We start from the raw sequence: 144,179 nt of genomic DNA, 5'->3' as shown, positions 1-144,179 counted from the left end.
TTTCAAGAGGAAATGGTGGAGGTAGAGGTAACCGAGGAAGCTCAAAGAGCGGTAAAAAGGATAAGTATAAGTGCTTTAAGTGTCACAAGTTTGGTCACTTCAAGAGGGATTGTCCAGAGGACAATGAGAACTCCGCGCAAGTTGTGTCCGAGGAGTATGAGCATGCGGGTGCTTTGGTGGTGAGTTGTTGGGAGGATGAAGGTGAGGTTTCTCACCTTGGTATTGATGCCTTGTAGAGCGGTGGTTCGTCTGGAGAGACGTTAAACACTCAACATCAGCCTGGAGAAGCGATGTGAATAATACTAGTGATCAACCTTTGAGGTGGAGTTTCAAGGTGAAGGCATAGTGTGTGTACGCATTCGGAAGTTGAGGTAGAGAAAGCTCAACTTGAGGTGGAGTTGATGACACTGGGAATGGTACAGCTATGGAGGCCTTGGGTGTTATGATCTAGTTGTGAGCATGTGAATTCTTCATGAGGACGGAAGGCATTCCGGGGTTTGAAGAATGTATGATGTGGCTTGTGCGATTACCTAAAAGACCAAGGGTGATTGGGTGCAAGGTGACCTTCAAGGAAGCGGGAGACGTTCCGTGGTTGAAGAGGGTTTGGTGTATACTTGTGGAGCTACTCGGTGTAGTTGGATGCAAGGAAAAGAAAATGAGATTGGTGATTGATGGTTAAAGTGGCATCATCATCAATTTGAAGGCAAGGTGGAGAATGTTGTAAAGTGCCTTCAATTTGTGTTTTGGAAGAACAAAGAAATCGTGACACGATTTCATAAGCGTGTCACGATTTTGGTAGTGCCGTGAGCATGTTTTGCAGGGTGTCCAATCGTGACACAATTTTGGGAAAACGTGACACAATTTTGACGGTTGCAGAGTACTATTTAAGTGTTCTTTGCAGATTTTGAAGGAGAGCTTGAAGAGAGAAAAACTTGGGACTGCAAAGGAGGGAACTTTAGGGTTGAGTGTCTTTGTAGTGAGGTTCTCTTAGGTTGGGAAACATTGTAAACACCTTGGGTGAGTGAAAATCATTGAGTGTCTTGTTCATTGGTGAGATTGGGAAAATGGGTAGAAATTAGGGTTGTTCTTTGTGAGCTTGTTGAAGCTAATTTCTTGTAACCCATTTATATCTCTTTGTAAGAGCTCATTGATAGTGGATTGGAGAGATCAATCTCTCCCCCAGAGTAGGTCAAGTTGGACCGAACTGGGTGAACATTTCTTGGTGTGTTTTGTTTCTCTTCTCCCTTTATCTTTTGCTTGTGGTTTTGTGCTTTTCACTTTGATTCCTAGATTAGATCGAGGTGCTGTTATTGTTGTTATTGCTTGTGTTTACTTTGATATTGGTTACTACTTTCCTTTGCTCCACACATCATAGTTTGTATTGGTGTGATTTTGAGTCCGAATTCACAACAATTGGCGCCCACCGTGGGGCATATGAGTGAATTGGTTTAGTGAGTACCATGGGTTCAAAGTGGGATATTGAAAAGTTCACCGGAAGTAATGATTTTGGGTTATGGAAGGTGAAGATGCAAGCAGTGTTGATACAACAAAAATGTGAGAAAGCTTTGAAGGGTGAAGGTGCGTTGCCGGTCACCATGACATAAGCGGAGAAGACCGAGATGGTGGACAAGGCTAGGAGTGCCATTGTCTTGTGCCTCGGGGACAAAGTTTTGAGGGATGTCGCGAAGGAACCTACCGCGGCGTCGATGTGGTCAAAGTTAGAGTCATTGTATATGACCAAATCTTTGGCTCATAGGCAATTCCTTAAGCAACAACTCTACTCATTCAAGATGGTGGAGTCAAAGACCGTGATGGAGCAATTGACGGAGTTCAACAAAATCCTTGATGATTTGGAGAACATTGAGGTGCAACTTGAAGACGAAGACAAAGCTATACTCTTGTTGTGTGCTCTACCGAGATCATTTGAATCCTTCAAGGATACCATGCTCTATGGCAAAGAAGGCACTGTCACCTTGGAAGAAGTTCAAGCGGCTTTGAGAACCAAGGAGTTGACCAAGTCCAAGGACTTGAGAGCGGATGAAAATAGTGAAGGCCTTAGTGTTTCAAGAGGAAATGGTGGAGGTAGAGGTAACCGAGGAAGCTCAAAGAGCGGTAAAAAGGATAAGTATAAGTGCTTTAAGTGTCACAAGTTTGGTCACTTCAAGAGGGATTGTCCAGAGGACAATGAGAACTCCGCGCAAGTTGTGTCCGAGGAGTATGAGCATGCGGGTGCTTTGGTGGTGAGTTGTTGGGAGGATGAAGGTGAGGTTTCTCACCTTGGTATTGATGCCTTGTAGAGCGGTGGTTCGTCTGGAGAGACGTTAAACACTCAACATCAGCCTGGAGAAGCGATGTGAATAATACTAGTGATCAACCTTTGAGGTGGAGTTTCAAGGTGAAGGCATAGTGTGTGTACGCATTCGGAAGTTGAGGTAGAGAAAGCTCAACTTGAGGTGGAGTTGATGACACTGGGAATGGTACAGCTATGGAGGCCTTGGGTGTTATGATCTAGTTGTGAGCATGTGAATTCTTCATGAGGACGGAAGGCATTCCGGGGTTTGAAGAATGTATGATGTGGCTTGTGCGATTACCTAAAAGACCAAGGGTGATTGGGTGCAAGGTGACCTTCAAGGAAGCGGGAGACGTTCCGTGGTTGAAGAGGGTTTGGTGTATACTTGTGGAGCTACTCGGTGTAGTTGGATGCAAGGAAAAGAAAATGAGATTGGTGATTGATGGTTAAAGTGGCATCATCATCAATTTGAAGGCAAGGTGGAGAATGTTGTAAAGTGCCTTCAATTTGTGTTTTGGAAGAACAAAGAAATCGTGACACGATTTCATAAGCGTGTCACGATTTTGGTAGTGCCGTGAGCATGTTTTGCAGGGTGTCCAATCGTGACACAATTTTGGGAAAACGTGACACAATTTTGACGGTTGCAGAGTACTATTTAAGTGTTCTTTGCAGATTTTGAAGGAGAGCTTGAAGAGAGAAAAACTTGGGACTGCAAAGGAGGGAACTTTAGGGTTGAGTGTCTTTGTAGTGAGGTTCTCTTAGGTTGGGAAATATTGTAAACACCTTGGGTGAGTGAAAATCATTGAGTGTCTTGTTCATTGGTGAGATTGGGAAAATGGGTAGAAATTAGGGTTGTTCTTTGTGAGCTTGTTGAAGCTAATTTCTTGTAACCCATTTATATCTCTTTGTAAGAGCTCATTGATAGTGGATTGGAGAGATCAATCTCTCCCCCAGAGTAGGTCAAGTTGGACCGAACTGGGTGAACATTTCTTGGTGTGTTTTGTTTCTCTTCTCCCTTTATCTTTTGCTTGTGGTTTTGTGCTTTTCACTTTGATTCCTAGATTAGATCGAGGTGCTGTTATTGTTGTTATTGCTTGTGTTTACTTTGATATTGGTTACTACTTTCCTTTGCTCCACACATCATAGTTTGTATTGGTGTGATTTTGAGTCCGAATTCACAACATATATTTTATGAACAACATGGACACCACAAGGAACTCAATTCTTAATTTGGTGTTATTGTTGGCTTTCCTCAACTTTACATCAGGTCTAAACCAAATGAGTGAAATTTCTATAAATCTATACGTGATATTTTACTTCAATCATTTTATCATTTGTATTTTATTTTTGTACATTGCATAAATCTTTGTTCTTATATTCATCTATTGTTTGTGTATGCAGATGTTGTTGGTGCAACAATGGAAGCTTATTAAACACGCAACAATAACAGATTCTGTTATTATGGTTTCTGGAGTTTTCTTGGTTTTGAGTGATTTAGTGAATTTGAGAGTATGAGAAGTTGAGTAGAAGAATGAAAGTTGTGAAATTATGATTACATTCATTGTAATTGAGTCGCACTATACAAAGGTTTATATACACTTTGTTACTTGAAAAACAAGTTGTTTTCTAAACTGTATCAAATTATAACAAATCGTAAATGGGCTTTAACAAACCATAAATTGCTATAACAAACAAACTAATTGAAAACATGTGATCTTAACCAAAACAAACTTGTTTAAGTCACTAAACACACTTATTCTAACTTGAATTAAAACTAACATCCTCCCTTAATTCAAGTTTCCACTTCCTTCATGCCAATCAAGCTTCTGAGCTTGATGAACCTGTCAACCTTCAATCTACAACTGAAGCAGAATATATTTCAGCAACAGAGGGTGTTAAAGAGGCTATTTGGCTTCGAGGTTTGGTCAATGAACTTGGTCTTACACAGGGCGTTCTTACTGTGTTTTGTGACAGCCAGAGTGCTATTCATTTGACCAAGAATAATCGTTATCACGACAAGACCAAACACATTGATGTAAAACACCACTTTATCCGAGATATTGTTGTTGCTGGTGAAATTATAGTTGAAAAGATTCACACTTTTGAGAATCCAGCATATATGCTTACCAAGCCACTTCCAAATACCAAGTTTCAGCATTGTCTGAACTTGGTTGGTCTCTACAGCACTTAAGTGCCCTTCGGGGCTTTATTTGGCGATGAGCACTTGTCGAATTCGAACCAAGGTGGAGATTGTTAGATTATGAGGCTCTAATTCTCCATTTTTTCAAGCCATTATGTTTGACTTTTACAAGCCATTATGTTTGACTTACTTGTGAGGTATGTAACTCTTGGATTTAATGTGCCTACAATCTTGACCAAGAGAAATCCTAATTTGCTACCAACATGTGCCTACAATCTTGACCAAGAGACATAATAATTTCCTTCTAATATGAGCCTACAATTTTTGACCAAGAGAAATCATGATTTTCTTCCAAGCTCCTACTTTAGGTGGATGGTGCAACTTTGATTCCTTCACTCTTAAGTATGAGATTAAGGCCTATATATATGTAAGCAACACAAAATGCTTGATACATAGAGTGATCACATAACAATTAACACACTTTGTAACATACACTTGAGTGTATTTTTGGTTAAAATTTTTGTTCCAATTTAGAGAGTATTTTAGGAGATATTGAGAGAAAATATTGTCCTTTGTCCTCATCACTATAAGAGGACTTGTTGTACTCTTTTCTTTTACATAGTGGAACTTTGCTCGTGATCGCCTGTGGTTTTTTACTTATCATATTGAGGAGTTTTCCACGTAAATCTTGTGTGTTATTTCTCTTGTTATTTTACTTACTTCTCTTTAATTCTCAATTGCATCGATCCTGTGCTTCCGCATTGCGCTGATATCCCTAACAATTTATGTTGTTAGATTGACTAAACTAGATGGTCTTGATTATCTTCTTTTATTTTTACTTTTGCAGACTATATATTTAGCAACTAACCCCTTATTACATATTGGTATGAAAAGATGCTGGAAAATGAGGTTAAATTTGGATTCCTGGATAAGTGTTTTGGTGGATTCTTCAACTCTTCTCTTTAACCAAGTTGCGATATTCAAGGTTAGTTCTGTTATCTTGATTTGATGTTAACATTATTATCGTATTATGGTGTTATAAAGTCGAAACTTAGTTGATTGGTTACAATTATATCTCAATTGAGTTTATTTAAGTTTGATCTTGGTTATTTTATTTTGATCTTGATCGCCTAAATTGCTTTGGTGATGTAAAGTTGAAACTCATTTGATCTGTTACGCTTATATCTCAACTAAGTTGACGTAAGCTTGATCTTGACTGGAGTATTTAATTGTTTAGAGGCAACAAACCTTCTGAGACCAGAAAAGAGAAATAAGAGTTATGGTCTCAGTTACAATCTTTCTTTCAATTTGCAAAATAAGGTATTGAGTTCTAACATTTGAAGCTCAAACCCGATTGATAACTTCCAACTTCCATTTCCATAATCAAGACTTCAAAACATTGTTAGATATGAGCCATGTCCCACTTTTAGATTATCTTATTTATGTATCATTATCGAGTTAGACTCGTATCTTCATTTTTGGACACATGAATAGGTTGACTAACAGCATTATATCCCGATAGGGTCTAAAATTTAGAATAGCAGAAATAATGGGTGATAAAGAACATTTAACTTTATTTGTAAAACAGAGAAGTTAAAGTCCATAAAAGTAGAGAATTGATTCCGAGATACGGTGAGAAAATATTTGGATAGTAAGCAAAGGGAATGAGAAAACTAGAGGTTACTCTTCATAGTCAGAGACACCATTTTTATCCTTCAATCTAATGTAACAGATCCTCTTCCTCTCTCCCACTTTCTTCTCATAATTCTTGTGAATCACATCATCATTCACATCCAGGAACTCCCCATCCATGTGATTGACTCTGAGGGAATATCTGGTCTAAAATTCTTTTCAGGTGAACCTTCATCAAATTATCCTTGTGTAGATCTCATTCATATGGCTCTATCAGCATGTCGCCAACAAGACTCATTTTGTCTTCAAGGTGAAATTGGCAAAATTGCTTGTGAATGGTATATAGTGTTCCCATGATTCTTCTTGTCCGGGAAGACATTCCTAATGTACTAAATCTCTCTAGTGCCATCCAGAAGCTTTCTTGGCTGAACTTGCAGCTCAAGCTCACCAGGTATTAGATAGAGGAGGTTGTATTTTGTTGAAGACATGGAAGATGGGGAGAATTTTGAAACATAATTATCTCATCGAGACGAGGAGGGTTTGACCTGAAAAATGCTATAACAGAATACAGGATTGTGTGGTGACTGCTTTATCAGAGGAGAGTATAAATTCAAAATAAATAAATAGTTCATAATATATGGAGTATGGACTTGTAGTAAAAATGAATGAAAAGAGACCAAATAAAAAAAAATTGAACTTAACCAAAGGAGTAATTATGGATCAGCCCATAAATGGTTATGGTGGCCACTACTTAAGCTATTTTTATTTGAAGTAGAAGTCATCATAGTTATTTGTGGGGAGGTAAAGATGAGATTTGTGACAATATACAACAGGCCATAATCTTCCATTATAGTGGCAGGAATAGCACGAGACTGCTGCAGTTGGAAAATGTGACACATGGAAGTTCTACAGCTGTAGCGATAAGAGGCTGCTCTGCCATTATATCATACTATTGAAATTTGATTAGTCTGCCAACCTTCTACCATCAATCTATCCTCCCTTGAAAATTTCCATGATTTTTTTGATATTAATTCTAATAATGAAGTGTATATTCAAGGAAGAATTTCCTTCCTGTTTACATCAATTCAGTCTCAATCCCACATCCTGCAACATTTATCACTACCTCAAAAGCTTGGTCAAAATTTGACTTTCTCATATTATTTACTTTTTTTAATGCAGATTTTACTAGATACTTCCTTGTTAAGTAATTTTGAACATTAATTGATTCTTGGTCGCAGTGGTAATACGTCATAAATTACAGATTGCAAAATATGTAGATACGCGATATTCATTTATTGGTCAAAATCTGCCACCTTGCTTCCACGTGAGACAAACCACATAAATTTCAAAAGAAGGAGCCGCTAGCTTTATAAGAAGAACCAAAAGCTCAATCCCACACAAATCAGAAACCTAGCTCCATCCATGGCAGAGGCAGATTGGTCTGAACTCCCAAAGGATCTTCTCAATCTCATATCGCAACGCCTCGACAATGAACTTGATCTCATTCACTTTCGATATGTTTGTTCCAATTGGCACTCTTCTTCCATCCCCAATCATCATAAAATTTTACCCTTTAAGTTCCTGTAATATCCCGCTTAATATGTAGAAACGTATTATCTTTTAACTATGATTTGTGCGCGAGTTAAGATGAGGGTACTTTAGACATTTGAACTTGAAAGGTATATAAAGGCTTTAGACCCCAAAATCTTCATTTTTCCCTCAAGCTTCTCTCTCTAGGTCAACAACAACATTGGAGCTCTCATCTCTCTCTAGGAACTCAGTTCCTTTTTCTTCCTCAACACTCAAGTTTCATTTGAATCCTTTAGGCAAGAGTCTTTGCAAGTGTTGTGCATATAGGAGCAAGCTATTTCAACTATTATTCCTTTACCTAAAGTAGTGATTTCTAGGGTTTTGTGGTTTAGAAATTTGGAAGCAACTTCAAAACCATTCAAGGTGAGTTCTTAGCTAGTAACTCTTTCCCATGGGGTGAGATATAATCTTGCTAGGAAGCAATAGCTTGAATCTTGAATATTTCCCATGCTTAAGATTCAAGAATATAATGTTTGATAATGAAATTTAAGAGTTGTATTCTGCAATACCTATGTTTCCCTGTTTTTTGGTTGTATAGAGTTGAGAACAAGTTCATGATTGAGGGTTGGCAAGCTCATTTTCTAAAATTCTGGGTCTGAGCTCAAGAAAGTCGCTAATGGCGAAATTTCCAAGCCATTAGCGAAATTTCCCAACAAGCTATGCCATTAGCGAACCTGCAGCATGGAAAATTATTAATTTCGCTGATAGCGAAATTGTCTAGAAAGTTTCTGGACTTTTCGCTATTCGCAAACAACATACATGTTTCGCTACGGCTGATTCTAGTAACTTGTTGGGACATCTTTGTACCACTTGAGTTTAGCATTAAACTCATTGTAAACACAAAAATAAAACCCTCATTTCTTGAACATGTAATTGCAACCCTAGACATCTCTTGGTTGAAGGGAAATGGGAAGACATATGGAACACGTATTTTAATCAACTAGGTAAACCCTAGGAGAGAGAGAGAGAGTCTCTCCTTATATGTATATGGAATAGACATGAACTAACAAGGGAATAAATATAGAGCCTTGGCCTAGTATGTCGAGAAATTAGAACAGTACGCATGAATTTCATTTATGTTCAGACGTGATGCAATTAGATATCTTATTCACAAAGAATGTTTAAATAACAAGTAGGTGTCGTGTCTCTTGAGAACCACACTAGGTTGGTCTCAAGGGGTTTCCATTAGGTGAAACGGGTTTAGCCGTAAGGGGCCCGCATGTCACTTAGGGAGTTCCGTTGGTTATACCTTAGATAGGTTTCCAACGGTTAGAAAGGGATTGTGCTCGGGTTTACTCCACCCCGGGGCTCTTCGTAAAATGAACTCAGATTTGATATTGTTCAACGCTAACTTCTAACATAATTATACTTGGTTATGAGACGACGTTAGATACGTTCAAGCTATGTAGTAGAACAAGTAAAGATAGTTACGTCGACGACGATCTTAGGTTTTCCCTAATCGTCCAACTTAGAATCGTATCATGATTATGTTATGAATAGGCCTTGATGTGTAGATCGTTTCTTGGCATAGCGGTATTAGACTTGCCATAACCGCCATGATACGTATAGTGATAGCAAGACTTATAACAAGTAAGAAGAATCTTATGACGGCCCTAGCATGCACGACCGTCTAAGTATACAATCCCCCATACACATATAATCATCCGCCAGGTTGTATTTTAGACACATGGTAACCATAGGCTTTCCCCGAGGTTATCATTAGCCTGGGGTTAGATAGAACTCACTGAGGCATTATGTCTCATCCGTCTCCTTATTTGTTCAAGTACACAGGGTTCTCGAGCAAAAGGTAAAGAAAAAGCTTTGGATTGATCGTGTTTGCGTGGAACCAACTCGGTGTTCATATAGTTGATGTATATGTTATATTATGAGATGTTTAGTTATGAACTATTGTAGCTAGCCTTTGTTTTATCTTGGTTTTCGGGTGTCAAACATTGATTACGTTTGAACCTTTTAAACCGGTGATATCTTATTTTTTCTTGGGAAGGGAAAAAGTAAGCAAAACCCTTGAGAATCGAGGTCCGGGAGTTGTTTTCGCTACGGGAAGGTGTTAGGCACCCATAACGACTATAGTATCCTATAGGAACCGTCTTTGATTTCTACGCGCGCGCTTTATTTTTAAATGCTATTTGAAAGTATTTATTTAAACCTAAAGGTATTCTAAGTGAAGAATTGGAGGGAGAAGAATGTTTTTGGATTTTTATTTTAGTTGAATTGAAGGAATTTTGTTCCTTGCCTACGTACCCGTTTAAGGGATCAAATCCACCGTAGTTCTCTCTCAAAAGATGTTTTTGTTTTTGTTGGTTGATTTGAAGTTTGAAAATGGAATTTTGAAGAATGAGAGAAAGAGGCCTCAAGGGCATGAGATTATGAAATTGTGAGGTTGAATTAGTCATTTGCAAAAGAAGCCAAGTATGATTATTTTCATTGAAATTTGATTAAGAAAATGAAAAAGGAAAATTCAATGGGATTTTGATCCCAAGGTTTATTTAGAAAATAGTTTGAGTGAAGTTTGTTCATATTTTTTGGAAAATGATTTTTCTAAGTATAAAGCCTAAACATTCATCTAAACATACAATCCTAAACATACATCTAAACATGCATATTCTAGCTATATATCTAAAGTGATGTGTGTGCATGTGTCGGTGCTTGTGTCGGTGTACATCATTAGAGTCCATTGTCCTTATTACATCATGCCCTAGTTTACATTCTATGGTCTTGCAAGGAATTAAAATTGCATGAAAGTAAAGTACAAAAAGTCCTAATTATTACATACTAAGCCTTGGTAAAAATTAAAGTGCAAGAAATTAAAGGTGGATATGAGATGAGATGAGAATGCTTATGAAGAATATGAGACATGAAATGAAATGGTTAGTAACACATGACAATATCAAATGAAGTAAAGCAAGAAAGACCCTATAGCACAAAGTATAGTAAACAAACTAAAATAAAGGCAAAATGAGTGCAAACATGACTAAAATTTGCCCATAAGATGCAAGAACCATATGACCCATAATTCTCACATTCCAACACACTTTTAAAGGTTTAGAATCAGATTTTTGGAATGGGAATTAAGGCTACATGGTTAATTTGACATCTTGGAAGCAAACTAGGCATATTTGCATTATTTATTTACACAAGTAACTTGTAAACTAAGTAATCTATCAAGATTCACACTAATGCAGCAATATCAAACACAAAACAGTGGCTAAGACTCGATGAAATTAAGTGGTATAGGTCACAAATGTTCATCAAGAATTTGGAATTGGAATCAAGCAAATTTCCATCAATTTTAGCACAAAATATCACAAAATAGCAAGAAAATTAACGCCTTATTTTTTTTTTACCAATTTTTAATATGCAAAAGTTATCACAAAACAATACAAAATTATCAAAAAACCTACATGAATTTTTTGGGAATTTTTGAAGGATTTTAGACACGAGAAAAATGTAAAATTCTACAAACTTTATCAAAAAAAAAAAAATAACAAACAACTAACAAGAAAAATTTCCACACACATTTTTAATCCAGAAAAACAGATCAAGAATTGCAAAAAATTACAAGAAAGCAACTATAAAAAATTTAGGAAGCTTATTAAAGTTTTCAAGTGAGTCAGGGGTGTAAAAAATTAAAGCATAGTAGTAAAATAGCAAGAAAACCTAAGGAACTAAGGAAAACTACCAGACCTAAGGTCCAGGCCCAAGCACCAACTGGATTTGGGTCTCAGGAAGCCATGTGAGCCACACGATGGATCCAGAGACCCAAACCCTTAGATCAAACGGTACACACGCTCCCACTGAAGTGAGGATTAACAGTAGCCGTTAGATCAAAGATCTAACGGCTCACAAGGAGGGCGCACGATGAGCTTCAGAGACGCGCATACACTGGATTGGGGAGGGGTATATAAACAAACCAACACACAGAAGCTCATTTCTAACCCTAATCTTCTAACCTCTCCGCCGTTCTTCTCCCTCGTTCTCTCATCCTCCATCCATTTTCTTCCTACCACACTCATGGATTCAAACCACATATCACAAATAAACCACACATCCACACAGTTTGGGCAAAACGTTTTGGATCTTGGTACTTTTTCGAAGAGAATCCGTTCGAAATGTTTCGATATTGTTGCTTTTTGAAGGAAACCGTTTGAAATGATTCGATCTAAGCATTTCTCCATGGAATCAGTTCGAAACGTTTCGATCTTACTACTTCTTGACGAAAGTTGTTTGAAATGATTCGATCTGGATACTTTTTGTTTGAAACGCTTCGATTTGGATATTTTTCTGAAGAAAATCATTCGAAATGTTTCAAACTTGATGTTTTCTGAAGAACACCGTTTAAAACGTTTCAATCCAGATTTTTCGAAGAAAGTCGTTTGAATCACTTTAAACTTGATATTTTTTGAGGAAAGTCGAATCGAAACGTTTCAAACCACACCGATCGAACGGATTCTATCCTAATCCTTCACAAGTTCGAAACGTTTTGGATTTTGAGGCTTTCTTGGAATTGAAACCCTAATCTGATTCGTTTCTTATGCTAATGATGAGTTTACACTCTGAATTAAAAAGTAAACGGTGAATCTTCATGATTTTTGTGTTCTAGGGTTTCAGTTTTTCAATTCGTTCGAATTTTTCAAGCTTTTCACTCGGATTCACCATTATTTTTAATACGAAGCTTCGATGATGACTATGAGAAGATTTTTCGTATTTTTATCTGAATGTGCTTGGAGATTCGAACAAGTGGATCCTTGCGAGCTTTGGACTCTTCTGGTAAGCTTCAAAACCGAAAATAAATCGGTATTCAATCTTCTTCTTCTTCGAACTGGTTTGAACTTGCTTCAATTTCTCTTCTTCTCTCTCTCAAATCTTCTTGTGATCGTCTTCAGACTTGAATTGCAAGAATACGAAGGAAGATAGTTCGATGATGATGATGATTTTCGTGGAAAATCTCTGAGAACAATCCTAATTCAAAAGGATTTTATTGAATTGAATGCTTCGGTTTTGATTCTCTCGAAATTCATGTTGATTTTGAATGTTTGATGATGAATTTTGCGAAAACTGGTACGAATTTGAGTTTGTGTGGTGGTTTCTGAGTTTGTTGCGGTGGTGACCGAGTTTGTTACGGTGGTTCCTGAGTTTGTTACGGTGGTGACTTGGGAGAGAGAAAAAAATATGTTAGACTCTTTTTGTTGATGTGTCACTGAGTGATTGATTATTCTTCTTAAAAAATTCTGAGTTGGCAATGCTTTATAGGCCAGCTTGTGACTTCTGATCCAATGAGCGTTTGACACCTGTGCTGGACTGAAAAATGGCTCGGCCTTGGGCAATTTCTGAATTTTGGGACCTTTTTGCAATATTTGGAACTTTGGGGACTGACCTGCAAAATAAAAAAAAGGACTAAAAAAGACCTGGACAAAAGAAGGACTACTTTGCAATACTTGAGACTTTCTGGGACCAAAATGTAATCGACCAAAAAAAAGGAACTTGAAACGAAAATTGACCTAAAATTAACAAAGACTTAAAATAAAATGACACAAGGACCAAAATGCAAATTTTAGAATTTTTAGGGTTAAAATGAAATTTAAAATAAAATTGAATTAAAATTGGTAAAATGAAAATAACGTAAAGTGAAACGATTAAAATTTGACAAAACGGACTAAAATGAACCAATGGCCTAAATGCGGTACTTTAAAGTAACCTCTCTCTGCCGAAATTTCGTGTGAAATGACCAAAATGCCCATGGGGCTAAAACGACTGAAAATGACTCAGATACAAATTTTAAAATGGATTTTTAACAAGAAATCAAAGCAAGAACTTATACACACAAAATTAACAGACCCAGAGACAATTTTAAGGGTTTAAACAGAGCTTTGACACTTGAAAAGACTAAAATGCCCCTAAGGGCAAAACTGACTCAAAATGACTTCAAATGCAATTTTAAAATGGATTTTGACATAGAATTGAAATGAGGACTTATTCTAACCAATTTAAAAGACTCAAACAATTTTCAAGGATTAAAATGAGTTGAATGCAGGAGATGACTAAAATACCCTTATATGTGAATTTTGCCAGTAATATTGAAATAAAATGCAGAGAAAGATGTAATTGATCAGAGACAGTTCAAATGGCTTGTAATGCAAGAAAAGAAGAATTGAACAAGTATTTTTAGGTCCAAAATTAGGGTATAACAGCCTTGTATGGCAAACTTTGGTGATGTAATAATGTAACATATGACTTTGGATGTCGATGTATCTAAACTCTCGACTTGATGTCGTTTCTGTATTGTATAATTAATGTATCCAATATCAGTTTTAACACACTTTTGAATATTCTAGACTCTTTCAAAGTGGGCGTTACAGTTCCCACTCCTCAAATTCTCAAACACATATATCATCGACATTGGTTTCATTAACAACAAAGACAATACTTCATTTTGTTACCTCTCCAAAAACACTATCTTCCTCATCAAACCAAAACAGGAACAACAAGAACAAACCCTACACCCTTGGTTGATAATAATTGTCAAAACTCAATTGGAAATACCCAACTGCATCATCCACTATCTGTAACTGACTCATGTGACCCTTTTCATTTCCCAAACGTGCTCGACCTCAACAAATTCTCCCTCCTCCATTTGGGATGCATGTTCACTATAGACAACAACTTCCCTGAACTATCTCCTTTTGACTTCATATACACTCCTGAAAAGATCGCTATTCTCACACTCCATGGAAAAAACCCTATTGTTCTTGGCAAATTCATCTTTTCCCCTCAACCAGTACTGTTGAAATTTAGCAATGATAATTGGAAGGTGATCCCCGACATGTCAATTAAATTTGGAGACATCTGCCTTTTCAAAGGGTGACTTTATGTTGTCGAAAAAAATGGTCAGACAGTTATGGTTGGGCCGGACAACTCGAATGTCCACTTAGTTTCTGAACCTTTGGTTGGTGGCGGGGACAAAAAATTCTTAGTCGAGAGATAGGGAGAGTTGCTGCTAGTGGACATTTATGAGTGTTTTTGTTTCGAGTTCCCGGGTCATGATGCTATGAGGGTTGATGTGTTTAAGGTTGATGAGAAGGAGAAGAAGTGGGTGAAGTTAACAACTTTAGGGGATAGTGTTTTGTTCTTGGGGAATGAATGTTCGTTTTCTGCTTGTGCTTCGGATTTGTGTGTTCCTAGAGGAAATTGCGTCGTCTTTACTGATGGTGGCGACTTCCTGTATTTTAAAAACATGTGGCTTGGGACCTGTGTTTTTCACTTGGATCAAGGTCGGCTTTCACATCTCTCTGATTGTCCTGAATATTTTAACTTGTTCTGGCCACCTCCAGAGTGGATTATCAAAAGTTGCCTTTGTAATTGAGTAAGTTATCTTGCAACTAGTTCATATTTAAATGATCTTATATTTGGTCAGAGATTTCCTAAAGAATACATTCTTGTATAAGTGAAATTGGCATTTGCCTTCATTTAACTTTTTCATATAAAACTATGTTTTTTTTTCTAACATAGGAATTAGTTAATTAACTGAATTTAGAAGTTAAACCCAAACCATGGCATAACGTATGAGACTGACAAGTGAAACGTGATATTTATTGTAAGGATATGTTTTTGAGGTTATTCGTCCATTCTGTATCTGATTTAACTCGCTTTTCAGCATAAAACTTCAGTCAACATTATTAGTACCTCAAGTCACTAAGACAATAATGTTTTTGAATGCTAGTTCCCTTTAAAAATTGGATGTTTCTGAGGGACCTTCAGAAGTGATGGATCATTAAAGGTGCATATATTATTATTGAATAGTACATGCTTAGATGCCATTAGATTTAAATTTAACACCTTCAATCAATTCAATTAGCTGGGCCCAGATTTTCTTCTGTGACATGTAAACGAATTCAATATAAATTTGTTTGGAAGCATGTTGACCTTGAGCATCTTTGTCGTAATAACGTGTCATACCACTTTCTCCTTGCTTTTATAGGTCCTTAGAATTTGGTTCTCATGTTTACCTGTTTTTGTCTTTGTTATCATCACAGTAATTTTTACTGTGAACTATAAGAACATTTTAAATGTCATGATAGGAGTTGTCTATAATTTGGCATTGGCAAAATTTTTTGCCCCTAATTATTTGATGACCTTTGTTTACTTGTGATGGAAACTTCTTCCATTAGGCTCATTTATAAAGTTGACAATGAATATTCAAAATACCAAATTCTTGTTTAATTGTATTTGTAAATTTGAAGCTGATTTATTTTGTACGTTTGTTTTTGAAACGGAAAAATGATAATACATATTCATTAGTTAGAGGATACATTGCATGCATTGGGAATCTCCACATTGCTTTGTCATGTGTACTTGAACTAGATACAATTATGACCATGTTGTAAAAATATTAAGTGTTACGCTTTCTTTGGCTTTGATAGTTATTGTTGCCTATTGGTCTTACAATATCTACAATAATTACAATTAATAATCAGAGTTAGGTTATGTTTCAAAAGAGTTTTCTTTGTTTTTGGTGCAGGGTGCTTGCAACTTTGGATGCAGAACATTACCTCTCCAAGGGGTTGGTTTACAATAGGTTAAGAGTGATTGACTAGCTAAGGGGTGTCCAGAACTCAAAATGTTTGAATTTAAATAAAGAAGATTTAAAACAGCTCTTTATGTACTCTGCTAGTATCTTTATTTGTTCGTTGTTATTCAAAATTTGATGGTGAGTTAGACTTGCATTATTTTAGAAGTATTAAAGCTCATAGACATGCTTATATTTGTTATGAACTTATGATTCATTGGTCAATGGAATGAGTCTCTTCTTTTCATGGTGCAAAGATATTTGTCTCCTTAGGTGTGTTTGAAAAGAAGAAGGAAAAAAAAATCAAGTTGCCTCAAATAATAAAATAATCTGCTGTCCACCAAATATTGTAAAAGACAAAAATTTGTTTAATACGTTAGAAATTTATCTTGTATTGTTATGTTTTGTGTTGTTCTGTTAGGATTTACCTTTTGCAAATCAAATGGACCTTTAATGTATAGTACAACGATGTTGTTTTCGTAATCCCTTTTCCCCTTTTCGTTCTAACATTTTAGGTCCATTTGAATTTAATATTGTGTTTACAAATTTATCCTTCATCCTAGTATTTTTCGTTGGTTGCAAAAAATTATGTGAAATAATGAGATATAATTGCAAAAAATTATGAATAATGCTAGAGATACTCATTTTAATATATTTTTTAATATTCAAAAAATCATGAATAACATGTTAGAAATTATGAATAATGCTAGCGATACTCATTTTAATGCTAGCGATACTCATTTATCCTTCATCCATATATCTTTCATTTCATCTAATAAAAAATGAAATGTTAGAAATAATATTACTTGAAAGTTGAGAATGAACATCTATGAAATTGAATTAATGTACGTTTAAACTTTTTTCAGTTTACTCTTAAGATCTTTATGTTATGTTTCTTTATTAAATTGGAGAAGAGATAAATCATGATTATTTCTTAAAAAAAATCATGATTATTTAAAGTGACATTAACCGTCGTTTTATAAAATTTTGTTTGTCACAATGTAATATCCAAAAGGATTTTTATAAGAAAATGAGTGAAGGGTTGGACTACTACCTGTGTTACTTTCATAGTTTTATTTGCCAAAGGAAATTCTACCAGCTCCAAATTAGATTGTGATGTCATTTTTAAAAGAAGAAAATTAACTTGTAATTAGTACTGCTCATTTACGTTAGTGTATTTTAATTTTTAATATTTAAATTACTTATTTGTCAAATTTATAAAATTTTAGCTCTTCATGTATCTATTTTTATTTTGTCAAAAAAAAATTATCCATTTTTATTTTAAACAATTTTTTGTTAAAAAAATAAATTTGATTTTTCCAAATATATAGTTTTATTTTATTTTTTGCGTTAACCCTTCAATTCCTGAGAAAAGAGGAATGCTAGCAACATTCATTTTCGAACACTCTCTCTACCACTCACTCTTTTATTTGATGAAATTAATGTATGTTCCACCGCTGTGGGTTCTATTTTCAACGTGTAGACTCACAGTGATTTAACCTAATAAAAGAGTGAGTATTAGAGAAAGTGTTCAAAAGAGAGTGTTGCTAGCGATACTCTCTATCAATTTTTTCCTTTTAACACATCTCTATTGAGTGAATAGGCATTTTGGTCCTCAAATTTGCATGCACCGGTCTATTTCATTCCTAAATTTTCCAAAATAGTCAATACGTCCCTGAATTTTATAAATGTCAATCAATATAGTCCCTCCGTCAAGTCTTGTTGTTAACAGTGTTGACATGTCACGTTAAGCACTGACGTGGAGTTCCAAGTCAGCTTCCAGGTTTACACGGACGGATTTGATCGATTTTTTTTTAACTTTTTTAATAAAAAAATAAATTTAAATGAAAGTCATCACCAATTGTTATACTGTTGAACGATCCCTGAATTATTCGTTAAAAATCAAGTTGGTCCCTAAATTATGTTATTCACTATCAAATCGATCCCTCCATTATTTATTTTGTCTATCAATTTGATCCTTGATACTGTCAAATAAGTTGGATAAACAACTTAATTTATAGCTTGTAGCATAAGCGCTTATTACGATAAGTGTTAATGGATAAGTTATTCCTATAACAAAATATAAAATAAAGTTAAATTGTTTTCCTATAAGCTATTTTCATAAACTATACTGTCAATAATGTTGAGAACGGCTTATGAACTTGTCAGTTTTTTTCCTATAATTTGTTTGTGTAAACTATCTTGAAAAACTTATAAAAGTAAGCTTGAAACAACTTATGTACAGTTATAAGGTGTTTTCAAAGTTCTCCCAAACAGTATCACAGTGCTTATGCTAGTAGACAATCTCAAATAACTTAATCCAGACAAGCCTAGTTTATACATAATACCTTATACTATAAGCATTCAATTAAGTTTTTTTCTTCAAGATAAGCACTTAATTAAGTTGTTTATCCAAATAATGCCTTAGTAAAATACTTTTAGCAACAACTAAAAATGGAATCTTTCACCACACTGTAAACAGTAAACAATACATTGAACCTCTCTTTTTTCATTCATTAAAATTTCAAAGTATAGACATATATATTTTGAGGAAAATCATTTACCAGAAAAATATATTAAAAAACAGCAATTTCATGTGATCTAAACAAACCCATCAAATCTCCAAAAACACACAAAGTAGAATGTCATTTCATAACAACTAATCAACATAATTACACGAACAATCATGAAATTTTAAACTAGTGAAATCACTAAATAATTTAAAAAAAAAAAAAAAAAACTTGAAATGTGGTGAACATAAAGAACCTGTATCTAATTTGATTACGGTCAGATTAAAATGGTGTGACAAAATTAGAAGAGTTTGAGCAAGGTTTAATCTAAGTGAGATGGAATCGAATGAAATTCATCACATTATGTTAAACAGAGGAATGTTTTGAGGTCATGTAAAGTTTTGAGAGAATTCAAATAATTTTAGGTGAATCCCATTATTTGGAATTTGGATAATAATTTAAAGAATTTCAAAATGATAGAAATTTATGAAGTATTTTGTTAAAGTTAAATTTAGAGAATTTTGAATGACACCTAAAAGCTAAGAATTTCAAATTTCTTCATTGTTATAATTTTTCAAATTTTGCATTTTGATCCTTAAATTTTACAAAAATGAAAAATTAATCAAACAACAAAAAGGTATATTAAACCCTTTAAGCATTGCAAAGCAAGAACCTCTTCAATTTTAACAAACAGAATAATAGAGAAAAGAGAAGGAATAAGCATTAGATTTTTGATAAATTATGCACAATCATAAAAACTTACCTAAAATAGTTTGTAGGTTTCATTATAATTGGTTTAAGAATAAAGTAAACTCACTAAAGTGTAGATAATCCAGCAATTCAAAAATAAAATAAAAGAAGTAAATTAATTCCTTAAGCAACACAAAAGAAGATATTTTTTTTTTAAAAAAAAAAACTCAATGATTGCAAGTCCTTTTCAAAAACTCATGGGTTGCAACAAAACATGATACTACAACTTAAAAGTGTAAACATTTTAAAGCAATCATACATAAAACTCAAACAAATTTTGTGTCTGGCTTACAATCTTAATAGGAATGATTTATTTATAACATTTTTTTCTCTTACAAATGCTACATAACATGAACAAAGGATAGCAAATATGGCAAACATTGTCTTTACAAAATCAGGTATGTTATCAAACATATCTCTATTGGATGGTATCATACGTGATAGGTATGTCATTTAAGCCTCAAGAGATGAATATAAGGTGGATCTGTTGGTTTATATTCCCCTAAAGCCGTATTTGTAAACGCAAAAATCGTAAGAAAGACACCAGAAAGCAATAGCAAAACCTCAACTCATGTGAAAATGAAAATGCAGATAAAGATAGCATCTTTTAAGGAAAAAAACCTTTTTGAAACTGAATGAGGAATTTTGTGACATTTTTGGCAGATTGGTTGTCCATCATTCTTACCTCTTATGTAAAGGGTGATATCTTTGTTGTTATGACAAAACAAATCTCAGTGTGTGTATATATAGTACTTGAAATAAGTCAATGGTCCATTAAGCTATTCCTTTCGTGTTCCTCATAGGCATTCATCACTAATAATGATACTTAATGTGCATGTCTATTTTCAATGTTAATTAATTATTTTGTTATATAACTTCTAAAAACGGTTTGAATGCCATTAGTACACATTTATATCGAGTTTGCATATTCCAATGGAAAATTAAAACACGCCATCTTTCTCCTCAAACCACCACAACACCAACCATCTCTCAACCCTTGGTTGATCGGAATCGGTCCTGATTTCAAAGGTAAACTTCAACTCTGGCATCCTTTCTCATGTGACCAAAGTTTATCTTCAGATTTCAATAATGTGCTTGACTTTAACAAACTCTCGTTTCGAGTTCTCGGTTGCATGTCCTACTTCTACATACACCACCTGATTGGAGGATATCAGAGTTCCTTTAGCCATTGTGTTGCTGCTGTTTGTCGGGGGAACAACGTCCTGTTATCGTCACTCACGGTGAGTTCACTCATTGTGGCATCACTCAGGCGGTGATGATGTTTCGTTGTGGGGACGATAGTTGGACTACCATCCCCAACATGTCAAACTCCTATGGAGGAAATGCTTGTGTTTTCAAAGGGCGGCCTTGTGTGGTAGACAAATCTGGTCGGACTGTCATGATTGGACCGGATTTGACCACTCATTTGATCGCTGAGCCGGTGTTTGGTGGGCAAAGTAAATTCTTGGTCGAGAGTAGTGAGTTTGAGCTGTTGCTAGTGGATAGATATGAAAATAATTATTGTGTTCCGGTATGGTTTGATGTGTTTAGGATTGATATGTTTAGGCTTGATGAGAAGAAGAAAAAGTGGGTCAAGTTGGCGAATTTAGGAGATAAGGTTTTGTTCTTGGGGAATGGATGTTCGTTTTCTGCTTCTGCTTCCGAGTTGGGTTTTGCCAATGGGAATTGTGTCATCTATAGTACATCTGATAGCTTCCACGATCTTAATATCAGGAAATGTGAAATGAGTGTTTTTCACTTGGATCAAGGTCAGGCTTCACCTTTGTCGGATTATCCTGAATATTTCAAGTTGTTCTGGCCACCTCCAGAGTGGATTGCCGAGTTGCGTTCGTAACAGAGATGGAGTCAGAGGTGGTTGTTCGAAAGGTATTAAGAGAAGGTAGTTAACTCTATTTAAAACTTGTTTCAACTTTCACTTAGCTTGTCTTGGTTTTATCTATGTCATCTGAATTCTTTTTCTCTGATATTTTACCACTGTACCTGTTTTTGAATCACTTGTAAACTGTCATCATAGGTCATTATATATTTTTGAATCACTTGTAAATATGAAGCTTATTTGTGGTATACTACATCCATCTTTTTGAAAGAAATTGGATGATGGAATATTGCATGGTTTAGTATAAAAAAACTAGTCATCTAATATGTTATATTTTTCATCTAATTTGAGGTTTGTTGCAGTTTCTAAGGTGCAAAAGAAGCGTTTTATAGTGGCAGCTTAAAAAAATTTGTTTTATTATATGTGTTGAAGTTGATCTTAAGTGTTTCTCCTAATTATTTGGCATGTCAGTTGAATTCATTCCCTGTCATATTTCAACTAGTTTTGCAGTCAGAGAAAATCACGTTAGTTTAAGAAACTGACCAAATGTTATCGTGAACTGAGAGCAATAATGATCTTTAGAGTCTAGTTCAATAATGTATGTATGGATATATGTAGTACATCACCATGGCTAGTTATCTTTAGAGTCTTCTTTTATTCTTACTTTTCCAGACAACATGTTTTGCAATGAATTCCTAATTCTTAATTACATATTCATATGAAAAAGATGCTAGAAAAAGTGGTTGAATTTGGATTGTTATGTTATGTTATTTTGATTTGATGTTGACCACTTGTATTATGAATAATTATGGTGCTGTAAATTTGAAACTTATCAGATACAGTTATATGTCTAACAATAACTCTTTTTCGGGTTTAATGAAATAAGAGCCATGGTTCTTTGATTCTTTCGTCATTACAATCTTTCGACCGAGTATCTTAAAACTGTTATTATGGACTAAAGCCTATCTCCTAAAATCTTCTCTATTTATAGAAGGGATATTATGAACTACTCCATTATTTACCAAACCTTATGATGTCATTTGAGAGAGAATTTTTCTGATTCAAAAAAAGAGAGAATTTTTTGAACATAATTAACCCATCTATTGTCTAATAACATTAGTGTTTGGAATGCTAGTTTCTCCATAGTTTGTATTCGAGGGCATGATATATGTAACTATGGTTGCAAACTCTTGTTTCTTGTTTCCCTTGTTAAAAAGCACATTGTGAAAAATGTAGTTCTGAGTAACTTATCTATGACTTTATCTGTCCTCTTTGTTTCTCGTTTACTTTGATTAGGTTATGATAGTTCATCCTTTGTTATATAAATTTTGAAGTTTTCTTCGTTGTACATAAATCATGTACTTATTACTTGGTGTGTAATTCTCACTATTAGATATATAGAAAATGAATTTATCATTTTATTTTTATAAATTTTCTCTGATTTGATTTATTAAGATTTTGATCTTTTCATTTAGTTTTAACAGAAACTTTTGTCACTTTATACAGGGGCGAGGGAAAGAAAGAGGACATGAGACAACAATGGCTTCACGCACAAAACATGGCAATATGCAAATTTAATCTCTTGTTATTATATCCTGATGGCATGACGGTGAAATTGGCAAAAGTGTTATATTTCCAAGAAGACTTGTTGTTATTTTGTTTCTATTCTCAGTACTACTCATGTTTGATATATTGAAAAGAGTTCTAATTTCTAATTGGTTATTGATTCTCAGTTTTTATTTCTAATATTTGTATTTTCTTCTCTACTTGGTAATGAAAAACAAAGCTGGATTTTCTTTCTTTTAATTGCATCATCATTTGAAGAGGATCCAATGCATAAGTTTTTCAAATTGATCTTACTATATTAGTATATATGGTTTCTGGCTTTTGTTATTGCTGCTGTTTTTTCCTTATTACTGCATCACTTTTCTTTTGTTCATGCAATCACCATTTCTCAGTACTACTCATGTTTGATATATTGAGAACAAAGCTGGTTTTTCTTTCTTTTCATTGTATCATCATTTGAAGGGGATCCAATGCATAAGTTTTTCAAATTGTTCTTGCTATATTAGTATATATGGTTTCTAGCTTTTGTTATTGCTGCTGTTATTCTCTTATATATTATTACTGTCATCACTTTTGTTTTGTTCTTACTATATTTGTTATTTTCCAAATTGAATATACAATCCTCATGGTACATGCTAGAGAGTTTCTTGAACTCTTGCGATCATGACTTACTGTCTAGACAACTTCCTCTCTTCGGCCTGGAGTTCTGTTTCCTGGAAGCTTTCTTAGTAAAAATATCCAAATGTTGAGTTAGAGTGATGTCTAGTTCCAACCCAAATGAGGGGGATGTGTTGGTGGGATTGAATCATGAGAGTAAGAAGAGGATGGAAATGTCAGATAGCCAAGTTCATGCAATCACCATGCTGTCAGAACCCTTGTGGTAGGCAGTAGAGAGAATAGTTTTCTCTCAAAAGAGGATCTTAGGCTCTGGTAGTTTTTATTTGCTGGTTTCCCAACACCGATTTCCACTACAATCAATAAAATCTTCATCCATTTCAATTATTTTCTTAATTCAGAGAGATATTAAAGAAAAGCAGGCTAAGAGCTCCATAAAGCTAGGCCATATTTAAGAGATCTTTAGATAGGATCCAGTCTTGTTGTCTGTTCGGCCTATTTTTTTTATTTTTTTTATTGTCCGGTTAACTTTTTTTAACTATGTTGGAGTTCCTTTCATCATTTAGTTTGCTCCATATATTGCCTCTGATTTACATACTGCCAAAATTTTAAAATATTTGACAAATTAGTTGGCAGAGTTTTAGTATAGTTTTATTGATAGTTTTAGTGATAGTTATAAGCATGATTTGGTTGTTTTACGATTTACTTTCTCACCGTAAATTATAAAATGAATCCGGAGTGCTAGCAAATTCATGGTTTTAATATTCTACTTTCTCTAATAAATAAATTTCTGCAACTATCTTATATATCATTAAATTAAGTTGTGTCATGTTATTATACTGTCAATGAAAACTACTCTAAACTGTCACGCTGAATTAAAACTGCTTTTTATATAGGTTATTCATTTATCTTCTCATCATTAGGATGTTTTTTAAACTCTGTATCATGGTTCATTTTCATTTATTCAACACTCATCTTTATAATTAATATTTATGTGTTAATGAAGAGGATCTTAGTCAAAAGTTAAACAAATTTGATGTACCAAACTCCTAACAGGAACATTTCTTGATGGGATAATTCTAAATATGCATCTTCTCTTAAAGAACCATGAGACTGAAAGCTATATGACACTGCAAACCATGCAGGTCATTCTTAAATTCATGAAATCTGTACAAATAAATTTAAGAGTGACTCCTACAAACAAGTATAAATGAAAAATTCTATTAATTTGATCCATAATAATTTGTTTGCGACCAAATTCAGTCTTTGACAAAAAATAATATCTAAATTCGTCTCTAACATTTGACTCACATCAATTTACTACCAGATTTACTTCATAAATTCGTCGACGAGAAGAGGGTACCATTTAGTTCTAGCAAGAACAAAAGTTCCTTGATCATCCTTGATACAAATATGTTGCATTTGTATTTTAGCCTTGTCGAAAAGGATGCATCTAAGTTGCATTTTAGGCATCCTAATACCAGTTTCATCCACTTTACAACTGTTGGTACCGTCATGTGCGGATCAGGTCCATGTCTAATCTGTCTTGCCACGTCCCAGCACCCATCAGATGCACTGCACAATCAACTGCCGCATAACTAGAAACCGTTATATTATTCCAAAGTATGTTATTTCATTGTTGCCACAAGCTCTAAATGAGGCAGCATTATCATTATATATTGGGTTAATTATGTTTCTAGTCCCTATAAAATAGCGACCTTGTAAGTTTAGTCCCTACTTAATTTTAATAGCATTTTTAGTCCCTATAAAAAAAAATTTACTTATAATTTTAGTCCCTGCTAAAACAAAGTTTGATTAATTATCCTTAAACTCTTAAATTTTTGAACGATTTTTTTGAGACAAGATTAGAACACTATGAAAGGTTCGTTTACTAAAATTTAGAATTTTCTGACATGAAATGAATTAAATATGAATTTTCTAAAACGACAAAAGTTAAAGATAAAAAGTAATAAAATCTGGATGTAGAAATCAAATTTTGCAATAATTTTTTGCGGACGAACTTTTAGTAATGTTCTAAACATGTCTGCAAAAAATTGTTCAAAAATTTAAGAGTTTAAGCATAAATTAAACAAATTTGAATTGAGTAGGGACTAATACTCAGTGCAGAAAAACAAAATTAGGGACTAAAAATGCTATTAAAATTAAGTAGGGACTAAACTTACAAGGTCGCTATTTTATAGGGACTAGAAACATAATTAACCCTTATATATTCCAAAACAGAAAATATATCCCAGCTGACATATTCTAGATTTTGATAGAAAACTATTTATGGCGCCGGATATGGCGCCGGATGGTTCACATGCTTCTCTAGGGATGGTTGGAGAGCACAATTAGTTGATTCGTAGTAACTGTGAGTTGATGACGATCATTATCACTTATTTTCATTATCGTTATTATTGATAATTTTATGATTTTATATGTTAAAGTATTTACTAGAATTTAGAACACACCCTTCGAATATTTTTCTCGTCTCTGATACATGTTTAAAGTTACCGATTTTAATATGATCTCTTATTTGGATTTTATCTACGACTTATAAGCAAAGAATTGCAAATTGGGATTTGATTGTATGCATTTGACACAAGTTTGATATTTTATGAGTCATGGTTTTAAAGCTATGTGTTTTGAGAAATACGATTATAATTGTGACGACCTAGGTGCACCTAGTATGTGATTTCGGTTAGGTAGAGTTACTCCGTTAGATGGAGCTGCCCCTATGGAAAGGCTGCCATTGGGAGGAGAGGGCTATCAATGAGAGGTAAACTCCCTATTGAAAATGTTTTATGTTTTGTTTTGAGTCGAGAGAAAAGAGCTATCCATTAGATGGACCTACCACTAAGAGAGAGGCCACTCTTAGTAGGAAAGAGCTATCAATGGGATAGAGCTAGTTCTCGGTTCACCAATTTTGATTATTTTCACTAAAATGGAGTTTTCTATATTTTATTTAAAGACTTTTATTATGATTTTCGGCAATATATTGTCTAAAGGCATAATTTTAATTTCACCTCTTTACAACATTGGATTTAGAAATATTCTTATTTATGATATTAATTTTAACGTACAATGATACAAAGTAATTGAAAGTAGAAATATTCATGTTCCTTCCAAATGTTAGATAAGAGATGGCTTGTAGTAAGATTATACCAGAAGAATAAACTCATAGTTTAAAAGGTGTAATAAAAATTCCCCTAATAATTTAGTTCAATTTATGACAGTTTGGTTCAACAAGCTAAGAGCCACATATTTGTTACCTCGGCGACATTGGATTCATAAATATTCTCATTTGATTTTGGATTAATAGAATTTTATACGGTTGTAAATGAACATTTGATTTCAGAAACTTAATTACTCGTGCGCATGTGTCTTTCCCTTGTAGTTGGTGGTGGTTGTTGTCTCCTCACTAAGTCCTTGTGACTTACTCTTTCATTTTCTATTTTTTTCTTCAGATTCCCAATCAGCTGAGTAGAAAGCTGCAAGTAGATTCGAAGTTCAACATTGTCACTTTTTGGCAGGCCTCCTTGATGGATGGCTCTTTTGTCTAAGTACATATTTCAGTCAATGTATATGTAGCTATATGGAGTCTAGAAATGTCTCATTTTGAGTTTCTGGTTGATGAAAACATGTTTATTTACATGATTCAGATCTACGAAACGTTGAAAATACAGAGGAGTCAAAATTTCTATAAATATTATTTTGATGAAAAAGGGTTATGTGTAAATTATTTATTTGTCATTTGTCGAGCTTGGTTGTTGGGCTTGCTGGACTAAAATGTATAAGTCTGTATGCTGATCACGATTAGTATTTTGGGTCGTGACATATAATCTACTAGCTATTTGCTATTTTTAGCAAATAGAGCTTAAGGTAAATAGATTCAAAAACTAAGCAACAACATTGTTATCAACTGCTAGCAATTGCTAAGACAAATATTAATGATTATTAATATCAATAGAAAAATATTAATGATTTTTCCATTTTATTTCTTTTAATATAATTTTTTATTTTATTTTCACCATCTTTTTGAAATATAACTGATATATTTAAGGGTAAATGTGATGAAGAAAATGAATACAACAGACTCTAGAATCCCTTCAACCTCCTAAAACCCCATATGTTATCTATCTCTGTTATTTTAAAAATCTCCAATCAAATCATCTTCATCCCTGTTATCCATTCCGGCTTCATCCATCGTCTTCTTCAGCCCTCATTTGATACAGTTCTGTTTTTTATTTTATCGTTACAGTTACTAAAAAAAGAAACCAAGAACAGGAAGAAGAAAATCGGAATCAGCATCCATGGCGGCATTGAAAATGAAAGCAGACTGGAAAGAACTCCCAAGGGAACTTCTCCATTTGATATCGCAACGAATCGACATTGAAATTGATCTCATTCGCCTCCGATCAGTTTGTTCCCATTGGCGTTCTTCATCCATCCCAAATCATCAACAATGAAGCCATACCTATTTCCTTCTGTCACCTCTCCAAAAGCAGTTTCTTCCTCATCAAACCAACACAAGAACAAGAACGACAAACCCGAATTAATCTTCGTCCTTGGCTGATCAAAACTACTCAAACCTCAAATGGAAAACCCAAACTATCCCAATTTGAACTTCTCTCTTTTGATTTCCCATTCGACGTGCTCGATTTCAACAAACTCTCCGTCTTCCATTTGGGATATCAGTTCCTTGTCGAAGAAGATTCAAAACCCTCTTCATCTGATTTCATACTACCTGAAGCTGTCATTGTTCTCACTTGCAATGGGAAGAAACCTCTCGCTCTTACTAAGAAGAAATATTCTCCTCCCTTTATGTTACTTCTCCGTTGCATCGATGAAAAACATTTCTTGTTCCCAGACGACTTCTCAGATTATGTTGATTACATCTGCGTGTTTATATAGAAGATTTACGCAGCTGTTGATGGAACTGGCAAGACAATTACAATTCGACCGAAGGAGAACCAAAATGTTGAGTTAGTAGCTGAACCTTTGGTTGATCATGGGAACATGAGATTCTTAGTGGAGAGCGAGGGCGATCTGCTGTTAGTGGGCATTAGTGATCATGATTTAACAGTTGATGTTTTCAGACTTGATGAAAAGGAGAGGAACTAGTTGGAGATCGAGAATTTAGGAGATAGGGTTTTGTTCATAGGGTTAGAATATTCCTTTTCTGCTTCAGCCTCGGATTTGTGTGTTTCCGAAGGGAACTGTATAATCTTTATTGATGATGTCTTCTTCTACGATCATACGGATATGGAACATATAATGACTATTTTTTTCATGGGTCAAGATGGCCAGCTTTGGCCTTTGTCTGATTATCCTGAATATTACAACTGGTTCTAGCTGCCTCCAGAGTGGATCATCAAAAGCCACAGTCATTAACCGAGTATGTCATCTTGCATTAAGAAGTTTCTATTGTGATTGTCATATTGCTTTGTTTTGTACTTAGTTTATGTTATTAGAAAGCCAAACACTGAAATGTTGTTGCTTCAAATATGGCTTTTGCATTAAGTATCTGCACTTCTAGCTTTTCGTAAATCTAAATATGTTTCATACATTTTGTTTTAAGGGGGATATTTGATCATCTTCTTTTATTGTTACTATTGCAGACTATATGTTTAGCAGCTAACCCCTAATTACAAATTTATATGACAAGATAAGCTTTCTGGTGGATTTTTCAACTCTTCTCTTTAAGCAAGTTGTGCTTATTCAAGGTTAGTTATGCTATTTTGATTTGATGTTGACCAAATGCATTATTATCATATTATTACGGTCTAGAAAGTCGAAACTTTGTTGATCAGTTACACTTGTATCTCAATTTAGTATACTTAAGGTTGATCTCGACTGGTGACTTTAAAAATTATAGTGCAGGAGAATTTAATTGTTGAGGGAACAAACTTTCTGAGACTTGAAAAGAGAAATAAGAGTTACGGTTCTTTGACTTTGCAGACACTCATATCTTCTTTTTTGGACACATAATTGATAGGTGTTGTCTGTAATATGGCATTAACAATATTGTTTGCCCCTGATTGACGGATGACCTTTGTTTACTTGTGATGAAAACTTCTTCAATTAACTCATTTATTAAGTTGACAATGAATATTTAAAACATTGATGAGTCTATATTTAGTCTATTTTTATGCGTTATTTAGTTCCGTTTTAATTAGATTTAGTTTTATTTTATTTAAATATTATTTCCTTTTTGAACTATTTTACTTCAATTGCATATTTTATATTTCAGGAACGAATGTGTCTTGGAGCAAAAGAAAGGAGTCTGGAGCTGATTTGGAGCAAAAATACGAAAGATTCGGAACAAAAATATAAAGCCCCCAAGTCAGAAGCTTGGCACGGCCGTGCCACCTCCCAGGACTGCTTTTGCTGCTTTTGCTTGAAGGCCAAGTTACCCTGTTTTTAGTTTTACCGAAATGCCCTTATAGTTGTTTAGATTTTAAGTCAATTGTAAAGCTATAAATAGAGTATCTCTCCATCACAAATATTCATCTTTTGTTCTTGGAAATAATATGTGACAATTGTTTCTTTGAATAAAAGTTCACTTTTATTCTATTGTTCTTTTATTTTATGTTCTTCTTCTTCTCTTCTTTGTCTACAATGAACGTTAGTGAGTAGACTTCTTCGTCTTGGGATTGTTGGATAAGTCTAATGACGTAATCCGAATCAATCCAAGCCTTAAACCCTAATTATATGTTACCTTAATTCCTAATCTAAATTCACCGCTTTAACATGAATTAACTATTATCAAACTGTGAAAGCGAACGCGGAGGGTTTGATAATCGTTAATTCATCATCTTAAATATCAATTCATAAAGCGAACGCGGAGCTTTGATATTCGAACAAGTGAATTTAGACAAGGTTTGCGAAACATGAGAATAGTCTAGCAAACCTTGAGACATATAAAGTTTCGATCTTCAAGGGTCCCAAAGGCAATCACCCATGAGAATAGGTGTGGTTGTTGGAGCGATACACTCACTGACTTCGAGAGAAGCTTTGATACGCCACAGCCCTCCGGAGTCTTCCTGAGTCAAACTGAAACCAACCCCAAAAGCCCGATAAATGCTATTACACCTAGGGATGGTAAGCAATTAGAAGACCCCGTTGTGGAAACCAAGAAAATTGAGGTTGAGGTAGAGAGTGAAAAGCCACAAAGTGAGAAAGTTGTAGTAGAAAGTGATAAGCCTCACATATCACCACCATATGAGCCAAAAATTCATTACCCACAAGGGTTTGATGAGTCCAAGTTAGATGAGCAGTTTAGGAAATCTATTGCAATCATTCAAAGCAAATTGTCATCTAAACTTAAGGATCCAGATAGTTTTTCCGTACCATATGTCATAGGATCCAAGACTATAGAAAGAACAACGTGTGATTTAGGGGAGAATATTAGTTTGATGCCATTGTCCCTTAGTGAGAGATTAGGTATCGGATAGAGAAACCTTTTGATCGTCAAGCTAATGACTTTAAAGGAGCGCTTCGTGGGAGGCAACCCACTCATTTAATTGCTTTTGTTTGTTTTAAGTGTTTTGTAGGTAATTGTCCAAGTATGATTCAAGAAAAGTAAAATTTTTTGAAGTCCCCATGTCCAGAAAGCTGGCACGGCCCGTGCTATGGTTGGCACGGCCGTGCCAACCCAAAACCACCCAAAACCAGAAAAATGGCAGAATGTTGGCACTGCCCGTGCCAAGCTTCTGCACCACATACCCTCAAAAATTTTCTTCTCCTTCCCCATTCACTCACTTCTCTCTAAAAACTCCATTAACCCCCAACCTCCAAACCTCCATAACTCCACCAAATCCAACAAATTCTTAACCAAATTATCCTAATTCATCATTCCAAACTTAACCACCAATCAAAACCAACCTTCATCCAACCAAACATCAAATTCATACACCATTAAACCCTAACCCAATTTCTTCACCAATATTCATCATCAAACTCATAAACCTTACTCAAACATCAACCCCAACCCTAAACCAATCCTTTCCACCACAAACCTTCCAAAACCCTAACCTTCAACCAAACCACACAAAGTCAACCCAAGGTCAAGGTCTAATGGCTTCAAGAAGAAGTGGTAAGGAACAAGCAAGGTCTCAAGGAGGACCTCCCTCAAAGAAGAAGGCACAAGTCAAGAATCATGGGATCAAGTTTAAGGACAACTCACAAAGGGACAGGTATAAAATTCTTATTTCTAAACCTCTACATCCTTCTAGATATCCTGATTCTTATGACTTGAATGTGCTAGGGCTTAGAGATGATGTTTATAGGCTGATAGGAAGGCTAGGTTGGACTGATATGTTAGAACCTATGCAGGGTTATGAGAATTTCACTTATGAATTTTTGAGCTCAATCGTTTTTACAAAAGATAAGTTGGATTTTGATATATCTAACCATAGAGTTGTTTTTCGGTTAATGAATATTGATTATGATATGTCACTCGAGCACTTTTGTGAAGCCTTAGGTTTTGTCAATGAGGGGTATATTCATGATCATTGGGATCCTAGCCTAAAACCGGATAACTATGAACCAGCTGCCTTTTGAAAACGTATCACTGGCCTTGACAACAATGTCCCTAGAGCCAACAAAGCTAGCAACATTACATACATAGCTAGGTGTTTTGGTGTGGGTGAGGATGAGGGGATCAAACCAATTGAGGGAAACAATAAGCTTAATAGGGAAACCCTCATTGCTATGAATTTCATTAAACATCGTCCACCACTCCATTACCAACTCAAGCTAAATGTGTCAATCATGTTTTTACTGCCTAACCCATCTCGGACTACCACCTAGGTGGAAGCAAATTTGTTGTATGATGATGATGTGCAGGTTCTTGGTGATGATGATGAGGAAGACGGTGCTAACTTGCACCATGATGAAGGAGAAGGTGCTAACTTGCACCAAGAGGAACACCATGGCCATGAAGCCGGTGAGCTTAATGAAGATCAAAGATGGGCATGGATTCCCAATGAAGTTGAAAGAATGAGCACCGAGCAACAAAGACAAGGTGTTGAAATCTCCGGACTAAGAAACGATGTTCAAAGGGGCAACCGCTTAACACAAGAAAAAAATGAGATGCTCCACCGGATGATGCAACACCTACAACTCCAAGGTCCTCCTTATGGACCTCAATAAACATTGTGAGCTTTCCTCTTCCTCTCTTCCCTTCCCTCTTCTCTCCTTCTCCTACTCTTTCTTCTACTCCTTCTTCTTCTTCCTCCTCTACTTCTTCTTCTTATTCTCTTTTAATTTTCTTTTCTTTTGAATCATTGAGGACAATGCTTCCCCTAAGTGTGGGGGAAGCCTAAAAACAAAGAGCGGAACTACAAAAAACGCGCACGGATTGCGGGGTTTTTTTTGACGAATTGCGGGGGTTTTAAACCTGCACAAAGTGTTTTGCGGGAGTTTTCAAAACCGCCGCTTATACTAATCCCACAAATTATTTGCTGGAGTTTTGGGCAACCGCTGGTATCCTGCGGAATAAACTGCGGGGGTTTTGTTGTGGAGGTTGAAAACCCCCGCAAATTGTTAAAATAAAAATAAAAAAAAATTAATCACAAAACTGAAACATTCATTAAAATATAACCAGTTACATAAAATATTATAATCAATGCTATAAAAAATTATACTACAAATATAAAATGTGCATGATAATACAATACAAAATTAACAGTAGCCTAAATGTAATCTATACTAAATGAACATTAAAAAAAAAATAATCAAACATATCTAGTACTAGATAATCCTCCTCTTGCATCCATAGGCAAACCAGGCTCCCTTGCATCCATGTGAACTATGCTCCCTTCCTTAAATAACAAAAAATTACTTAGTGAAAATATTCAAAATTACTATTAATATACATAGAAATTAATCACTATTCAAATTTTTAAGCAATATTATCCATCATTTCAACATATACAACAAGAACAACTATAAATGAACACCCTACCACTTAAATGGTTTTCGATGGTCTAAGAGTTCTCTGAAAATCTAACTCCTCCGTTCCCTGGTTTTTCTAGTTGTTGAGTCGACTGTTAATGTACTTTGCATTCCAAACAACGCAGTTTGCACTCACCCAAGCAAACAAATAAATACTCCTACAAAATGGCACCAAATGATACACAAAAAGTACTCATTACAGCCCCATTAAAAACCAGAACAGGGACCAAATTTTAAAAATATGCATTGAGACAAATCAAATAATATCTTATATATTAACATTTGTCTGTATATATTACTAAATAAAGTATGGTCAAAATATATCATGTGAACAATGCACATGATCAAACAACAACGTGTATTTAAGAATAGAGGGAGTATTAGTTTTCTATTCCCCAATTTTCATATCTCTTTTATCTTTATAGAGTACACTTTTTCCTATTTTTAATTTGATATTTGAATTGTTTGTTAAGTGATGAATTATTTTTATTTTTTCATAAATTCATGTATGGTTTTTTGTTAAATTTTCAGATGCATGTTACTTTAAAATAATGACAAATTTTTATGGTAGTAAATTTTATAAGTATTTGAAAATATGTTTTAATGGATGTTAGTGTAAAAGTAATTTAAACCATTTTAATAAAAAAATGTGAGCAAGTATACATAGTCAAAACAAGTATTATAATAAAATCGTTACACGATAATTGTCGATGTCACCTTCAATATTACTAAAATATCTACTACCATAACAATTAATTTATTTTAAAGAAAGAAATCCGAATTTTTAAAAAAATATTCATACTTGAATTTCATATTAAAAGAAGATTTTTTATGATTTAACAAACTTTTGAAAATCAAACTACAAATAGGATGATTTGTTTTCTAGAAGGATCAGACAGATTTGTGAATTGTTGAAAAATAGAACTAATACAATGAACAATGACTATTTGCTTACTCAGCAAAAACTGTTTTCCATTTGCATACCCTTTCCGTAGAGGGAAAAATTGCATCTTTAATGTTTAAATTTTGGGGCATGTTTTTGACATACTCAATTCGCCTAAGGGGTTAATTTAGAGTTTATCTTTTTGGGTCAGAATTAGTATAAAAAGGACCCCTAACTCCCCTAATTAGATGCACAATTTCAAAGTTAGAACAAACTACTTTTCAAATTGTTTGGTTTTCTGCTGTTGTATATGTTTCTGCATTCAGGTATAATTTCAATGCTTTTTGTTTTTGCTTAATTTTTTTATTTATTATTTATATGAATTGTTTTTTCTATTTTGAGTTTGAATAATTTCAATTTAGATTGCTTTTGTTTGTTTTGTTTGATTGAATGTGTAATTGATGAGTTAGTTTAAGTGGATTTAAGTTTTTTTTATTCTTTATGTTTGATTTGAGTTTTTGTTTTTCATCACTTTTTTAAGGATGATTTTGTTGTTTGAAGTGATATCGAAACTCACAGATGGTTTTGAATATTTTTTTTTCTTCTTCGGGTGTTATAGATGATTGTTGGATTACTTGGGTGCCAACATAGTTGGGATATCACTAATTTTTAATGATGCATTTATACTTTAAAGTTTTTCTCAAAAATAATTAGAAGAGTGGTGTGAATATATTTAATTATTTATTTAAATTTGAGAAAAATATTGATACAATCACTTTAGTTGGAATTGGGGAATGGTGCATGCAAGACCTTGTTGGGTTTAAATTTTGATTAGGTCAAGTACTATTTTTATTTTTATTTTTAAAAAGTTATGATCTTTTATATTGTTAAATTCTTTTACCATAAGCATATCTGCCTACAAGGAGAGCATGTGCAATTTCTCATGTGTTGAGCATGCATAATTTTTTTGTTACTATTGTCAATTTAGCATAATTTGTTTACTGTGTTTAATATTTTTTCTTCTTCTGTTTTCATCATGTTTTAATTATGGTTTTTATTATTTAGCTTCACCATTTAGTAAATATCAATTTCGTTTTTATGCCTAATCCTTTCATGGATGCCAGATGGTGAAAATGATGATGGATTTCAGTAGAATCCATACTAGTTTTTCGCAGAGGTAGCTTTAGATTATACTCATATATGGGCAAGTTTGAAACTTTATTTGCACAACTCTTTTTATAAGTGAGTGAGAAATGGATCAAGCTTTATCAATTTTAAGAAAATTTATGAAGTGCTTATTTTGAAGGCTTTTTAGGGACCTAAGGAAGATTTGTAGAAATATATTTGTTTTGTTGGAATCTCGATGCCATCTAAGGCCACTACAATATATTTTATGACTACGAGTTTACTAAATATGTCCACATTTGGCATACATGTGAATTTCTAGTACATTCAACACTATGATGCTAAAGCAACCTTCAAACTCTGCTTTAATGTTATATTCCATTATGTTATGTTTGTACTGTTGAAATAATTTACCTTTACATTTTTTTGCAAATTACTTGTTTTGCCCTCAAGGGAATGCTCTTATTGACTAACTCTATATCTTTATTATTGTATCAACATTAATTAATATGATGAGCACATGGTCATTTCTACTATTTCAATATTCTTAAATGTCTGAATTATACAGGGACTGCCAAATATTCTTCTTGCTTAAGGTCTAGAGTTTTAGTTGATTGTTGCACCGGAGCTTGTATATTTGAGCGTGAGTATATAGATAGTCATCTAATAGATAAAAATGGAAGAAAAACCCTCAAAATCATTGGATGGAGTTGCATTAAATAAAAAGCGAAAGAGAGCCACTCAATGTGTTCAACATCTAACTGGAGTTTCGGCACCAACAAGTGTAGTTGTTAAACAAATGAGGTTGGCTGGAGATGTACACAAATCAAATGCCTCTGATCCTGGTATTTCCAAGTCATTGATGAACTATAATAAAAGTGGGATGCTCAAACGTTTACTGTTCTACAAGAACGATGAATGGTTGGATTATCTGGAGGATGTTGTTGACTTGGTTAAGAAGGATTTCAAAATTAAGAAGGCAGTTGTAGAGGTAGAGTTAGATGGTCAAAAAGTTTTGCTAGATTTTTTGCATATGTATCATGTGTATTTGAAAACAGGTTTACAACAACCCATTGCCTGTATTGATGAGGAAGAGAACTACTTTTTCCCTAAAGTTTGTGGTGCTGCTTGTGCAATGGTTCATTCATGGTTGCTCAGTCTGCATAGTTCTCTTTTTCAAGGCATTCAACTACCTAAGTTTGTGAAGTATGGATCTTTACAACCTATGAATTTTATATTTTTTTCATTTAATTTGATTAATAAGATGATTAAATTGTTAATCACAATTTCATTTTATTTGTTATGCAGCATTTTAACTGGTTGGAGCAAGCACAGTAAAGTGCTGGGAGATGGAACTTTGAAAAAGGTTGTTGAAGCACTCCTAAATGGCATGGGGTCACCCTTCAGAATTTATGAGAATAATTTGGGAAGATTGGTGTCTCCTGGAGAAGTACTGACTGCTTGGCTGAGACAACATGGAGTTTTCAACTTGCTTTTTCTGTATGATGTCCTAAATCATTCTCAACCAGCTGCTCCATCACATGATTATCCTGCTCTTCAAAATTAGATAGATACAAGCTGCGTAGCACTGACACTTCAGATTGAATGTGTCTGGTGTTTGACATGTGTCGGTGTCCGACACCGGGCACCGACACATGTGATTACTTTCATTATTTTTATTTTTTAATTCATTATTAGTGTCGGAGCGTAAGGTTTGTTGCATGTGCTGATGTCTCATAGGACCCCAATCTTGTATTTATTTCTTGGTTTAAATCCAATTCTTTAATTCAATGTCTTGTATTTCTTTATTTTCCAGTTTCTTGTATTGCCCCGTTGTAGGTGAAAAAAAATAAAATTGAATGAATAATACTAGTTTGCTCCATTGTTCCTTGTTCTTCTTTCCTCAATCTCATTAATTTATTGCAATACTTGATTTATAAGATAAAGTCTCCTAATTATAATGACAAAAACAATTAAATCATTATTTTATTTTGTGATGCAGTTAGTCATGATTCAATCGAACCATGACTAACCATACACCAAAAAAAAATTTAAAAAATTAAATAATAAGAACGAGATGAAGCATGCGACTACAGTTCCATCTGGTTCAATAATACTAAGGTAGAATCAAAACTAAACCAACTAACGAGCTGACCGGTTCTTGGATGTAAATTTCTATAAGTTTAGTTGCAGGATGTTCTCTCATTTCAAATGGTGAAATTCTGCTATCTCATTGATCAATGATTGCTCAGACAAAAGGATAACATAGTAAATGAATTTGGCTATCACACACTAGAACTACTTCTTTTTTTTACCTTTGAATATATCTTCTACTATACAAGATATATTCAAAAATACAAAAGAAGAAGATTGGCCTAACAGTAGCGTTGGACCTATAATTGGAAGAAAAAAATGCCTCAAATTTGTAGTTTAAATTTGGTTTTCTATAATGATGACTCATCTTAAAAAGATGTTTTATTCTTAGTAACATAGAATATGTCCTAGTAATTTAACTTTAATTTTTTATTTTATTTTTGGAATTTTAATTTGAAAATAATTTCTTAAGGAAATTATTTATATCACCATTATCAACATGACTGTTTTAATTTTTTTTGCATCTAAAACAGATTTGTAATGATTTATTTTTACAAGTAGTTAGTTCAGAATTACGACATTATTCATTTCGTGTTGAGAAAGACAATTATATATAGTATATTCACTAAGTTATTTCCCAATTAGGATTATGATTGCTGAATTGGGAGCGATAACTGTGGATCAGTACGTATTCATATATAGTATATGCTTTAAAAATATTAATGAAAATTTTGGTAACTTTATATGTATCCTACTCAGCTTTGAAATGATTCATTTCGTGCCGAGAAAGACAAGTGCAATAAACTAATTACTATATTATTCGATAATAAGAAATACGATAAGTGAATTGAATGTATAAATTAGCGAATAAAATAATCGCAAATGTTAAGGAAAATATATTTGAAAACATATATAAGTTAGTGGTCATGACTTGATATTATATATAACTGAACTTCCTTCGATAATTTTTTTCTATGCCTTAGAGGCCAATTCTATAAAAGGATCTTCGTAGTATTTCTATTTTAATTTAATTTTTTATATACTTACAGTATTAAAATAATTTTTATCATAACTTATTATTTTCCTGTCATCAAAAATTTTTTAATTAGTTTTTTTCATTGTAATCCAAAAATACAGGACTATTCATTTCATGTTGATAAAGACAATAATATCAAAATATTTACTACACCTTTTTACTAATTAGGATTATAAATGGTTATTTGATGCGTTAATTGGGACCTTATTTATTTAGTTTGCTCTGATTTATTCACAATTTTTTTTCCAAATTTCTTTTAAATAATTATGTATATTTATTAATAAAATGATTGTCCTTTTTTTTCCATTTTTAAAAGTGAAAAAAGAAACAATTCATTAGTTACCATAAAAGTTATTTTATAAACTCATAGAAAGACAGACATGGGTCGTCAATAAGTTTTTTTCGTCAAATAGTCTAGTGGTTAGAGAAATTTACCTTTAAGGTGAATATGTGGGGTGTTTAGGGTTCGAACATCCGCGCCCTGCATATATTTATTCGTTTTGGAACTTGAAATATAGACACTCTTATAAGAAAATCTATAGAAATAGTGGACACTGCGACTAGGAGAAAGATTAATTTATGTGCCTGCAAGAAGCCAAGTGGGTAGGTGTCTGGGTGAGAAGACAAAAGAATTAGAAAGTTCATGTTTTAAGTTTTGGTACGCTGAAAAAGTTAGATCGAAAAATGGGGTAGACATTATTATGGATAAAGACTGGAAGAAAGATATTATGGATGTAAAATGGATAGAAGATCAAATCATAGCCCTAAAATTTGTAGTGGAACAAGACATTTTAATGTTATTAGGGCTTATAAACCTCGGATAGGGTTTGAATAACATATTAAAGTTAAGTTTTGGGAGGATTTAGAAGGCTTAATTCAGAGTATACCATTAGGAGAAATATCTTTCTAAAGGGAGGGAGATGGGGGGGGGGGGGGGGGGGGGGGGGGGGGGGGGTCTAAATGGCCATGTAGGGAGTAGTTCAAGTAATTTTGAGGGATTGCATGGAGGTATGGCTTTGGAGAGATAAATGTGGTGGGTAAATCCAACCTAGATTTTATGTATGCTTTTGATCGTATATTGCAAATGGGTGCTTTAGGAAAAGAGATGAGCATTTTAACACATACAAGTGTGGTGCGACATGTTCTTGGATAGACAAAAGTAATTACTTATGACAAATCATACAATCTAGAAAAAAAAATATGACTAGATACATGTTTAAAAATATTATAAATAAAATCTTGAATAATTTATTTATATTAATTTACTCTAACTACGCCTATCTAAGAAACCAAAGATAAGACTGAAATTCTTCATTTCTTCATTATAAGGTCATGCAATGCTTATATAGGTAAATGCACACCCACAATAAGACAAATGCATCCTAGCATACTCAATAGTACTCCCTATATTAGATCCTTCTAGATCAAGGTGAGTCATCTTTGCTTCTAGAACTAGGTGAGTCAACGAGTCAGTGAGTGCTCATTATTTTAATTATCCTATCAATTTATGATTAAAAAATTGTTCAGATGTTCTCACCTTTACCAATATAAACCATTGAAGAGTATCTATTTTATGAACAACATGGACACCACAAGGAACTCAATTCTTAATTTGGTGTTATTTTTGGCTTTCCTCATCTTTACATCAGGTCTAAAACAAATGAGTGAAATTTCTATAAATCTATATGAGTGAAATTTCTATAAATCTATACATGATTTTTTACTTCAATCATTTTATCATTTGTATTTTATTTTTGTACATTGCATAAATCTTTGTTCTTATATTCATCTATTGTTTGTGTATGCAGAATTAGATGTATGCTTGAAATCAGTAGAGGGAGTGATGGATTGTAGTTGTTGTTCACAAAGCAATTACAAAATTTGTCCAAAAAAATGTGGGTGTTGTAGGTATCCTAGTGAATGTTATCAATTTCATAATCAATGCACTTGTTTGTAAAATAAAAAATAAATAAAATAAAGGTTATTATGTATTCCAAAATTATCTTATAAGTTCAATAAAACTATTTCAAGATCTACATATGCTTAGTGGTGGGGTTTTCCCCTTATACATTCAATTTACATACATAGATTAAAAATAAGTATCTGTTTTATGTATGGATGCTTTTATAATATCTTTTTCATCAGTGATTCGTTGAAATCAATATTCTTTTGTAACTAAAGGTATCCTCCGTACACAACTGTGTAAAATATTTTCGTAGAAACTTACCTCCAGTTAAAGAATATTTACGACTTATGTCACACTATATATTTTTTTTTTTGATAAGGCCAGAGCAAATGACATAAAAAAGTGGCTCCCAACTAAGTTGGTACCCAACTTCAATCTGTCAGATGCTCATAAATATATTATTAAAAAAAAGTGAAAAAAATACATAAAAAACTGGGGGACATAAACCTGACCAGTTTATCCACAAACGGAGGTCTACCCAAACGGGGAATATGAAAAATAAGAACGACACAAGTGGATTATAACATCCTCTTAAGTAGAGGTCTAGACCACGGTGAATGGACCAACTGTCAACACGGAGCAGATCCACGTACCATCCTCTCCCTGCAAAGCACAGCAAGATAAACACTCTTTCGAGCCCCAAAGTACATGCCAAATAAAACTCTCCTTACGGCGTGGGGAAGATACTGAAAGCTATAGCCTAGAGTCGCAACCACCATCCAGAAACATCCGGATCAACACCACAGCGCGTCCCTTATCAGACCTTGAAGAACGACGACAACCTTGAGGATGACGACGGTAGGCTGGGAATCCGAGCTGAAGCTTGCCGCCGGAGAGGAAAACGTCTTATTTGACTCATCTACTCAACAAAATGAATTGAACGAACCAATTAATCAGAGACAAGCATGAGCCTATCCTTTTTAGGAATGGTGTTTGAATCAACCGCCAACACGGACAAGATTCATGTACCAACAGCCCCTGTAACATAACACAGCAGGTATTATCAGCCCTTTCGAGCCCAACAGACCCCGCACACCAGTACTTTGTGTCCATCTAAACAGATGCAGACAGGCGTGATGCTTGCACCAACATTCCTGTGACTTCAGCACCACTGTTGTGTGTGGCAAAGAGTCAATTTCATCACCGATAACCCCTTCACCGTCGGGCTCTTTCCATCAATTTCCATTGCCTCTCTCCATCACCTTGACGGCGACGACGGCACCACCGTGGGGATTGAAGCTTTGATTGGAATTGCGGCGGTGTAACCACCACCACCACAAAATCGCAGCAACAACACCCATTCCTTGAACACCAACAAAACCAACGACCACCACCATTAGGGAGCAGAAGTTTATGAAACAGACCCCTAAGGGTTTCATGAGCAGATCGCAGATACCAAGTAAACTGCAAACTGCACAAACTCCTCCGAAACCATCAGCGACATCAACGCCAGGTCAGGAAGAGGGGTGGTGCGGAGGGCCAGCGCCGCTCATCGCACCACCAGGGAGGGGCGCTACATCTCAAAGAGAGGAGATTGGGGACAGCAAGGGTTACGGCAGCGGGAGGTCAGCCCAATTTGCTTTCACAAAAACAAATTCATTATATATTAGTTGTCATATCATTCAAGACATTTGCCTATAAAAATAATCTTTCAAAACATTTAATGATAATTATGAGTATATTTTATAATAATCCCATCTAATAATTTAAAATTATATATAATATTTGACTTTAGTCTCTGTTTATGAGATTTTTTTTCTTTTTTTCTTTGGTCTAACTTTTTCTAATTCTATTCTCCCTAAAGAATTTTTTGTTTTATTTGTCTAACTTCAAAAATTGCTCTTTAGCACCCAGTAACTACCAAAATATCCACTTCCAATGATAATTAAGTGTTGTTAGCTAAATGAACCAATGACCGTTAACTGGTGTTGTGTTCTAGTTTGCACCTGAATAGCAACAACACCTCTCATCATAGTTCTCCAAAACACAAACCAACCTTTTTCCATTTGAATAACATGTCATTTGCTTACGACAATAGAAAACAATATATGCATGTAAAACAATACAAAACGATAGAAGGTAATTTCTAGTTTTAATTAATCTCTGTTCAAATCGGACAATTATAGTACATAACATAATTAAGTAAGCCTAACACGCCATTCTCCCGAAGTATGTTGTACTATCCCAATTTGAACTTCTCTCTTTTGATTTCCCATTCGACGTGCTCGATTTCAACAAACTCTCCGTCTTCCATTTGGGATATCAGTTCCTTGTCGAAGAAGATTCAAAACCCTCTTCATCTGATTTCATACTACCTGAAGCTGTCATTGTTCTCACTTGCAATGGGAAGAAACCTCTCGCTCTTACTAAGAAGAAATATTCTCCTCCCTTTATGTTACTTCTCCGTTGCATCGATGAAAAACATTTCTTGTTCCCAGACGACTTCTCAGATTATGTTGATTACATCTGCGTGTTTATATAGAAGATTTACGCAGCTGTTGATGGAACTGGCAAGACAATTACAATTGGACCGGAGGAGAACCAAAATGTTGAGTTAGTAGCTGAACCTTTGGTTGATCATGGGAACATGAGATTCTTAGTGGAGAGCGAGGGCGATCTGCTGTTAGTGGGCATTAGTGATCATGATTTAACAGTTGATGTTTTCAGACTTGATGAAAAGGAGAGGAACTAGTTGGAGATCGAGAATTTAGGAGATAGGGTTTTGTTCATAGGGTTAGAATATTCCTTTTCTGCTTCAGCCTCGGATTTGTGTGTTTCCGAAGGGAACTGTATAATCTTTATTGATGATGTCTTCTTCTACGATCATACGGATATGGAACATATAATGACTATTTTTTTCATGGGTCAAGATGGCCAGCTTTGGCCTTTGTCTGATTATCCTGAATATTACAACTGGTTCTAGCTGCCTCCAGAGTGGATCATCAAAAGCCACAGTCATTAACCGAGTATGTCATCTTGCATTAAGAAGTTTCTATTGTGATTGTCATATTGCTTTGTTTTGTACTTAGTTTATGTTATTAGAAAGCCAAACACTGAAATGTTGTTGCTTCAAATATGGCTTTTGCATTAAGTATCTGCACTTCTAGCTTTTCGTAAATCTAAATATGTTTCATACATTTTGTTTTAAGGGGGATATTTGATCATCTTCTTTTATTGTTACTATTGCAGACTATATGTTTAGCAGCTAACCCCTAATTACAAATTTATATGACAAGATAAGCTTTCTGGTGGATTTTTCAACTCTTCTCTTTAAGCAAGTTGTGCTTATTCAAGGTTAGTTATGCTATTTTGATTTTATGTTGACCAAATGCATTATTATCATATTATTACGGTCTAGAAAGTCGAAACTTTGTTGATCAGTTACACTTGTATCTCAATTTAGTATACTTAAGGTTGATCTCGACTGGTGACTTTAAAAATTATAGTGCAGGAGAATTTAATTGTTGAGGGAACAAACTTTCTGAGACTTGAAAAGAGAAATAAGAGTTACGGTTCTTTGACTTTGCAGACACTCATATCTTCTTTTTTGGACACATAATTGATAGGTGTTGTCTGTAATATGGCATTAACAATATTGTTTGCCCCTGATTGACGGATGACCTTTGTTTACTTGTGATGAAAACTTCTTCAATTAACTCATTTATTAAGTTGACAATGAATATTTAAAACATTGATGAGTCTATATTTAGTCTATTTTTATGCGTTATTTAGTTCCGTTTTAATTAGATTTAGTTTTATTTTATTTAAATATTATTTCCTTTTTGAACTATTTTACTTCAATTGCATATTTTATATTTCAGGAACGAATGTGTCTTGGAGCAAAAGAAAGGAGTCTGGAGCTGATTTGGAGCAAAAATACGAAAGATTCGGAACAAAAATATAAAGCCCCCAAGTCAGAAGCTTGGCACGGCCGTGCCACCTCCCAGGACTGCTTTTGCTGCTTTTGCTTGAAGGCCAAGTTACCCTGTTTTTAGTTTTACCGAAATGCCCTTATAGTTGTTTAGATTTTAAGTCAATTGTAAAGCTATAAATAGAGTATCTCTCCATCACAAATATTCATCTTTTGTTCTTGGAAATAATATGTGACAATTGTTTCTTTGAATAAAAGTTCACTTTTATTCTATTGTTCTTTTATTTTACGTTCTTCTTCTTCTCTTCTTTGTCTACAATGAACGTTAGTGAGTAGACTTCTTCGTCTTGGGATTGTTGGATAAGTCTAATGACGTAATCCGAATCAATCCAAGCCTTAAACCCTAATTATATGTTACCTTAATTCCTAATCTAAATTCACCGCTTTAACATGAATTAACTATTATCAAACTGTGAAAGCGAACGCGGAGGGTTTGATAATCGTTAATTCATCATCTTAAATATCAATTCATAAAGCGAACGCGGAGCTTTGATATTCGAACAAGTGAATTTAGACAAGGTTTGCGAAACATGAGAATAGTCTAGCAAACCTTGAGACATATAAAGTTTCGATCTTCAAGGGTCCCAAAGGCAATCACCCATGAGAATAGGTGTGGTTGTTGGAGCGATACACTCACTGACTTCGAGAGAAGCTTTGATACGCCACAGCCCTCCGGAGTCTTCCCGAGTCAAACTGAAACCAACCCCAAAAGCCCGATAAATGCTATTACACCTAGGGATGGTAAGCAATTAGAAGACCCCGTTGTGGAAACCAAGAAAATTGAGGTTGAGGTAGAGAGTGAAAAGCCACAAAGTGAGAAAGTTGTAGTAGAAAGTGATAAGCCTCACATATCACCACCATATGAGCCAAAAATTCATTACCCACAAGGGTTTGATGAGTCCAAGTTAGATGAGCAGTTTAGGAAATCTATTGCAATCATTCAAAGCAAATTGTCATCTAAACTTAAGGATCCAGATAGTTTTTCCGTACCATATGTCATAGGATCCAAGACTATAGAAAGAACAACGTGTGATTTAGGGGAGAATATTAGTTTGATGCCATTGTCCCTTAGTGAGAGATTAGGTATCGGATAGAGAAACCTTTTGATCGTCAAGCTAATGACTTTAAAGGAGCGCTTCGTGGGAGGCAACCCACTCATTTAATTGCTTTTGTTTGTTTTAAGTGTTTTGTAGGTAATTGTCCAAGTATGATTCAAGAAAAGTAAAATTTTTTGAAGTCCCCATGTCCAGAAAGCTGGCACGGCCCGTGCTATGGTTGGCACGGCCGTGCCAACCCAAAACCACCCAAAACCAGAAAAATGGCAAAATGTTGGCACTGCCCGTGCCAAGCTTCTGCACCACATACCCTCAAAAATTTTCTTCTCCTTCCCCATTCACTCACTTCTCTCTAAAAACTCCATTAACCCCCAACCTCCAAACCTCCATAATTCCACCAAATCCAACAAATTCTTAACCAAATTATTCTAATTCATCATTCCAAACTTAACCACCAATCAAAACCAACCTTCATCCAACCAAACATCAAATTCATACACCATTAAACCCTAACCCAATTTCTTCACCAATATTCATCATCAAACTCATAAACCTTACTCAAACATCAACCCCAACCCTAAACCAATCCTTTCCACCACAAACCTTCCAAAACCCTAACCTTCAACCAAACCACACAAAGTCAACCCAAGGTCAAGGTCTAATGGCTTCAAGAAGAAGTGGTAAGGAACAAGCAAGGTCTCAAGGAGGACCTCCCTCAAAGAAGAAGGCACAAGTCAAGAATCATGGGATCAAGTTTAAGGACAACTCACAAAGGGACAGGTATAAAATTCTTATTTCTAAACCTCTACATCCTTCTAGATATCCTGATTCTTATGACTTGAATGTGCTAGGGCTTAGAGATGATGTTTATAGGCTGATAGGAAGGCTAGGTTGGACTGATATGTTAGAACCTATGCAGGGTTATGAGAATTTCACTTATGAATTTTTGAGCTCAATCGTTTTTACAAAAGATAAGTTGGATTTTGATATATCTAACCATAGAGTTGTTTTTCGGTTAATGAATATTGATTATGATATGTCACTCGAGCACTTTTGTGAAGCCTTAGGTTTTGTCAATGAGGGGTATATTCATGATCATTGGGATCCTAGCCTAAAACCGGATAACTATGAACCAGCTGCCTTTTGAAAACGTATCATCGGCCTTGACAACAATGTCCCTAGAGCCAACAAAGCTAGCAACATTCACAACCCCGTACTTAGGTAACTTCAGAGGGTAATGGCTTGCACTATTTGGGGTAGAACCGAGCTAGGAAACACTACAACCGATGAGTTGTTCATGATATGGGCAATGCTCTACAACCACCCCGTAAACACTGGCTTTTATTTGATTGATTACCTAGACTTCGTAGGTACTAGACCAGCCGGTAAGGGAGACATAGTGGTGGGTGGCATCATTACATACATAGCTAGGTGTTTTGGTGTGGGTGAGGATGAGGGGATCAAACCAATTGAGGGAAACAATAAGCTTAATAGGGAAACCCTCATTGCTATGAATTTCATTAAACATCGTCCACCACTCCATTACCAACTCAAGCTAAATGTGTCAATCATGTTTTTACTGCCTAACCCATCTCGGACTACCACCTAGGTGGAAGCAAATTTGTTGTATGATGATGATGTGCAGGTTCTTGGTGATGATGATGAGGAAGACGGTGCTAACTTGCACCATGATGAAGGAGAAGGTGCTAACTTGCACCAAGAGGAACACCATGGCCATGAAGCCGGTGAGCTTAATGAAGATCAAAGATGGGCATGGATTCCCAATGAAGTTGAAAGAATGAGCACCGAGCAACAAAGACAAGGTGTTGAAATCTCCGGACTAAGAAACGATGTTCAAAGGGGCAACCGCTTAACACAAGAAAAAAATGAGATGCTCCACCGGATGATGCAACACCTACAACTCCAAGGTCCTCCTTATGGACCTCAATAAACATTGTGAGCTTTTCTCTTCCTCTCTTCCCTTCCCTCTTCTCTCCTTCTCCTACTCTTTCTTCTACTCCTTCTTCTTCTTCCTCCTCTACTTCTTCTTCTTATTCTCTTTTAATTTTCTTTTGAATCATTGAGGACAATGCTTCCCCTAAGTGTGGGGGAAGCCTAAAAACAAAGAGCGGAACTACAAAAAACGCGCACGGATTGCGGGGTTTTTTTTGACGAATTGCGGGGGTTTTAAACCTGCACAAAGTGTTTTGCGGGAGTTTTCAAAACCGCCGCTTATACTAATCCCACAAATTATTTGCTGGAGTTTTGGGCAACCGCTGGTATCCTGCGGAATAAACTGCGGGGGTTTTGTTGTGGAGGTTGAAAACCCCCGCAAATTGTTAAAATAAAAATAAAAAAAAATTAATCACAAAACTGAAACATTCATTAAAATATAACCAGTTACATAAAATATTATAATCAATGCTATAAAAAATTATACTACAAATATAAAATGTGCATGATAATACAATACAAAATTAACAGTAGCCTAAATGTAATCTATACTAAATGAACATTAAAAAAAAAATAATCAAACATATCTAGTACTAGATAATCCTCCTCTTGCATCCATAGGCAAACCAGGCTCCCTTGCATCCATGTGAACTATGCTCCCTTCCTTAAATAACAAAAAATTACTTAGTGAAAATATTCAAAATTACTATTAATATACATAGAAATTAATCACTATTCAAATTTTTAAGCAATATTATCCATCATTTCAACATATACAACAAGAACAACTATAAATGAACACCCTACCACTTAAATGGTTTTCGATGGTCTAAGAGTTCTCTGAAAATCTAACTCCTCCGTTCCCTGGTTTTTCTAGTTGTTGAGTCGACTGTTAATGTACTTTGCATTCCAAACAACGCAGTTTGCACTCACCCAAGCAAACAAATAAATACTCCTACAAAATGGCACCAAATGATACACAAAAAGTACTCATTACAGCCCCATTAAAAACCAGAACAGGGACCAAATTTTAAAAATATGCATTGAGACAAATCAAATATTATCTTATATATTAACATTTGTCTGTATATATTACTAAATAAAGTATGGTCAAAATATATCATGTGAACAATGCACATGATCAAACAACAACGTGTATTTAAGAATAGAGGGAGTATTAGTTTTCTATTCCCCAATTTTCATATCTCTTTTATCTTTATAGAGTACACTTTTTCCTATTTTTAATTTGATATTTGAATTGTTTGTTAAGTGATGAATTATTTTTATTTTTTCATAAATTCATGTATGGTTTTTTGTTAAATTTTCAGATGCATGTTACTTTAAAATAATGACAAATTTTTATGGTAGTAAATTTTATAAGTATTTGAAAATATGTTTTAATGGATGTTAGTGTAAAAGTAATTTAAACCATTTTAATAAAAAAATGTGAGCAAGTATACATAGTCAAAACAAGTATTATAATAAAATCGTTACACGATAATTGTCGATGTCACCTTCAATATTACTAAAATATCTACTACCATAACAATTAATTTATTTTAAAGAAAGAAATCCGAATTTTTAAAAAAATATTCATACTTGAATTTCATATTAAAAGAAGATTTTTTATGATTTAACAAACTTTTGAAAATCAAACTACAAATAGGATGATTTGTTTTCTAGAAGGATCAGACAGATTTGTGAATTGTTGAAAAATAGAACTAATACAATGAACAATGACTATTTGCTTACTCAGCAAAAACTGTTTTCCATTTGCATACCCTTTCCGTAGAGGGAAAAATTGCATCTTTAATGTTTAAATTTTGGGGCATGTTTTTGACATACTCAATTCGCCTAAGGGGTTAATTTAGAGTTTATCTTTTTGGGTCAGAATTAGTATAAAAAGGACCCCTAACTCCCCTAATTAGATGCACAATTTCAAAGTTAGAACAAACTACTTTTCAAATTGTTTGGTTTTCTGCTGTTGTATATGTTTCTGCATTCAGGTATAATTTCAATGCTTTTTGTTTTTGCTTAATTTTTTTATTTATTATTTATATGAATTGTTTTTTCTATTTTGAGTTTGAATAATTTCAATTTAGATTGCTTTTGTTTGTTTTGTTTGATTGAATGTGTAATTGATGAGTTAGTTTAAGTGGATTTAAGTTTTTTTTATTCTTTATGTTTGATTTGAGTTTTTGTTTTTCATCACTTTTTTAAGGATGATTTTGTTGTTTGAAGTGATATCGAAACTCACAGATGGTTTTGAATATTTTTTTTTCTTCTTCGGGTGTTATAGATGATTGTTGGATTACTTGGGTGCCAACATAGTTGGGATATCACTAATTTTTAATGATGCATTTATACTTTAAAGTTTTTCTCAAAAATAATTAGAAGAGTGGTGTGAATATATTTAATTATTTATTTAAATTTGAGAAAAATATTGATACAATCACTTTAGTTGGAATTGGGGAATGGTGCATGCAAGACCTTGTTGGGTTTAAATTTTGATTAGGTCAAGTACTATTTTTATTTTTATTTTTAAAAAGTTATGATCTTTTATATTGTTAAATTCTTTTACCATAAGCATATCTGCCTACAAGGAGAGCATGTGCAATTTCTCATGTGTTGAGCATGCATAATTTTTTTGTTACTATTGTCAATTTAGCATAATTTGTTTACTGTGTTTAATATTTTTTCTTCTTCTGTTTTCATCATGTTTTAATTATGGTTTTTATTATTTAGCTTCACCATTTAGTAAATATCAATTTCGTTTTTATGCCTAATCCTTTCATGGATGCCAGATGGTGAAAATGATGATGGATTTCAGTAGAATCCATACTAGTTTTTCGCAGAGGTAGCTTTAGATTATACTCATATATGGGCAAGTTTGAAACTTTATTTGCACAACTCTTTTTATAAGTGAGTGAGAAATGGATCAAGCTTTATCAATTTTAAGAAAATTTATGAAGTGCTTATTTTGAAGGCTTTTTAGGGACCTAAGGAAGATTTGTAGAAATATATTTGTTTTGTTGGAATCTCGATGCCATCTAAGGCCACTACAATATATTTTATGACTACGAGTTTACTAAATATGTCCACATTTGGCATACATGTGAATTTCTAGTACATTCAACACTATGATGCTAAAGCAACCTTCAAACTCTGCTTTAATGTTATATTCCATTATGTTATGTTTGTACTGTTGAAATAATTTACCTTTACATTTTTTTGCAAATTACTTGTTTTGCCCTCAAGGGAATGCTCTTATTGACTAACTCTATATCTTTATTATTGTATCAACATTAATTAATATGATGAGCACATGGTCATTTCTACTATTTCAATATTCTTAAATGTCTGAATTATACAGGGACTGCCAAATATTCTTCTTGCTTAAGGTCTAGAGTTTTAGTTGATTGTTGCACCGGAGCTTGTATATTTGAGCGTGAGTATATAGATAGTCATCTAATAGATAAAAATGGAAGAAAAACCCTCAAAATCATTGGATGGAGTTGCATTAAATAAAAAGCGAAAGAGAGCCACTCAATGTGTTCAACATCTAACTGGAGTTTCGGCACCAACAAGTGTAGTTGTTAAACAAATGAGGTTGGCTGGAGATGTACACAAATCAAATGCCTCTGATCCTGGTATTTCCAAGTCATTGATGAACTATAATAAAAGTGGGATGCTCAAACGTTTACTGTTCTACAAGAACGATGAATGGTTGGATTATCTGGAGGATGTTGTTGACTTGGTTAAGAAGGATTTCAAAATTAAGAAGGCAGTTGTAGAGGTAGAGTTAGATGGTCAAAAAGTTTTGCTAGATTTTTTGCATATGTATCATGTGTATTTGAAAACAGGTTTACAACAACCCATTGCCTGTATTGATGAGGAAGAGAACTACTTTTTCCCTAAAGTTTGTGGTGCTGCTTGTGCAATGGTTCATTCATGGTTGCTCAGTCTGCATAGTTCTCTTTTTCAAGGCATTCAACTACCTAAGTTTGTGAAGTATGGATCTTTACAACCTATGAATTTTATATTTTTTTCATTTAATTTGATTAATAAGATGATTAAATTGTTAATCACAATTTCATTTTATTTGTTATGCAGCATTTTAACTGGTTGGAGCAAGCACAGTAAAGTGCTGCGAGATGGAACTTTGAAAAAGGTTGTTGAAGCACTCCTAAATGGCATGGGGTCACCCTTCAGAATTTATGAGAATAATTTGGGAAGATTGGTGTCTCCTGGAGAAGTACTGACTGCTTGGCTGAGACAACATGGAGTTTTCAACTTGCTTTTTCTGTATGATGTCCTAAATCATTCTCAACCAGCTGCTCCATCACATGATTATCCTGCTCTTCAAAATTAGATAGATACAAGCTGCGTAGCACTGACACTTCAGATTGAATGTGTCTGGTGTTTGACATGTGTCGGTGTCCGACACCGGGCACCGACACATGTGATTACTTTCATTATTTTTATTTTTTAATTCATTATTAGTGTCGGAGCGTAAGGTTTGTTCCATGTGCTGATGTCTCATAGGACCCCAATCTTGTATTTATTTCTTGGTTTAAATCCAATTCTTTAATTCAATGTCTTGTATTTCTTTATTTTCCAGTTTCTTGTATTGCCCCGTTGTAGGTGAAAAAAAATAAAATTGAATGAATAATACTAGTTTGCTCCATTGTTCCTTGTTCTTCTTTCCTCAATCTCATTAATTTATTGCAATACTTGATTTATAAGATAAAGTCTCCTAATTATAATGACAAAAACAATTAAATCATTATTTTATTTTGTGATGCAGTTAGTCATGATTCAATCGAACCATGACTAACCATACACCAAAAAAAAATTTAAAAAATTAAATAATAAGAACGAGATGAAGCATGCGACTACAGTTCCATCTGGTTCAATAATGCTAAGGTAGAATCAAAACTAAACCAACTAACGAGCTGACCGGTTCTTGGATGTAAATTTCTATAAGTTTAGTTGCAGGATGTTCTCTCATTTCAAATGGTGAAATTCTGCTATCTCATTGATCAATGATTGCTCAGACAAGAGGATAACATAGTAAATGAATTTGGCTATCACACACTAGAACTACTTCTTTTTTTTACCTTTGAATATATCTTATACTATACAAGATATATTCAAAAATACAAAAGAAGAAGATTGGCCTAACAGTAGCGTTGGACCTATAATTGGAAGAAAAAAATGCCTCAAATTTGTAGTTTAAATTTGGTTTTCTATAATGATGACTCATCTTAAAAAGATGTTTTATTCTTAGTAACATAGAATATGTCCTAGTAATTTAACTTTAATTTTTTATTTTATTTTTGGAATTTTAATTTGAAAATAATTTCTTAAGGAAATTATTTATATCACCATTATCAACATGACTGTTTTAATTTTTTTTGCATCTAAAACAGATTTGTAATGATTTATTTTTACAAGTAGTTAGTTCAGAATTACGACATTATTCATTTCGTGTTGAGAAAGACAATTATATATAGTATATTCACTAAGTTATTTCCCAATTAGGATTATGATTGCTGAATTGGGAGCGATAACTGTGGATCAGTACGTATTCATATATAGTATATGCTTTAAAAATATTAATGAAAATTTTGGTAACTTTATATGTATCCTACTCAGCTTTGAAATGATTCATTTCGTGTCGAGAAAGACAAGTGCAATAAACTAATTACTATATTATTCGATAATAAGAAATACGATAAGTGAATTGAATGTATAAATTAGCGAATAAAATAATCGCAAATGTTAAGGAAAATATATTTGAAAACATATATAAGTTAGTGGTCATGACTTGATATTATATATAACTGAACTTCCTTCGATAATTTTTTTCTATGCCTTAGAGGCCAATTCTATAAAAGGATCTTCGTAGTATTTCTATTTTAATTTAATTTTTTATATACTTACAGTATTAAAATAATTTTTATCATAACTTATTATTTTCCTGTCATCAAAAAATTTTTAATTAGTTTTTTTCATTGTAATCCAAAAATACAGGACTATTCATTTCATGTTGATAAAGACAATAATATCAAAATATTTACTACACCTTTTTACTAATTAGGATTATAAATGGTTATTTGATGCGTTAATTGGGACCTTATTTATTTAGTTTGCTCTGATTTATTCACAATTTTTTTTCCAAATTTCTTTTAAATAATTATGTATATTTATTAATAAAATGATTGTCCTTTTTTTCCATTTTTGAAAGTGAAAAAAGAAACAATTCATTAGTTACCATAAAAGTTATTTTATAAACTCATAGAAAGACAGACATGGGTCGTCAATAAGTTTTTTTCGTCAAATAGTCTAGTGGTTAGAGAAATTTACCTTTAAGGTGAATATGTGGGGTGTTTAGGGTTCGAACATCCGCGCCCTGCATATATTTATTCGTTTTGGAACTTGAAATATAGACACTCTTATAAGAAAATCTATAGAAATAGTGGACACTGCGACTAGGAGAAAGATTAATTTATGTGCCTGCAAGAAGCCAAGTGGGTAGGTGTCTGGGTGAGAAGACAAGAGAATTAGAAAGTTCATGTTTTAAGTTTTGGTACGCTGAAAAAGTTAGATCGAAAAATGGGGTAGACATTATTATGGATAAAGACTGGAAGAAAGATATTATGGATATAAAATGGATAGAAGATCAAATCATAGCCCTAAAATTTGTAGTGGAACAAGACATTTTAATGTTATTAGGGCTTATAAACCTCGGATAGGGTTTGAATAACATATTAAAGTTAAGTTTTGGGAGGATTTAGAAGGCTTAATTCAGAGTATACCATTAGGAGAAATATCTTTCTAAAGGGAGGGAGATGGGGGGGGGGGGGGGGGGGGGGGGGTCTAAATGGCCATGTAGGGAGTAGTTCAAGTAATTTTGAGGGATTGCATGGAGGTTTGGCTTTGGAGAGATAAATGTGGTGGGTAAATCCAACCTAGATTTTATGTATGCTTTTGATCGTATATTGCAAATGGGTGCTTTAGGAAAAGAGATGAGCATTTTAACACATACAAGTGTGGTGCGACATGTTCTTGGATAGACAAAAGTAATTACTTATGACAAATCATACAATCTAGAAAAAAAAATATGACTAGATACATGTTTAAAAATATTATAAATAAAATCTTGAATAATTTATTTATATTAATTTACTCTAACTACGCCTATCTAAGAAACCAAAGATAAGACTGAAATTCTTCATTTCTTCATTATAAGGTCATACAATGCTTATATAGGTAAATGCACACCCACAATAAGACAAATGCATCCTAGCATACTCAATAGTACTCCCTATATTAGATCCTTCTAGATCAAGGTGAGTCATCTTTGCTTCTAGAACTAGGTGAGTCAACGAGTCAGTGAGTGCTCATTATTTTAATTATCCGATCAATTTATGATTAAAAAATTGTTCAGATGTTCTCACCTTTACCAATATAAACCATTGAAGAGTATCTATTTTATGAACAACATGGACACCACAAGGAACTCAATTCTTAATTTGGTGTTATTGTTGGCTTTCCTCATCTTTACATCAGGTCTAAAACAAATGAGTGAAATTTCTATAAATCTATATGAGTGAAATTTCTATAAATCTATACATGATTTTTTACTTCAATCATTTTATCATTTGTATTTTATTTTTGTACATTGCATAAATCTTTGTTCTTATATTCATCTATTGTTTGTGTATGCAGAATTAGATGTATGCTTGAAATCAGTAGAGGGAGTGATGGATTGTAGTTGTTGTTCACAAAGCAATTACAAAATTTGTCCAAAAAAATGTGGGTGTTGTAGGTATCCTAGTGAATGTTATCAATTTCATAATCAATGCACTTGTTTGTAAAATAAAAAATAAATAAAATAAAGGTTATTATGTATTCCAAAATTATCTTATAAGTTCAATAAAACTATTTCAAGATCTACATATGCTTAGTGGTGGGGTTTTCCCCTTATACATTCAATTTACATACATAGATTAAAAATAAGTATCTGTTTTATGTATGGATGCTTTTATAATATCTTTTTCATCAGTGATTCGTTGAAATCAATATTCTTTTGTAACTAAAGGTATCCTCCGTACACAACTGTGTAAAATATTTTCGTAGAAACTTACCTCCAGTTAAAGAATATTTACGGCTTATGTCACACTATATATTTTTTTTTTTGATAAGGCCAGAGCAAATGACATAAAAAAGTGGCTCCCAACTAAGTTGGTACCCAACTTCAATCTGTCAGATGCTCATAAATATATTATTAAAAAAAAGTGAAAAAAATACATAAAAAACTGGGGGACATAAACCTGACCAGTTTATCCACAAACGGAGGTCTACCCAAACGGGGAATATGAAAAATAAGAACGACACAAGTGGATTATAACATCCTCTTAAGTAGAGGTCTAGACCACGGTGAATGGACCAACTGTCAACACGGAGCAGATCCACGTACCATCCTCTCCCTGCAAAGCACAGCAAGATAAACACTCTTTCGAGCCCCAAAGTACATGCCAAATAAAACTCTCCTTACGGCGTGGGGAAGATACTGAAAGCTATAGCCTAGAGTCGCAACCACCATCCAGAAACATCCGGATCAACACCACAGCGCGTCCCTTATCAGACCTTGAAGAACGACGACAACCTTGAGGATGACGACGGTAGGCTGGGAATCCGAGCTGAAGCTTGCCGCCGGAGAGGAAAACGTCTTATTTGACTCATCTACTCAACAAAATGAATTGAACGAACCAATTAATCAGAGACAAGCATGAGCCTATCCTTTTTAGGAATGGTGTTTGAATCAACCGCCAACACGGACAAGATTCATGTACCAACAGCCCCTGTAACATAACACAGCAGGTATTATCAGCCCTTTCGAGCCCAACAAACCCCGCACACCAGTACTTTGTGTCCATCTAAACAGATGCAGACAGGCGTGATGCTTGCACCAACATTCCTGTGACTTCAGCACCACTATTGTGTGTGGCAAAGAGTCAATTTCATCACCGATAACCCCTTCACCGTCGGGCTCTTTCCATCAATTTCCATTGCCTCTCTCCATCACCTTGACGGCGACGACGGCACCACCGTGGGGATTGAAGCTTTGATTGGAATTGCGGCGGTGTAACCACCACCACCACAAAATCGCAGCAACAACACCCATTCCTTGAACACCAACAAAACCAACGACCACCACCATTAGGGAGCAGAAGTTTATGAAACAGACCCCTAAGGGTTTCATGAGCAGATCGCAGATACCAAGTAAACTGCAAACTGCACAAACTCCTCCGAAACCATCAGTGACATCAACGCCAGGTCAGGAAGAGGGGTGGTGCGGAGGGCCAGCGCCGCTCATCGCACCACCAGGGAGGGGCGCTACATCTCAAAGAGAGGAGATTGGGGACAGCAAGGGTTACGGCAGCGGGAGGTCAGCCCAATTTGCTTTCACAAAAACAAATTCATTATATATTAGTTGTCATATCATTCAAGACATTTGCCTATAAAAATAATCTTTCAAAACATTTAATGATAATTATGAGTATATTTTATAATAATCCCATCTAATAATTTAAAATTATATATAATATTTGACTTTAGTCTCTGTTTATGAGATTTTTTTTCTTTTTTTCTTTGGTCTAACTTTTTCTAATTCTATTCTCCCTAAAGAATTTTTTGTTTTATTTGTCTAACTTCAAAAATTGCTCTTTAGCACCCAGTAACTACCAAAATATCCACTTCCAATGATAATTAAGTGTTGTTAGCTAAATGAACCAATGACCGTTAACTGGTGTTGTGTTCTAGTTTGCACCTGAATAGCAACAACACCTCTCATCATAGTTCTCCAAAACACAAACCAACCTTTTTCCATTTGAATAACATGTCATTTGCTTACGACAATAGAAAACAATATATGCATGTAAAACAATACAAAACGATAGAAGGTAATTTCTAGTTTTAATTAATCTCTGTTCAAATCGGACAATTATAGTACATAACATAATTAAGTAAGCCTAACACGCCATTCTCCCGAAGTATGTTGTATTATTATGATGTGGAATTTATTTAATTCATGGAAGTTTATGAAAATGTTGGCATTTAAGTGTCTTACATAGTGTAAGAATTTTGTAGCCGCTTTGAGAAAACTCAAGATTGGAGACAACATATTTTCTATTCTACCTAATGAGATATAAAGGTTATCATATCAAATTCGTTAATATGAGAGTGGTGAAGAAAAGGAATGTGTTCTAAGATGTTGTTTTGAGCTTGATCATACTCCTCTGTAAATTGAAACATGTCAGTTGACAAGGCAGTAGGATGAAGTTAAAAAAATATATTAAAACACATTCCTTTCATCACTATTTATCTTATATGAAGACATTTGATATGAGAACCTATATAGCTCATTAGGTAGAATACAAAATATGTTGCCTCCATTCTTTTGAGTTTTTCTCAAATAGACTACTAAATCCTTACACTAAGTACAATACTTCAATGCCAACATTTTCATAAACTCCCATAAATTAAACTTAAATCCAACAATATAATGATGCAACATAATAATACAACATTATAACACAAGATCCTCTAAAAAAAACATAATCATACAACCTAATAAAACACAACATAATAGATCATAGTTTAGACAACCTGACATCTTCATCTGGGTCCTCCATGCAAGCCCTGGTTTCTTAGTAGGTTCTGGGTCGAATCAAATTTTTATGAATATCTGACCAAGGAAGCATTCAACTCGTCATCATTCCTAAGATTCGTATTAGGGGTGGCAAAATGGATGGATTTGATGGACCTGGATTTCGATCCTAATGGATCGATCAAAACAATCCATTAGTCCATTCAAATCCTTAATTTTTTTCTGGAAAAAAAAATCCTCCAATCCATCCATCATTAAATTTTAATAGATGGATGTCCATCCGATCCATAAATCAAAGTGTATATTTTTTAAGAGGGGTATTATTTGTTAAAGTATTTTTTTAGTGAATTCAATCCCAGTAGTGTTTTTTTCTAGCCCAATGATGTTTTTTGACATAAGCCAAAATAATTTAATTAATTGGAAATATTAAATATTTTTAATTAAGTAATTTAAAATATTATGGTGGTCAGTGGTGGTCAACCGACCACTGGCGGCGTTAACCATAGCAATCCAGTCAATTTTCTGGTGACCTGCAGTTGTCCTCCGGTGTCTCACGGTGGTCAATGGCGGAACTCTGGTGTTGACCATCACCTATAATAAAATAATATTAAAAATTTAAATATTTTTTTATTAATTTTTTATTTTTTAAAGGATATAATTATTTGAATAATATTGATATTATTTGAAGTTATACATTGATTTTTTTTAAAGAAGTGCGTCGTTGGATTTTTAAAATAAGGTGGATGGATCAAATCCATCCATATTTTTAAATAGATGGATCTAAACCAATACATTAACAAATTTTTTGTTTGGTGGATGAATTAGATGGATATGGATCTGGTCGATTATATTGCCACCCCTACTTCGTATGGGTGAACTGGACGCTTTCATCTATGCCCGTCGATGAACGACAATACTAAACAATTTCCACCATCCTTGTGTCTCTTTGGTTGATTTGATGGTTGATTTCATATAATTGATCTTTCAGATCTAATAGCATGACATCGACACATACCCTACACAAATTGAGTTTTCCAGCGTTGTAGTAAATTGTAGCTAACTTGGTGTTCAGATCTACTAGATAAGTGTTCATGGTTTTTTGGATTTTGTCCAAATCTACTGGATGGTGGTTGTTCATATCTACCTAGGGAGCTTATACATGTCAGTCATATCTACACAACATAAGAAATGAAAAATATTCAATGAAAAACTCGGTCAAACATTTCATCAAACATTTGGAGTAAAAAATATACATTCTTGATACATTGGGTTATTTTTAATTTTAAACTACCATATTAAACTTAAACCAAGTCTAAACAACATTCATAATGCAAACATTTGATCATTTACTACCAAGAAAATCAAAATTTACATAAACCTTAAACAATAAAATATTACCAATTAAAGAAAAACACAAAAAAATAAAATAAAATGTCAATGCTAAGAGATTAAGAATACTTAGTTGAAATTAGAGAGGTGGGTCACTTGTATTTAATGAATTTGGATATTTGTTGCTTTAAGAGTTTGGAGTTTATTTTGTGTGTTTTGAAAGTAATGGGAGTCGTTTTGTGTATAAAACAGGATCACGACAGCAACTAACAACCGTTAACTATCGTGCGACAGTTAACTATCGTTGGGAGAGAATGGTAGTTGACTACCGCTAGAGGCATTTTGGTATTTTTGGGGTGTTATAAAAGAAAAATGAAAGTGATCAATGTAAATTTGAAAAGGTTTTATTGAAAAAAAATTAACTTCATACCAAATAAGAAAAAAAAAAATTAAGCAAAGGATAGTTGTTTGACCAAGTTTCGATTGCTACATAGCGTATCGTGGTCTTTATTTTTCTAATTTAGTTACATTTATCTATATTGACCAAAAGACTTGCACAATTTTATCATGGATGGATCCAAAATTTTCAATAACTGGGGTTAATGTTGTTTAACATAAATATTTTACAAATGTATAACCAATAAAATTATTACATCATTATAATTAAGCAAAAAGTTATAATTATTATTTATGTGTCTTTATATTTTGAAAGTACTGTAATATTTTTTTTAACAGTATTTAATACACAGCCCTTATTGATCGTCTTTGTTGTGTATACTTGAGATCTAAGAATATCCACCTCTCTAAGTTTTATGTTTGAATCCCCCAAATGGCTAAAAACGTCAAATTCTCGCACTGTTTACTTCCTAAATGATCACAGGGTTGCTTTATACCTTTGTAAAGATATTTTTAAAGGCAAACCAATGATTAGACATACATATAGCTTGTAATGTAATTCAATAGTGTACGTTTGTTATATTTAAACTTTAGAGACTGGAACTTGGTAGAACTTTCGGTTTAGATAGCCGAGAACAACTATGCTAGTAGTATGATCAGAAAACATATTAGATATATGTACAGAATAACCGAACACATTAGACATATGTAATAGAGTGACTTAAAATTTTATCGTAGTTGGTAAACCACACGTAGTCAGAGGAGTATCGGTTCTAGCCCTCAGATAGGGAGTTTAACCGGTTAGCAGTGAAATGGTGTACAAGGTTACTCCGCTCGGGCCCATTCCATAAACTGAATCCAAATAATATTGTTTTTTCAACGCTAACTTTCTAACTATATTATGAAAACATATTATGAATAGGACTTTCTTAAGAGCTATGGTAGAAAATAGAATGCGATCCTAATTTTTCCCTGATCGCTCAGTTATAAAAAAAGAACTGTATAAACCTCTAACAAGTTGAGTATAGACAGATGACAATCGTAGGTTTCCCCGAGATTGCCTACAACCTAGGATAGGTTGAACTCACTGAGGCATCATGTCTCACCCCAATCCTTTTATTATTATTTCAGATTAGCAAGTGTACGTGGCAAAAGGAAAGCAGTGCAGGAGGCTGAATGACATACGTACAAATGCGCGTGTCGTACTAGTGTAGTTTATTCTTATGGTTTCAAATATGTAACAAATTTATGTATTTGACAGATGTATCAAGTTATCATATGTATGAACTTTCTTTGATATTTTTATTCATTTGGTCAAAATTCTATAAATTTAATGTATCCAGTACTAAGTTTAATCCACATGCTAAATATTCTAGATAAATTTACAGAGTCTAGATGTCATGGTTCTGAAAAAATGTGATTTTTAGTGACTCTGGCGAATGGTAAATGAAAAGGTTAAAAACTACTTTATTGGCATCGGTCCCTTTTATCCGTCACAATTCTGAAATGTTTCCTAACATGGGTAATAAATGATGGGTAATAGTTACATAGACAAAGTTAGTGGGTTTCAAATGCTTATTTCTCGCGTCCACTAATGTCATTAATGTGAGACGCTTCAATCATTCCCAATAGAGTATTACAAATCTTAAAGGTTTAAAAATCGTACCGTTCACTCTCCACTCTCCACACATTTTACGTTCTCAGATATCAAACATTTTACTCTTTTCAACCATCTCTAAACCCCCCAAGTTTATCAAACCCTTAGAACCCTAAAAACATCATAAATCAGAAATGGATCTTTATCAACTTATGGAATCAACAAAGCTACAGCAAGTGAATCTTTGGATTTAACCTCTCAAGCAACATTTCAACCGATTCCCAAAATCAATCAAACAAATGAGAACAATTTGAAGGTACTAAGTGAAATGGTTAGGGAATTCGACAAACTGGATTTGAATGGATTCAATTTAAAGTCAGAGATTGAAAGTCAAGGATGTGGTCATTATTTTTCTATGTTACTTATGGCCAACCTTTATCAGGATTTAATGTGTGGAAGATGAAGCTGGTATTAAAAGAGGATCTAAATCTTGTTGAACGCTTTGTGCCAAAGGAAAGTGCTCACCTTCAAACATTTATGATGGATGTTTATCTTTCCATAACCATGGAGGATAACAAATAGGTGATTAGAGAATGATCAATTTGCATATGCAAGACGGGAAAGTTGTGTCTCTGCAAGATATCCCTACTAAGGCTCCTGAAGGGCATGTATCTAGAAAGACGAATAATCCCTCTATTTCCTTCAATCAGCCACTTGTTTCCCTAATCTCTAACTAGTTATCTCCTAGGTTTAGTAGAGTTGCTTACTACTAGGGTCAACTCGCTCTCGATATCTTTCGCTAGTTATAAACTACATACTTCCTAGACAGATATTTATCAGTATAAGGATATAAATATGAAGATATAAGCATCCAGATAGTGGTAGAAATGTTAGGCCTTGTAACAACCAAAGTATCTAATCTAGGGTTGCGTCTACTACAGAAATAAACCTAGGCTAATAAAACTAAATAGCTAACAGAAAATAACTAAATAAATGACATATAATTAAATAATTATCCAACAAAATAAATAGAGGTTCATCTTAGAACTCTAATCTATAACTACTTAGTTACAAATTGTAACTAAAGACAAGATACAAAAAGATAAAAATATACCCTAGAAAAGATAGGAGAAGATAGAACTCCTCCTTGGCTCCTAGAATCGCCTTCCTCTTGAACTTCTCCAGTTCTGAACGAGAAATTATGAATGAGGAATGCGGAATTTATAGGAAAAGTTTCCACCGGTGTTGGGCCAAAATAACGGGTTTTCCAGGGGCGTCACAAAAAGTGACTTTTTTTGAAAGGCACCATGCGCCTAGGCGCATATGGCTAAGCGAGCCATGCGCCCTACGCACCAGTTCATGCGACTAGCGCTTTTCCATGCGCCAAGCGCTTCAGTGCAAATTTAGTGCTGAAATGCCAGTTTTCTTCACCTGTCTTGGTTTTTTCTTCAAATTAAGATGTCTTGGAAATTGGGAACAAAATTCCTCCCTTTGTAATGTCTTATACGGCCTTGATGAGTCATAGATAGTCATATTTATTGCCTTATTTAGTTTAGTTTTTGATTTAGTTTTATTGCATTTTATTTTATATTAGAATATTTTACTTCAAAATGTCTTTTGTTTTATTTTAGGAATAAATATATGGTGGAAGGTGTCTTGGAGCAAAAGAAAGAGGACTGGAGCAAATACAGCACAAGAATACGAAGATACGGGACAAAAATATGATCCCACCAAGTCAGAAGCTTGGCACGGCCCGTGCCAACATGTGGCACGGCCGTGCCCGTCCTAGAATCCACTTTTGCTGCTTTTCTTCAAGCCCAAGTTACTCTGTTGTAGTTTTACTGATTAGCCCTTATAGTTGCTTAGATTTTAAGTCAATTGTAAAGCTATAAATAGAGTAGCACTCCATCATAAACAATCATCTTTTGTTCTTTGAATAAAAGTTCACTTTTATATTATTGTTCTTTTACTTTATTGCTTTCTCTCTTCTTCCCCCATGTCTACAATGAACGTTAGTGAGTAGAATTCTTTGTCTTGGGATTGTTGGATAAGTCTAATGACGTAATCCGGATCAAGCCAAGCCTTAAACCCTAATTATATGTTACCTTAATTCCTAATCTAAATTCACCGTTTTAACATGAATTAATTATTATCAAACTGTGGAAGCGAACGCGGAGGGTTTGATAATGGTTAATTCATCATCACAGATATCAATTCATAAAGCGAACGCGGAGCTTTGATATCCGAACAAGTGAATTTAGACAAGGTTTGTGAAACATGAGAATAGTCTAGCAAACCTTGGGAGACATAAAGTTTCGATCTTCAAGGGTCCCAAAGGCAATCACCCATGAGAATAGGTGTGGTTGTTGGAGGGATACACTCACTGACTTCGAGAGAAGCTATGATATACTAAAGAGAAACTTGTCCTTAGAAATTAGGATTAACGCATAATTATAAGTTTAAAGCTTGCTTGTGAAAAGATTCGTTGTTATGATGAACCAATAATCCCAAGGCTCTTTTATTATTATTATTGTTATTTACCTTTAGCAACTAAACCTCCCTTTTTATAATCTTTCTTCTTTCCTAATCATTATCTAAAAGTTAATCGAATTCATAACTCCCTAGCGGAACGATACTCTTTTACTACTATTACTTCGATAGACCGTGCACTTGCGGTTTGGCCTATCAAGTTTTTGGCGCCGTTGCCGGGGAGTTATTGCAATTTGGTTAACTTTTTTTTTTAACGATTAGACTAAAAAAAAAAAATCTTTTTCGTTATTTTATCCTATTCTATTTTATTGTGTTTCTTTTTATATTTCTTTCCAAAAAAAAAAATATATATATATATATATATATATATATATAATATATTATTTCCTCTTTTATTATTATTTTACTTTTATTTTTAAAAAAAATCTCTCTCTCTCTCCAAAAAAAAAAAAAATCTTTTGCTTTATTTTATTCTATTTTATTTTATATTTTTTTCTTTTTATAGTTCTATCCAAAAAAAAAAAAAAAATTTCTATTTCTTCTTTTTCCTTTAACTTCTTGGGAAGATAATAACGATATGACTAAGGAACGCTCTCTCAAAGAGTATGCAATCCCATCTTCAAATGAGTCATATGATGCTATTGTGTACCCAACGGTTAAGGATAATTTTGAAATAGAACCTGCACTTGTTCACCTAGTGCAGCAAAATCAATTTTTCGGATCACCCACTGAGGATCTGAATTTTCATATTTCAACCTTTTTAAGACTCAGTGGGACCTTGAATGCAAACCAAGAGGCCGTAAGGCTGAACCTCTTTCCTTTCTCCTTAGGGGGTAGAGCTAGTGCTTGGTTTCATTCATTGGAAATTGGTTCTATCTTTTCATGGCAACAAATGAAGCAAGTTTTTCTTGCACGATTCTTTCCCTATTCTAAAACCGTCCAATTAAGGAATCAAATCACACAATTCACTCAAAAAGATGGAGAATCTCTTTACGATGCGTGGGAGCGTTTCAAAGAAATGCTTAGACTTTGTCGACCCCATCATGGTTTAGAGAATTGGCTTATTATTCACATTTTTTATAATGGTCTTTTGTATACCACAAAAATTTATGTTGATGCAGCTGCAGGTGGAGCTTTAATGAACAAGAATTACACAGAAGCATACGCCTTGATTGAAGACATGGCTCAAAATCATTACAAGTGGACCGACGAGAGAGCCATCACTAATTCTTCACCCTCCAAAAAGGAGGCAGGTATGTATAAAGTCTCTAACTATGATCACCTTGCCGTTAAGATTGATGCATTAACCCAAAAATTTGAAAAAATAAATGTTAGTGTCATCTCTTCTTCTTCTTCTGCATCTCCTTCTTGTGAAATTTGTGGTGTATTTGGCCATATTGGCATTAATTGCCAACTAGGTAGTGTTGTTAGAAGTCCTGAGCAAGTAAACTATGCTCAATATAATCAAGGGTTTTGAAACAACCAAATTTTTTCTCAAACCCCTCAAAATCTTTTTGGACAACAAACAAAAACACCTAGTTATGCAAACAACAAAAGAGTCCCTCAAAAATCCAGCTTGGAACTTTTTTCAGAAAATTATTGTATAAATCAATCCGAGCAGCTCCAAGAGCTTGAAAATCAAACTGAATTTTTGAATGACTCTCTTGCCAAACTTACATCGAAAGTAGACTCCATAGTTACTCACCGTGAGATGCTAGAGACTCAAACATCTCAAGTGGCTACTCCCTCTCAATCCTCCAAAGTCCTCCTAGACCAAACCGAAACCAACCCCAATAACCATATAAGTGTCATTACCCTTAGGGATGGTAAACAATTAGAGGACCCCATTGTGAAAGCTAATAACAATGAAGGAGAGATAGGGTGTGATGAGCCTCACAATGAGAAAGCCATAGGAGAGAATGAAAAGTCATTTGTTTCACCATCTCATGAGCCTGAAATTCCATTAACACAAGGGTTTGATGAGTCCAAGTTAGATGAGCAGTTTATGAATCTTATTAAAATACTTCCAAACAAATTGCCACCTAAGCTTAAGAATCTAGGAAGTTTTTCCCTACCTTGTGTCATAGGATCTAAAACCATTGAGAAAACCATGTGTGATTTGGGAGAGAATGTTAGTTTGATGCCATTATCCCTTTCCGAAAGATTGGGTATAGGATAGATGAACCACTTTCTAACCGTCAAACTAATGACTCTAAACGAGCGCTTCGTGGGAGGCAACCCACACATTTAATTGCTTTTGTTTTGTTTTTCTTTGTTTTAAGTGTTTTTGTAGGTAATTGTCCAAGTTGATTCGAAAAAATGGAAAAATTTTGAAGCCACGAAGTCAGAAAGTTGGCACGGCCCGTGCTAAGGTTGGCACGGTCGTGCCATGTTTTGTGAACAAAAACTAAGGACCAAAGTCAGAGTGTTGGCACGGCCCGTGCCAAAGAGTGGCACGACCGTGCCCGACTTCTAGCCACTATAAACCTAATTTTTCTTCTTCTTCTCCATTCATTCTCAAACCACAAACTTCTTTCATCTTCTAACCCTCTCTCTAAACCTCCATAACTCTTAAACTTCAAACCTTCATAACTTCATCAAAACCCAACCAAATCACTCAATTCTTTCACCAATCAATCACAAATCTCATCCAACACAAAACCCTCCCATCAAAAACATCTTTCCCCCACTCAAACACATAATTCACCAAACCCTTATCTCCATTAACCCTAACCCCAAAACCACAAAACCTTAACCAATCTCAACATCTAAAACCATAGACCTCACTTAAACATCAACCCCAATCCAAAACCAACCCTTTCCACTCAAATTATCATCAAAACCCTAACCTTCACCAAAACCCCAAAGTCAAACTAAGGTCAAAGGTCCATGGCTTCAAGAAGGAGTGGCAAGGAACCGGCAACATCTTCCGGAGGACCTCCGTCAAAGAAAAGAGCACCGACAAAGAATCATGGCATCACCTTCAAGGATAACAACCAAAAAGAAAGGTATAAAATCCTTATCACTAAACCTTTGCATCCTTGTAGGTACCCTCATCCTCATACTATGAATACCCTAGGGATTAGGGATAATGTTTTTGATTTGCTGAATAGATTAGGATGGGGTGAGATGCTTAGTCCTATGAGTGGGTATGAAAATTTTACTTATGAGTTCTTAAGTTCTATCCAATTCACGAAAGACAAGTTGAATTTAGATGACCCCGATCATAGAGTCTCCTTCCGGCTTTTGAATATTGATTACGAGATGTCCCTTGAAAACTTTTGTACTGAAATGGGCTTCGCAAATGCGGGGTTCATCCATGACTCTTGGAATCAAGCTCTAAAGCCGGAAGATTATAACCCTGCTAGCTTTTGGACACGCATCACCGGTAGAAACCAATATGTTTCACGATCCAACAAGGCTAGTAACATCCACAACCCAGTTCTTAGAGCATCTCCAATGGAGGGTCCTTACTTAACAAGGACCACTCCCCGTTAAGGACCCTCCATTGGAGGAAGAAAAATTGAGTCCCCGTTAAGGAACGGGCAACTATATAAGGACCCTCTCTCTCCTGGGTAACTAACGGGTCCCACGTTTAAAAAAGTAATAAAATGTGTACTACTTGGTCCCACTTGCATAAAGAAGTAATAAAATATGTACTACTTGGTCCCACTTGCATAAAGAAGTAATAAAATGTGTACTACTTGGTCCCACTTGTAAAAATGAGTAATAGATAAATTATTTTTGTTTAATATGTAAAGATAGTGGGACATATTTAAGTACTTTTCATTGGAGTCCTTATTAATGTATTGCCATTGGAGTCATTGAGTCCTTAATAGGTACTTTTATTAAAAAATTATAAATAAATGATGTGTCACGTGGGGTCCATTTAAAGAGTCCTTGTTAGGGAACTACCATTGTGGATGCTGGTACCTTCAAAGAGTAATGGCGTGTACCATTTGGGGTAGGAAAGAAGTAGGAACATGTAGGACGGATGAAATCTTTATGCTTTGGGCTATGCTTACTAATAATCCCGTGAATACTTGTTTTTACATACTTGACTACCTTGCTTCAATAGGAACTAAGCCTAATCTTGTAGCTGAAATAGTGGTGGGGGGTGTTATCACGTTCATTGCTAGGAAGTTTGGAGTGAGCGAGGAGGAAGGGATAAATGAAATTCAGGGCAATAATAGGCTTAACATAGAGACATTAATCTCTATGAAATTCATTACACATCATCCACCCATGCAATATGCCCTTAAGCTCAATGTGCCTACTCTATTTTTGCTTCCTAACCCATCTCGGACTAACACCGAGGTGGAGGAGAATTGGTTGTATGTTGATAATGAACAGGTACATGAGCAACATGACGAAGGAGAAGGTGCTAACTTGAACCCTGAGGAGGAACACCATGACCATGATGCCAGAGAGCTCAATGATGATGAAAGATGGGCATGGATGCGAACCGAGATAGAGAGGATAAGCACCGAGCAACAAAGGCAAGGTGTAGAACTTTTGGGGCTGAGAAATGATGTCCAAAGGGGCAACCGCTTGTCGGAAGAAAACAATGAAATGCTCCAAAGGATGATGCACCAATTCAATCTCCAAGGTCCTCCTTATGGACCTCAATGAGAACATGTGAGCTTTCCTCTTCCTCTCTTCCCTTTCCTCTTCCTCTTCTCCTTTCTCTCTTCACTCTTCCTACTACTCTTCTTTTACTCCATCTTCTTCTTCTTCTATTTTAATTTTTCTTTTCTTTTGAATCATTGAGGACAATGCTTCCCCTAAGTGTGTGTGTGTGTGTGTGTGGGGGGGGGGGGGGGGGGCCTAATAAAGTGTCTAGAGTCGTAGTGCCCAAACTCCCTTGAACTTTATTCTTTTGTTTTGTTTTTATAGCAAGAGGCACGACTAGTAGCTTGTTTTTAATGTAAATATGGCATGAAAATTTTTTGTTTTGTCTCTTCTTTAAAGGTTGTTTCTTGTACATAAAAGTAGTTTCTTGTGTTTCTTGTGTTCTTGTTATACCCATATCTTGTTTTAATGTGAAAATTCTCCAATGAGAAAAGCACCCGGTTGCAATCCTTGAGCAAATGTATGAATAGGTATTTTAAGGAGCACGTTCTATCTTTAGTGTTAACTTAGACCCTTTAAAGTCTTAAGAGTAAAAGTAGTATAAGTTTGTGTGGGAAAATTAATCAAATTGTTCTTAATTGTTATATTCTTCTTAATTTGTTAATGGTAAATGGGGCGGGAGAATGGCACCAACATGTGGGGGAAAGGACAATTACATCCTAACTTCCTAATTGTGGTGGTGACTCCTTAATTTGAACTTAAATGAAACAAATTCATCAATGCTAGGGGGAAAGGACAATTATGTAACACCCCGTTTTCCCGACTTAAAAATTTCATAAAAATTATCAGAGTTTATCAACATAACGGAGCATCACATACATCAATACATCATTTAACAACAAATATAATACTAGGAAATACTATTTATTTAAGCAACCTGTCTTTATAAAATTCAATAATCAAATGCAGCGGAAATTTAGTTCGCAACGTCACATAAAATCTTTGGCATAAAAGGCCACAACTTAACATCTCAAATAGTCTTCATAAAAATATTCAACATTTATTAAATAAAATACGTAACAAGGAAAACAAGCATCAGACAATCCCCATCCCGTTACGTATCAGAGCATCCTAGACGACACGATGTGAGGAGTCTACTCACGAACACAGCTAGTCTTTATTACCTGCACATTACCCACGGTCGAGGCAACATATACGCAGAAGGGGTGAGATTTCTCAAACAATAATATTAAGCTCATAAATCATAAATTACATTTAACAACATAAACATCTTATAATTTAACAATTATAATTAAATACATAAACATCATCACTCATCTTAGCAAAATATCATCATATAGCAGTCACAGTCATCGTCACATATCATCATACTAAAAGACATCACAAGGTAATTCGTTAAAACATCACAACTTAACAACTTGACTTGACAATGCATCTAGACTCGACTATGCAACTCTTAACGTCTTAAACCATCTCGAATCATCATGAAATGCAATGCATGTGGTACCATTTTAGGGCATAAGCCCTCATCGTCGTGGTTGAGCATAAGCCCTCATCGTCGTGGTTGAGCATAAGCTCTCATCGTCGTGGTTGAGCAAAAGCTTCATCGTCGTGGTTGAGCAAAAGCTCCATCGTCGTGGTTGAGCAAAAGCTCCAGGGCATGAGCCCTCATCTATAAATGAGTATGCATGGACTCAACATCTTACGTCTTAGAAACTTCATGAACATCTATGACATCTTAACATCTTGACAACATGACATCTTAATAACTTGATGACTTCATAACGACTCGACGACTTAACAAACTCTTTGACTTAGACCGACATTTACATCTTAAATAAGATCAACAACAACATATGCAGCACATATTAATTCATAGCATATCAACATCATAATGTAACACATCTTTAAATCACACATCTTCATATAACACATCTTTAAATCATACATCTTCAAATAACACATCGTCAAATAATTCATTAATGCAAACATCATATTAGTACAAATACCGGAGATAAGATACAAGCGACACACATTAATTAATACCATAGAAAATGTATTTCACCGTATATAAAGCAAACTAACATAACAATTTGCATGAGTGTGAGATTCAATATATTAATATAGAGAAAGTGAGTATTATCATACTAGATACAAGTGTATGCAGATCACATAAATTCAGAACAAATAAATATAGGTCACCACGAGATCAGCTAGCAACATCGAAAACTCAAATAAATAAATTGTAAGGCACGGCAAAACAATATAATAATAACAAGTAATAATCAAAATATTCTCACATGATTACAATATATTACAGTATAAAGCAATGATAACATCTAAGGATAATTGTAGAACCGAATAAGGAAAAATAAGCAAAGACCAATTAATTTGATTTATATAAAAATAGCAGATCAAATTTAGCTATCATATAATAACCATCACGCAACAAGAACAATCTTCAAATAGGAATAGCAACAGAATAACAATATTATCAGGCATCCGATGGTAAAGAACCGAGAAACATCATATTTTGAATATTGAATTAATGACCTTTTCACAGATTGACACATAAGAAATCGAAACAGAATGTAACCATGAATCAACTATGAATCTAGCACTTGAAAATAATGAATTCAGGGACAAGAATGTATCCAAAATCAAAGCAACAATTAGATCACAAATTTAACATGAATTTATCAAAAGATCATGAAAAAAACAATGGAAAACAAAAGCCCTTCACTACTCATATGTTCATACAGCCCTTATGGTCCCCCCTTACATCAATTCAATAGTTTTCCATCATCTAATCATCAATTCTCACTCAAATTCTAATTCCTCAAATTCTCACAACTCATCCTAAAACATGTTAGATGCAATCTAATGACCTACAGACTTAATATTAGTGAAAGATAGTCTCACCCTTACCTTAGATTGTTTTTCTGAAATCAAAAGCAGCGTTCTTCGTTCCTAGGGTTCTCTCTCTCTGAGTTCTCCTCTTTCTCTTCTTTCTCCAAAAAAAAGCGGTTTAACGTAAAAACTATTTCTAACCTAAGCTTCCTTATTTATAATATTAATCACTCTTCCTAAATCTATTTAGGCCCAATAACTTATTCTTATTTCTATTCTAACCTCCAATTCTACTTACACTAATAATTCTCATATTCTAATAAATAATATAATAATGCCACATAATAAAATACTAACACCTCATATATATAAATAAATCACATAAATAGACTCTAACTTAATAAAAATAATTAAATAAAAGGAGGGCGTTACAACTCTCCCCAACTTATAGAATTTTCGTCCTCGAAAATTTACCTCAGATCAACGATCCTCACTCTCCGTCTGAGTACCAGATAAAGCAAACACCCTCCCAGTAGTCTGAGCCTTCTTAGGCTTCTTGCATTGCGAACCAATATGCCCTTCTTCCTTGCAGTTAAAACACACAACATCATCAAACTTGCATTCAGTACTAGTATGCCCCTTTTGGCCACAACGGTAACATCGTCTCACATCTTCAGTACAAGCGTTACTCTTGTGGCCCTTCTCACCACAGTTATAGCAGACAATCTCAACAGGAGCTTCTTTCTTCTTAGGTTTCCTCTCATCATTCACTTCTTGACTACCATTATCAGCAGGAACACTGTAGGGCTTTGGGCAACTTTGCTGGCCCTTACCTCTCTTCTCACTCATAATCTTATAGTGAGCTTTACTATCATCTTCATAGATTCTGCATCTGCTCACCAAAACAGAAAAGTCACGAATTTGTTGGTAACCAATGGCTCGCTTGATATCAGCACGCAAACCACTCTCAAACTTGATACACTTAGAAAACTCAGCATTGTCTCCGGTATAGTGTGGATAGAATTGAGCCAGCTCCACAAACTTCGCTGCATACTCTGTCACCGACATGTTTCCTTGCTTCAGCTCAAGGAACTCGATCTCTTTCCTTCCGCGAACATCTTCAGGAAAATATCTGTTTAGGAACTCTTCCCTAAACACAGCCCAAGTAATAACCGCATCATTCTGCTCTAGGGTAGGTTGAACGCTCACCCACCAGTCATCAGCTTCCTCGGCCAGCATGTGCGTACCAAAACGCACCTTCTGATCATCAGTACATTGCATAACTCTGAAAATTCTTTCAACCTCCTTGAGCCACGTCTGTGCTCCATCAGGGTCGTACCTTCCTTTGAAAGTAGGAGGATGATTCCTCAGAAAAGTCTCCAACATTCTCACATCAGCATTAACACCAGCACCAGCATTTGGTTGTTGTCCTATAGCTTGGGCCACAGCTTCCAAGGCAGCAGCCATCGCAGCATCATTTCTTCCAGCCATTCTAGTTCTCTTATAACAGATAAGATTTGCAGCTTCCAGTTTTCTTCACTGCGCAACACACAACAATTAGAATAACACAATAAGGGTATCCTAACTGTTAAAACGACACAACTTGACTCACTACTTGGCCGGACGGACCGACCTGCTCTGATACCAATTGTAACACCCCGTTTTCCCGACTTAAAAATTTCATAAAAATTATCAGAGTTTATCAACATAACGGAGCATCACATACATCAATACATCATTTAACAACAAATATAATACTAGGAAATACTATTTATTTAAGCAACCTGTCTTTATAAAATTCAATAATCAAATGCAGCGGAAATTTAGTTCGCAACGTCACATAAAATCTTTGGCATAAAAGGCCACAACTTAACATCTCAAATAGTCTTCATAAAAATGTTCAACATTTATTAAATAAAATATGTAACAAGGAAAACAAGCATCAGACAATCCCCATCCCATTACGTATCAGAGCATCCTAGACGACACTATGTGAGGAGTCTACTCACGAACACAGCTAGTCTTTATTACCTGCACATTACCCACGGTCGAGGCAACATATACGCAGAAGGGGTGAGATTTCTCAAACAATAATATTAAGCTCATAAATCATAAATTACATTTAACAACATAAACATCTTATAATTTAACAATTATAATTAAATACATAAACATCATCACTCATCTTAGCAAAATATCATCATATAGCAGTCACAGTCATCGTCACATATCATCATACTAAAAGACATCACAAGGTAATTCGTTAAAACATCACAACTTAACAACTTGACTTGACAATGCATCTAGACTCGACTATGCAACTCTTAACGTCTTAAACCATCTCGAATCATCATGAAATGCAATGCATGTGGTACCATTTTAGGGCATAAGCCCTCATCGTCGTGGTTGAGCATAAGCTCTCATCGTCGTGGTTGAGCATAAGCTCTCATCGTCGTGGTTGAGCAAAAGCTTCATCGTCGTGGTTGAGCAAAAGCTCCATCGTCGTGGTTGAGCAAAAGCTCCAGGGCATGAGCCCTCATCTATAAATGAGTATGCATGGACTCAACATCTTACGTCTTAGAAACTTCATGAACATCTATGACATCTTAACATCTTGACAACATGGCATCTTAATAACTTGATGACTTCATAACGACTCGACGACTTAACAAACTCTTTGACTTAGACCGACATTTACATCTTAAATAAGATCAACAACAACATATGCAGCACATATTAATTCATAGCATATCAACATCATAATGTAACACATCTTTAAATCACACATCTTCATATAACACATCTTTAAATCATACATCTTCAAATAACACATCGTCAAATAATTCATTAATGCAAACATCATATTAGTACAAATACCGGAGATAAGATACAAGCGACACACATTAATTAATACCATAGAAAATGTATTTCACCGTATATAAAGCAAACTAACATAACAATTTGCATGAGTGTGAGATTCAATATATTAATATAGAGAAAGTGAGTATTATCATACTAGATACAAGTGTATGCAGATCACATAAATTCAGAACAAATAAATATAGGTCACCACGAGATCAGCTAGCAACATCGAAAACTCAAATAAATAAATTGTAAGGCACGGCAAAACAATATAATAATAACAAGTAATAATCAAAATATTCTCACATGATTACAATATATTACAGTATAAAGCAATGATAACATCTAAGGATAATTGTAGAACCGAATAAGGAAAAATAAGCAAAGACCAATTAATTTGATTTATATAAAAATAGCAGATCAAATTTAGCTATCATATAATAACCATCACGCAACAAGAACAATCTTCAAATAGGAATAGCAACAGAATAACAATATTATCAGGCATCCAATGGTAAAGAACCGAGAAACATCATATTTTGAATATTGAATTAATGACCTTTTCACAGATTGACACATAAGAAATCGAAACAGAATGTAACCATGAATCAACTATGAATCTAGCACTTGAAAATAATGAATTCTGGGACAAGAATGTATCCAAAATCAAAGCAACAATTAGATCACAAATTTAACATGAATTTATCAAAAGATCATGAAAAAAAACAATGGAAAACAAAAGCCCTTCACTACCCATATTTTCATACAGCCCTTATGGTCCCCCCTTACATCAATTCAATAGTTTTCCATCATCTAATCATCAATTCTCACTCAAATTCTAATTCCTCAAATTCTCACAACTCATCCTAAAACATGTTAGATGCAATCTAATGACCTATAGACTTAATATTAGTGAAAGATAGTCTCACCCTTACCTTAGATTGTTTTTCTGAAATCAAAAGCAGCGTTCTTCGTTCCTAGGGTTCTCTCTCTCTGAGTTCTCCTCTTTCTCTTCTTTCTCCAAAAAAAAGCGGTTTAACGTAAAAACTCTTTCTAACCTAAGCTTCCTTATTTATAATATTAATCACTCTTCCTAAATCTATTTAGGCCCAATAACTTATTCTTATTTCTATTCTAACCTCCAATTCTACTTACACTAATAATTCTCATATTCTAATAAATAATATAATAATGCCACATAATAAAATACTAACACCTCATATATATAAATAAATCACATAAATAGACTCTAACTTAATAAAAATAATTAAATAAAAGGAGGGCGTTACAACTCTCCCCAACTTATAGAATTTTCGTCCTCGAAAATTTACCTCAGATCAACGATCCTCACTCTCCGTCTGAGTACCAGATAAAGCAAACACCCTCCCAGTAGTCTGAGCCTTCTTAGGCTTCTTGCATTGCGAACCAATATGCCCTTCTTCCTTGCAGTTAAAACACACAACATCATCAAACTTGCATTCAGTACTAGTATGCCCCTTTTGGCCACAACGGTAACATCGTCTCACATCTTCAGTACAAGCGTTACTCTTGTGGCCCTTCTCACCACAGTTATAGCAGACAATCTCAACAGGAGCTTCTTTCTTCTTAGGTTTCCTCTCATCATTCACTCCTTGACTACCATTATCAGCAGGAACACTGTAGGGCTTTGGGCAACTTTGCTGGCCCTTACCTCTCTTCTCACTCATAATCTTATAGTGAGCTTTACTATCATCTTCATAGATTCTGCATCTGCTCACCAAAACAGAAAAGTCACGAATTTGTTGGTAACCAATGGCTCGCTTGATATCAGCACGCAAACCACTCTCAAACTTGATACACTTAGAAAACTCAGCATTGTCTCCGGTATAGTGTGGATAGAATTGAGCCAGCTCCACAAACTTCGCTGCATAGTCTGTCACCAACATGTTTCCTTGCTTCAGCTCAAGGAACTCGATCTCCTTCCTTCCGCGAACATCTTCAGGAAAATATCTGTTTAGGAACTCTTCCCTAAACACAGCCCAAGTAATAACCGCATCATTCTGCTCTAGGGTAGGTTGAACGCTCACCCACCAGTCATCAGCTTCCTCGGCCAGCATGTGCGTACCAAAACGCACCTTCTGATCATCAGTACATTGCATAACTCTGAAAATTCTTTCAACCTCCTTGAGCCACGTCTGTGCTCCATCAGGGTCGTACCTTCCTTTGAAAGTAGGAGGATGATTCCTCAGAAAAGTCTCAAACATTCTCACATCAGCATTAACACCAGCACCAGCATTTGGTTGTTGTCCTATAGCTTGGGCCACAGCTTCCAAGGCAGCAGCCATCGCAGCATCATTTCTTCCAGCCATTCTAGTTCTCTTATAACAGATAAGATTTGCAGCTTCCAGTTTTCTTCACTGCGCAACACACAACAATTAGAATAACACAATAAGGGTATCCTAACTGTTAAAACGACACAACTTGACTCACTACTTGGCCGGACGGACCGACCTGCTCTGATACCAATTGTAACACCCCGTTTTCCCGACTTAAAAATTTCATAAAAATTATCAGAGTTTATCAACATAACGGAGCATCACATACATCAATACATCATTTAACAACAAATATAATACTAGGAAATACTATTTATTTAAGCAACCTGTCTTTATAAAATTCAATAATCAAATGCAGCGGAAATTTAGTTCGCAACGTCACATAAAATCTTTGGCATAAAAGGCCACAACTTAACATCTCAAATAGTCTTCATAAAAATGTTCAACATTTATTAAATAAAATACGTAACAAGGAAAACAAGCATCAGACAATCCCCATCCCGTTACGTATCAGAGCATCCTAGACGACACGATGTGAGGAGTCTACTCACGAACACAGCTAGTCTTTATTACCTGCACATTACCCACGGTCGAGGCAACATATACGCAGAAGGGGTGAGATTTCTCAAACAATAATATTAAGCTCATAAATCATAAATTACATTTAACAACATAAACATCTTATAATTTAACAATTATAATTAAATACATAAACATCATCACTCATCTTAGCAAAATATCATCATATAGCAGTCACAGTCATCGTCACATATCATCATACTAAAAGACATCACAAGGTAATTCGTTAAAACATCACAACTTAACAACTTGACTTGACAATGCATCTAGACTCGACTATGCAACTCTTAACGTCTTAAACCATCTCGAATCATCATGAAATGCAATGCATGTGGTACCATTTTAGGGCATAAGCCCTCATCGTCGTGGTTGAGCATAAGCTCTCATCGTCCACTACAACATTTCTGCTCTATAAAAACGACGAAAAACTGTTGCGTAATATGAAAAAACCGTTCCCGTAGGATACCAGAACGGTTTTCCGAGCGTGGCAAACTGAGGCGTTGTCTTATGCTTTCAGGACGGTTATTTTCCTAAACAACAACGACAAAGGTAAATCCGTAGTCTTAGGTATCCTTTTAAGAACGCTTTTTAAATTTCTCAACATCAACGGTTTTAAGCTGTCTCCAACTGAAAATCCATTGCGCTTGCTTAACTATAAGAACGCTATTTGGGGCGCTATCCCAACAGTTTAGGACCGAAGTTTTACGAAAACCGTTCTCCTAGACCCAATTTTAAATTGCTCGTTATAAGCCACCGCAACACCTTTGCACCGTTGTGGAAAATTATATATTAAAAAAAATTGAATTTAATCCTTATTATTTCAGTTACTCTGTTCTTGTCAAAAATAAAACATTATTATTTGACTTAAAGAACAATTTCAGTAAAAAATTATAAATACAAAATCCAAATATAATCCTAAATTCTAAATTACATACCAAGTACTTGTCAATAATATAACATTCGTATATGTATCAAATATAACATTATTCACAATAAAGTACTCAAATATTTAATGTGTACTATAAATCTTAATGTCAATTATCATTTTCACAATCTAAATAATACTTAAACATCAACATCTGTCTTCGTCTCTTGTACTTCTAGATCTTGAAATTCTTCATCGATATCATCATTATTCATTCATCTACACAATAAAGAAATAAGTTCAATAAGTCACATGTACAAATAATAGTTCCTTCATAGACCACTTGAAAATATATACGTCAAACAATGAGGTAGTAATTTCAAAGCCACCCATTCCAAAGAGACACAACAATATAGAGTATACTAAACTAATATAGTTGCGACATTTGTTATTCTTCTTTTCATATGATAATACTAAATTAATTAATCCTCAATAAAAATCCTAGGCCTCCTACATGAAATATTTTTCTACTCTAAGACTAACACAAACTCACACAAAACTCATACTGCATCACAACCTGCTCCACTTCACACATTATTAAGTTTCACATTTGACATAATACTATAACATACCTGCTGAACCATAAACAGAACTATAATTTCCTCCATACTAAGCAACATTGGAGAACCAATAGAATAAGTATTCATTAGTCCAACCTCCAATTTCCTTTTTCATAATTCATACATCTGCAAACTACCTGTCAAATACAACAAACCATAGACACTTTTAATAAAAAAGAAAAAAAAGTCTTATATTTGAGGTTTTTTTTTACATTGTTGCAATTAGACAAAAGGTAGAAGTAGACCATAGAGAGTTGCTGATTTACACAACAATATCCAAAAACTATCAACACCAATAGGGCCACCGGTGGAAGCATGAGCCCTATAACCACTAACATTAAGTGATTATCTTAACTTTGTAACATACATGTAACTGTTCGAGTTTACCTATATCAGTTTCGAGATCATAACATCAAAGTATGTAATCCTATATTAGGTAATTGAAAATTTACTTAGAGTGATTTTCTAAAGTTGTCTATTGTTCTAAACTATAAGCCTTGCTTCAACTTACTAGTATATAGGTGCTAATCAGATAGTAATTGCTTTTCTTATATTTGTTCAACAACCTTTCCTGAAATCATGAACCAGACAAAGTAAAATACTTGTCAATCATACATCATTCATATATCTAACAAAATAACAATTTTCAAAATAAAAGACTTGTGTCTTTAATGTATGGTATACCCTAAGACATGATATATGGAGAAGAAATAATTAAGATATATTAAAGTTCTTATAACTAAGAGTAAGAGAGCAAAAATCACAAATCATTACATTCAATTGAGGATTAAGATTCATAAAATACTTAAACTAACTTAACTGACTTTGTTAATATTTACTCTCTTACAAGAGGAATAAGAAATCATAGTATGCATGATAAACAGGAGATAGTGCTTGAAATAAATTGGCTTTTTTCCAAACTAGTTCTTATACTCAGACGATAAGGGAAAGTGATGTGCAGCCTTGGCCAGTAACATGGCTAGGCTGAAATGAGTAGTGTTAGATCAGCGGTCATGGGGAAATTAATTTTATTCCACAAAGAGATAAAACCATTTGTCAGATGCAACAAAAACCAACTCCCCCATTTACAAGCTAAAACTAATAATTTGAAAGCTTAAACCATATAAATACCTTCTCAAAGAGATCAAACCACTATCAACTGTCCTCAAAATCTACTTTCATCCCATCAATGTCATTGAATCAGCCGAGAGTCTCAATCTTCCCACTTTAGCAGCAACTATCTTATAATTACATGAGTTAATTATAGAAACTGCTTCAGTTACTGCAGCAGACTTAGGTAAATAAGAAAAGAGTATAGCCACAACCTATAATATTAGATGTATATAAAAATTACAATCACTGATATCAATGACAGATAGATAATAACATATTACAGCAGTCCAAAGTGTGCAAACTCACAAGCAGACATTATTTAATGATTTAATAATAACAAACTTGAAGAATCGACGTGCGGAAAAATAAACTATGGTAAAAAAAATTCAAGTTTATAAACTAATGAACCACTAAAGTAATAAGGTGGTTAATAATGTAAAAACCAAAGAATGGTGGATGAGAACCAGTTGTTAAATCAATTAATCACTTGATAGATCAATTACGGATACTTTGTCTTCAAATTTTTATACGTTAACATCCATGAATATGCTAGTTTTTACACACTTTCATGTAGTTTTGGCTAACTGTATGTGGAGTGTAATAGGAAATGTTCACATATAAAGTTCATCTTACACAATTCTAACATATAAAATATCCAATAGAAACCATTGCAAACTTCTACACTAGTTTATCATACAAAGTTTCTAGCTTCCTCTCAACTTCAAATGATGGAAAGTACTGACCAACAACTTTTAAGAAAGGGAAGTAACTTTCATCTACTAAGCATATGAACACTATTCAATGAAGCACAAACACTATTCGAATTAGGCATGTCTCAGTGTCGGATACGTGTTAATGTCTAAAACGACACCAACACATATAATTACATTGAATTAGGTGATTTTCTCAAATTATTATTGGTGTCGGTGTGTCAATGTCTGTCATATGCGGTGTCCATGACTGTATCCGTGCTTCATAGTCACTAGTTCAATCACAACTCTGTTTTAGATAAGGTAATTAGCTAGGCTTCCTAGTTTTATAAATAGTTGAATGATTTTAGTACACATAATTACGCATGTTATTTCAAGTTTAACTACTTTGTCTATTAACTAATTCAAGTCATAACTAACTACCATCTTTGTCAACCTTCAAATGTTAAAAGAAGAATGTATAAATGTGCACAAGGAAAAGTCTAACTTTTGAGTGAGATGAAAATTGATTAAAAAAATGTGCACATGGAACTAGCTTTAGAAAATTACAAGGGCATCGATTACAACAAGGTTAAAGAAATAAAGAATATTGATAAAAACCTGATACTTATAAAAATTCAAATTCATCCTACAATTACAAGGTTTTTCTATCAATAGACAATACAAAACAAACAAACGCAAACGCAATAGAGAGAAGGAGAATATGTTCAACAATCAAAATTAAAAAAAAAAAAAACCGAAGAATCTATATTGAACAGAGGCAATATGAACAATAATCACAGCAAACAATATACCTTTGTGATCCAATAACTTCGTCAATCACAATCACAGCAAACATGTCGTCATCGCCGCCGGCTTATTCAGAGATTGATTGAACAAAATGCGGACTCTGAAATTTTGAAAGAGTATGGATTCATGGAATTTTATGAAGGGGGTCTGAGATTATTTGAGGGTAGAATCGAAAAAGGAAGAAAGGGGGTTTTGAGGGTTTTTCTAAGCTTGAGATTTTCGAAGGGGTGGGAATTGGGATTGAGGAGGGTATGAGATTGAGGAGGTTGAATTCCAAGTTTGAGGTTACCCTGAAATTTGAGGATTAAAGTTCGAAAGCGTTAGGGATTGAGGGGTTCACCGAACAAAGACTTATTTATTTGTTTTTTTTGTTACAATTTATTTTTTATTTTATTTTTTTGAGAGATTGTTACAATTTATTTGTTTGTATTTTAGGTGGATTCTAGGGTGAACCATCAAACAAGTGGTTCATCGGTGGACCACCTTTATATACCATAAGATTTAAATTAAAGGTTTAGATGTGTTAGAGGCAAAAATGAGAACACAAGTATACTTCTGCACACTATCCTTGTTATCGGCCTCATCTTTCTCACGTTTGGCTCTGTGATTTTGATAGTTCTACAACAATGTTAAAACCACAAAATATATTACCCCTCCACCACCACCACAACCTCCATCTTTTCAAAAGATTCATTCAAAATATATAATAAAAAACTGCTTCTTTTCCTTAAAAAAAAAAAAACAAAAACTCATTTTACTTCACCACTCCAATTCAAAATTTATGAATACCCTTTCTCGGATTTGCTTTTGATTCAAAGTGAAAATGTAATCTAATGGCAGTAAAAGGAATTGAATTGATTCCATAACTCAGTAACCCTTCCATATACAATATGTTAAGGATACAAAAATTGTTGGATCTGAGGGTATGAATCAAATTTATCAAATTTGTTTGATAAATGTGAAATTAACAAATGAAAAAGAATGAACAGTTTATATGTGTGCGTTTTTTATTCTTGGGGTGAAAGAAGGAACAATTTTTTTTTATCTCTTTACACCGTCTGTTTTTAATGTGATAGAGTTGGTAGGGTACCATTAATGGAAAAGAGGATGGAAAAGGAGAGGAAGAAGCAAGAGCGAGAGGGAGGAAGAGAAAGGGAAAAGAAAAGAAAAAAGTAATCTAGTGCAGGCAGTGTATAATAGGATTTATGAGTTTGATGAATCTAATGGCTCTCAACTATTGTTCAAGATGGACCACCGGTGAGGGACTTGTTTGATGGTTCACCCTAGAATCCACCTGTATTTTAAGTCCAAAAAAAAATATTGTTTATTTATTTTGAGATTGAGTTTGAGTTTCTTTATTATTTTTTAACGAAGTTTCTTTATTATTGGAAGGGGCAGAAAAAATTCCTACTAAGCGGCCTACTAAAAAAATTTCAGGCCGGTCGATTTTTTCTAGTTTATTTTCCCATAATTTTTATTAAAATAATTAAAAAGTATACAACGATGATAATTTGTTCCGTTCTCCTTTTATATACCACAACAATTTTGAGGCGTAACAAAAAAATTGAAACAACTCCCTATGTTACCAAAACAGAATATGAAAACTGTTCTCTTTGATACTCTATTAGAACCTATGAAGCCCCGATACGGATACGGATACGGGTACGATACGATACGGGTACGCGAATACGTCAAAAATTTCAAATTTAGGATACGATACGGCTTGGATACGTTTACAAATTTTTTTAATATATATTAGACATAAACGCACAAAAAATAAATAGCGTGAAATCTTAAAACTAATTACACCAAGTCAAAATACAATGGACCATTCACCAACTAAGATATCCTTTAAACCAAAACATACCATATAAACAACCTGCACTATGATGATACCAAGGTAGTATGAAGATAGTCACCCTTTTCAAGTAATGGCCAATATAATGATCCCAATTTACAAAAATTAATACTTGTGATCAAAATACAAATAAAATTTTTAAATAAAAATTAAATTAAATCATTCGGATACTTCTGGGATACGTATCCGGGAGTATCCTTAACGTATCCTTAAGGTATCCAATATATTTTTAAATAAAAATTAAATTAAATCATTCAGATACTTCTGGGATACGTATCCGGGAGTATCCGCGGAGTATCGGTATCCGATACGTATCCGACACGGGTACGGCATCATTTTGGAGTATCCGGGCTACATAGATTAGAACAGTTTTTTTACCTTCAAAAAATTAGGCGTTGCCGTAGGACCAAAATGTTGTAGTGGTCGTGGTTGAGCATAAGCTCTCATCGTCGTGGTTGAGCAAAAGCTTCATCGTCGTGGTTGAGCAAAAGCTCCATCGTCGTGGTTGAGCAAAAGCTCCAGGGCATGAGCCCTCATCTATAAATGAGTATGCATGGACTCAACATCTTACGTCTTAGAAACTTCATGAACATCTATGACATCTTAACATCTTGACAACATGGCATCTTAATAACTTGATGACTTCATAACGACTCGACGACTTAACAAACTCTTTGACTTAGACCGACATTTACATCTTAAATAAGATCAACAACAACATATGCAGCACATATTAATTCATAGCATATCAACATCATAATGTAACACATCTTTAAATCACACATCTTCATATAACACATCTTTAAATCATACATCTTCAAATAACACATCGTCAAATAATTCATTAATGCAAACATCATATTAGTACAAATACCGGAGATAAGATACAAGCGACACACATTAATTAATACCATAGAAAATGTATTTCACCGTATATAAAGCAAACTAACATAACAATTTGCATGAGTGTGAGATTCAATATATTAATATAGAGAAAGTGAGTATTATCATACTAGATACAAGTGTATGCAGATCACATAAATTCAGAACAAATAAATATAGGTCACCACGAGATCAGCTAGCAACATCGAAAACTCAAATAAATAAATTGTAAGGCACGGCAAAACAATATAATAATAACAAGTAATAATCAAAATATTCTCACATGATTACAATATATTACAGTATAAAGCAATGATAACATCACATCTAAGGATAATTGTAGAACCGAATAAGGAAAAATAAGCAAAGACCAATTAATTTGATTTATATAAAAATAGCAGATCAAATTTAGCTATCATATAATAACCATCACGCAACAAGAACAATCTTCAAATAGGAATAGCAACAGAATAACAATATTATCAGGCATCCAATGGTAAAGAACCGAGAAACATCATATTTTGAATATTGAATTAATGACCTTTTCACAGATTGACACATAAGAAATCGAAACAGAATGTAACCATGAATCAACTATGAATCTAGCACTTGAAAATAATGAATTCTGGGACAAGAATGTATCCAAAATCAAAGCAACAATTAGATCACAAATTTAACATGAATTTATCAAAAGATCATGAAAAAAAACAATGGAAAACAAAAGCCCTTCACTACCCATATTTTCATACAGCCCTTATGGTCCCCCCTTACATCAATTCAATAGTTTTCCATCATCTAATCATCAATTCTCACTCAAATTCTAATTCCTCAAATTCTCACAACTCATCCTAAAACATGTTAGATGCAATCTAATGACCTACAGACTTAATATTAGTGAAAGATAGTCTCACCCTTACCTTAGATTGTTTTTCTGAAATCAAAAGCAGCGTTCTTCGTTCCTAGGGTTCTCTCTCTCTGAGTTCTCCTCTTTCTCTTCTTTCTCCAAAAAAAAGCGGTTTAACGTAAAAACTCTTTCTAACCTAAGCTTCCTTATTTATAATATTAATCACTCTTCCTAAATCTATTTAGGCCCAATAACTTATTCTTATTTCTATTCTAACCTCCAATTCTACTTACACTAATAATTCTCATATTCTAATAAATAATATAATAATGCCACATAATAAAATACTAACACCTCATATATATAAATAAATCACATAAATAGACTCTAACTTAATAAAAATAATTAAATAAAAGGAGGGCGTTACAAATTACATCCAAAAAGACTTCCTACGCGGAGATGAAACAAATAATAATTTTGCAGCACTGCTTAGGGTGATTTTGAATCTAGGGGGAAAGGACAATTACATCCGAGAAGACTTCCTACGAGGATAGATAGCCCCTAAGCATCTGCAGCCCCTTGTGCTTAATTGTTAAATTAATTCAATCTTAACTTTAATTCCCATCACTCTTATATGAAATGAAGAAAGGACTTTTCTCGGTTACTTTAGCACTAAGGATAGAACCTGTTCCTCATAGTATCTGTCTTATACAGGAGCAAGAAAAGGGTTGGACTGCACACACACACTCACTTGAGACTTGATGTTGGGTGGAATAGGTTCATGAGGAATATTTGAAATTGTAATTAGTGTACTTGGAACAAAACCTTTCTTTGAGACTTATGTTCTTAATATTGCCATAAATCAATCTTTTGTTGTTGCTATGTCTGTTGCCTTTTGCTTGAGGACAAGCAAAGATTCAAGTGTGGGGGAGTTTGATGAGTCATAGATAGTCATATTTATTCTCTTATTTAGTTTAGTTTTTGATTTAGTTTTATTGCATTTTATTTTATATTAGAATATTTTACTTCAAAATGTCTTTTGTTTTATTTTAGGAATAAATATATGGTGGAAGGTGTCTTGGAGCAAAAGAAAGAGGACTGGAGCAAATACAGCGCAAGAATACGAAGATACGGGACAAAAATATGATCCCACCAAGTCAGAAGCTTGGCACGGCCCGTGCCAACATGTGGCACGGCCCGTGCCCGTCCCAGAATCCACTTTTGCTGCTTTTCTTCAAGCCCAAGTTACTCTGTTGTAGTTTTACTGATTAGCCCTTATAGTTGCTTAGATTTTAAGTCAATTGTAAAGCTATAAATAGAGTAGCACTCCATCATAAACAATCATCTTTTGTTCTTTGAATAAAAGTTCACTTTTATATTATTGTTCTTTTACTTTATTGCTTTCTCTCTTCTTCCCTCATGTCTACAATGAACGTTAGTGAGTAGACTTCTTTGTCTTGGGATTGTTGGATAAGTCTAATGACGTAATCCGGATCAAGCCAAGCCTTAAACCCTAATTATATGTTACCTTAATTCCTAATCTAAATTCACCGTTTTAACATGAATTAATTATTATCAAACTGTGGAAGCGAACGCGGAGGGTTTGATAATGGTTAATTCATCATCACAGATATCAATTCATAAAGCGAACGCGGAGCTTTGATATCCGAACAAGTGAATTTAGACAAGGTTTGCGAAACATGAGAATAGTCTAGCAAACCTTGGGACACATAAAGTTTCGATCTTCAAGGGTCCCAAAGGCAATCACCCATGAGAATAGGTGTGGTTGTTGGAGGGATACACTCACTGACTTCGAGAGAAGCTGTGATATGCTAAAGAGAAACTTGTCCTTAGAAATTAGGATTAACGCATAATTATAAGTTTAAGGCTTGCTTGTGAAAAGATTCGTTGTTATGATGAACCAATAATCCCAAGGCTCTTTTATTATTATTATTGTTATTTACCTTCAGCAACTAAACCTCCCTTTTTATAATCTTTCTTCTTTCCTAATCATTATCTAAAAGTTAATCGAATTCATAACTCCCTAGCGGAACGATACTCTTTTACTACTATTACTTCGATAGACCGTGCACTTGCGGTTTGGCCTATCAGGTCTCCTGAATCTTCAATCTTCGTCTTCCCAAGGACCACATAAATCTTCGGATGACTTGCTTTTCCGATTTGCATGATTTCTTCGTGAATTACATCAAGAACACCCTAAAATTGCTATATTTCGGGAAAACTCTGATTACAGACTCAAATATAGAAAACATTGCAAATGTCCCAAAATGATAGGCAATTACTCTAATACTCCTATGTTTTGTTGGTAAAACCTACTGAAAAAGACTAAAAAATATGCTAAAAATAACGTAAGATGACCTGTCATCACAACCTCAAACTAAAATTGTTTCTTGTCCTCAAGTAAGGAAAGAAAAACATAATTTATTCTTTTTAGAAAAATTTGCCACGAGATGTTAGTAGTTAATTGGAATACTACTAATAGGAAAACTGCACACAAAATAAGAAAACTGTAGTTTTTTAAAGGAAATTTAATCGGTAACAAAAAAACGAAATCGTTTATGAAATATAAAAGAATAGAATTCATCCCACGTTAATATTTTCATTCTAGTTGTTTTCTTGTGAGGATTTGAACCTGGATCTCGAACTCCATAACTTTTGGCTTAAATCAATTAAACTACCCAACCTCTCCTTTTAATTTTATTGGCACCCAACATCTTCTTACGAAGGATAAGACGAGAGCAATGGATTGGACACAGGCGGTATAATGGGATACTTAGTTGCGAGGAATAAGAGACAATAAGAGACGAGCACACAATAAGTCTTTTTAACAATTAAATACATCAAACCATTTATATTAATCTAAGGGGGGTGACTATTCCATTGTATGTTATGAGCATTTTTCAACTTCCGACTAGTTTAATTAATACAATTGAGAGGATGTTGAATTCTTTCTGGTGGGGTTATGGTAGAACTACACATCGAGGTATTAATTGGATGAGTTGGGAGAGGTTATCTGCACCCAAGGTTCATAGTGGTATGGGCTTTAAGGATATCTCTGCTGGAAATGCTAGGTAAGCAGTGTGGAAATTCCTTACGGAACAAGGCTCCCTTGTTTCCTGTATTTATAAGGCACAATATTTCCCCTCTTGCAACTATCTCATAGCCCAGATTGGCCATAATCCTAGTTATGTGTGGCACAATATTCTGTGCGCTTGATTTATCGTTCGCAGTGGTGCTTGTTGGAGTATTGGTCATGGCTCATCTATTTTGATTTTGAATGAACCATGGTTGTCTAATGGGGAGTGTATTGATGATGGTATTATAGGTGCTCACTTTGTTCAGAATTCGTTACCGTCAATAATTTGATGAATCTTTTCGAGAAGAGTTAAAATGAAGAGGTGGTTCTTCAGGTATTCAGTGTTGATATAGCTGATATCATTCTTCACATGCCTCTTATTGCTCAGGTACACGACGATTGTCTTATTTGGAAAGCTTAAAGGCATGGATGGTATTATGTTCGTAATGCTTACAGGTTATATGTTGACGAACTCGTTGACTCTTCTCATCTCCAACGCCCGGGTTATTGATCCGGAATTTGGAAGCTCAAGGTTCCCCCTAAAGTTAAGAATCTAGTGTGGCGTATGTGTCGGGGCTGCCTCCCGACTCGTGTTCGCCTTGTTGACAAGGGCGTTCAATGTCCAACAAACCATATGGTAGTTGTCCATCGTATCATGAAGACCTTGTTCATGTTTTTTTCAATTTCCCCTTTGTTGTCCAAGTTTGGCAAATGATAGGTCTTTCGGGAGCTATCCAAAACATCATGTCATCTATTACTTCAGAAACTGATACTATTTTTTTTTTATATTTGGAAACTTTGTCCGTTGATTTCAATCAATGGTTGGCATCAATATTTTGGAGTATTTGGAAGCACTGAAACCTTCGAGTGTGGGGTGATGTTATAGAGGTAAGTGCCACGGTTATTGAGTGTGCTAAGCATTTGGTCGTTGATTGGAAACTTGCTAATATTTCCACCGTAGCTGATCTCATTCCTCAACGACAACCTCTGCAGTCTTTTGGAGGAGGAAATTCAGCCGCAGTTGGCAATTCAGCATTTGCGACATCTTCTACTTGGCATCATCCTTTTGCGGGTATGTATAAGTGTAATATTCATGCTACATTTTCCTCTCATTTTAACCGTACTGACATTGGCATTTTTGTTCGAGACTCTGAAGGTACATTTGTTTTGGCAAAGGTTATTAGTTACCCATGCCTTCATTCAGTTCACGTTGGTGGAGCGTCTACATTCTGCCTTGCAATGGCTGAGTGATATGCAATTTGACAATGTCGATTTCGAAATAGATCTCAAGCTTACTTTTATACTGATGTATCCAAACAAACAAAATTATTTTTTATACTGATGTATCCAAACAAACAAAATTATTTTTGCCATGTAACAAAAAATTCATTTTATACTGATGTATCCAAACAAACAAATTTATTTTTTAAAATGATTTTATTACGATAAATAAACACAAAATAAATTATGATTTTATTATAATTTTTTTAAAAAATCACTAAATTACTCGATTACATTTTCTATAGTTGTATCATAAACAAATATTTTTTTTCAAAGGAGTGATTGTTATTACGATAAACAAACACAAAATTGTCCTCGTGAGCTTAGCTCAGTTGGTAGGGACAATGCATAATATATGCAAGGTCCGGGGTTTGAACCCCGGCCACCACAAAAAAAAAAAAACAAACACAAAATTGATTATGCTTTTTCAAAAAAATCTCTAAAAAATAATCTTTAAATGATAGAAAATCAAAATATATTTTTATTCTATTAAAAGTGAACCATATATTCAATTTACATATATTAAAAATAAGTTTTATGATTGTAACAAGAAATTTTTTTTATGATCCTTATGTGTTTTTATCTCACACTGAGTCTATTTGATGCAATATAACAACATTCCTATGATATTTTCTTTTTTAGGATGCAATAGAACTACATTCTTATGAGTTTATCTTTTGTAGGTAATTCAATGAAAAAATGACAATTGTTTACATATTTAATCTAAAAAAATATACATCAATATAAATTCGTCAGTTTTTATCATTAGTTTTTTCTTATTTTGTCAATTCATATATCATTGCAATGAGCTTTGATGCATAGCTCCCGCTACGAATGCACGTGCCCGTGCTTAGCATGGGTTTGTTGCTAGTTAGGGAACTAAAACAAAATATTTTTCATAAAAAAAAAATATATATTTTGATATTTGCGAGATCATTTAAATTCTTCGTAGCACACTTCGTGAGCACCACAAAACATAAACCATACCGCTACGATTCCATTCCATGGGAACTGCTAAACCCTATCATCGGAAAGAATCATCCATGGCGGAGGCGGATTGGTCAGAACTTCCAAGCGAACTTCTGCAATTAATATCGGAAAAACTCAACAACAATGAACTCTACCTTCTTCACTTTCGATCAGTATGTTCCTCCTAGCGACGCTCTTCTTCAATCTCCCCTAACTACTTTTACAGCCATTATTTACCCTTAAACCGTCCACAACTCTTGAATCCCAAAAATAGAGTTGGTTACAACAGCTACCTCATCAAACACAATATTTAGGGATGGGAATAGGCTAGGCCGAGCTAGGCTTTGCAAGGCCTAAGCCTGGCCTGCCATATTTTTTTAAAGCCTAGGTCTGGCCTGCGGCCTGTATACTAATGAAATCAACTATATATTGTATCATATTTCTATTCTAGTTTATAATAATACATTTATATATGCAAAAAATTAATGTATACTAATAAAACTTAAATTATTGAAAAAGTTTACAAATTTATATTTTAATTCAAAGTACAAAATATAATGTAATAATAAATAATATTATTCATATTACTTAAATAGGCCGGCCTAATACGCTTAAGAGGCTTTTTGAGAGGCCTGTGGCCTGGCCTTTTAAGCTAAATAGGCTTAAAAAAAAGCCTAGACCTTCTCTATTTAAGAAAAAAGTCTGGCCTGGCCTGGCCTGGCGTGTCGTAGGCTAGGCCAAAGGCCCTTGTAGGCCGGCCTGGCCTATTCCCATCCTTAACAATATTCTTCTCATCAAACCACCCAAACACCAACAGACTCTCCATCGTCACCCTTGGTTGGTCAGAATAGGTCCACACTCAAACGGAAATATTCGCCCGTGGCATCCTTGCTTACGTCATCTTTCACCTATATATTATTTTTTGTTATATTGAAAAAATAAGTTTAGTTTGTTACAATATGAAAGTTCAAAATATATATTTTATCTATACTTATGATTTTTTTATCAAAATCAATAAATTTTAATCAAAATTTCATAAAACTATTGTTCATAATTATTCGTATTAGCACACTAAGAAGAGTGGATAGACGGGCATTCCGTGCCCATCTAAACACTAGTATGTAGCAACGTTGATGAGCTTGATTATCTTCCTTTATTATTACGTTTGCCAAATATTTTTATAGCAAAAAACTCCTAATGACATGGTCATGTGAAAATATGCAGAAAAATAAGGTCGAAATTGTGTTGCTGAATAAGCAATATGGTTGATTCTCCAAGTCTGCCTCCTTAGGAAGTTGTGATTATTCAAGATTTGTTATGTTATACTATTTTGACTTGTGTCGTTAGCATTGCGATGTAAAGATGAAACTTAATTGATTTAATATGATGTTAATCTCAACATATTAAAATTAAATCTTCTCTAGTTGTTTGGGTTTTAATGTACATGTTCCAATCAATGTTGTCAAATAGAAGTGTTTGTCAATTGTGTGTTGGTAGTAAGAAACTAAGAAAGGCCAAGATGGTTATCAAGGAGTTATTAGTTGTTATTTGGGTGGGAGAGAACCAAGCTCTCAATGACTTGGTAGGAAACTGTGAAACTTGCAATACCAAGTTTTTAAGAACGAAGCTAGCTTATTCAGAAATCTTGATCTATTAGATAAAATGCTGCATATTGTTGAGGGGTAACTTATATGATAAAATGTATGTATGAGTTGTTGTGTGGAAGTGTGAGTAATTATATCCCACATCGAATATAAAAGTGAAGGTTGAACATTTTATAAGTGAGAGGACCTATAAACTTATAGCCTTAAGGTTTTGGGTAAGAGTATGGTGTCTCTCTTACTAATGTGGTTGTTCTAGCCTCGATGTGAACGGTCCCCCGAACTCCCCTCATGACCCAACAGTGGTATCAGAGCCCCGGTTCGATGAAGGTACAACTGAAGCAGCCGGTCCGATCGCACCAAAAATAAAAAGCGAAAGAATTTAATAAAATAGAGGTTGAATTTTTTTAATATTTATTTTTGTGTGGCATAGATTTCATTAGATTAGATATCTTCCTTTAAGTCGAGAGAATCCAGTTCCCTGATTTTTGGCTTACATTTCAGCTGGTTCAAAGTGCTAATTTTTTGGAGCATTTGTCAATATATGACTACAGATTGGAGTCTTCGATTGCAACACACCTGTGCGTTGGTTTAATGGTTATAATTATGAGTTATGACTGATCCTTTAGACCAGCTCTGTTTTCTTCCGCATCGTTATACGTAGCGATTTTCGTTCCTTCCTTTTCGGTGGATACATGAATTTCAACTCACAAATGTTGATTTCGAAGTTGACTCTAAAAGAGTCGCTGATTATTTCAACAATGGCCGAGGAGATAACACCGAGTTTGGGTCCATCATGGAAAGTAGTATCTACTTCTTTAACAACTTTTTAACAAACTCTCATGTCGAGTTTATTAGGAGGCAAGCAAATGAGGTTGCTCATACTCTAGCTAAGGCAGCCACATCTAGTACTAGCTTCCAAATCTTTGATGATATTCCAACATGTATTACTGGTCTGATTTTTAATGAAATGATATAATTTACTTTCTCTCAAAAAAAAAAATGCAAGAAATAGAACCGTCTGCCATTTATTATTTACTTCCACACAGTCGAAGCAACTTCATCCATGGTGTCGGTGGACTGGTCTGATCTTCCAAAGGATATTCTCTTTCTGATATCACAACGCCTCGACATTGAACTTGATCTTATTCGTTTTCGATCGGTTTGTTCAACTTGGCGCTCTTCCCCCATTCCAAATGATTATAACATTTTACCCCTTCAATTCCCACTCCTCAAATATGTTCCTACACCAGATTCCATCAACAACTATACAACGAGATCATTGATTCCATCAACAACACAAACACTTCATTTTGCCACCTCTCCAAACGCAGCTTCTTCCTTGTTAAACCACCACAAGAACAACAACAACACACCCTAATTCGTCGTCGTCCTTGGTTGATACGAATTACCCAAAACTCAAGTGGTAAAACTCGACTCTTAAACCCACCCTTCTTAAGTCTCACATCTACTGCCTTTTCTCATTTGCCTAATGTGGTTGATTTCAACAAATTCTCCGCCCAACATTTAAGAACCAATTTCATCATCGACAAAGACGACTTAACATTCCAAAATCGACACGGTAGCTACATGTATCTGCAAACGGTCCTTGCTGTCACATGCCCTGGGAAAAATCCTCTCGTACTTGGCACATTAAGTTATTGTTCCTCAAAGCCAGTGCTTTTCCATGACCGAGACAAGCGCTGTAGACCGGTCTCCAATTTGTCAACTGCCCACAGAGACATCTGCCTGTTTAAAGGGAGGTTTTATGTGGTCGACCAGTCTGGCCAGACAGTTACAATTGGACCGGACTCGAGCACTGAGTTAGTGGCTCAACCTTTGTATCGACATTGTGTTCGTGGTGAGAACAGAAAATTGCTGGTGGAGAATGAGGGTGAGTTGTTGTTATTGGACATTCGTCAAACATTTTTTCAATTCAGTATCAAATTTTTTAAACTTGATGAGATGGAGAAGAAGTGGGTGAAGTTGAAGAAATTAGCGGGTAGGGTTTTGTTTGTGGGGAGTGGATGTTCGTTTTCTGCTTCTGGTTGGGATCTATGTCTTCCCAGAGGAAATTGTGTCATCTTTATTGACTATTCCGTCCTCTCTAGTGACAATCTGGCACGCGGGAACCGTGTTTTTCACTTGGATCGAGGTCAGCTTTCGCATGTGTCTGAATATCCCCAATGTGAGAACTTGTTCCTTCCACCGGAATGGATCCTCAAAATCTGAATTCATAGTTTTTTAATGTGTTAGATTGGATAAATGTTTTGATTATTACATACAGAATTTTTTTTGAAGTGTTACACTGACTGTTAGTATCTAAATTTTTGATTTTTCAGGAATTCAATTCATTTTTTATAATCTCTAAAAAAAAAAAATCATTTTTTATAAATGCAGCTTATGTTATAAGTATGAATATATGTAGCACATTACCATGACAAGTAAATATTATTACTGTTATGAAGTTTCTAAACTAGATGTAACAATGTTGTTGGGTTTGATTATCTTGTTAGGTTTGCAGACTATATGTATACCGATAAACTCTTAATTACATATTTGTATCAAGGATGCTGGAAAATGACGGTGCATTTGGATTGCCAGTTCTAATGAATTTTCAACTCTCCTATGTAAGAAAGTTTGCTTTGCTATGTTATTTTTTATTTGATGTTTGGCGTCTTGGCTCTTGCATTATTACGATGCTGTAAAGTTGAAACTTTATTGGTCAGTTACACATATATTTGAACTTAGTTTACTTAATGTTGATCTTGGTTATTTTATTTTGTTGTTTACCACTTGCATTGTTAGGGTGCTGTGAAGTTTAAACTCAATTCATCAGTTACACTTATGTCTCAATTAAGTTTACTTTAGGTTGATCTTGGCTTGTGATTTTGACTTGCGCTATGAATATGGGATAAAATCCATTTCCTTAGTCAGTGATTTTCAGTTGCAACTTTACATGTTTTATATATTGAAGAGCTATAATTTCTAATTGATTGTTCTTACTCGTCCTTTTCTTGACTTTTCTCACACATCTAATATTTTCTTCTGTACTAGCTAACGTAAAACAAAACTGACTTTGTTCTGGATTTTATTCATTGTTATGCTGCTACTGCTGATGCTTATCTTGTTATGATCATAAATTTATTGGTGTAAACTCTTTTGGTCGTTCTATTATGAACCTTAGCTGAAGAGGTTCCAAGGTGAACCTGGTAGATTAAATTCACACGACTGAATAATTAATTCGTTAGAAAGCACGCTGACAAAGATTTCTCAATGGAAATTTAACTATCAGTTTATATTGTTGATGCTTATCTTGTTATGATCATCAATTTATTGGTAAACTCTTTAGGTCGTTCTATTATGAACCTTAGCTGAAGAGGTTCCAAGGGGAACCTGGTAGATTAAATTCACACAACTGACTAATTAATTCGTTAGACATCACCACCACGCATATACGCGAAAGCATAAATTCTTTTTGCCTATGTTGGTTTCGCGGTGGCACGCATTTTCTTGCATCCCAATACAAACAAAACGTGAAAATTAGGAAGCCAAACACATGCTTAGTGTGCGTAATTGCAAAGAGGCACTTGTAAATTTAGGTGCATGTTTCTAGCTAAGATACACTTTAATCTATTGGCGCAAAGAAGTGCTCCTGGTTATCCTCTGATCGCAATAATTTGTAATGGCTTGATCTCACTTATTTTGTAATCTATTCTAATATTAGGACGAGCAAAGAGCCTTCACATGTTCTATTGCTGTCACTGCATGAATTAATAAGAATAATATGCTTCTCAATAAGTATTCAGAAGTAAAGTTATAATCAAAAGCTTTACATGCTCAAAACTGAGTGTTTTAAGTTGAACTAGTCTCCTTTGTATCTGTTGTAGTTTCCTTAAATTGAAATAAAGAGGCAATTTTCAATAATGTGTGTTTAGTTAGTAGTCAAATGGTGATGCAGAAATCATTATCCAAAAAAAAAAAAAAAAGTACTTTTAAGATACAAGTAGGCTAATTTTTGAGGTACTACGAAGATGCTTCCCCCCACAATGTAGTATCTTGCTAGCTCTGCAGAAATATCAATCTGGTCAAATTATATTGCGAGGAAGTTGTTAACAATTTTCTATTATATGATCAGTTTCTTAAGAACTTTACAAATTAATCTACTTGCCAAAAAACATTAAGTAAACAGGTCTACAAAGTTGAGTATACTAACTTTTTAAATTATCAAAGATCAGTCATTAAGCGGTTAGTGTTGTAGGTTTAACTAGTTATTATCATCTTCATTTGATATGTTTGGATAATACAAGCACTTACTAGAAACAATTCTTCTATATGTCTTTGTCATCTGAGAATCTCTATCATATGTTTGTATGAATGATTCCATTAATGCAAAGCTCTCATGTTTTTTAAAACTAACGTTAAATTTTCCATATTTTTATTTAATTACTGTCAAGCTGGTTGGCATTAAAATTGTTTGTTGTGAAGAATATGATTTGTATTGTCTAATCTTTATGGTTTGTCTTTGGCTATTTCTAACAATGCAAAAGAGAGTTTAAAGCAATAGTGTTTGAATCAGTAACAGAGGCGGTGGAAATATTTGCGCGGAGTTGGTTGAAAGTGGAACATAAAGTTTTCAGTTATTCAATTTGTCAATGGTGTGAAAATCCAAGACAATGTATCCATATTAGCCTCCTTCTTAGAGAGCTCGACATTATTGTTGTTACAAATATCAGATAAACTAACTCTAGTCCACATCTACCGAAAATAGAACCTAACTTTGTATCGTCACACACACCTGATTTGTATTGTTGTTACAATCTTTCTTTCATATCCGAATTTGTCTCAAGCACATTTCTATCCCCACTCTAATATGATACTCCAAGAACAAAACATCGACGCTACACTTGATAAAAGTGTAAGGGAGATGTTGCCATTTAAAACAGTTGTGGCTGGTCTGGTTCTGCTGCTCAACATTTCTTGCATTCCGCCATTCTGTCAACAAACTATTTCCCCTGTGAAGTATGTCAGTTGTCCTTTCCATTTGATTGTCCCGGATTGCCGTGTGTTTCTGCTCCTCCACAAGGTCCAAAGGTTCAAGGAAAACATACACTTATCATTCTTAGGTAATGCTCTTAGTACATAGAAAATCATTCCTCCAATGCTTCAATTTTGCAGCTGGGGCCTGATCAACATATGCAGCTGCCCCAATTTTCTCCATGTTTCCATGCTCTTCTTGCACTGTAGCAGAATATCATCAGCTGTCTCGGCCTCTTCGTTGCTTTGCACCACAGCCTTGCACGTTTTGGTAGGCAGTTGCGAGCTATTCTCAACACAAAATTTCCGACCGTTCGTGGCATGCTATAGCGGCAGCGCCATTCGCAAGCCACCTATGGAAAAACCCGAACTTTTATATCACAAAGAAGTTAACCGTATCCTTCAGTCAAAAACAAAAAAAACAAAAAATTGGTTCCTTGTGTATTTAATTGAAGAATCATTGATTCTTCAACGGTGTAGTTCCTATTTAATTGTCTTTCGCTATTTTAAGGGTACAATTTGTCAATTACTCTTATCTTTTTCAATAAAACTAATGGCTAAATTGCATTTTTGGTCCCTTAACTATTTAGATAGTATCGCTTTAGTCCTTTAATTAAAATTCGATTTATTTTGGTCCCTTAACTTCTCTCCGTTACACATTATAGTCCTTTCCGTTAGTTTTAATTCAAAAACGTTAGGTTTTATTCATCTTCTTCTCCTCTTTTTCATCTTCATATCATCTCCATCAACCTTCAACAACAAGAATCCCAGAAAAATTCCAAAAGAAAATAAAGAAAACCTAACGTTTTTGAATTAAAACTAACGGAAAGGACCAAAATGTGTAACAGAGAGAAGTTAAGGGACCAAAATAAATCGAATTTTAATTAAGGGACCAAAGCGATACTGCCTAAATAGTTAAGGGACCAAAATGTATTTTAGCCAAAACTAATTAATGCAAAAACTAAAGTTTTTTTTTTTTTTAAACAAAGTTTGTTTGTTTTTTATTAAACAAAGTTTGTTTCTTGTTATATTCGAATTTAAAACAAAATTTTGTTATAAACAATGGTTCTAAGAAGAGTTAAAATTCTATAAATAAGATGAGTAACAATTGTTTGTTACGAAAAAAAATAACATTTAATTTTCTAAAAAGACACTTAAAAGAAGGAATAAGTAGTAAAGTTATGATATCACAGAGAAGTAGTTAGACACAAAAAATTCTCGGTTCCTTGTGTAGTGATTTGAAGAATCATTGTTTCTTCAACAATGAAGTTCCTTTTTTCGCTTAGGGTTGGTTCCTTTTGCAATTTTAGGAAAGACGTTAACCTTTTTACTGAAAGAGGAATGAAAAAGAAGGAAGAAAGAAAAAAGAATCAGCGGGACACATCAACATCATCAACGGCAGATTGGTCTGAACTTCGAAATGAGCTTCCTTGTCTGATATCGGAACGAATTGACAACGAAATTGATCTCATTCGTTTTCGATCGGTTTGTTCCAATTGGCGCTCTTCCTCCATTCCAAATCACCATCTTCAAATTTCACCCATCAAATTCCCACTCGTACATGATTCCCTCAACAACACCAACTCTCCATTCTGTTACCTTTCCAAACGCACTCTCTTCCTCGTCAAACCACCACCACATGGAAAAACCCTAATTCGTCGTTGTCCTTGGTTGATTAGAGTTACACAAAATTCACATGGGAAAACTGAATTCTTCAACCCATTCATCTCATATCCACAGCCACAAGAACAAACCCCAATTCGTCCTCACGTGCTTGACTTCAACAAACTCTCTATCCTTTATTTAGGAACCGATTTCATAGACGAAGACGACCTCACATTCCAAATTCAACGTGGTAGATACTTGCACCCTGAAACGGTCCTTGCCGTCATGGCCCGTGGGAAAAACCCTCTTTCACTCAGCACATTAAGTCGTTATTCCAACCGGCCGATGATTTTCCGTGGCCGCGACTAGCAGTGGACGTTGATTTCCAATAGGTCATCTTTATATGGAGACATCTGTTTGTTTAAAGGGAGGTTTTACGCGGTCGACCAGTCCGGCGAGACAGTTACAGTTGGACCAGGCTCGATCATCGAGTTAACAGCTCAACCTTTGGGTCCTGGTAGTCCTGGGTGGAATAAAATGCTAGTGGAGAGTGAGGGTAGGTTGTTGTTATTGGCTATTGATCAGAAATTTTATTGTTTTAGTATTGATTTTTCTGAACTTGATGAGAAGGAGAAGAAGTGGGTGAGGTTGATGGATTTTGATGAGAAGGAGAAGAAGTGGGTGAAGTTGAGGAATTTTGGGGATAGGATTTTTTTCATTGGGCGCGGATGTTCGTTTTCTGCTTCTGCTTCAGATCTATGTATTCCAAAAGGAAATTGTGTCGTCTTTATTGACGAATCCGTCCTCCCTGTGGGCAGTATGCATGTCGGAAATGTGTTTTTCACTTGGATCATTAAGGCAAATTGTATTATTATGAAATATGCTTAGCAACAAACCCCTAATTACATATTTAATTATTAAAGGATTTTTATGTTATTTTGATTTGATGTTGGCCACTAGCAGTATGACATTATTGTGTTGCTTTGAAGTGGAAAGTCTATGAAGCATAGACACACCTGTAGGATTAGGCATGTCGCGGTGTCGACACTCGTATGACACGTATGAGACAAGTGTCAAATAAATTGATATCATCTTTAGTTTCAAAGGTGGTTTGGGGTTTAACGTAAATGCTGCGAACCTTCGTAGTTCCAAAAATACCATCTAAGTGGTGAATGACTATGGACTTGAGGCCATTATAAACTGGGATGTACCACTCCATTGTTTACCAAACCTTTTCTTTTTATTTAAGAGAGATAGTTCTGGAAGATAATTAATTAACTCTCTCTTCCAGTGTTTGGAATTATATTTTCTGGATGTCGTTTTCAAGGACTTTATGTTTTGGTTGAGTATTTACTTTGCTTGTTTCTTTCCTCTTAATAAGCTTGCTTGTCTAGAGTGATTGGATAATTATCAATGCATAAATGATAAATCATGTACTAGATATAGAAAATCAATTTATTTATTAAGATCACTTCGTTTCTTACATAAAGCCTTTTCATTTTATGCAGCAGCGATGGAGAAAAGGGGATGAGAGACCAATTTTATTTTCTCAGTTACAATAGAATTAGACACCACCAAAGGAATACATTCTTTTGTTAGTTTTAGTGCAAGTCTTTTTGTTATGATAAATTTTAATCTGTTAATGCAAGTTACTGTTTCTAGTTATTCTTGGTGTTTTAGCTATCAAGTCTTGATTGTAGCGTACCTATCTGATTACAAGCACTTGTGATGGCTTGATCTCATGCATTTTGTTGTTGTCACGGCATGAATTAAAATGAATAATATGCTTCTAAGTCTGTAACTAGAAACAAAGTTGCAATCAAAAGTTTTACATTAAACCCTTTAATAGTATTTTTTATGTTGAAGGAGTCTCCTTTGTATTTGCCATAGTTCCTCTAGTTTAAATATTGGAGCAACTTTCTCGACAGTTTAAAATTGCGTGTGTCTAGTTATAAGAAAGTTCAGTGACATTCTTTCTAGTTTTTTGAAACACAAGTGACAAATAGTGTTTTTCTTATGTTGTTGTTCTATCGGAGAAGTTAATTATTTTGCTGCACATTAGATCTTAAGAGTTTACAATATGAACTACATGTTTTGATTTTCTTATGAAAACTTAATTAGTGGGAATCTGTTTTTTTATGCATGGGCTGAATTCAGAGAGCATAACTTTACATAAATATCTTTTTCTTTTTGCAAAACATTTTTTATTTTTTTACCATGTGAATAAATTCAACTTTTTAATGGAGTTTCTGTTTTTCCTTCTCTTTATGGTTTTCTGTTAGATTGAAAGTCTAGTTTCCTTAATCAAACTTGTAATTTTAATCTCATGGATCTTTACAAATAACAGGGTTTGGATGTTGGAATTATTGGTAAAGAAACATATTCCTATTTATACCCCTCATAGTCACCAATAACAGAATGGTAGAATCAGTTTCCTAATTATAGTGGACATAATTTTCGTTGTTGAATGTGTAAGCTTATGATATGATAATTTTGTTTTTGGGTACCATATGATATGATAATTTTGGTATGACTTTTGAAATATTCTATTTTTAGTCATATATACAATTTTCCCTCAAAAAAAAAAAAAAGTCATATATACAATTTATTTATAAAGAAAAGAATTATTTCCGCTCTTTTGAGCTGACTTTTTCTCTTTTCAAAAATATCATATATTTCAATACAAATAACACATGTAACTACTAAATAAAAATATGTAACAAACACTATATATATATATATATATATATATATATATATATATATATATATATATATATATATATATATATATGGTTTTTTCCTTTATCATTTAAAAAGTGTAACAAACTAGATGAGTATATTATTTATACTTACTTTTTTACTATCTCACTTATGCCCTTAAACAACTTTTTCTATAATAAAGATTGTTGTTGGTTTCATTAAAAAAAATTATTTAGATTATATTTTTAATTAGAAAATTGTATTATCGACTTCACACGAGACTCACGCCAAGTTTCTTTCTTCCAAACAATTTTAAAAAATTCAAAAAACAATAAACTCGTTTATTTACATGGAAAAAAAATTATCCACAATCCATAAAAAAAAACAATTATATCAAGACAAAAAATATATATTATTATAATAAAATACTATAGGTATATAAACCTTTAATAAAAAAAAAAAAAAAGACATTTACCTTTTAGTTTTTTTACTTTTTAGTTATATATATATATATATATATATATATATATATATATATATATATAATAGAAACTATTTTCTAAAGTTAATAATCAAAACTGTTTTTTATATTCCTTCAAAAAAAAAACTGCTTTTTATTTTATTTTAAATGATCTTGTTTGTTAAATATAATTAAAGTGTGTTTTTTTCCTTATCATAAAGAATTTTAATAATGAAATCGCAGAGAACCATCAAACTCATTAAGATTATCAATTAAATTTACTCAAATTTTAAGCGATAATCCCAACTGACAACTTATGTCAGCTAAAGAATTGTATCGACAAACAATTGATGTGAACAAAAAGTCTAACCATTATATTTTTATTTATTTTTTGGTTACACGTCTAACCATTATATCAATTTCACTTAATAATTTTAAAGTTTTTTATAACTTACTTTGTATTGATAGTGAGTTTAATAACTATAGATTGAATTGATTATTATGAATAAATACGTTTTATATAAATGTGTTACATAAAAAAATTAAAATATTTGATAAAAAAATAATTAAAAATAAGAAAAAGTTTATTCACCTGTTCTCCGATAGGAATAGCAACTTGACAATCACACAAACAACTTACCCTCACGCAGTGCACGCGCCACCATCCGGTGACAGTTGCAAACGCTATATCCAAACAACAATCAACATCCATTTCAATTCCTTGAAACTGAAGTGGTATCAATGCTGCCCTCACCGAATGCACACCCTCCACTACATTTCCGTCAACCAGAAGCGAAGATATAACATTACCCCGACGCCTACCAGACAAAACGGAATGGAAATACTTTGAATTCGCATCACCTTCCTGAAGCCACAACAATCGAGATTGTTGCCAGCATATACTTGTATTCATCCGAGCCAAAGAGTGAATGTCAAAAATGGTGCCTCGCAATTCCAATAACTCATCCGCCGAAAGCACCGTCGACTCCCCTTTTTTATCTAACTCTGACACTCGCTCCTGAAGAGTCCGAATACGGCCAGATAAATTACTAGCATGATTGCAATGCCAATCCTTCAAAGAATTTTTTTTTATCATGTTCAACTTCTCTTGTAACACAAAACCGCCCCATCCAGACACCTCAAACGATTTCCACTTGTCAGTAACAAATTATTTATTGCCTGGAACTTCGAACCAACATTTCAGCATCCGAGAGGGTCTCAGACCCCAATCATCCTCTCAAACAAATAACAACAAGGGACAATGATCAGACAAACCCCTCAGATGTGCGCTCTGCATGCTCCCAGGCCACATCAAACACCAATCTTCTGGTAAAAAAAAACCTGTCAATTTGGCTCATTGGTGAACCGTCCCCTTTGTACCAAGTATATTTGCGTCCACATAAGGGAAGATCCACCAACGAATTTTCTGCAATGAACCTGTCAAAAGGCGCTATATCATTTTGGGTGGATTGTGATTGCAATAAACGCCATTCTGACAAAGACTGAACTATATTGAAGTCCCCACAGATACACACATTCTTCCCCAGCATTTGTTGCAAAAGCATAGTCAGGGCTTCCCATAACACTTGCTTCTCTCCATTATCAAAAGGGGCATACACATTGCATAAATAGAACTTTTCATTTGACTGAATAAAGCGACCATAGATCATAACAACACGCTCAAAACTAACTATCGACCACACCTCAACCAAAGAACAATCCCACAGAATCAACAAACCACCTGATGCCCCCACAGAAGGACCGTACGAAAACGAGTGAGGCGTACCGGCCCACAGAGAGGCGCACAACACATCGTCATAAACCGGCATCTTGGTCTCTTGAATACACAAAATGGAAGGACCATTCTCCTCCACCAAATTCCTAACTTCCTTCCACTTCTCCACACTCCCCAACCCCCTCACATTCCATAAAATGATCTTCATTACAACCTCTTTCCCCCTACCGATGCTCACACCCACTAACATCCCTCCAACACACCTTTCTGCGCAACCCCTCTCTCACCCTCACCAACCTTCTTCTTTTTCCTGCCCACTTTAGAAAGAACATTGAACATGTTAGCAGGATCTTCATTAAATTTAACACATATCGCCTTACCTACCCCCCAAACATCCTCAATCTCCACTTTCTCATTACCATGTCGAAGAACAACTAGTTCAGAGAAGGGCATATAAATTCACAATCGTGGCAGGGAAACTATACAAGACGGGAAGAGCATCCCCAATGTTAAGATGTTTAGGTGAAGAAGAAACATACTTGGTCTTGGTAGAGGTACACGAAGGCGTGCGTGGTAGTCACATCGGGGGGCGAGCTTTGGCTGCAAAACTCCTGCGAGCGGGATATTACTGGCCCACAATGATCCAAGATAATGCCGAATTTTATCAAGAAATGTGACAAGTGCCAGAAATTCTCCGACAAGAAGCATTCACCATCTCAAGAGCTTACCTCAGTATACTCTCCATGGCCTTATCATAAGTGGGCGGTTGACATTGTCGGTCCTTTTCCTTTAGCTCTAGGACAATTAAAATTTCTTATTGTAGGAGTGGACTACTTTACTAAATGGATCGAAGCTGAAGCAATGGCCAAAATAACAGCTGAAAGAGTCAGAAGATTTTATTGGAAGAAAATAATATGTCGTTTTGGTCTACCTCGATGCATCGTATCTGACAACGGTACCTAGTTTGACACTTCTACTGTTGTTGAATTTTGCAGGAACTTAGTAATCCAAACAAAGTTTGTATCGGTAATCCACCCACAAGCTAACGGACTGGCAAAAGCTGCCAACAAAGTAATACTAAATGGTATCAAAAAAAAAGCTGGAACCCGCCAAAGGACTTTAGGCAGAACAGCTCCACGAGGTAAACACTGAATGAACAAAGCACAAAGTAGAATATTTCTGTATATTTATTTAGCTCCAAATTTATTTTAAGCTATAAATAACAAATACAAACATTAAAATGTCAAAATTGAGCAACAAGTTCTATGGTCTTATTGGTACTCATGCCATGCTTCCAGTCAAAATCGATACTCCTACTTGGCGAAGAGATAACTTCTCTAAAGAAGCCAACGAAATAGGGATAAGATGTAGCATAGACATGATCGACGAAATCAGGGAACAAGCTCACATCCGATAATTCGCCGCCAAACAGCGCGCAGCTCGCCAATACAATTCCAGAGTAATACCAAGAGAAATGAAAGAAGGTGATCTCGTCCTAAAGCAAGTAGTCGCCCCGACCAGGATAGGAAAACTATTTCCAAATTGGGAAGTACCCTATAGAGTCAGAGAAAAGTTTCCTCATGGACCATACAAACTCGAAGAAATAAGTGGCGAAGCAGTACCACGCACATGGAACATCATCAATCTGCATCATTACTATAGTTAATTATATTTTCCTTTTCGTTAAGTTTTAAAGTTATTCTTATCCTGTCAAAGCCTAAAAAAGGAAAGAACAATTTCACTTGTCTAATAAAAGGGGTAGGGTTGCACTCTTTTCCCCTGCAAGGGCAGGGGTTTTTAACGAGGCACCCTATTCTCTTCATAAAAGTTGTGTCCTTCTTTCCATCTATTTTGTGCACTTACAAATTTTTTGCAATAGCTGAAGTACGCCACCAAAATATTACGAGCCTAAGTAAATTCCGAGCTAAAAAATGACGGGGCACCACCAAAATATTATGAGCCTAAGTAAATTCCGAGCTAAAAAATACCAGGGCGCCATCAAAATATTATGATGAACATAAGTAAATTCTGAGCTAAAAAATGTCGGGGCGCCACTAAAATATTATGAGCCTAAGTAAATTCCGAGCTAAAAAATGTCGGGGCGCCATCCAAAATCAAACTCGACGATTAAAGCAACATGCCTAAAAGAAGAGCTAAATGCTAAGAAAATTCTTAGAAAATTGTCAAGGATAATCACTGCAAAATAAATAAATAAAGTTGTCACTTAAACAGTAAGAAACAACGTCAAGACGTAGCCTCAAAATAAGCGTTTCAAAATCAAATGCGCCATGCAAGGTCGCCAATATAATAAATTAAAATATAAAATTCACTCCTCATCGACCAGCTGCCCGTCCACTAGAATCTTGAAAGGACCCAAATCCTCCAGGTTAGCATCTGGGTTGAAGTGCAAAGCCTACTCTTTGGCACGATTAAAACCATCGTTAAAATACTGAGCGAGCATGCCTTTCCCTTCTTCAACAGTCGCCTGAGCATCGCCCAAACTCTTCTCCAACTCGCCCACTTTCGTCTTCAAGGCCTTGTTCTCAGATTCAAGGGCTTCCGTAGCTTCCTTCAGTTGGCCAGCCTTTGTTTCTGTGGCCTTCTTGTCTTTCAGCGCGTCCTTCAAGCGTGCGTCCATCCCTGTCATCTTATGCTTCCACTTTTCAACATCTTCAGCATCTTCTTTATGCTTTGCTTCCAAAGGGACATGTTGTTTCTCCATAGCATGACCCATTAAAAGAATTCGTAATGCAGAAACACCGGCATCTGCCACAAGGTCGCTAAATTTGGCATTAACACCAGCACTTACATCAACGGCCGCCAAAGGAATGTGTTCCGCCATATACCTAGCAAAACATAAAAGAAAATGGATCAAGGAAAACACAAAACAAACATATAGCAAAATCACTTAAACCCAAAAGAGAAATTCACATGCGAAAGTCGAAACCCGAATGCCAAAAGGACTCCAACACATGAGCATTTAAGGGAACCTAGCTAGTCCCAGCATCCTTCCCACCTCGCCCCGTTCCAACATCAGGACCTTTCCCACCTCGCCCCGAGGCGACTCAGTCTGCAAGAATTTCACCCCATCACCCAAAGTCTCTGGCGGGTCGGTATCCATTACAACCTCCTCCATTCCACCATCATTTTTGGCATTCACCTCCTTCCTCTTCAACTTCCTTTGAATAACACCCCCAGATTAGTAGTTGTACTCCCAACAACCTCTTTTTTGGCCTTAAGATCGGCCAAGTATTTCTTACGCTCAGGACCAGTAAGCGACAACATCGGTTCTACAAAGAAAAAACAAAAGCAAAATAAATCAATCAGGAAAAGAAGAAAAGGACAAGAAACACAACATATAAATTTGAAGACACTCACGCAAGTATGCATCCGTATTCTGCACATAACTGTCACGCTCTAGCAACAAATGAATATGCAACAGCGAAAATCTCTCCAAAAACACACTAAGCTCTTCTCATATGGCGTCATCTTCCCAAAATCAAAGCCCATCACTATGATAGGATTCAGAGTCCAATTGAAAGGAAATTTTGCCTCTCCATCCACCATAATGGACGAAGTAGAACACCCAGGCGCTCCTCTTATCCATGCAAAAGAATCCGGCCACTCCTTCTTAAAATTCGAAGCGTATGCAGGAAATAACTTCCTCCCTGGATGAGCGCTAATAGTAATTCAGGTTCCTTTGTTAACATCCTTTGTTCCATAAAAATACAAGAAAGCACCCACTGTGGGTTCTAAATCCAAATCCATACACAAGATTTCAAAACCACGGATAAACGCCCAACTATTAGGGCGTATCTGTGAAGGTACCACATTCAGAAATTTTAGAACCCCCATTTCAAAAGGCGTAAAGGGGATGGTAACCCTCATGTACATCATAAAGGATTCGTCTTGGGTGCCCACCATCTTAGGGTCACAAATCCATTCATCCACGCCACATGGCAAAACAACGAACGCCATCTTCGTGTTGGTAGGGAAGTCAGTATCGGTGCTAGTTCACCAAGTGAGTTCGGTTAGCTCAATGAGAATGACCGCTTCTGTCCCATACGTCAGTCGAAAAGGTGACTCACCAGTTGTAAAGTCGGGAGATGTTCGATAGGCCCAAAGGACTGTATATAGTTCCTCAGCCCAACTAGTTTTGGCTTCGTCTAGCCTTCTTCGTATTCCTCACAGGATGACCCTGTTCGCTGCTTTAGCAAGGCCTTTATCTTGAGGATGTTCGACAGAAGTGAAGCTTTCTTTGATGCCAATATTTCTCTGGTATTCTTCCCTCAAAAAAAATATTTCTCTGGTAGTCTTGAAATTTGTGATCGGTGAATTGAGTCCCGTTGTCGGAGATCACTAGGGCGGGTACTCCGAATCTTGCTAAGATGTTTCTTTTGAAGAAACGAAGTACGTTTTTTGCTGTGATTTTCGCTAGAGGCTCAGCTTCGATCGACTTCGTTGAGTAGTCGATTTCCACGACTAGGTATTTGAGTTTCTTGGAAGCTTTAGGGAATGGTCCTAGAAGGTCAATACCCCACCAAGCAAAGGGCCGAGGAGAAACTAAAGAAGTCAGTTTGGAAGGAGGTGCAATATGCATAACTTCGTGCCTTTGACATTTGTCACACAGGTTGATGTAATCCTTGGCGTCTTTCAGCATGGTGGGCCAAAAGTATCCTGCTCGTAGGACCTTTTTGGTGAGAGATTTCGCTCCAAGATGATGTCCGCATATGCCATCGTGTACTTCTGCATGGACTTCGTGGGTCTCATTTGGTCCCAAACACTTGATAAGTGGTGTGATGAAATCCCTTTTGTACAAGGTTCCTTCCACTAAAGTGAATGAGCAGGCCTTTCGCTTCAGCTTCGTTCTTTCATGGGGATCTGAAGGGAGTTCTCCACTAGTTATGTAGTGGGTTATAGGTCCCCTTCAGTCTTCAATCCCAATAATCGCGTTGACTTCGTGGGGTTGAGCTTTTTTCCTCTGTACGCTAGGTTCGTTGAGGACTTCCTGAATAACGGTTTTGTTTTCGTTCGCAGTCCGTGTGCAAGCAAGTTTTGAAAGAATGTCTGCCCTGACCTCTACAGGCTCGAATTCTTTCATTTTTGTAAGTACTAGCTGGACATATTCTTGTACGTGCGCTTCTCTGACCTGGTATTCGCCAGTAACTTGGGAAGTCACTAATTGAGAATAAGTAAATATTTTTACCTTTTTAGCTCCTAGATACTGGGTGATCCGCATGCCGGCTAAGAAGGCTTCATATTCTGCAGTGTTGTTCGTCACAGGAAGGGTAAACCAAGGGAGATTTCCACGACGATACCTTCGTTGTTTTCAATGATTACCTCGGCTCCGCTTCCTTTGGAATTGGATGATCCTTCTACGAAGACGGTCCATTCCTCCATGTTCTCCTCTGCGGGGAAAGTCCTTTTAGCTAAGAAGTTCGCAAACACTTACGCCTTTAGGGCCTTTATGGATTCATAGTGTATGTCGAATTCTGACAATTCGAGCTACCACTTCATCATCATTGTCAGGCGACCCAGGATTTGTCTAATGGGTTGGTCGGTTCAGACCACCATTGTATGAGCCAAGAAATACTGCCTTAGCCTTTGTGCCGCTGTTACGAGAGTGAGGGCTACCTTTTCAATCTTATGGTACCTCGTCTCTAGCCCTTTTAGGGATTTTCTGGTGAAGTATGTAGGTTTATGCCCTTTCAGTGTTTCCCTGATTAGAACGGCACCGACTGCATCAAAAGAAACGGAAAGATAAAGGCACAATACTTCACCTTGGTCAGGGCGCGAGAGAACCAGAGGTTGGGAGAGGGCGCCTTTAAGGTGTTTCATTGCGGCTTTGCATTTGTCAGTCCACTCGAACTTCGTCTCTTTCCTTAAGAGCTTGAAGAAAGGGAAAACGTGTTGAGCGGACTTGGCGACGAATCGGGAGAGAGATTTTAACATTCCATTGAGAATTTTGATGCATTTCTTAGATTGGGGTGTAGGGAGTGTTCCGTAAATGCCCGACATTTGTCTGGATTCGCCTCAATTCCTCTTTCTGTTAAGTAGAAACTGAGGAAATTACCCGCCTGGACTCTGAAAGTGCATTTTTCAGGGTTGAGTCGCATGTTGCAACCCTTTTGAGATGAGCGGCATGATCAACCTCTTGTTGAGATTTACGATCATGTCATCCATGTAGACCTCAAGAATGTCACCCAAAAGTTTCTTGTCACAGACTTTATTCATCATCAGCTGATAAGTAGCCCCAGCGTTTCGAAGACCAAAAGGCATTACGTTGTAGTAATAGTTCCCTGATTTGGACATGAAGGCTGTTTTCTTTTTATCTTCATCGGCCATGGGTATCTGACAAGTACAACATTTGAGAGCCATGTAATGTATTTGGCCTCAGAAATGAAGTTTGCCTCTAGGAGGTGTTTTACAGATTTTTCTACAGCCTCCAATTTTTCAGGAGACTGTTTCTACGTCGCTGGGCTACAAAACTAACACTAGGATTGACTGTAAGCTGATGACAAGCGACGCTAGGATTGATTTCGGGCATGTTGGCTACGCTCCAGGCGAACAGATCAGCATTCTCCCTCAAACAGGCGACCAGCTGTGCTCTGACAAGTTCAGGAAGATCCTTGCCGATCTTGAAGTTCTTCGAAGGGTCGTCTCCAAAAGGGACCATCTCGAATTCTCTGTCAAGGATAGGTCTAAAAAGTTTCACGTTGAGCGGATCCTTCTTTTCCCTTTTCTTCTCCCTGAGGTCTTCCTTGGGGAACCTGGGATCAAGTTCGACCAAGTTTGCATCCAGAGAGCTCGCAGCAGCTTTGCCTACGTCCTCAGCAGTTTTGCTGGATTGGGAAACCGAGTTATGAGTTTTGTTGGCGTGAAGGAAACATCTTCGAGACGATTCGATGTCTCCATTCAGGGAGGCGATGATGCCATCATTTGCATGGTATTTCAACATCAGATGAGAGGTTGAACATGCGGCGCCTAACTGGGCAAGCCATTTCTCCCTATAATGCAATTATAGAGAGATGGGCAGTTGATCACCAAGAATAGGATCTTTATTGTCTTTTTAGCCACCTTTTCGCCGAAGGCAACCAACAGCTCTACGTAACTCCAAGGTTGAGTGGAGGAGCCGTTGAAACCGTAGAGTTCATTTCCAACAAATGGAGAAAGGTTTTTCTCCATTAGTTGGAGAGTTTTGAACAGCCTGGTGAACATGATGTTGTATGAGGCCCCCGTGTCTATCAAGACTCGACGGACGTCGATGCTGGCCATTGATTCTTGAACGAGCAAAGTAATGGCTGAATTTGAGGGCTCACCAGGTAGTTCAGAATCTTAGAACACCAACGGTGGTCTTCCTCCTATGTTGGAATTGGAGGGGGATCTGCAGGTTGTCGCCCACGAGCTCTTCGAACTTTCTCTTCATGCTTCCCATGGAGATGTTCATCGTTCCTCCTGTGATAACGTTGGAGGTGGGGATCTGCTCCCTTGTGCACGAGTAAGGGACGACTTCCACGTTGTCAGGAAAATCGCCTAGATGTTCCACATACATGGCGACTACCTTGTCCGCTTCGCTGCCATCGGTGATGAGCTCAATGGTATTTTTCTCCGACTCTGGGTTCTTGATGAACTGCTTGAGCCTCCCCCGTTAGATGAGGAGTTCAATAGCATCCTTCAGATGGATACAGTCATGGGGAACGTGCCCGTGGCACTTGTGGAATTGATAGTATTTGGTTTTGTCGACCCCCTTCTTTTCTTACGAAGGAGCCTTTGGCGGCTTGACGCCAACTTCCTTTAGGTCAGCTACAGCGATCTCGGCAAAGATCTTCTCTCTGGACATGGCCAAGGGCATGTACTCAGTGAAGCGACCAATAGGTCCATTGCTTTCACGAGTTTCTTTGCCTTCTTTCTTTTTCTCGTGGAAGGGTTTTTTGGAGGATTCAGCAGCGGGCTCCTCCTTCCTGGATTTGTTATGGTTGTCCGCGTACAACTCCTCTTCATACCATATGTAGATCTTTCAGATCGTTAGTAACTCGTTGAGAGCCCTTGGGCGATCAAGGCGGACATCTTTATTGACGTCCGTGCCTTTGCGCAGACCTTTGGCAATGAGGTACCGTTTCATTGTTTCATCGGCACCCCGTACTTGCACGGCCTATTTATTGAACCTTTCGATGTAATCTCGAAGACGTTTTCCCTTTCCTTGGACAATAGCTAGGGACGCCTCCGTCTTTGGTTGTGTCCTTGAAGTAGTAGAAGGGGTGGTGAACTCGTCACAGAGGTCGCTCCATGAGTCAATGGAGTTTCTCCGTAAGTTCTTGAACTACGTGACGGCTCCTCGTCTTAGCACGATGACGAAGAGTTCGCATTTAACGGCACCCTGCACCGATCGGTAGGTGAGAACAACCTCGATGTTCTCAATGTGCTCATCTAGATCCGTTGTTCCATCGTATGAATCCATCTGAGGAGTGTAACACCCGCAATGTGGCACAGTAACAGTGGCGGAGCCAGGCCGGCCCCGGACTTAAGCAGGATGAGTCGGACCACCGGGCTGTTACAGGGTGACCCCACGTTGATAGGAGGAACCGAATCACATCGGAATGAGAGGGATCCGGAGGTCGTGTAGGTATGGGACTACATGGTTGAAGGAAGGCTTATAAGAATTGTTAGGTACTACCCATATCAACAAAATGCATCTTCTTTTCAGGAGCTCAATCCATAGGAACTCCACAGTTAAACGTGCTTGGCTTGGAGTAGTACTAGGATGGGTGACCTACCGGGAAGTTTCCCAGTAAGCATGTGAGTGAGGACAAAGCATGCTGAAAAGACTCGTGTTGGTTTGTGGGGTTAGTCGGCAATCCTGTAAGCAGTCTGGGATGTTACACTTGGTATCAGAGCAGACCTCTCCCAGTACGGTGTGGTTCGGGGACGAACCAGGCGGAAGCTGGTGGGCATGTAACACCCGCAACGTGGCACAGTAACAGTGGCGGAGCCATGCCGGCCCCAGACTTAAGCAGGATGTTACACTCTATCCCCCTTAAAAAAAATTTCGTCCTCGAAATTTAGAGATCAACGTGGATTGAGCTCCCGAAAAGAAGATGCATCTTGTTGATATGGGTAGTACCTAACAATTCTTATAAGCCTTCCTTCAACCATGTAGTCCCATACCTACACGGCCCCCGAATCCCTCTCATTCCGATGCGATTTGGTTCCTCCTATCAACGTGGGGTCACCATGTAACACCTGCAACGTGGCACAGTAACGGTGGCGGAGCCAGGCCGGCCCCGGACTTAAGCGGGATGAGTAGGACCACCGGGCTGTTACAGGGTGACCCCACGTTGATAGGAGGAACCGAATCACATCGGAATGAGAGGGATCCGGAGGCCGTGTAGGTATGGGACTACATGGTTGAAGGAAGGCTTATAAGAATTGTTAGGTACTACCCATATCAACAAGATGCATCTTCTTTTCGGGAGCTCAATCCATAGGAACTCCACAGTTAAGCGTGCTTGGCTTGGAGTAGTACTAGGATGGGTGACCTACCGGGAAGTTTCCCGGTAAGCATGTGAGTGAGGACAAAGCATGCTGAAAAGACTCGTGTTAGTTTGTGGGGTTAGTCGGCAATCCTGTAAGCAGTCTGGGATGTTACACTTGGTATCAGAGCAGACCTCTCCCAGTACGGTGTGGTTCGGGGACGAACCAGGCGGAAGCTGGTGGGCATGTAACACCCGCAACGTGGCACAGTAACAGTGGCGGAGCCAGGCCGGCCCCGGACTTAAGCGGGATGTTACACTCTACCCCCCTTAAAAAAAATTTCGTCCTCGAAATTTAGAGATCAACGTGGATTGAGCTCCCGAAAAGAAGATGCATCTTGTTGATATGGGTAGTACCTAACAATTCTTATAAGCCTTCCTTCCTTATAAGCCTTCCTTCAACCATGTAGTCCCATACCTACACGGCCTCCGGATCCCTCTCATTCCGATGTGATTCAGTTCCTCCTATCAACGTGGGGTCACCATGTAACACCCGCAACGTGGCACAGTAACAGTGGCGGAGCCAGGCCGGCCCCGGACTTAAGCGGGATGACTCGGACCACCGGGCTGTTACAGGGTTACCCCACGTTGATAGGAGGAACCGAATCACATCGGAATGAGAGAGATCCGGAGGCCGTGTAGGTATGGGACTACATGGTTGAAGGAAGGCTTATAAGAATTGTTAGGTACTACCCATATCAACAAGATGCATCTTCTTTTCGGGAGCTCAATCCATAGGAACTCCACAGTTAAGCGTGCTTGGCTTGGAGTAGTACTAGGATGGGTGACCTACCGGGAAGTTTCCCGGTAAGCATGTGAGTGAGGACAAAGCATGCTGAAAAGACTCGTGTTAGTTTGTGGGGTTAGTCGGCAATCCTGTAAGCAGTCTGGGATGTTACACTTGATATCAGAGCAGACCTCTTCGAGTACGGTGTGGTTCGGGGACGAACCAGGCGGAAGCTGGTGGGCATGTAACACCCGCAACGTGGCACAGTAACAGTGGCGGAGCCAGGCCGGCCCCGGACTTAAGCGGGATGAGTCGGACCACCGAGCTGTTATAGGGTGACCCCACGTTGATAGGAGGAACCGAATCACATTGGAATGAGAGGGATCCGGAGGCCGTGTAGGTATGGGACTACATGGTTGAAGGAAGGCTTATAAGAATTGTTAGGTACTACCCATATCAACAAGATGCATCTTCTTTTCGGGAGCTCAATCCATAGGAACTCCACAGTTAAGCGTGCTTGGCTTGGAGTAGTACTAGGATGGGTGACCTACCAGGAAGTTTCCCGGTAAGCATGTGAGTGAGGACAAAGCATGCTGAAAAGACTCGTGTTAGTTTGTGGGGTTAGTCGGCAATCCTGTAAGCAGTCTGGGATGTTACACTTGGTATCAGAGCAGACCTCTCCCAGTACGGTGTGGTTCGGGGACGAACCAGGCGGAAGCTAGTGGGCATGTAACACCCGCAACGTGGCACAGTAACAGTGGCGGAGCCAGGTCGGCCCCGGACTTAAGCGGGATGTTACACTCTACCCCCCTTAAAAAAAATTTCGTCCTCGAAATTTAGAGATCAACGTGGATTGAGCTCCCGAAAAGAAGATGCATCTTGTTGATATGGGTAGTACCTAACAATTCTTATAAGCCTTCCTTCCTTATAAGCCTTCCTTCAACCATGTAGTCCCATACCTACACGGCCTCCGGATCCCTCTCATTCCGATGTGATTCAGTTCCTCCTATCAACGTGGGGTCACCATGTAACACCCGCAACGTGGCACAGTAACAGTGGCGGAGCCAGGCCGGCCCCGGACTTAAGCGGGATGACTCGGACCACCGGGCTGTTACAGGGTTACCCCACGTTGATAGGAGGAACCGAATCACATCGGAATGAGAGAGATCCGGAGGCCGTGTAGGTATGGGACTACATGGTTGAAGGAAGGCTTATAAGAATTGTTAGGTACTACCCATATCAACAAGATGCATCTTCTTTTCGGGAGCTCAATCCATAGGAACTCCACAGTTAAGCGTGCTTGGCTTGGAGTAGTACTAGGATGGGTGACCTACCGGGAAGTTTCCCGGTAAGCATGTGAGTGAGGACAAAGCATGCTGAAAAGACTCGTGTTAGTTTGTGGGGTTAGTCGGCAATCCTGTAAGCAGTCTGGGATGTTACACTTGATATCAGAGCAGACCTCTTCGAGTACGGTGTGGTTCAGGGACGAACTAGGCGGAAGCTGGTGGGCATGTAACACCCGCAACGTGGCACAGTAGCAGTGGCGGAGCCAGGCCGGCCCCGGACTTAAGCGGGATGAGTCGGACCACCGAGCTGTTACAGGGTGACCCCACGTTGATAGGAGGAACCGAATCACATTGGAATGAGAGGGATCCGGAGGCCGTGTAGGTATGGGACTACATGGTTGAAGGAAGGCTTATAAGAATTGTTAGGTACTACCCATATCAACAAGATGCATCTTCTTTTCGGGAGCTCAATCCATAGGAACTCCACAGTTAAGCGTGCTTGGCTTGGAGTAGTACTAGGATGGGTGACCTACCAGGAAGTTTCCCGGTAAGCATGTGAGTGAGGACAAAGCATGCTGAAAAGACTCGTGTTAGTTTGTGGGGTTAGTCGGCAATCCTGTAAGTAGTCTGGGATGTTACACTTGGTATCAGAGCAGACCTCTCCCAGTACGGTGTGGTTCGGGGACGAACCAGGCGGAAGCTAGTGGGCATGTAACACCCGCAACGTGGCACAGTAACAGTGGCGGAGCCAGGTCGGCCCCGGACTTAAGCGGGATGTTACACTCTACCCCCCTTAAAAAAAATTTCGTCCTCGAAATTTAGAGATCAACGTGGATTGAGCTCCCGAAAAGAAGATGCATCTTGTTGATATGGGTAGTACCTAACAATTCTTATAAGCCTTCCTTCCTTATAAGCCTTCCTTCAACCATGTAGTCCCATACCTACACGGCCTCCGGATCCCTCTCATTCCGATGTGATTCAGTTCCTCCTATCAACGTGGGGTCACCATGTAACACCCGCAACGTGGCACAGTAACAGTGGCGGAGCCAGGCCGGCCCCGGACTTAAGCGGGATGACTCGGACCACCGGGCTGTTACAGGGTTACCCCACGTTGATAGGAGGAACCGAATCACATCGGAATGAGAGAGATCCGGAGGCCGTGTAGGTATGGGACTACATGGTTGAAGGACGGCTTATAAGAATTGTTAGGTACTACCCATATCAACAAGATGCATCTTCTTTTTGGGAGCTCAATCCATAGGAACTCCACAGTTAAGCGTGCTTGGCTTGGAGTAGTACTAGGATGGGTGACCTACCGGGAAGTTTCCCGGTAAGCATGTGAGTGAGGACAAAGCATGCTGAAAAGACTCGTGTTAGTTTGTGGGGTTAGTCGGCAATCCTGTAAGCAGTCTGGGATGTTACACTTGATATCAGAGCAGACCTCTTCGAGTACGGTGTGGTTCAGGGACGAACCAGGCGGAAGCTGGTGGGCATGTAACACCCGCAACGTGGCACAGTAGCAGTGGCGGAGCCAGGCCGGCCCCGGACTTAAGCGGGATGAGTCGGACCACCGAGCTGTTACAGGGTGACCCCACGTTGATAGGAGGAACCGAATCACATTGGAATGAGAGGGATCCGGAGGCCGTATAGGTATGGGACTACATGGTTGAAGGAAGGCTTATAAGAATTGTTAGGTACTACCCATATCAACAAGATGCATCTTCTTTTCGGGAGCTCAATCCATAGGAACTCCACAGTTAAGCGTGCTTGGCTTGGAGTAGTACTAGGATGGGTGACCTACCAGGAAGTTTCCTGGTAAGCATGTGAGTGAGGACAAAGCATGCTGAAAAGACTCGTGTTAGTTTGTGGGGTTAGTCGGCAATCCTGTAAGCAGTCTGGGATGTTACACTTGGTATCAGAGCAGACCTCTCCCAGTACGGTGTGGTTCGGGGACGAACCAGGCGGAAGCTGGTGGGCATGTAACACCCGCAACGTGGCACAGTAACAGTGGCGGAGCCAGGCCGGCCCCGGACTTAAGCGGGATGTTACACTCTACCCCCCTTAAAAAAAATTTCGTCCTCGAAATTTAGAGATCAACGTGGATTGAGCTCCCGAAAAGAAGATGCATCTTGTTGATATGGGTAGTACCTAACAATTCTTATAAGCCTTCCTTCCTTATAAGCCTTCCTTCAACCATGTAGTCCCATACCTACACGGCCTCCGGATCCCTCTCATTCCGATGTGATTCGGTTCCTCCTATCAACGTGGGGTCACCATGTAACACCCGCAACGTGGCACAGTAACAGTGGCGGAGCCAGGCCGGCCCCGGACTTAAGCGGGATGACTCGGACCACCGGGCTATTACAGGGTTACCCCACGTTGATAGGAGGAACCGAATCACATCGGAATGAGAGAGATCCGGAGGCCGTGTAGGTATGGGACTACATGGTTGAAGGAAGGCTTATAAGAATTGTTAGGTACTACCCATATCAACAAGATGCATCTTCTTTTCGGGAGCTCAATCCATAGGAACTCCACAGTTAAGCGTGCTTGGCTTGGAGTAGTACTAGGATGGGTGACCTACCGGGAAGTTTCCCGGTAAGCATGTGAGTGAGGACAAAGCATGCTGAAAAGACTCGTGTTAGTTTGTGGGGTTAGTCGGCAATCCTGTAAGCAGTCTGGGATGTTACACTTGATATCAGAGCAGACCTCTTCGAGTACGGTGTGGTTCGGGGACGAACCAGGCGGAAGCTGGTGGGCATGTAACACCCGCAACGTGGCACAGTAGCAGTGGCGGAGCCAGGCCGGCCCCGGACTTAAGCGGGATGAGTCGGACCACCGAGCTGTTACAGGGTGACCCCACGTTGATAGGAGGAACCGAATCACATTGGAATGAGAGGGATCCGGAGGCCGTGTAGGTATGGGACTACATGGTTGAAGGAAGGCTTATAAGAATTGTTAGGTACTACCCATATCAACAAGATGCATCTTCTTTTCGGGAGCTCAATCCATAGGAACTCCACAGTTAAGCGTGCTTGGCTTGGAGTAGTACTAGGATGGGTGACCTACCGGGAAGTTTCCCGGTAAGCATGTGAGTGAGGACAAAGCATGCTGAAAAGACTCGTGTTAGTTTGTGGGGTTAGTCGGCAATCCTGTAAGCAGTCTGGGATGTTACACTTGGTATCAGAGCAGACCTCTCCCAGTACGGTGTGGTTCGGGGACGAACCAGGCGGAAGCTGGTGGGCATGTAACACCCGCAACGTGGCACAGTAACAGTGGCGGAGCTAGGCCGGCCCCGGACTTAAGCGGGATGTTACACTCTACCCCCCTTAAAAAAAATTTCGTCCTCGAAATTTAGAGATCAACGTGGATTGAGCTCCCGAAAAGAAGATGCATCTTGTTGATATGGGTAGTACCTAACAATTCTTATAAGCCTTCCTTCCTTATAAGCCTTCCTTCAACCATGTAGTCCCATACCTACACGGCCTCCGGATCCCTCTCATTCCGATGTGATTCAGTTCCTCCTATCAACGTGGGGTCACCATGTAACACCCGCAACGTGGCACAGTAACAGTGGCGGAGCCAGGCCGGCCCCGGACTTAAGCGGGATGACTCGGACCACCGGGCTGTTACAGGGTTACCCCACGTTGATAGGAGGAATCGAATCACATCGGAATGAGAGAGATCCGGAGGCCGTGTAGGTATGGGACTACATGGTTGAAGGAAGGCTTATAAGAATTGTTAGGTACTACCCATATCAACAAGATGCATCTTTTTTTCGGGAGCTCAATCCATAGGAACTCCACAGTTAAGCGTGCTTGGCTTGGAGTAGTACTAGGATGGGTGACCTACCGGGAAGTTTCCCGGTAAGCATGTGAGTGAGGACAAAGCATGCTGAAAAGACTCGTGTTAGTTTGTGGGGTTAGTCGGCAATCCTATAAGCAGTCTGGGATGTTACACTTGATATCAGAGCAGACCTCTTCGAGTACGGTGTGGTTCGGGGACGAACCAGGCGGAAGCTGGTGGGCATGTAACACCCGCAACGTGGCACAGTAGCAGTGGCGGAGCCAGGCCGACCCCGGACTTAAGCGGGATGAGTCGGACCACCGAGCTGTTACAGGGTGACCCCACGTTGATAGGAGGAACCGAATCACATTGGAATGAGAGGGATCCGGAGGCCGTGTAGGTATGGGACTACATGGTTGAAGGAAGGCTTATAAGAATTGTTAGGTACTACCCATATCAACAAGATGCATCTTCTTTTCGGGAGCTCAATCCATAGGAACTCCACAGTTAAGCGTGCTTGGCTTGGAGTAGTACTAGGATGAGTGACCTACCGGGAAGTTTCCCGGTAAGCATGTGAGTGAGGACAAAGCATGCTGAAAAGACTCGTGTTAGTTTGTGGGGTTAGTCGGCAATCCTGTAAGCAGTCTGGGATGTTACACTTGGTATCAGAGCAGACCTCTCCCAGTACGGTGTGGTTCGGGGACGAACCAGGCGGAAGCTGGTGGGCATGTAACACCCGCAACGTGGCACAGTAACAGTGGCGGAGCCAGGCCGGCCCCGGACTTAAGCGGGATGTTACACTCTACCCCCCTTAAAAAAAAATTCGTCCTCGAAATTTAGAGATCAACGTGGATTGAGCTCCCGAAAAGAAGATGCATCTTGTTGATATGGGTAGTACCTAACAATTCTTATAAGCCTTCCTTCCTTATAAGCCTTCCTTCAACCATGTAGTCCCATACCTACACGGCCTCCAGATCCCTCTCATTCCGATGTGATTCGGTTCCTCCTATCAACGTGGGGTCACCATGTAACACCCGCAACGTGGCACAGTAACAGTGGCGGAGCCAGGCCGGCCCCGGACTTAAGCGGGATGACTCGGACCACCGGGCTGTTACAGGGTTACCCCACGTTGATAGGAGGAATCGAATCACATCGGAATGAGAGAGATCCGGAGGCCGTGTAGGTATGGGACTACATGGTTGAAGGAAGGCTTATAAGAATTGTTAGGTACTACCCATATCAACAAGATGCATCTTTTTTTCGGGAGCTCAATCCATAGGAACTCCACAGTTAAGCGTGCTTGGCTTGGAGTAGTACTAGGATGGGTGACCTACCGGGAAGTTTCCCGGTAAGCATGTGAGTGAGGACAAAGCATGCTGAAAAGACTCGTGTTAGTTTGTGGGGTTAGTCGGCAATCCTGTAAGCAGTCTGGGATGTTACACTTGATATCAGAGCAGACCTCTTCGAGTACGGTGTGGTTCGGGGACGAACCAGGCGGAAGCTGGTGGGCATGTAACACCCGCAACGTGGCACAGTAGCAGTGGCGGAGCCAGGCCGACCCCGGACTTAAGCGGGATGAGTCGGACCACCGAGCTGTTACAGGGTGACCCCACGTTGATAGGAGGAACCGAATCACATTGGAATGAGAGGGATCCGGAGGCCGTGTAGGTATGGGACTACATGGTTGAAGGAAGGCTTATAAGAATTGTTAGGTACTACCCATATCAACAAGATGCATCTTCTTTTCGGGAGCTCAATCCATAGGAACTCCACAGTTAAGCGTGCTTGGCTTGGAGTAGTACTAGGATGGGTGACCTACCGGGAAGTTTCCCGGTAAGCATGTGAGTGAGGACAAAGCATGCTGAAAAGACTCGTGTTAGTTTGTGGGGTTAGTCGGCAATCCTGTAAGCAGTCTGGGATGTTACACTTGGTATCAGAGCAGACCTCTCCCAGTACGGTGTGGTTCGGGGACGAACCAGGCGGAAGCTGGTGGGCATGTAACACCCGCAACGTGGCACAGTAACAGTGGCGGAGCCAGGCCGGCCCCGGACTTAAGCGGGATGTTACACTCTACCCCCCTTAAAAAAAAATTCGTCCTCGAAATTTAGAGATCAACGTGGATTGAGCTCCCGAAAAGAAGATGCATCTTGTTGATATGGGTAGTACCTAACAATTCTTATAAGCCTTCCTTCCTTATAAGCCTTCCTTCAACCATGTAGTCCCATACCTACACGGCCTCCAGATCCCTCTCATTCCGATGTGATTCGGTTCCTCCTATCAACGTGGGGTCACCATGTAACACCCGCAACGTGGCACAGTAACAGTGGCGGAGCCAGGCCGGCCCCGGACTTAAGCGGGATGACTCGGACCACCGGGCTGTTACAGGGTTACCCCACGTTGATAGGAGGAATCGAATCACATCGGAATGAGAGAGATCCGGAGGCCGTGTAGGTATGGGACTACATGGTTGAAGGAAGGCTTATAAGAATTGTTAGGTACTACCCATATCAACAAGATGCATCTTTTTTTCGGGAGCTCAATCCATAGGAACTCCACAGTTAAGCGTGCTTGGCTTGGAGTAGTACTAGGATGGGTGACCTACCGGGAAGTTTCCCGGTAAGCATGTGAGTGAGGACAAAGCATGCTGAAAAGACTCGTGTTAGTTTGTGGGGTTAGTCGGCAATCCTGTAAGCAGTCTGGGATGTTACACTTGATATCAGAGCAGACCTCTTCGAGTACGGTGTGGTTCGGGGACGAACCAGGCGGAAGCTGGTGGGCATGTAACACCCGCAACGTGGCACAGTAGCAGTGGCGGAGCCAGGCCGACCCCGGACTTAAGCGGGATGAGTCGGACCACCGAGCTGTTACAGGGTGACCCCACGTTGATAGGAGGAACCGAATCACATTGGAATGAGAGGGATCCGGAGGCCGTGTAGGTATGGGACTACATGGTTGAAGGAAGGCTTATAAGAATTGTTAGGTACTACCCATATCAACAAGATGCATCTTCTTTTCGGGAGCTCAATCCATAGGAACTCCACAGTTAAGCGTGCTTGGCTTGGAGTAGTACTAGGATGGGTGACCTACCGGGAAGTTTCCCGGTAAGCATGTGAGTGAGGACAAAGCATGCTGAAAAGACTCGTGTTAGTTTGTGGGGTTAGTCGGCAATCCTGTAAGCAGTCTGGGATGTTACACTTGGTATCAGAGCCGACCTCTCCCAGTACGGTGTGGTTCGGGGACGAACCAGGCGGAAGCTGGTGGGCATGTAACACCCGCAACGTGGCACGGTAACAGTGGCGGAGCCAGGCCGGCCCCGGACTTAAGCGGGATGTTACACTCTACCCCCCTTAAAAAAAATTTCGTCCTCAAAATTTAGAGATCAACGTGGATTGAGCTCCCGAAAAGAAGATGCATCTTGTTGATATGGGTAGTACCTAACAATTCTTATAAGCCTTCCTTCCTTATAAGCCTTCCTTCAACCATGTAGTCCCATACCTACACGGCCTCCAGATCCCTCTCATTCCGATGTGATTCGGTTCCTCCTATCAACGTGGGGTCACCATGTAACACCCGCAACGTGGCACAGTAACAGTGGCGGAGCCAGGCCGGCCCCGGACTTAAGCGGGATGACTCGGACCACCGGGCTGTTACAGGGTTACCCCACGTTGATAGGAGGAACCGAATCACATCGGAATGAGAGAGATCCGGAGGCCGTGTAGGTATGGGACTACATGGTTGAAGGAAGGCTTATAAGAATTGTTAGGTACTACCCATATCAACAAGATGCATCTTCTTTTCGGGAGCTCAATCCATAGGAACTCCACAGTTAAGCGTGCTTGGCTTGGAGTAGTACTAGGATGGGTGACCTACCGGGAAGTTTCCCGGTAAGCATGTGAGTGAGGACAAAGCATGCTGAAAAGACTCGTGTTAGTTTGTGGGGTTAGTCGGCAATCCTGTAAGCAGTCTGGGATGTTACACTTGATATCAGAGCAGACCTCTTCGAGTACGGTGTGGTTCGGGGACGAACCAGGCGGAAGCTGGTGGGCATGTAACACCCGCAACGTGGCACAGTAGCAGTGGCGGAGCCAGGCCGGCCCCGGACTTAAGCGGGATGAGTCGGACCACCGAGCTGTTACAGGGTGACCCCACGTTGATAGGAGGAACCGAATCACATCGGAATGAGAGGGATCCGGAGGCCGTGTAGGTATGGGACTACATGGTTGAAGGAAGGCTTATAAGAATTGTTAGGTACTACCCATATCAACAAGATGCATCTTCTTTTCGGGAGCTCAATCCATAGGAACTCCACAGTTAAGCGTGCTTGGCTTGGAGTAGTACAAGGATGGGTGACCTACCGGGAAGTTTCCCGGTAAGCATGTGAGTGAGGACAAAGCATGCTGAAAAGACTCGTGTTAGTTTGTGGGGTTAGTCGGCAATCCTGTAAGCAGTCTGGGATGTTACACTTGGTATCAGAGCAGACCTCTCCCAGTACGGTGTGGTTCGGGGACGAACCAGGCGGAAGCTGGTGGGCATGTAACACCCGCAACGTGGCACAGTAACAGTGGCGGAGCCAGGCCGGCCCCGGACTTAAGCGGGATGAGTCGGACCACCGGGCTGTTACAGGGTGACCCCACGTTGATAGGAGGAACCGAATCACATTGGAATGAGAGGGATCCGAAGGCCGTGTAGGTATTGGACTACATGGTTGAAGGAAGACTTATAAGAATTGTTAGGTACTACCCATATCAACAAGATGCATCTTCTTTTCGGGAGCTCAATCCATAGGAACTCCACAGTTAAGCGTGCTTGGCTTGGAGTAGTACTAGGATGGGTGACCTACCGGGAAGTTTCCCGGTAAGCATGTGAGTGAGGACAAAGCATGCTGAAAAGACTCGTGTTAGTTTGTGGGGTTAGTCGGCAATCCTGTAAGCAGTCTGGGATGCTACACTTTGTATCAGAGCAGACCTCTCCCAGTACGGTGTGGTTCGGGGACGAACCAGGCGGAAGCTGGTGGGCATGTAACACCCGCAACGTGGCACAGTAACAGTGGCGGAGCCATGCCGGCCCCAGACTTAAGCGGGATGAGTCGGACCACCAGGGTGTTACAGGGTGACCCCACGTTGATAGGAGGAACCAAATCACATCGGAATGAGAGGGATCCAGAGGCCGTGTTGGTATGGGACTACATGGTTGAAGGAAGGCTTATAAGAATTGTTAGGTATTACCCATATCAACAAGATGCATCTTCTTTTCGGGAGCTCAATCCATAGGAACTCCACAGTTAAGCGTGCTTGGCTTGGAGTAATACTAGGATGGGTGACCTACCGGGAAGTTTCCCGGTAAGCATGTGAGTGAGGACAAAGCATGCTGAAAAGACTCGTGTTGGTTTGTGGGGTTAGTCGGCAATCCTGTAAGCAGTCTGGGATGTTACAGTCTGTGAATGGACCGTACTCATTACGGTCATTCCGGGCATCACGGTTATCCTCGTAACTAGAGGGGGACCAAGAGCGTCTGCTGCGTCTTGGTGGGGATCTCCTTGGAGGAGATAGTCTGGGAGATCTTCTTCTGGTTGACCTCCTAGTGTGGCTTGCAGATCTGACGCTAACTGAGTGCCAAAGGGATCTGTAGCGTGAGCGGCGAGGGCTCCTTCCTCTTCTGCTACGTGTTGGAGAAGGAGTCCGTTTGGTTTGGACTAGCTAGCGTGCTCGCTCCAGATCCATCAAGCATTGGTTCTGCTCCTCGATTAACGATGTTTATCGTTGAACCGTGCAGATCAGGTTACTGACAAGGGCACCTGTCAGCGTAGTGTTCTCGGCCGTTTCTATAGGTCGTAGGGGACCTTGCAGAGGCGTATCTTTGAGAGGGATATCCTAATGAGGGAGTATTTGTATAGCATTCTCTCGAGGTGTACCCACAGGAGAAGTTGAAGATGTCATTCCGTCTTGTTGAAGGACACGAACTTCACTTCGTATCCGTGAGCAAGCACCGTTGGCATTCATGGTAGTTTTTTTGGAAAGCTTTGGTTTTTAGTAGTTTTAAAAATGGGGAGAGCTTATGTTCCCACAGACGGCGCCACTGGTCGTACCTGATCAGAAGGTGACTTCCTGCTCTTTGAATGTGGTGGTTTGAATGGTGGTCGAATGCGTCAAGAATGCTTCTTGGAACGGTGGGGGGTGTACCTCCAGGCACTCCGACGCTCAAGTCAGTAGAGATCAGAGAATGAGGGTTTAAAGGGAGAGTAGATTCTACCTTGGGGACTGCTAGTAGTCCCTTATATATAGAGGTGGGTGGCTGTAGAGCCATTGTAATGGCATATGTGTGTCCGACGGTTACGAAATCGTGGGAAGTGTAACTGCCAGAGAGAGATTCACGGCAACGTGCGAAGAGATATTTCAGTTCGTTTGAACTGGTCTCAATTGCTCCGTGCACGCACGTCGCGTGGAAGGGGTGTGTTGCGAGTAATGTTGCCAAATGCGGTATTTGGGCTTGGATTGTATTGGGCCTAAGTAAATGGGCCTTGGGTGTTTTCGACCGGTCCAGAACAAAAACCATTTGCAATTTCTTAACGTAAAAATCCTAGTAGCGCGGCGATGGTATTATATTAGGTATCAGATAATTTCTTCATTTATATTTCAAATCAATGTTTTAAATCGTCGATTGCATGTTTTTCTATTGGTTTATGAACTTGATGTTGTTCGTGATTTATCAAGCTTGAAAGCAAATAAATATTCCTAGAGGAGGAAAATTAACCTTTGAAATCTGAGATGTCGTTGTATTACACAACTACAACATTTTCAATTTCATAACACAAAAACCATATGAGATTGGCGACGATAAGAAATTAGGTATGAAATCATTTCTTCATCTATATTTCAAGTATGTTTTAAATTGCCAATTTTAGTTTTTCTATTAGTTTATGAAATTGAATTTGTTGTTGAGTTCTATAGTGTTAAAGCAAAGAAATATTCCAAAAGGAGGAAAACCAGCCATTCGGGTCTAAGATCTCGATGCATCACACAATTACACCATTTTCAATTTTTTAACACCACAACTCTAGGAGTATGACAACAGTAAGAAATTAGGTATGAGACACTTTATTCATATATATTTCAAATCAGTGTTTTAAATTTCTAATTACACGCTTTTCTATTGGTTTATGCAACTGAGTTTATTATCGAGTGCTAGAGCGTGAAATCAAAGAAATATTTCTAGAGTAGAAAAAATTTCTTCTTGAAAATTGTAACGCAAAGAGATTTTTAATGCAATTAATATACTAATTTTTTTCTCTTACACGTATATTGATGCACCCCAATGATCATGAAATTGTACATGCTTACTTAAGATGTGTTGATACATAAGTTATCAGTATATTAATCTCACTACGACGACGACTTTCAAAATAATTTTTGTTTTTGGAACATTAAGATGTTGCAATTTATGTTTTTCTTTAAGAATAATTTGTGAATCAAGTTATATGTTATGATGATGTAATGTTTGATATTTTGTTGCGTCTGGACAAAAAGGATTCTTCTTTAAATTGAGAAAGATTGACATATTATAAGTTGATTCAAAAGCTTAACCATATGCTAATTAAGATGTCATAATGAATACATTATAATATCCAAATCTTGTTTGAAGATAACACATGTAATGAGTTTTCAAATAATATCATATTTACATCAGTTTACTAAAACTTTATATATATATATATATATATATATATATATATATATATATATATATATATATATATATATATATATATATATATATATGAGTCAGGATCCATTGACATTAGGTGTAAGTCAAAAGACTTACACCAAATATTAGCCATTAAATCTAAGTAATCCAATGGCTTACAACATTCCATAGGTTTAAACTAGAAATGAAAATAGAAGAGAAGCACATGATCTCCTCCCTTTTCATTCTGATGAAATAAATCCTCGGAACTCCTAACACACCAACATACAACCTAGCAATTTGGTAAATTAACAGTGCCGATAAAAATTCAAAATACCATTCGTCAATCAGAGAAATCATGAATGTTTGGTTTTCTATTTTACTTTTCTCACTTGGTTGTACCCAAGTACCAAAAAAAAAACCCAATTTAGGATCCCATGCCCTAGGATAAAGTTTTAGTTGAAATTCAATTACGACATTTTTATCTATAAATATACTAGCCAAATTGTTTAAAATCATTATTTTGGTTACCTGATCTAATGTTTCAAGACTGATTTGATTTTTCTCGTCGACATAACGGTGATCTTGTGTCATAAGATGCAAATTGTATTTTTTTTAGAGAATTGATTCTCTCCATTGTCAAATCTTAGATCTTTTGCTCCCATATTTTGGACCACACCATTTATTAATTTTAACATATAAGATTTGGTGTAAGTCTTTCAACTTACACCTGGTATCAACAGATCCTACCTCTCTATATATATAAGATATTGTTGGGTCACGAGTGGATCTCGGGGGATCATTCTGATTGGGTTCAGAGAAACCACATAAGTTAATTGGAGACCACACTTCAACTCAAAACCTTAAGGAATTGAGTTTATGGGTCCTCTCACTTAAAAAGTCATAAATCTCTAACTTTCTAAGGAATATGAAACATCTAACTCATACATTCCATACAACAATCTCCCAGATCAAGTGTGAGTCCACCAGTTCATCATGCCCATCCCTCAACAAAAATCAATTTTATCCAAAAACAATTACACTTGTACCGACTTTGATACTGGTACCCTTTGTCGAACCTCAACTTTGATGCCATTGTTCGGTCATGAGGGGAGTCTGGTGGATCACCCATATTAGGAATATAGTAACCACACAAGTGAGTTGGACACCACACTTTAACCCTAAACCTTAAAGTATTTTGTTTAATGGTTCTCTCACTTATAAAGTGCTCAACCTTCACTTTTATAAGCAATGTGAGACTTCTAACTCACACTTGCTACACAACAAATATAAGTATGTAAGAATGAATTATTTGAAATACGAATATTAAATAAAGTACTGGAAATTCCATATGGATGTAATATGAAAACTGTTTGATTAATATATCTTTTTAAGTACTCTTGTATTTTGAATGATTTTTAATGCTTTAGAAGATTCTGAAAAAGTTTAATATGGTGAAATAATTGAATTGATTAAGGTACATCATCATATGTTCAGTTTATATGGAAATAACATACATGGTTCATTGAAATAAGCATTGGGCTATGGTCAATATTCACTAACAATATGATTGTCCATTATGATGCATCAAATGTATAATGTTGGGAAAGGTACTATATATTGCTAATTGGGTGGTCATATTCTTTCTAGCATAAGTTCAAACACGTTTTATTAATAATCAATAGCACAACAAATATCATAAGTTTATCTTTTGAACAAAAGTTTGTTCAAAAGTTTGTTATCAAAAAAAAAGTTTGTTATCATCAAACCATAGATTAGATTCAATATTTTAAAAATATGCATTGAGACAAATCAAATAATATCTTATATATTAACATTTGTCTGTATATATTACTAAATAAAGTATGGTCAAAATATATCATGTGAACAATGCACATGATTAAACAACAACGTGTATTTAAGAATAGAGGGAGTATTAGTTTTCTATTCCCCAATTTTCATATCTCTTTTATCTTTATAGAATACACTTTTTCCTATTTTTAATTTGATATTTGAATTGTTTGTTAAGTGATGAATTATTTTTATTTCTTTCATAAATTCATGTATGGTTTTTTGTTAAATTTTCAGATGCATGTTACTTTAAAATAATGACAAATTTTTATGGTAGTAAATTTTATAAGTATTTGAAAATATGTTTTAATGGATGTTAGTGTAAAAGTAATTTAAACCATTTTAATAAAAAAATGTGAGCAAGTATACATAGTCAAAACAAGTATTATAATAAAATCGTGAACACGATAATTGTCGATGTCACCTTCAATATTACTAAAATATCTACTACCATAACAATTAATTTATTTTAAAGAAAGAAATCCGAATTTTTAAAAAAATATTCATACTTGAATTTCATATTAAAAGAAGATTTTTTATGATTTAACAAACTTTTGAAAATCAAACTACAAATAGGATGATTTGTTTTCTAGAAGGATCAGACAAATTTGTGAATTGTTGAAAAATAGAACTAATACAATGAACAATGACTACTTGCTTACTCAGCAAAAACTGTTTTCCATTTGCATACCCTTTCCGTAGAGGGAAAAATTGCATCTTTAATGTTTAAATTTTCGGGCATGTTTATGACATACTCAATTCGCCTAAGGGGTTAATTTAGAGTTTATCTTTTTGGGTCAGAATTAGTATAAAAAGGACCCCTAACTCCCCTAATTAGATGCACAATTTCAAAATTAGAACAAACTACTTTTGAAATTGTTTGGTTTTCTACTGTTGTATATGTTTATGCATTCAGGTATAATTTCAATGCTTTTTGTTTTTGCTTAATTTTTTTATTTATTATTTATATGAATTGTTTTTTCTATTTTGAGTTTGAATAATTTCAATTTAGATTTCTTTTGTTTGTTTTGTTTGATTGAATGTGTAATTGATGAGTTAGTTTAAGTGGATTTAAGTTTTTTTATTCTTTATGTTTGATTTGAGTTTTTGTTTTTCGTCACTTTTTTAAGGATGATTTTGTTGTTTGAAGTGATATTGAAACTCACAGATGGTTTTGAATATTTTTTTTCTTCTTCGGGTGTTATAGATGATTGTTGGATTACTTGGGTGCCAACATAGTTGGGATATCACTAATATATTTTTAATGATGCATTTATAGTTTAAAGTTTTTCTCAAAAAAAATTCGAAGAGTGGTGTGAATATATTTAATTATTTATTTAAATTTGAGAAAAATATTGATACAATCACTTTAGTTGGAATTGGGGAATGGTGCATGCAAGACCTTGTTGGTTTTAAATTTCGATTAAGTCAAGTACTATTTTTATTTTTATTTTTAAAAAGTTATGATCTTTTATATTGTTAAATTCTTTTACCATAAGCATATCTGCCTACAAGGAGAGCATGTGCAATTTCTCATGTGTTGAGCATGCATAATTTTCTGTGCGCTTGATTTATCGTTCGCAGTGGTGCTTGTTGGAGTATTGGTCATGGCTCATCTATTTTGATTTTGAATGAACCATGGTTGTCTAATGGGGAGTGTGTTGATGACGGTATTATAGGTGCTCACTTTGTTCAGAATTCGTTACCGTCAATAATTTGATGAATCTTTTCGAGAAGAGTTAAAATGAAGAGGTGGTTCTTCAGGTATTCCGTGTTGATATAGCTGATATCATTCTTCACATGCCTCTTATTGCTCAGGTACACGACGATTGTCTTATTTGGAAAGCTGAAAGGCATGGATGGTATTATGTTCGTAATGCTTACAGGTTATATGTTGACGAACTCGTTGACTCTTCTCATCTCCAACGCCCGGGTTATTGATCCGGAATTTGGAAGCTCAAGGTTCCCCCTAAAGTTAAGAATCTAGTGTGGCGTATGTGTCGGGGCTGCCTCCCGACTCGTGTTCGCCTTCTTGACAAGGGCGTTCAATGTCCAACAAACCATGGTAGTTGTCCATCGTATCATGAAGACCTTGTTCATGTTCTTTTCAATTTCCCTTTTGTTGTCCAAGTTTGGCAAATGATAGGTCTTTCGGGAGCTATCCAAAACATCATGTCATCTATTACTACAGAAACTGATACTATTTTTTTTTATATTTGGAAACTTTGTCCGTTGATTTCAATCAATGGTTGGCATCAATATTTTGGAGTATTTGGAAGCACCGAAACCTTCGAGTGTGGGGTGATGTTATAGAGGTAAGTGCCACGGTTATTGAGTGTGCTAAGCATTTGGTCGTTGATTGGAAGCTTGCTAATATTTCCACCGTAGCTGATCTCATTCCTCAACGACAACCTCTGCAGTCTTTTGGAGGAGGAAATTCAGCCGCAGTTGGCAATTCAGCATTTGCGACATCTTCTACTTGGCATAATCCTTTTGCGGGTATGTATAAGTTTAATATTCATGCTACGTTTTCCTCTAATTTTAACCGTACTGACATTGGCATTTTTGTTCGAGACTCTAAAGGTACATTTGTTTTGGCAAAGGTTATTAGTTACCCATGCCTTCATTCAGTTCACGTTGGTGGAGCGTCTTCATTCTGCCTTCCAATGGCTGAGTGATATGCAATTTGTCAATGTCGATTTCGAAACAGATCTCAAGCTTACTTTTATACTGATGTATCCAAACAAACAAAATTATTTTTTATACTGATGTATCCAAACAAACAAAATTATTTTTGCCATTTAACAAAAAATTCATTTTATACTGATGTATCCAAACAAACAAAATTATTTTTTAAAATGATTTTATTACGATAAATAAACACAAAATAAATTATGATTTTATTATAATTATTTAAAAAAATCACTAAATTACTCGATTACATTTTCTATAGTTGTATCATAAACAAATATTTTTTTCAAAGGAGTGATTGTTATTACGATAAACAAACACAAAACTGTCCTCGTGAGCTTAGCTCAGTTGGTAGGGACAATGCATAATATATGCAAGGTCCGGGGTTTGAACCCCGGCCACCACAAAAAAAAAAAAACAAACACAAAATTGATTATGCTTTTTCAAAAAAATCTCTAAAAAATAATCTTTAAATGATAGAAAATCAAAATATATTTTTATTCTATTAAAAGTGAACCATATATTCAATTTACATTTATTAAAAATAAGTTTTATGATTGTAACAAGAAAAAAAAATTATGATCCTTATGTGTTTTTATCTCACACTGAGTCTATTTGATGCAATATAACAACATTCCTATGATATTTTCTTTTTTAGGATGCAATAGAACTACATTCTTATGAGTTTATCTTTTGTAGGTAATTCAATGAAAAAATGACAATTGTTTACATATTTAATCTAAAAAAATATACATAAATATAAATTCGTCAGTTTTTATCATTAGTTTTTTCTTATTTTGTCAATTCATATATCATTGCAATGAGCTTTGATGCATAGCTCCCGCTACGAATGCACATGCCCGTGCTTAGCACGGGTTTGTTGCCAGTTAGGGAACTAAAACAAAATATTTTTTCATAAAAAAAAAATATATATTTTGATATTTGCGAGATCATTTAAATTCTTCGTAGCACATTTCGTGAGCACCACAAAACACAAACCATACCGCTACGATTCCATTCCATGGGAACTGCTAAACCCTATCATCGGAAAGAATCATCCATGGCGGAGGCGGATTGGTCAGAACTTCCAAGCGAACTTCTGCAATTAATATCGGAAAAACTCAACAACAATGAACTCTACCTTCTTCACTTTCGATCAGTATGTTCCTCCTAGCGACGCTCTTCTTCAATCTCCCCTAACTACTTTTACAGCCATTATTTACCCTTAAACCGTCCACAACTCTTGAATCCCAAAAATAGAGTTGGTTACAACAGCTACCTCATCAAACACAATATTTAGGGATGGGAATAGGCTAGGCCGAGCTAGGCTTTGCAAGGCCTAAGCCTGGCCTGCCATATTTTTTTAAAGCCTAAGTCTGGCCTGCGGCCTGTATACTAATGAAATCGACTATATATTGTATCATATTTCTATTCTAGTTTATAATAATACATTTATATATGCAAAAAATTAATGTATACTAATAAAACTTAAATTATTGATAAAGTTTACAAATTTATATTTTAATTCAAAGTACAAAATATAACGTAATAATAAATAATATTATTCATATTACTTAAATAGGCCGGCCTAATAGGCTTAAGAGGCTTTTTGAGAGGCCTGTGGCCTGGCCTTTTAAGCTAAATAGGCTTAAAAAAAAGCCTAGACCTTCTCTATGTAAGAAAAAAGTCTGGCCTGGCCTGGCCTGGCGTGTCGTAGGCTAGGCCAAAGGCCCTTGTAGGCCGGCCTGGCCTATTCCCATCCTTAACAATATTCTTCTCATCAAACCACCCAAACACCAACAGACTCTCCATCGTCACCCTTGGTTGGTCGGAATAGGTCCACACTCAAACGGAAATATTCGCCCGTGGCATCCTTGCTTACGTCATCTTTCACCTATCCGTTTCTCTACTCGTCGTGTATTCGAGTTTAATCAATTCTCCATCTTCGATCTCGGACATCTGTTCTACATCCACCACACATCCGTACGTGGAGATTTACCACGTGTAAGGGGGAACGAGAACAACCTTCTGTAATCGTCACAGTCGACTTCTCCTATGGGATGCTTCTTATGTTCGATGATAGAGACGAGAGTTGGACGACAATTCCCAACATGTCGATCTCCACGGGAGGAAATATTTGTGTTTTTAAAGGGCGACCATGTATGGTAGACAGAACTGGTCGGACTGTCATGATTGGACCGGACTCCAGCGTCCACTTGTTAGCTGAGCCGGTGTTTGGTGGGCAAAGTAAATCATTAATCAAGACTAGTGAGTTTGATTTGTTGCTAGTGGATAGATATCATAATGATCATCATGCTATTGTATGGATTGAAGTGTTTAGGCTTGATGAGAAGGAGAAAAAGTGGATGAAGTTGACAAATATTGGAGATAAGGTTTTGTTCATAACGGATGGATGTTTGTTTTCTACTTCTGCATCGGATTTTGGTTTCGGAAATGGCAATTGTGTGATTTATAGTACATATAGGCGTAGGCACATGATTTTTCACTTGGATCAAGGTCGGATTTCACCTTTATCTGAGTATCCAGATTATTTCAAGTTGTTCTCGTCAACCCCAGAGTGGATTGCTGAGTTGAATGCGTAATAGAATATGTTATCTTGCATTGAAAGGTTTCTAATGTGATTGTGATTGATAGTGCATTATGGTGTTGCTAAGTTGCATAAACTTTGCAACTAGCTAGTACTTATAGAATATAGATTATGAGTTTTACTAACTTATGCCTTTTTGTTTAAATTGAAATCGATATTTAGACTGCAATTTGTTCTTAAGCTCCTTCAGTTGCCTTCCTCATATACCATTAGATTTTTTTTCCTTCTAACATTGAAACTTAATACTTGCTAAGTTGCTCAAAAGGACACACTATTGTAGTAGAAAATGCACATTCTAATTTTCTTGCTCCTGGTTTCAAATTTCCTTCTTGTTGTCTACTTCAAACAGTTTTCTAGAGATGAATGAATGCTCTTATGATTGATTGTCCTTGTGATATTTATGTACAATGATGTTATACTAATAGTGGTGGATCTTTGTTGAGAGCATCTGGAGTAGGAAACTCTTTTAAAGCCTTTGTTTCTATTTGTCATGTTTCCTAGTTTATACTAAGTAATGCAGTTATTTGAAATTATATGCTCTCGGCTTTGTAGTCAATATAGGTCCTTCTTGATTCTAGCAAACATTATATTCAATTATAAGTTAATAGTTTCATTTTATTTATATGAATATAACCAAAATAGGCATTAGGAGGTCCATGTAGTTGCATTGTGGGTTGTGAAACTTAAATTCATGGGTAGCTATTTTGTTAATTGCACTGTGCTTTGCACTTGCAATGTGTGCTAGATTTTAGCAACTTAGCTACATATCTTCTGAATTCATTTATCTGACATTTATCCACTTTACCTGATTATCTTCCTTTATTAGTACTTTTGCCTAATATTTATAGCAAAAAACTCCTAATTACATGGTCATGTGAAAATATGCAGAAAAATAAGGTGGAAATTGGGTTATGCTAAGTCTGCCTCCTAAGAAAGTTGTGATTATTCAAGATTTGTTATGTTATGGTATTTTGACTTGATGTCGCTAGCATTGCGATGTAATGTTGAAACTTAATTGATTTAATTTGATATTGATATCAACTTATTAATATTACATCTTCCCTAGTTGTTTGGGGTTTAATGTACATGTCCCAATCAATGTTGTCAAATAGGAGTGTTTGTCAATTGTATGTTGGTAGTAAGAAACTAAGAATAAATAAGAAAGGCCAAGATGGTTATCAAGGAGTTATTAGTTGTTATTTGGGTGGGAGAGAACCAAGCTCTCAAAGACACTTCTAATTTTTCATAAACTCTAATTTTTTTTTTCTTTAAAACGAAGCTAGCTTTTATATGAAAAGATGCTAGAAAATGAAGTGGGCTTTGGGTTGTTTGATAAGTGTATGGTGGATACATCAACTCCCTTTTTAAGCAAGTTGTGTACTGATTATTCAATGTGTGTTATGTGAGGCTATTTCCTACGACAAAAAAAAAAAAAAAAAAAACGAAAACCACTATGCTTATAAGGTAACTATCACAAATATTAGTCCTCATGAGCATAGCTCAGTTGGCAATGACATGCATTGTTACATGCAGGGGCTGGTGATCGAACCAGGACACCCCCACTTATATTCACCTTGAAAGGGGTGGAGCAGGCGGGCCAACTAGAGATGTATGGTTGAAAATCGCAGCCCGTCCCGTTTTATGGCGGACCGATAGGTTGACGGATTTAAAAAAATATTAATTAAAAATTTCACATAAACGATGTAAAAATTAAAGTCAATTCAATAAAATCTAAATATATAACTAATGAGTTCACTAAAAATATCAAAAATAATCATTCAACATACAAATTACATCATATAAAAATATATAATAAATCAATAAGACATTCAAAATAAAAACTACATGAGTTATGAATTGACTAACCATTAAAAATACGAGTCTAAAATCATGAATCAAAAGTGGTAAAATTAATTGAATTTGTTCCGCAATATACGGAGGAGAAAATTGGAAAATTGATTGTGACTTATAAAGAGAAGTGAAAAAAGAGTATATTTTTAACATATCAACCTAACGGGCCAACCCGCCCGACCCATCACAACCCTGTTTTTGTAGCAGGTTAGGCTGAGTGGACACCCTATTAGCAGCGAGTTCAAAATCTCAATCCACTCTGCTAAAAAATGTGGGTTCAACCGGCCAACCCGACGGGTCCAACCCATTTTACCATCTCTACTGTAAACCCCTATCTATGGCATAGATTTCATTGGATCTCTCCTTTAAGTCGAGAGAAGTGCCAATGTTACTGCATATATCATTTTAGCAATGAAATAGATGTTATTTGTCAATATATGATTACAGATTAGAGTCTTCGATTGCATCACACCTGTGCATATATAGTACTATAAATCCGGAAACGAGCTAATGGTTATAATTATGAGTTGTTTCTGAATCGTTATAAGTAGCTATTTCTATTCCTTTCTTTTCTCATGCAACGAAAAAAACCATCTGCCATTTATTATTTCCTAGTGTTCTTTTTGCTCCTTCACCGTTAATTCCACACAGCCGCACAGCAGCTGCAGCAACTTCATCCATGGCGTCGGTGGACTGGTCTGAGCTTCCAAAAGATATTCTCTTTCTGATATCACAACGCCTCGATGTTGAACTTGATCTCATTCGTTTTCGATCGGTTTGGTCAACGTGGCGCTCTTCCCCCATTCCAAATGACCATAACATTTTACGCTTCCAATTCCCACTCCTCAAACATGTTCCTACACCAGATTCCATCAGCAACAACTACAACGAAATCATTGATAACATCAACAACACCAACACTTTATTTTGCTACCTCTCCAAATGCAGCTTCTTCCTCGTCAAACCACCACAAGAAGAACAACAACAAACCCTAATTTGTCGTCCTTGGTTGGTACGAATTACCCAAAACTCAAGTGGTAAAACTCAAATCCTAAACCCACCTTTCTTATGTCTCACATCTACAGCCTTTTCTCATTTGCCTAATGTGGTTGATTTCAACAAATTCTCCGCCCAACATTTAAGAACTGATTTCATTATAGATGAAGATTACTTCACATTCCAAAATCAACACGGTAGCTACTTGTATCCGCAAACAGTGCTTGTTGTTGCCATGAGAAAAAGCCTCTCGTACTTGGCACATTAAGTTATTGGTCCTCCAAGCCGGTGCTTCTCCATGACCGAGACAAGCGCTGGACGCTGGTCTCCAATTTGTCAACTGCCCACGGAGACATCTGCCTGTTTAAAGGGAGGTTTTACGTGGTCGACCAGTCCGGCTAGACAGTTAGAGTTGGACCGGACTCGAGCACTGAGTTAACGGCTAAACCTTTGTATCAACGTTGTGTTCTTGGTAAGAATAGAAAATTGTTGGTGGAGAATGAGGGTGAATTGTTGTTACTGGACATTCATCAAACATTTTTTGAATTCAGTATGAAGATTTTTAAGCTTGATGAGAAAATGAAGAAGTGGGAGAAGTTGAAGAAATTAGGGGGTAGGGTTTTGTTTGTGGGGAGTGGATGTTCGTTTTCTGCTTCTGCTTTGGATCTGTGTCTTCCCAAAGGAAATTATGTCCTCTTTATTGACACTTCCGTCCTCTCTAGTTACAATATTGCACGCGGGAACCGTGTTTTTCACTTGGATCGAGGTCAGCTTTCGCATGTGTGTTGCAGTATGACTCAAAATTTGATGGATGGAGAATATTGTTACTAAAAATATAAAAGATTTGTTTCAAATATATTTTGTGCTGAAAATATATTTATGGAAAATAAATATATTTTTGTACCGTATGAAGGACGATTTGATGCAAATATATTTTGAAAGGGAATATTATATTTTTGATGCAAATATTCTTTCACTGAAGGAGAAAAAAATAAAACGTATATTCAGTGTAATATTCGTTCCAAATTTATGAGTTATACTTTTACTATAAATATAGACCTTGTATCATAGTAAACCTTGAGATAGAGGGGGCTGAAACAAGGGTTTAGAAAGGCAACAACAAAACTAGGGTTTGTATAGAGTTTGTCTCTTTGGAACAAACACTAGGTTTTGAGGGTTGATTCACCTTGGGAAACACTATTAGGATTGAGTCTCTTGGTTACGGGAAGAGGCTGGGTTTTGGGTAGAATTAGGCGGGAGACTTATTCTTCTAACCCATTGAAATCTCTTTGTAACGTTACTCATCATATAGTGGAACGGAGGGCTGCTCTCTCCCCCAGACTAGGTCAATTTGGACCGAACTGGGTCAACAAATTCTTTGTGTTCTCTCTTCCTTTTCTCTCGCTGTTATTTTCTACTTTTGACTTGTGATTATAATTGTTCCATACACTTTGATTTTGGTTGCTTAATTATTCCTTGCTCCACACATCAAGTTTGTTATTGGTGTGTTTTCTCATCGAATCCGCAACAATGTGTCTGACAATCCCCAATGTGAGAACTTATTCCTTCCACCGGAATGGATCCTCAAAATCTGAATTCATAATAGAGTATGTTATCTTTTATATTTTGAAAGCTGGTTTCTAATGTGATAGTGATTGATAGTGCGTTAATGTGTTTAATTTATGTTGTTAGATTGGATATACGTTTTGATTATTACATACATAATTTTTTTTTGATGTGTTATATTGACTATTAGTATCTAAATTTCTGAACTCAAGTCATTTTTTTATAAATGCAGCTTAAACTCAATTCATCGGTTACACTTATGTCTCAATTAAGCTTGATAAGAAGATGAAGAAGTGGGAGAAGTTGAAGAAATTAGGGGGTAGGGTTTCGTTTGTGGGGAGTGGATGTTCGTTTTCTGCTTCTGTTTTGGATCTTTGTCTTCCCAAAGGAAATTATGTCATCTTTATTGATACTTTCATCCTCTCTATTTACAATATTGCACACGCGAACCGTGTTTTTCACTTGGATCGAGGTCAGCTTTCGCATGTGTCTGAATATCCCCAATGTGACAACTTGTTCCTTCCACCGGAATGGATCCTCAAAATCTGAATTCATAATAGAGTATGTTATCTTGTATATATTGAACGCTGGTTTCTAATGTGATAGTGATTGATAGTGCGTTAATGTGTTTAGTTTATGTTGTTAGATTGGATATACGTTTTGATTATTACATACAATTTTTTTTTTTTGAAGTGTTACATTGACTATTAGTATTTAAATTTCTAATTTTTCATGAATTCAATTCATTTTTTATAATTTCGTATATCGATTCTACAAAAGTCCTTGAGTAAAATCCTTCGATTTTGAATGCGATTTTACGAGTCCAGATTTTGCTATTTCCTTTCGACCTGAAGTAAAGTCCCGATTTTGACAACCTTGGGAATATATGCAGTACATTACCATGACAATTTAATATTATTATTATAATTATTATTATTATTATTATTATTATTATTATTATTATTATTATTATTATTATTATTATTATTATTATTATTATTATTATTATTATTATTATTATTATTATTATTATTATTATTATTATTATTATTATTATTATTATGATTATGAAGTTTCTAAGCTAGATGTAACAATGTTGTTGGGTTTGATTATCTTGTTTTATTGTTAGGTTTGCAGACTATATGTTTACCGACAAACTCGTAGTAACATATTTGTATCAAAGGATGCTGGAAAATGAGGGTGCTTTTTGAGTATCAAGTTAATGAATTTTTAACTCTCCTATGTAAGAAAGTTGTGGTTATTCAGGGTTTGCTATTCTATGTTATTTTTTATTTGATGTTTGGCGTCTTGGCTCTTGCATTATTACGATGCTGTAAAGTTGAAACTTTATTGGTCAGTTACACAAACATCTGAACTTAGTTTACTTAATGTTGATCTTGGTTATTTCTTTTGTTGTTTACCACTTGCATTGTTAGCATTCTGTGAAGTTTAACTCAATTCATCGGTTACACTTTGTCTCAATTAAGTTTACTTTAGGTTGATCTTGGCTTGTGATTTTACAAGTTTTTCATTTCGATCAAATGACTTAAAACTGTGTGACGTGCTGGTGCTCTACGAATATATGGTTACAAATATACATCTCCTTATTCAGTGATTTTCAACTGCCACTATACAAGTTTAATATATTGAAGAGTTATAATTTCTAATTGCTAACGTAAAACAAAACTGACTTCTTTTTGGATTTTATTCATTGTTATGCTGTTACTGCTGATGCTTATCTTGTTATGATCATAAATTTATTGGTGTAAACTCTTTAGGTCGTTCTATTATGAACCTTAGCTGAAGAGGTTCCAAGGTGAACCTGGTAGATTAAATTCACACAACTGACTAATTAATTCGTTAGAAAGCACGCTGACAAAGATTTCTCAATGGAAATTTAACTATCAGTTTATATTTCAAAAGTTAATTATATATAATATGATGGAACTAGACATCACCACCAGTATTGTAAATTGTAATGCATATAGACGAAAGCATAAATTCTTTTTGCCTATTTTGGTTTCCGGGTGGCACGCATTTTTCGCATTCCAATAAAAACAAAACGTGAAAATTAGGAAGCTAAACACACGCTTGGTGGGCGTCCGCGTTCCATCGTAATTGTAAACAGGCACTTATAAATTTGGTTGCATTTTTCTAGCTAAGAAGTGCTCCTGGTTATCCTTCTTGTTTTTAGTTATCAAGTCTTCATTTCACTATACCTATCTGATTGCAATAATTTGTAATGGCTTGATCTCACTTATTTTGTAATCTATTCTAATATTAGGACGAGTAAAGAGCCTTACATGTGCTATTTCTGTCACCGCATGAATTAAAAAGAATAATATGCTTCTCAATCAAAAGCTTTACATGCTCAAAACTGAGTGTTTTAAGTTGAACTAGTCTCCTTTGTATCTGTTGTAGTTTCCTTAAATTGAAATAAAGAGGCAATTTTCAATAATGTGTGTTTAGTTAGTAGTCAAATGGTGATGCAGAAATCATTATCCAAAAAAAAAAAAAGTACTTTTAAGATACAAGTAGGCTAATTTTTGAGGTACTATGAAGATGCTTCCCCCCGCAATATTGTAGTTTCTTGATACAAAGTCGAGTGTACTAACTTTTTAAATTATCAAAGATCAGTTATTATTAATCGGTTAGTGTTGTAGGTTTAACTAGTTATTATCATCTTCATTTGATGTGTTTGGATAATACAAGCACTTACTTGAAACAATTCTTCTATATGTCTTTGTCATCTGATAATCTCAATCATATATACGTTTGTATGAATGATTCCATTAATGCATAGCTCTCATGTTTTTGAAAACTAACGTTAAATGGCTTAATTACCTTTTTTGTCCTCTAACTATTTAATTAGTATCGGTTTGGTCCTCTAACTAAAATTTGATTTATTTTGGTCCCTAAACTTTCTCTTTTGAATTATTTTGGTCCCTTAACTTTCTCACCGTTACTACATTTGGTCCTTTCTATTAGTTTTTGGTCCTCTAACTTTATTTATTAGTATCAGTTTGGTCCTCTAACTTTATTTATTAGTATCATTTTGGTCATATACCTGATTAATTATTATGATTAAATAGTGACTGATATTATTAGTAACTGTTATGGTTCATATGTATGTGCGAAACAGGAGGTCTGGTACCCACATAACACAAACCCTAACGTTTATTTGAATAAAATTAACAGAAAGGACTAATGTAGTAACTGTGAGAAACTTAGAGGATCGAAATAAATCAAATTTTAGTTAGAGGACCAAACCGATACTAATTAAATAGTTAGAGGACAAAAAAGGTAATTAAGCCTTAAATTTTACATAGTTTTATTTAATTACTGTCAAGCTGGTTGGCATTAAAATCGTTTGTTGTGAAGAATATGATTTTTATTGTCTAATCTTTATGGTTTATCTTTGGCTATTATAATATCCCACTCGTCAGCTAATGGAATATTACCAGACGAACGTGCTAGAGGATAATGTATGTAAAGTAAGTACGACGGAAAATGTTTATTTTGTGATGTCAGCTATATACGAGTTAAGTGTTAGTGTCAGATTAAACACGTTTAAGACGAAGGGAATTATGGTAATTTGGCCACAAAGGGGTATCTAAGTGAAATTGGCCCAAAATTTTTCATTTGTTATTGCTCTTTCTCTCTCTAGGTTTTGAATTTGGGAATTGCTCTCCCTTCTCTATAAAAGCCATCGCCCTCTCTCTCCTTCTCTCCACCAATTCTTCCAAGCAATGTTCCTTTGGGTGATTGAATATGGAATTGTTCCATCTCTTATACAAGAAGCAACTAGAGGGTTTGGATTATGCATAAACTTCAACTAATCAAGAACTAGGGTTTGGCTTTGGAGTAGGATGATGTGAAGTTAGAAGCAATCACAAGAATCTTATTAAGGTGAGTTCCATAGTCAGTTTTCCTACCCTTTGGGACTATGTGTGAATCTTATGCAAGAAAATATGATTAGGTTAGTTTATAAAATTAGGGATTTATAGAACCCCTTTGTATCATTTATTATCAAATGTTGTAAATTGTTGTCATGCATATGATATGAGCTGTTTTTATGATGTTCTGGAAGATTATGATGCATTAGAACACTAGAAATTGAGGATTTTATGTCAAAATACGATTTCTGCACTTCTGGACTGGTGACAGTACGCTCAAGCGTGCAAAACGTCGTAACTACTGGTCTTGCACGCTTGGAGCACGCTTAAGCGTGCAGCCTGATGACAACATTTTTCCATGTATGTGAAGACGTAGAGTGATTAGTGTATTCTCTTCACACATGAGTTAGAACGACCATGCACGCATGTTAAGTCGTGAATAGATAATTTAATCTTTTCATTAAGTTAAGCCGTGAATAGATAATTTAATCTTTTCATTAAGAATGATTACGACTAGGTAGGTAGTTTACCGCCAAACGGGTAGTTCACGGACCCGTGGTAAACGAGTAAGTATATAGTTTACCATTAGTCAGATCGATTAACAATCCGAGGTAAATGAGAAAGCATGTATAGGTTTAACCTTTCATGAATGATTAGACAAGACTTTAATGAAAGATGTAGGTGTCGTGCCTCTTGTGATCCACACTAGGTTGGATCTCGAGGGGTTTCCGCTAGGTGAAACGGGATAAGCTCCACAAGAGGGGCCCGCACGTCACTGAGGGAGTTTCGATGTACCTTAGATAGGTTTTCATCGGTTAGATAGGTATTGTGCTCGGGATTACTCCACCCCGGGGATCTCCGTAAAATGAACTCGGATTATGTTGTTGTTGTTCAACACTAACCTCTAACTTAATCAATGAACTTGATTATGATAAGATGTTAGATATGTATAGGTTATGTAATTGAGTCTTGACATAGATCGTCGAGAACTAGTATGATAGCATTCCCTAAGGATGTCAAGATATTATAGGACGTTAGACACGTACAAGTTATGAATAGAGCAAGTTATGAAGTTCATGCCAATGACGATCTTAGGTTTCCCTAATCATCCCGTTTAGGATTGTGTCATGATTATGTTTTGTTAGGCCTCGATGCGTGTCTGAAACTTCGCAGCGGAAAATAGTTCAACATAAATAAAAGTCTTGGCACGCAGGCCTCATCAGAAAAACTCATAAGTCTTGGTTCAATAATTATTGATAAAAAGTTCATAAAAGACACGTAAGGAATAAAAGTAAAAGCAAGCCCCCATCCCGTTACGTATCAGAGCACCTAAGGACACAGTGAGAGATAGTCACCCACGACTGCAGCTAATCTTGATTACCTGCAAGTTACCCATACGAAGGGCAACATTTTCAAGCAGAAGGGGTGAGATTTCACAATCAATAAATTAAACATATAATTCATCAAAATGCATTTAACAACATAAAACATCTTTAATATATCAATATTTATCACGTAGCATAGTAATAATTCATAATCAAATACTATCAGTAAATCATAATCAACATCATCTTTTCAGTTATCATCATACATCATATTCAACTTGTCACTAACTCGACTATGCGACACAACTTGACAATGCAACTCTTAACAACTTAAATCATCGTGAAACTTCTTGAAATGCAAATGCATGTGGTACCATTCGGGGAATCAAGCCCCCAACATAATATGAGCGTAATTAGGCTCTTCAACTTAGTGAGCATAAAGTTGCCGGCCTCAAGCCCCCAACGTAGTTTGAGCATTAAGCTGTTGGGCCTCAAGCCCCCATCTTTAATGAGTATGCAATGGACTCAACTCCTACAACTTAGACAACAACGTGAACATCTTTTACAATTCCATAAACATGGACAACTTCTTAAATCTTTACAACTTAGACCGACCCATGCAACTACAAGACTTTAAATGGTCAACAGCATTGAACAACAACAGATTACAACATATAACAGTGCTTGAATGTTTCAACATCATTTGAGGAATGAATTACATCAACATAAATATCATAAAACATCATAATATTATTCATACAACATTACTAACAATCTCAGTCATCTAACAGACTTCTGGAACATCTGGAAGTATCCTAAACAACCCTCATTCTTACTCCTAAGATCAACTCATGGCTACACGTGCGAGAGGATTGCATGGAAACACAACTTGGGCAACTAACAGCTTAACTCGCAATGGCGAGTATCCTGCTCGCAATGACGAGTAATTGGGTTGCTCGCAGTGGCGAGTGACTTGCTCGCAATGGCGAGTGACTGGCTTGCTCGCAATGG

At 36.4% G+C, this 144,179-nt stretch overlaps 6 protein-coding genes, 1 long non-coding RNA gene, 1 other non-coding gene and 5 pseudogenes across 9 annotated transcripts; 9 read left to right on the top strand and 4 right to left on the bottom strand.

The window, feature by feature from the left end:
* The first annotated feature begins 7,484 nt into the window (after positions 1-7,484).
* Positions 7,485-15,033, top strand: LOC146936629 (F-box protein SKIP23-like; annotated as a pseudogene).
* Positions 15,034-20,446: 5,413 nt separating this feature from the next.
* On the top strand, positions 20,447-23,055 carry LOC146936628 (F-box protein SKIP23-like). The gene is made up of 2 exons (XM_085751346.1): positions 20,447-21,396; positions 22,840-23,055. The coding sequence occupies exon 1, from the start codon at positions 20,773-20,775 to the stop codon at positions 21,349-21,351; it is 579 nt and encodes a 192-aa protein (XP_085607472.1). The 5' UTR covers positions 20,447-20,772; the 3' UTR covers positions 21,352-21,396; positions 22,840-23,055.
* Positions 23,056-27,827: 4,772 nt separating this feature from the next.
* Positions 27,828-28,908, top strand: LOC146936627 (F-box protein At2g17036-like; annotated as a pseudogene).
* A 12,459-nt stretch (positions 28,909-41,367) lies between these two features.
* LOC146936626 (F-box protein At2g17036-like) lies at positions 41,368-43,540 on the top strand (annotated as a pseudogene).
* Positions 43,541-64,947: 21,407 nt separating this feature from the next.
* On the bottom strand, positions 64,948-65,054 carry LOC146936625 (small nucleolar RNA R71). The gene has a single exon (XR_015033710.1). It is a non-coding gene; the product is annotated as a small nucleolar RNA R71 (small nucleolar RNA).
* Positions 65,055-71,723: 6,669 nt separating this feature from the next.
* On the bottom strand, positions 71,724-73,441 carry LOC146936624 (uncharacterized). The gene has a single exon (XM_085757721.1). It carries the CDS (start codon positions 72,939-72,941, stop codon positions 71,931-71,933), a length of 1,011 nt encoding a protein of 336 aa, XP_085613847.1. The 5' UTR covers positions 72,942-73,441; the 3' UTR covers positions 71,724-71,930.
* Positions 73,442-78,064: 4,623 nt separating this feature from the next.
* Positions 78,065-81,909, bottom strand: LOC146936623 (uncharacterized). 2 transcript variants are annotated; one of them, XR_015030673.1, is made up of 5 exons: positions 81,309-81,909; positions 79,823-80,016; positions 79,203-79,262; positions 78,704-78,828; positions 78,065-78,350 (listed from the first exon to the last, which is right to left on the bottom strand). It is a non-coding gene; the product is annotated as an uncharacterized LOC146936623 (long non-coding RNA). The 2 variants fall into 2 exon arrangements; XR_015030672.1 differs by having other exon boundaries at positions 79,823-79,973; positions 81,309-81,718.
* Positions 81,910-92,901: 10,992 nt separating this feature from the next.
* Positions 92,902-94,067, top strand: LOC146936622 (F-box protein SKIP23-like; annotated as a pseudogene).
* A 4,068-nt stretch (positions 94,068-98,135) lies between these two features.
* On the top strand, positions 98,136-98,846 carry LOC146936621 (F-box protein SKIP23-like). Its single transcript, XM_085749256.1, has one exon. The coding sequence runs from the start codon at positions 98,136-98,138 to the stop codon at positions 98,844-98,846; it is 711 nt and encodes a 236-aa protein (XP_085605382.1).
* Positions 98,847-98,965: 119 nt separating this feature from the next.
* LOC146936620 (uncharacterized) lies at positions 98,966-99,365 on the top strand. The gene has a single exon (XM_085749255.1). It carries the CDS (start codon positions 99,015-99,017, stop codon positions 99,363-99,365), a length of 351 nt encoding a protein of 116 aa, XP_085605381.1. The 5' UTR covers positions 98,966-99,014.
* Positions 99,366-102,905: 3,540 nt separating this feature from the next.
* Positions 102,906-103,583, bottom strand: LOC146936619 (uncharacterized). The gene has a single exon (XM_085749254.1). It carries the CDS (start codon positions 103,581-103,583, stop codon positions 102,906-102,908), a length of 678 nt encoding a protein of 225 aa, XP_085605380.1.
* Positions 103,584-132,986: 29,403 nt separating this feature from the next.
* LOC146936618 (F-box protein SKIP23-like) lies at positions 132,987-133,529 on the top strand. Its single transcript, XM_085749252.1, has one exon. It carries the CDS (start codon positions 132,987-132,989, stop codon positions 133,527-133,529), a length of 543 nt encoding a protein of 180 aa, XP_085605378.1.
* Positions 133,530-136,064: 2,535 nt separating this feature from the next.
* On the top strand, positions 136,065-138,560 carry LOC146936617 (F-box protein SKIP23-like; annotated as a pseudogene).
* The last annotated feature ends 5,619 nt before the right edge of the window (positions 138,561-144,179 follow it).

Source organism: Medicago sativa, chromosome 3 (genome assembly GCF_051527215.1).
Source record: "Medicago sativa cultivar Bolivia chromosome 3, Bolivia_mono, whole genome shotgun sequence".
NCBI classification, from domain to species: domain Eukaryota; kingdom Viridiplantae; phylum Streptophyta; class Magnoliopsida; order Fabales; family Fabaceae; genus Medicago; species Medicago sativa.
This window is presented reverse-complemented; position numbering and strand designations above follow the sequence as displayed.

Bases quoted from the DNA above. Each gene is read 5' to 3' on its own strand.
- LOC146936618 (XM_085749252.1), top strand. From the start codon at position 132,987: ATGCTTCTTATGTTCGATGATAGAGACGAGAGTTGGACGACAATTCCC.
- LOC146936628 (XM_085751346.1), top strand. From the start codon at position 20,773: ATGATGTTTCGTTGTGGGGACGATAGTTGGACTACCATCCCCAACATG.
- LOC146936619 (XM_085749254.1), bottom strand. From the start codon at position 103,583: ATGAAGATCATTTTATGGAATGTGAGGGGGTTGGGGAGTGTGGAGAAG.
- LOC146936620 (XM_085749255.1), top strand. From the start codon at position 99,015: ATGCTAGTGGAGAGTGAGGGTAGGTTGTTGTTATTGGCTATTGATCAG.
- LOC146936621 (XM_085749256.1), top strand. From the start codon at position 98,136: ATGAAGTTCCTTTTTTCGCTTAGGGTTGGTTCCTTTTGCAATTTTAGG.
- LOC146936624 (XM_085757721.1), bottom strand. From the start codon at position 72,941: ATGGCTGGAAGAAATGATGCTGCGATGGCTGCTGCCTTGGAAGCTGTG.